At 46.5% G+C, this 141,066-nt stretch overlaps 7 protein-coding genes, 1 long non-coding RNA gene, 2 other non-coding genes and 1 pseudogene across 22 annotated transcripts in view; 7 read left to right on the top strand and 4 right to left on the bottom strand.

Annotated features, from left to right (window-relative positions):
* Septin14 (septin 14) overlaps positions 1-4,051 on the bottom strand; it is a 29,802-nt gene extending 25,751 nt beyond the window's left edge. For both annotated transcript variants that reach the window (XM_087579345.1, NM_001368669.2), the window contains 2 exon segments: positions 3,933-4,051; positions 3,195-3,263 (listed from right to left, as the gene is read on the bottom strand). In XM_087579345.1, the coding sequence (XP_087435471.1) occupies positions 3,195-3,248 (54 nt within the window). In that variant the 5' untranslated portion in view covers positions 3,249-3,263; positions 3,933-4,051.
* A 22,852-nt stretch (positions 4,052-26,903) lies between these two features.
* Positions 26,904-29,971, top strand: Mrps17 (mitochondrial ribosomal protein S17). 9 transcript variants are annotated; one of them, XM_087578019.1, is made up of 4 exons: positions 26,904-26,956; positions 27,848-28,036; positions 28,158-28,297; positions 29,341-29,971. In XM_087578019.1, the coding sequence occupies exons 3-4, from the start codon at positions 28,175-28,177 to the stop codon at positions 29,578-29,580; spliced, it is 363 nt and encodes a 120-aa protein (XP_087434145.1). In that variant the 5' UTR covers positions 26,904-26,956; positions 27,848-28,036; positions 28,158-28,174; the 3' UTR covers positions 29,581-29,971.
* Positions 29,972-34,436: 4,465 nt separating this feature from the next.
* Nipsnap2 (nipsnap homolog 2) lies at positions 34,437-72,808 on the top strand. 3 transcript variants are annotated; one of them, NR_172102.1, is made up of 11 exons: positions 34,437-34,553; positions 48,177-48,316; positions 48,411-48,456; positions 53,470-53,564; positions 53,938-54,008; positions 55,279-55,419; positions 57,280-57,311; positions 62,053-62,147; positions 63,650-63,733; positions 65,950-66,123; positions 72,702-72,808. NR_172102.1 is itself a non-coding variant. In NM_001394370.2 (10 exon segments), coding segments are annotated over 10 exon segments (846 nt in total). In that variant the 5' UTR covers positions 34,437-34,476; the 3' UTR covers positions 66,015-67,196.
* Positions 54,841-54,986, top strand: LOC120096123 (small nucleolar RNA SNORA76; annotated as a pseudogene).
* A 1,018-nt stretch (positions 72,809-73,826) lies between the features above and the next one.
* On the bottom strand, positions 73,827-87,081 carry Psph (phosphoserine phosphatase). The gene is made up of 6 exons (NM_001009679.1): positions 86,866-87,081; positions 78,880-79,038; positions 77,988-78,122; positions 76,730-76,875; positions 74,675-74,823; positions 73,827-74,163 (listed from the first exon to the last, which is right to left on the bottom strand). The coding sequence occupies exons 2-6, from the start codon at positions 79,017-79,019 to the stop codon at positions 74,056-74,058; spliced, it is 678 nt and encodes a 225-aa protein (NP_001009679.1). The 5' UTR covers positions 79,020-79,038; positions 86,866-87,081; the 3' UTR covers positions 73,827-74,055.
* Positions 87,082-95,135: 8,054 nt separating this feature from the next.
* On the top strand, positions 95,136-104,917 carry Cct6a (chaperonin containing TCP1 subunit 6A). The gene is given in 14 exon segments (NM_001033684.3): positions 95,136-95,290; positions 95,919-95,982; positions 96,729-96,863; positions 97,446-97,619; positions 98,042-98,145; positions 98,801-98,911; positions 99,093-99,252; positions 99,330-99,412; positions 101,644-101,740; positions 101,995-102,142; positions 102,689-102,822; positions 103,686-103,788; positions 104,296-104,368; positions 104,451-104,917. Coding segments are annotated over 14 exon segments (1,596 nt in total). The 5' UTR covers positions 95,136-95,153; the 3' UTR covers positions 104,524-104,917.
* Snora22c (small nucleolar RNA, H/ACA box 22C) lies at positions 97,187-97,321 on the top strand. Its single transcript, XR_015635013.1, has one exon. It is a non-coding gene; the product is annotated as a small nucleolar RNA SNORA22 (small nucleolar RNA).
* Positions 102,192-102,321, top strand: LOC134478781 (small nucleolar RNA SNORA15). The gene has a single exon (XR_015635015.1). It is a non-coding gene; the product is annotated as a small nucleolar RNA SNORA15 (small nucleolar RNA).
* Positions 104,918-105,837: 920 nt separating the features above from the next.
* On the top strand, positions 105,838-123,749 carry Sumf2 (sulfatase modifying factor 2). The gene is given in 9 exon segments (NM_001025125.2): positions 105,838-105,937; positions 109,695-109,851; positions 112,845-112,956; positions 114,202-114,246; positions 115,330-115,480; positions 118,296-118,351; positions 120,983-121,067; positions 121,199-121,343; positions 123,136-123,749. Coding segments are annotated over 9 exon segments (924 nt in total). The 5' UTR covers positions 105,838-105,849; the 3' UTR covers positions 123,221-123,749.
* LOC120095933 (uncharacterized) lies at positions 111,543-115,407 on the bottom strand. Its single transcript, XR_015634775.1, has 2 exons — positions 115,318-115,407; positions 111,543-111,864 (listed from the first exon to the last, which is right to left on the bottom strand). It is a non-coding gene; the product is annotated as an uncharacterized LOC120095933 (long non-coding RNA).
* Phkg1 (phosphorylase kinase catalytic subunit gamma 1) lies at positions 122,764-137,857 on the bottom strand. 2 transcript variants are annotated; one of them, NM_031573.2, is given in 10 exon segments: positions 124,470-124,856; positions 125,148-125,273; positions 125,631-125,784; positions 125,930-126,020; positions 126,968-127,131; positions 129,023-129,088; positions 133,042-133,096; positions 133,492-133,670; positions 134,095-134,210; positions 137,726-137,768. In NM_031573.2, coding segments are annotated over 9 exon segments (1,167 nt in total). In that variant the 5' UTR covers positions 134,178-134,210; positions 137,726-137,768; the 3' UTR covers positions 124,470-124,607.
* Between the last annotated feature and the right edge of the window lie 3,209 nt (positions 137,858-141,066).

The following is a 141,066-nucleotide window of genomic DNA, read 5'->3' as shown; positions in this document are numbered from 1 at the left end:
CTGATCCAGAAGCTCCATCTGTGATGGTACTGTGATAGTTCGCCCAGTGTTAGCTTTTACTCACCAGGCACTGGACTCTAAGCTGAAGTCCTGTGGTCCTGTGCTTGCTATCTCCCCTCCCCCCCCCCCTCCTCCCCCCTCCCCTCCACTCCCCGCCCCTCCCCGCCCCTCCTATCCCCTCCTCTCCCCTCCTCCCCCCTCCTCCCTCCTCCCCTCCTCCCCCCTTCCCTCCACTCTCCCCTCCTCCCCCCTCCTCCCCCCTCCCCTCCTCCCCCCTCCTCCCTCCTCCCCTCCTCCCCCCTCCCCTCCTCTCCCCGCCCCTCCCCGCCCCTCCTCTCCCATTTCATTTTTGCCTTTCTTTTTGAAACAGGGTCCCTCTACATAGCCTTGGCTATCCTGGAACTCATTATGTAAAACAGGCTGGCCTTCAACTCAAAGATCCACCTGCCTCTGCCTCTGCCTCTGCCTCTGCCTCTCCCCACCGCCCCTGTTCAACTTTCAATGAATAGGATTTTGTCCTATAGTATGATACCTGAAATTTGGGTACTGAGGCTGAAGGCAGCCTCCTGGTTACCATGGCTGCTTTCTAAACTGATTAGTGTCTGCAAAGGACCTTTACAGTCTTAGGGATGCACTCGGGGTCCACATCTCAGACGGCGGGTGTTGAAACTCAAAATAGGAGTCCATCCACTGGGCCCATGTCACTGTTATTCAGTCATGGAGAAAAAATGTATCACATTTTGTCTCATGTGAAGAAGCTTAAAAACTAAATTACTTGAAAACAGAAAAGTGCAGGGCAAAATCCTAGCCGTTGTAAATTGAACAGGGCTGAGAGTTGTGGTGCATGCCTTTAATGCCAGCACCTAGGAGGCAGAGGCAGGTGGATATCTGTGAGTTCAAGGCCAGCCTGGTACCACTTTCAGTGCCACTGCTACCACTGTCAGACTAGCCACAAAAGGATACTGAGCACTCATGGTTGTGTGCACCACACTTGTGTGAACAGCTAGAATGTCCCCACCCCTAGTGTCCCTCAGCAACCACCTCTCCTCAGACAATCACAGCATGAACTGTCCCCAAAGCCATTAATTACAGTCATAGATGCTGTAGAGAGACAGCCATGTCCAGTTGGAATCAAAGTCAAGACACACACCAATTCAAACGCCAAGATACTACTGTGGCACTTTTAAACGTGATCAAGACAACTGACCTAACACACATACAAATACGAATGCAGATGCATAGGAAATACGGTTTTTTAAGTAACCTGGCGATTCCAAAAGAACACAGTAACTTTCTAGCAATAGTTCCCAAAGACCATGGTATTGAAGGAAGGTCTGGTGAGGAATTCTAAAATGTTTTGGTATAGTTATCTAGTATGCATTTTGGTGAAAAAAAAATACAGAGAAGGCTTGAGTAAACAAAATCAAAGATGAAAAGGGATCCATTCTAATAGACCTCACAGAAATATAAAAGGACATTAAACAGATCCAAGATGGCAGGTTAGAGCCCTCAGCACTCACCAATTTCTCCTGAGGATTGAATCAAAACCTAGAGGGCTGCCCAAAAGTTCAGACAAGCTTGGAGAAATTCAAGAGACCTTAGATGTGGAATTGAGGGAGCCCCAGAACTAATGATGCAGCCACTTAGCAGAGAACAGGGTCAGAAATGAGGGAGAACCTAAATGGACCCATCAAAGGAGTCACACTGTACTGAAATGCTGTCCCTTCAGACAGTGGCAAATGGGATCCCCATAGAAACTGACACTCAAGAAATTCTGTGTTCTTGAGCCAAGTCTGTGGTGACCTGTGCCTCTCAGGAGGCAGAGGCAAGGGTAGCCAGAGCCAGCTTGGTCTACAGAGTGAGTTCCAGGACAGCCAGGGCTGTCTCAAGAAAACGAAAATGAAGTTGTGTTCTCTAAGATGATACTTTTTTTTCTTTTCTATTTTTCAGAGCTGGGGACCGAACCCAGGGCCTTGCACTTGCTAGGCAAGCGCTCTACCAGTGAGCTAATCCCCAACTCCCTCTAAGATGATATTTACAGAAGCATCATGGGGAGCTATATTGAGAAGATCCCTAAACTTGTTTCTCTAGGAGTCACAACTCCTGGTGTTCCTGTCACTGGGAGCCCCCCTCAGTTGAATACCAATTCAACCTTGAGACACAGTTTTCCCTTGGTGGAAAACATCTGCTACAAACCCACTGAGAGCTTCTTGTAGTTCAGAAACTGGTCTGTGACACCTAGAGTAAACAAGGACTGATTTACTTCAAGACTGGCAGCTCAGAAAGTCAGCTGGGATATCGAGAAAGAAATGTTGTGAGTCATTTCACACAACTACTTTTTGGCAACAAGTTCCCAGAATACCAGAGCTGTGGAAGGCAGATTGATGGGTAGAGTTTCAGTAAATTAGAAGTCTTCTGCACATCGAAGGAAATGGTTGACAAGTGAAGAAACAAACTACAGCTTGGGAGGAAATCTTTTCCAGCTAGTCATCTGACTGGAGATCGATTAACTAGAATCTCCTGGTCTTGGGGTTGGGGATTTAGCTCAGTGGTAGAGTGTTTGCCTAGAAAGCGCAAGGTCCTGGGTTCGGTCCTCAGCTCCGGGGGTGTGTGGTGGGGGGTGAGAATCTCCTGGTCTTAGGGAGAGGCAGATCTCACACAGCTGTAACAGGGCCTCCTGCCTTCCCTGGGCTTTCCCATCTGGGAAGGAGGGGTGCAGAGGGTGGTGCCAGGAACAATATGAATAGCTCCAGACAGTGAGTGGGTCTCTGTACCTCTTTCTCCCTGAAGTACTTTGTTACAGTGATGCAAAACTTTAAATCTTGATGTAGTCTCCTTTGCTTTTAAATGAGTGTTTTGCATACACCTGAACACAAACACATACCAACAGAGTCAAGAAACATTGTTGAGGGAGTTGGGGATTTAGCTCAGTGGTAGAGCGCTTGCCTAGCAAGCTCAAGGCCCTGGGTTCGGTCCTCAGCTCCGAGAAAAAAAAAAGAAAAGAAAAGAAAGAAGAAGAAACATTGTTGACTATTGTTTAAACTAGCTTTTCCATTTAAGTCTAACCAATGGTAAGGTTTGTCCGCTTCCTAGTCTCTTCTGCTGTCCAGACCTGAATCAACTTAGAGTCAATTACTTTGAAACTGCTTATTGAAGAACATAATACACAGGGATATACAAAAGAGGCACTCAACTGGATCTTCACTGCCAGGGGTTTGCACCAATGTGTTGATTGGTTTTTCTGCCATGTCAGACTGAGAAGGCTGAAATAAAGAGAAAACTTCTGTCAGTTCCACCTACAAAGGTCCTATTCTAATTTGACCTCAGAACTTTAGAGGATCCAATACAGAAACTACCACAAACTGTGCCCTTCCAGTCACACTTCTGACTTGTTTGAAGTTGTAGCTTTCATCCTAAGCCAGCTTGCGTGTTCTCAACAGCGTAGTCAATAGATAAAGTAACGTCACCTCACCAATGATATCCAAAATGAACAGATTAACCTCTCTCAAAATCAAGGAGTTACCAACATCATCTTTTTAATGGATCATTTTTAGCTAGCTTTGAATTTCGCGGTGATGTTCCACACACACTTAACAGTATACCCAGTCCTCCACTTAAATGGCTCTGAGCATGAGAAAAAGAAGTCACAGGACAAGAAGACACTCAGAGTGATTTCGAGTCCCAGAGGGGCTTATGCCTGAAGCTAAAGTTATGGCCACTGAAGGAGAATTGAAGAGAGGAGAAACTAGGTATGTTGCAAAGGGGAAGCAGGCTTCTAGACTCTACACAAAATTCTCTAGGAACCAAACCAAAGCCAATTTAAAATTTTTGAAGCACCTTTATGCAAAGATCACTGTACTATAATGATTTACCTCCCGCAGTAGTTAAAGGACATCTAAGAGCCTCAGATGCAGAAATACCAAGTAACTTACCTGCCCCGGGTCTCAGCTGTGAAGTGCGCAGTCCGAACAGACTCGGAGTCTGGTGTGTTCTCCCTTGCTATCTGTGGGTTTGGACCAAATTAATATTCACTGTATTTGCAACAGTTGGGAACAAGGGAGTTAAGGTACAAAGGAGCATGCTGTCCTGATTTCCACGCAGAACAGTTTCAGAAGGCCATGCTATCTACGTTTGAGTACAGCACAAAGATACTGAGAACATGAGGCTTTTAGAGAGGGATTTATGCGGTTTTGTTTTATATGTGTGAGTGTCATCACACACACACACACACACACACACACACACACACACACACACACACACACACGTCCACCATGTGCAAGAACATTGGATGACCTAGTGTTAAATTTTTGGACACTTAAAAAAAAGAATCATATACACTTGTAAGCTTCAATGTAGGTGTCAAAAAAGGCTTCTCTGGTGTATCAAGACAGGGTTTTTCTGTGTATCCCTGGCTGTCCTGGAACTCACTCTGTAGACCAGGCTAGCCTCGAACTATGAGATCCACCTGCCTCTGTCTTCTAACCTAACCGCATCATAACCAAAAAGTAAGTTGGGGAGGAAAGGGTTTATTGGGCTTACACTTCCACATCATTGTTCATCACCAATGGAAGTCAGGACAGGAACTCGCACAGGAACCTGGAGGCAGGAGCTGATGCACAGGCCATGGAGGGATGCTGCTTCCTGGCTTGCTCTCCATGGCTTGCTCAGTCTGCCTTCTTATAGAACTCAGGACCTCCAGGCCAGGGGTGGTATGTGTGGTGAGCTAGGCCCTTCTGCTTCAGTTACAATTAAGAAAAGACTTGCGGAGGGGCTGGGGATTTAGCTCAGTGGTAGAGCGCTTGCCTAGGAAGCGCAAGGCCCTGGGTTCGGTCCCCAGCTCCGAAAAAAAAGAACCAAAAAAAAAAAAAAAAAGACTTGTGCCCGACTTTATGGAGGCATGTTCTTATCTGAGGCATTCACCTCTCGATGACCCCAGCTTGTGTCAGGTTGACATTAAACAATCTAGCACAACTGATCCCTTGTCAACTTGACACAAGCACGTCACCATTAAGCCTTATCCTTTCCTTTCCATTTTATCCTTAAGGTCACACGTTAACACCACCACCATAGAAAATATTTTACAAAGTTAACATTTTTCCAGTCTTTACAAATTCAGACATTTTGAAAACGCAACCTCTTTAAAAACCCAAAGTCTCTTTTAAAAATCTCAGCGGGCTGTGGTGGCACACGCCTTTGATCCCAGACGCTTGGGAGGCAGACCCGGGCAGATCTCTGATTTGAGGCCAGTCTACAAAGTGAGTTCCAGTACAACCAGAGCTACGATGTTCAAAAAACAAAACCAAACCAAAAAAAAACCAAGCAAATAAAGAAAATCCCTAAAATTTCTTTTAAAATTCAGTCTCTCAACTGTAGGCTCCTATAAAATCAAAAGTAAGTTAAATGCATCCTTCAGGAGAGAAATAGCAGGGCACAGTCAAAATTAGAAATCAAATCCAAGCAATGTCCAATATCTGGGATTCATTCACTGTCTTCTCGGGGATCCTCCAAGGGGCTTGGGTCACGATTCCAGCTCTGCCCTCTGCAGCACACACAGCCAGTCTTTCAAACTCAGGAGGGCTCCACTCCTGACTGCTGCTGTCCTTGGTGGTCATCCCATGGTACTGGCATCTCCAACATGCTAGGGTCTTCTGCTGCAACTGGGCTGCTCTCCCACCAATAGCCTCTCCTGGTCTCTTTCCATGATGCAAAGCCTCAACTTCTCAGTAGGACCCCTTCAATCCTGGGCCCTCAACTGACACTGAGGCTGCCCCTTCACCTATGGCCTCTCCTGGCCTCTCCTGGCCTCTCTCAGTGCTAAGCCTCAGCTGCTCTCCATAACCCAGTTCTAAAACTGTTCAGAAACAGTCCCACCTGGGTGACTCTCACACTACCAAGTTCTTATACCAGCACGAGGTACAACCTTGGTCACCTCTGGAACACAGCTTCTGTGTGCTGACTCTTAGGAAACACTTCCCAGAAGATTTCACCTCAGTGATGCTGGTCTCTTCTTAGTCACTGCTAACCTCTTGTCTCCAGCCGGCCAGCAATCAATTGTCCCAGAAAAGCAAAGCTTTTACTTCAGCAGTGCCGGTCTCTTGTTAATCACAGCTGTTTCTTCAGTTCCAGCTGACCGGAACCTCAGATGCTTCACACAAATGACCTGGTAGAGCCTTTGCGTCCCTCTGAAACCTCACAAGCCAGGCCTCCAATGTCTGCATGGCTCTCAATATTCTGATCCTCCAAGCTCCTACAGAGCCGTTCACTGAGCTCTCAACACTCCATGGCTCTTCTAGCCCAAAGTTCCAAAGTCCTTCCACAGTTCTCCCCAAAACATAGGCAGGCCCGTCACAACAATACCCCACTATCCTGGTACCAATTTGTCATAGGGTCGCTATTGCTTTGACGGAACACTATGAACAAAAGCAAGTTGTGGGGGGCTCAAAAGAATTCAGGACAGGAACTCACACAGGGCAGGAACCTGGAGGCAGGAACGGATGCAGAGGCCACAGACCGGTGCTGCTTACTGACTTGTTCCTCATGGCTTGCTCACCCTACTTTCTTATGGAAACCAGGACCACCAGCCCACGGATGGCCCCACCCACAATGGGCTAAACCCTTCCCAACCAGCTGCTAATTAAGAAAATGCCTTACAGGCTTGCCTGCGGCCCTATTTTAGGGAGGTGTTTTCTTAATTGAGGTTCCCTCCTCTCAAATGACTTTAGCTTGTGTCAAGTTAGCATAAAACGATCCAGCACAGCCAGTCTGTGTTGAAAAGCCTAAGTCCTAGTCACGTGGCTAAGTCCTAGTAGACGTGGTCGCTACTCTCCTGTGAGAAGCCCACACCTGTGCTGTCTTGCGTGCCTTCTTCCCAACGCCCTCTCTTTTGTGCTTAAAATCTGTGCTGAAAATGTGTTTTTAATAAAGTCCAACTTTTTCTGATAGGATAAAAAAATGAATAAAGCCTAGTTACCTATGCCTTAAACGAACAAAGGTATTCTTCTAGCATACAAATCTGGAGCAGAAGAGAGCTGGAGAGATGATTCGGTGGATAAGAGCGTTTGCTGCTATTGCAGAAGACCCATGCTCAATTCCCAGCACCCACACAGCAGCTTCCAAACCTCCATAACTCCAGCTCCAGGATGTAACTCCATGTCCAGGGGATCCAACACCTCTGGCCTCCACAGGATGCTGTAATCATATGCACAGACTCCCGTGTAAACACACACACACACACACACACACACACACATACACACACACACACTTAAAAATAATAGAAAATGCTTTTTTTTAATATAGAGCAGAACCTAAGTTTCTTTTGGGGTACCCATGAGACCTCCCCCAACAATGCTAGGATATGGTTTGCTTTTTCTGCTCTGTTGAAATTTACACCAGTGATTCGAAAGCAATGGTGTTGCTGGCCACTGGTGGTTGCAGGCCTTTAAGTCCAGCACTCAGGAGGTAAAGGCAGTTGGAGCTCCGAGTCTGAGGCCAGCCTGGTCTACAGATCGATTTGCTGGACAGCCAGGGCTACACAGAGAAACCATGTCTGGAAAAAAAAATAATGAGGGCAGACTTAATGGCACCCATCAGTTGACCCAGTCAGAGCAGGAGAACGTCAAGCCTGAAGCCAGCCAGCCTGAGATACTTAAGCAAGCTTTAATCGAGGCATTTAGTGGGCTGCATTGAACAAGACCCTTCTGGGGAAAAAAATGCAAGAGGAGGAGGAAGGGAAAGAGAAAGGGAGAGGATATGGGTGAGAACAAAGAGAAAGAAGGAGTTGCAGAACTACAGCCTTTCTGAGGGCAGAACAGAGGCTTCATCATTCACCGCCTCCTCCTCGGCCAGGAAGACTCAAGGCAACAATCCTATAACTGCACATGAAGCCAATGACCCTGGAAGATAACAGGACATCAACTCAAGAGAAAGGAAGCTTATAAGATTCAGAAACAGGACTACCATCACATGCAGAAGGGGTACATCCTGGCATCTGCCATCCTCGCTCCCTATCTGGACGAGCAGGGCAGCTCCCTTCGGCCAGGCAGGATAAGCTCAGAAGGGAGTCTAAGAACACTCTTATCATTGGTGAGGACGACAAGGAGGATTCCGGCTCTGGGGACATTTCCCAAGCCTTGTGGGCTGGGGAGTTACCAAAATGGGCACAACTGTCTCTCCTCCTCTCCTAGCAAAGCTCCAGAGAGCTGAAGCCAGAGTCGCCTTGGGAAGGAATCCATTGTCTGACTCCAAACTGAACAGGTGGTCAGAAACCCCTTGTGGTCCTTCTTTTTAATCCTCAGCGCTGAGGGGAAAGGGGTGGAGTCCACTAACAAAGACAGTTTAAGGGTGGTTTGGTTGGGTGGTTTTGATTTCTTTTTCTTTTTCTTTTTCTTTTTTTTTTTTTTTTTTTCAGAGCTGGGGACTGAACCCAGGGCCTTGCGCTTGCTAGGCAAGCGCTCTACCGCTGAGCCAAATCCCCAGCCCCGGGTGGTTTTGATTTTTGTTTTGACTCACGTTTGAGGGTACAGTCCATCGTGGTGACAAAGGTTTTTATTGTCAACCCCAACAAAATGTAGACCCACCTAAGAAATGAGCCAACAGCCGTGCCTGTAAGGGATTAATTATCTAAATCAGGTTAGCCTGTGTTGGTGCCTCTGCTGTATTATCTACCTGAGCTTGGTCTCTGAGTATTGCCATTGAGGTGGGAAGACCCATGGAAAATGGGCCTCACCTTTGCCTAGCCACTGGTGGGTTGGAGCGGCACAGGAAAGAGGAAGGTCTCGCAGCAGCAGCATGCATGCATGCATCTGTGTCTGCTTCTTGACTACAAGGTACAAGGTGACAGCAGCTGCCTCAAGTTTCTAGCATTGTGGCTTTCCCATCTTGATTGATCGTGAACCTCAAACTGTGAGCTAAACACAGGGTGAGGTATCACAGCAATGGACATACCGGCTAATATGGAAAGCCGATGTGAAGTCACAGGACAATCGTACTAAAACTTGACCTTGTGGTTCTTGGGCCTTTGTCGGAAGAATGTGTCAGAGTTTGGAACTTTGGACCAGAAACAGCCTAGATTATTGTAAGCCTATCTTAATGGGCTGTTCTGGTAGCTTAGAAGACAAGAATGTTCAAGGACAAAAGCGAATAGTGTAGTCCTATCTCTTGAGGTTTCAGAGGGAAACAAGGATTCCATGAGGAACTGGGCTAGAGGCTGTTAAGTGTTACAGCTCTGAGGGAAAAGGTTTTCCCCAGTGGAAGTATTGCAGCTCGAAGGAGAAAGGTATCTTGGCAGTCCTGAGCTAGGCAATGTGACCACAAAGTCACACCACACAGCACACCTCACACAAGAGATTTATTGGGAAAGACACAAGAGAGTGGCTGTCTCTGCTCAGTCAGGAAGCAGCCAAGAACTGACTAGGAGGTGGGCTTATATAGGGTTTCATGCTCAGGGATAGCTGGGTTTTTTTAAAAAAGATGTATTTATTTTGTTATATATGAGTACACTGTAGCTGTCTTCAGACACACCTGAAGAGGGCATCAGATCCACTACAGATGGTCATGGATTATCATGTGGTTGCTGGGATCTGAACTCAGGACCTCTGTAAGAGCAGTCAGTGCTCTTAACCACTGAGCCATCTCTGCAGCCCAATAGCTGGGTTTTCAAACCCCAGAAGTGAGTTTGGACTCTTTTTTTTTACACCACAGGAGCCATTTGTGTGACATTCTAGCCAAGGCCCTGGCTGCACTCTGCCAGCACTTGGAGAACTTAGGAAGATTGAACTTCCAAGTACAGACCGATGGTTTGGTCGAAGAAATATCAAGACAGGAGAACGTTCAGGCTACAGCGTGGCTATTGTTTACTGGGCTTGCCTGGGTCTAGAGTGAAAGGGGGCAAAGAGTTGAGCAGAAGAATATAGCAAAAGGCACAGTTGGGAAAGAAAAGGAGTACCTGCCAGTTTGTAGTTACGGCAGAAGCAAGTGCTGAAGAAAAAAGATAAGAGCTGCTCGGGAAGGATCTCCCGCTCTGTGCTGGAGCAGTAAGGTGGCCTGAGAACAGGTCTACCCATCAAAGGCTTGGGAGGAGGAAGAGGGACAATCTTGGTCAGGATGCTTGTCTTCCATATGGGAGGCCCTGGGCTTGATCTCAGCACCACATGAAACAGGACATGGAGGTACATGCCTGTAATCCCAGCACTCGGGATGTAGAAGCAGGAGGATCAGACGGTTAAAGTCACCTTTGACTACTTATTGAGTTCAGGGCTACTGTAGCTAAATGAAACCTTGGTTGGTTGGTGGGTTGGTTGGTGGGTTGGTTGGTTGGTGGGTTGGTGGGTTGGTGGGTTGGTGGGTTGGTTGGTTGGTGGGTTGGTTGGTTGGTTGGTGGGTTGGTTGGTGGGTTGGTGGGTTGGTTGGTGGGTTGGTTGGTGGGTTGGTGGGTTGGTTGGTGGGTTGGTTGGTTAGTGGGTTGGTTGGTGGGTTGGATGGTTGGTTGGTGGGTTGGACGGTTGGTGGGTTGGTTGGTGGGTGGGTAGGTCGGTTGGTCGGTTGGTTGGTTGGTGGGTTGGTTGGTTGGTGGGTTTGTGGGTTGGTGGGTTGGTTGGTTGGTGGGTTGGTGGGTTGGTTGGTGGGTTGGTGGGTTGGTCGGTTGGTGGGTTGGTTGGTGGGTTGGTCGGTTGGTGGGTTGGTTTGTGGGTTGGATGGTTGGTTGGTGGGTTGGTTGGTTGGTGGGTTGGTTGGTGGGTGGGTGGGTTGGTGGGTTAGTGGGTTGGTGGGTTGGTTGGTTGGTGGGTTGGTTGGTGGGTTGGTTGGTTGGTGGGTTGGATGGTTGGTGGGTTGGTTGGTTGGTGGGTTGGTTGGTGGGTTGGTTGGTTGGTGGGTTGGATGGTTGGTTGGTGGGTTGGATGGTTGGTTGGTGGGTTGGATGGTTGGTGGGTTGGTTGGTCGGTTGGTTGGTTGGTGGGTTGGTGGGTTGGTTGGTTGGTGGGTTGGTTGGTGGGTTGGTGGGTTGGTTGGTGGGTTGGTGGGTTAGTTGGTGGGTTGGTCAGTTGATCAGTTGGTGGATTTTTCAGACAAGGACAGTGTTTCTCTGTCCTGGAACTGACTCTGTATACCTAGCTACTGTCTTAAACTCAAGAAATATGCCTTCCTCTGCTTCCTGAGTGCTGGGATTAAAGGTACGTGCTGCTATATCTGACTTGTTCATTTGTTTGTTTTAAGAAGAGACTCATTGTGGGGATTGGCTTGTGGATGGGAAAGCAGTGTGTGTACATTGTCCATTCATGCTTAAGGAAGTATTCCCTCACTTCCATTCAAGCCTCTGTGTTCCTGTTACTCAGAATTAAAATACCACTTCACAGTAGCCATTTCAACCGGGGTTCCAATAGAAGAGAGATGGGAGAAGACCCCAACCCAAGGGGAAGCCTTAAAATCTAGACAATCCTGGCTAGGCCAAATTAAGATCAATGAAGCTACAGTAAATCTGTACCTGAGGGAGATTATATATCTGCTACTATGAGCTACTGAGAAGTTGACATTGTTATTCAGCAAAACACAAACACAAATGATACGATTCTTAAATATTTTTACCAAGAGATAGTTTGACTATTCAAACTGCAGAATCCTGTAGAGTTGATTCATTTTTTTTTTTTAAGAAGGTTCTGGGAAGACTCTGAGCCCGTGAATGAGAGTGCTTGTCCTGCATTTGGAAGGATCGGTTCAGATCCCATTAACCACGGTGTGGGAGAATGGAGACAGAGCTGGGGTTTAATGGCTACCAGCCAGCTCCAGTTTTAGCGAGAGACAGCCTTAAGGGAGTAAGGTGCGCACGCGCGCGCACACACACACACACACACACACACACACACACACGTGCATTCACACATGATGTCTAGAACAAAGAATATTTTTCAAGCTCCAACTATAGTTTTTATACCATTTTCAGCCTTCTGAGGCACTGGAAAGACGTTGCGGTGTTTCAAAATCCATTTTTGTGGCTGAGGAGCTCCCACCTAACCTTCAAGTGGACGTCGTTAGTCCGTATCAATAAAAGGCAAGCATCTGCAGAAGAACATTGTAGAGCTACATAAACACAGACCAAGCAACGAACACACTCAGGTTAAACTGTATGCTTGTGATCAGCATTCGTTAGTTCCTGCCTGAAAAGCTTCTCAAAGATGAAATACGTAAAAATCGGTTTATGATTAGTGTAGTTGGCAGGCCACTCTTCATGTTCGATTTTAGTAATAAAGAGAGCGAAGTTTCACATGGTCCTGGTGGGTCATACCTGTAACCCCAGCACCCGGGGAAGCTGAACAACAGTGCCATGAATGCCAAGTCAGCCTGGGCTAATTTAAAAAAAAAAAAACAAAACTTGTCTCAAACTGGGAAAGGGAGAGGGGCTGGTGTGGGGAAGAGAAGGAACATTGAGCCATTCGCTGTGGATTCTAGCTAAAGAGTGTATTGTAGCTAAGCCGGATGCTGCAGGCATGTAGTGCCAGGTACGAGGCTGAAGCAGGAGCTGGAGAGATGGCTCAGAGGTTAAGAGCACTGACTGCTCTTCCAGAGGTCCTGAGTTCAAATCCCAGCAACCACATGGTGGCTCACAACCATCTGTGATGAGATCTGGTGCCCTCTTCTGGTGTGTCTGGGCACAGCTACAGTGTACTCACATAAATTAATTAAATCTTAAAAAAAAAAAAAAAAAGAGGCTGAAGCAGGATGGCAAGTTCAAGTCCTGTCTGGGTAACTTAGAGAGTCCTCCTGTTTTGAAAATATCATGAGGGGTTGGGGATTTAGCTCAGTGGTAGAGCGCTTGCCTAGGAAGCGCAAGGCCCTGGGTTCGATCCCCAGCTCCGAAAAAAAGAACCAAAAAAAAAAAAAAAAAAAAAAGAAAATATCATGAAGAAGAAGAGGAGGAGGAGGAGAAGGAAAGAAAGGGGAGGGAAGAAATAGAAAAACAAACATGAGGCTGAAGATAAAACTCAATGGTTAAGAGTGCTTTTTGAGGGGTTGGGGATTTAGCTCAGCGGTAGAGCACTTGCCTAGCAAGCGCAAGGCCCTGGGTTTCGGTCCCCAGCTCCGAAAAAAAGAAAAAAAAAAAAAAAGAGTGCTTTTTGCGCTCTTTTTGCATGGATGATAACACACCTTTAATCCCGGCACTCAGGAAGCAGAGGCAGGCAGATCTCTGTGACTCAGCCTGGTCTACAGGGTTAGCTCCAAGGCATCCAGGGCAAACCACATACGTGTGTGTGTGTGTGTGTGTGTGTGTGTGTGTGTGTGTGTGTGTGTGTATTAATTAAAGAGATGTAGGCTGGCATGGCAGTTAGGAGGCAAAGGCAATTGGATCTCTTTGAGTTCAATGCGAGCTTGGGCTTCGTGGTGAGTTCCAGCGAACTCTGTATCTTACTTTTTTTTTAAAGACTTATTTATGTATTTATTATATACACTGTAGCTGTCTTCAGACACACCAGAAGAGGGCATCAGATCCCATTACAGATGGTTGTGAGCCACCATGTGGTTGCTGGGAACTGAACTCAGGACCTCTGGAAGAGCAGTCAGTGCTCTTAACCACTGAGCCATCTCCCCAGCCCCTGCATCTTCCTTTTTAATTATGTGTATTTGTGTACATCTCTGTGGAGATATGCACATTAGTTCAGGTTCTCTCAAAGACCAGAAGAGGATGCAGTTATCTCCTGAAGCTAGACTCACAGGTAATCGTGGATGCTGGGAACCAAATCCAAACCCAGGTTCTCTGGAAGAGTACTAAGCACTCCTTTTTTTTTTTTTTTTTTTTTTTTTTTTTTTTTTTTTTTTGGTTCTTTTTTTCGGAGCTGGGGACCGAACCCAGGGCCTTGCACTTCCTAGGTAAGCGCTCTACCACTGAGCTAAATCCCCAGCCCCCTAAGCACTCCTAACTAACGGCTGAGTCATCTCTCCAGCCACGACATTTTTGGCGGGTGGGTTCAGGATCTTACTGTGTATCCTCGGCTGGCCTGGAACTTGCTCTGTACACAAGGATGGCCTCAAACTTTCGGTCTTCTTCCTGTATTAATTTCCCAAGTGCTGGCATGAGGGGTGCACATGACCACGCCTAGCTGGGGCCAGCGTTTTCCTAACATCATCTGGAACCTTTTCATAACACAAAGCACGGTGTTATTTAGCATGCTTTGGGAAAACCTTAACTTAGTGACCTCACAGGCCTTTTCAGTTTGTGTATATTAAGGAGAGACTCTGCCCTGACTGACTTAAGAGACTGACTTGTAGGGTTTTTGTTGTTTTTAATTATTTGTGGGCTGAAGAGGTGGCTCAATGGTTAAGAGCACTGACTGCTCATCCAGAGGTCCTGAGTTCAATTCCCAGCAACCACATGGTGGCTCACAATTATCTGTAATGGGATCTGATGCCCTCTTCCGGTGTGTCTGAAGGCAGCTACAATGTACTCATATGATAAATAAATAAATCTTTAATTATTTGTATTTTGCGCATATAAATGTTTTGCCTGCACATATGGGTGTGTACTTCGTACATGCCTGGTGCTGGCGGAAGCCACACTGGGGTGCCAAATCTCCTGGAACTTGAACAGCAGATAGTTGCACCCCACCATGGGGATGCTGAGAACTTAACTGGTGTCCTTAACCACCGAACCATCTCTCCAGCCTGGATGGATGCAGTTTCTGGTCTCCCATTTGGCTTTAAGATCACTGAGTTTGAAACTTAAGGATTTTTTTTATTAATTTTTATCTGGCTATTTTTTTAGAGCTTACATGTGGTAAAATAAGAACCTAGTTCCTAAAGTTTTTTTAATGTATGTATGGAAGTCAGGACAACTTATAGGACTCTGGAAGCAAACTCAAGCCACCAACCTTGGCAGGACATGCCTTTACCCAGCTGAGCTAGCACATAAGGTCCTCCCCCCCTCCCGCCCCCTTTATCCAACAGAGCTCACTCTGGAGCCTTGGCTGGCCTGGAACTTGCTCTGTAAACCAGTGAGCTCGCAGAGATCCACCTGCCTCTGCCTCCCAAGTGCTGGGATTATAAGTATGCACCAGGATGCCCGGCTCCTAAAGTGCCTTTAGATTAATCTGCAAAGGTCTGCCTCTTGGTGAATGAGCTCTAAAGTTTTAGGATTGGTGTCATGTCTCAGGCAGCAAGTGAATGGCTTCTGTATCTAACGGGGCTGTTCTACTCAAACAGCTGGTTCTCTCTCTCTCTCTCTCTCTCTCTCTCTCTCTCTCTCAATAGAAAAAAATGCTTTACAGAAATGCTTTCGTGGAGGTGGGGGAGTACAAGAAAACGCAATAATGAAATCCGTTGTTGTTTAGAATTAATATATGCTGATTTTTTTTTAAAAAGCTTTTAAAGAAAAGAAACGGCACCTTCGTTTCCACCCCTGGCTGTTGAGAGGATTTTCCAGAGCGTCTTTGTGAGCAGACAGACTGCTCTTCATGTAATTAGCAAATCCATATATTTCACTCTGCTGTCAAAATGCCTGGCTTAACCCTCCTCTTCCTCTTCCTCTCCTGCTTCTTTCTCCCCCTCCATATGTGAGGCAGAGTCTTATGTTTCCCATACTGGACTCCAGCTCGCTATGTAATCAGGGATGACCTTACTCTCCTGAGCCTCATGCTAGAATTACAGGTCTTGCCAGCAAGCCCAGTGTATTAGGTGCTGGGGATGGAACTTGGGGTTTAGTGACTGCCGGCCAAGTGCTCTCCTGATTGAACTACAACCCTGCTGGTTTCCTCCCTTTCTAAGGGGAAAACATTCTAGACTTTCAATTAATTAGGCAAGGACACTGTAATGTCGGCTCTGAAGTTGATAACATGTATAGCCCTCTGGGGTTTTGTTTCTTTTTGCTTTGGGGGGACAGATGTCCCTATGGAACCCTGGCCAGCGCAGAGTTCGCTCTATAGACCAGGCTAGCCCCAAACTCATACAGATCCAATCCACCCGCCCGTGCTGGGATCAAAGGCTTGCACCCCAAATGCCTGGCAACCTCTGGTTTTAAAATCTGTGAATCAGGGGTTGGGGATTTAGCTCAGCTGTAGAGCGCTTGCCTAGGAAGCGCAAGGCCCTGGGTTCGGTTCCCAGCTCCGAAAAAAAGAACCAAAAAAAAAAAAAAATCTGTGAATCAGTTATCTAACAGCCCCGGAATGGTAGTAACCCATGCCTGTCCTACACTGGGGAGACTGAAGCAGAAAGATTCCTGTAGGCATAAAGTTTTTGCAACCTACATTTAATAAGGGTTCAACCTCTCCTTTGCCTACCACCCAGCAGAGGTGGTGGAAGAGGAAAGCTATTAGGATACGGGGGAAGTGGGCCTGTTCAGCAACAGTTCTTTGAGGTGAGCTTGGTCTTCTTTGGCAGCAGTTCAGTCCCGTAGCAAACACCAAATATGACTCAGTGACTGCAGACCAGTCTTCTGGGCGAGACACCAGGCTTGAACCAGCAACTGCAGCTCAATTCTGAAGAAACCATGAAACTCTCAAGCAGTTCTTGGGCGAGTTTCTTTCCATGGCTGCATTACCACAAGTCGAGCTCAACAATGCTATGTAAGGTTAAACCAATACACGTGTGTCATTAGTGAAGAATAGTGAGCCGGAGCAAACCAAACCAAGGCTCAGTGCTCCTCTCCCGCTGTCTGTGGGGTCAGAGTTACACTCCTTGATCAAGCGTCCTTTCTTTACCTGTGTCTGCTTCAGGAGAACAGCCTTTCACCTGTGTGCCCCAGCAAACCATCATTTGACATAACTTTCCAAAGAACTAGAAGTTTCCACTTCAGATGACCAAGAGTTTAAAACCAACCTTGGCTACAGACTGAGATCCTGCCTCTAAAAAAAAAATAAATAAATAAATAAATAAATAAATAAATAAATAATAAAAAAATGAGGACATTTTAAGTACTTTTTCTTTTTCACTGGGTGACCTTGGAGTTGTCGCGACAGGAGAGACCATTCACTTGAGTTTATTTCTTTAGTTTGTAAGGGGCATCAAACACTTTGGTGACATTTAAGCCATTTAGAAGAATGCCAGTCAGCTTTTTGTCTCTTTGTTTCAAGACAAGGTCCCTCTGTGTAGCCCTGGCTGTCCCAGAACTCATTCTATAGACCAGGCTGGCCTGGAACTCAGAGATCTGCCTGCCTCTGCCTCCCAAATGCTGGGGTTAAAGGTGGGGTTCACCGCCGACATTCAGCTGAGTGCTGACCCATTTCTGGAGACAGATTTTTGTCTGCTGTTCTTTTCCCTCCAGTAAAAGACTACCTTTGGGGGCTGGAGAGATGGCTCAGCAGTTAAGAGCACTGACTGGGGGCTGGAGAGATGGCTCAGTGGTTAAGAGCACTGACTGCTCTTCCAGAGGTCCTGAGTTCAAATCCCAGCAACCACATGGTGGCTCACAACCATCTGTAATGGGGATCCGATCCCCTCTTCTGGTGTCTGAAGACAGCTACAGTGTACTCACATACATGAAGTAAATAAATAAAATCTTTAAAAAAGGGGGGGGCTGGGGATTTAGCTCAGGGGTAGAGCGCTTGTCCCCAGCTCTGAAAAAAAGAAAAAAAAAAGACTAACTTTGTTAAGATCGAGTTTTTTCTTTTTCTTTTTCTTTTTTTTTTTTAATTTTTATACACAAGGTCTCACTATATATCCTCGCCTGGCTTTAAACTTGTGGCAAACCTCGTGCCTCCACCCACTGAGTGCTGAGACAGTGGGTAATGATCAGGCCAGCATGCCTGATTTGGAAGTGCTCCCAGAAAAGACAAACGTTTCCCTATAGACATGTAAGATCCACATTCCCCACTCCCCCGTGACCTGGGCACCAGCTTTATAAGCCAGATGTGATCACGCAGTTAGAACCTGAGGTGTGGTGAACACTGAAAAACAGCCTCCAGCTAGATACACTTTTCCAGGTGAGATATGAGCCCGAAAGGAAAAATAGCTCCTCTTCAAGGATTCAGTAGAGTATTCTCTGTGGGACGGAAAGAATATTTCAAACACTTGGCTATCTGTTCACACTGTATTATTTACACAAAGTGGAAATGGCTGTCTCCTCCCCACCCCCATAGAATAGAAAATATTACACTTATTATGGAAAAAAAAAACGATATTCTGGATGTGAAAGTTTCAACTTCTACAAACACTGTTACAGATCGCCCCCTAGCGTTTACTCTATTTTCTCTATATATCCGTTTCGTATTCTTTTTTTCTTTTTCTTTTTTCCATTTTATATTATATGTGTGGGTGTTGGCCTGCATTTGTCTGTGCGCCAAGCACATGCGATGCCCACGGAGGCCAGAAGATGGCAGCAGATACCCGGGTTCTGGAGTTTCAGTTGCGAGCCACCATGTAGGAACTAGGAATTGAACCTGGGTCCTCCGCAAGAGCAGCCTTTGCTCCTAACCACTGAGCCATGTCCCCAGTCCCTCCTTTCAGTATTTAAATCTTTTCATATCAAAACCTCTGTTCTACTTTCCATCTTTCTTTTCCCTCTTCTTATTTAACTCTACACTTACTGTCCCTAGCCCCGAGCCTCATTTCCGATCCCCGTGCTCACCCTAATGATTTGACTCCTGCACTTCCTGAGCTGATGTCCTTTCCCTCAAAGCCAGTGAGTGGCGTGTGGCAGTAATGTGCTGTCGGACTGGACGACGTAGACTTGACAGTCTAGAAGTCGTCTCCCACTTGTCTCTTCTAGTTTGTCTCGGGTCTCTGTCCCCTCACTGTCTCTTCCCGTTTACTTTCCTCTGGACTTGGTGTTTGGCTCTTCTTTTCTTTCTGGTGTGAGGGCGTAGGGAGGGGGAGCGGATGGAGCAGAATGAGGACCTGGAGCAGGAGCAGAGACAGACGTGTGGACATGTAGACAGGGAGACAGACAGGAACAGAACCATGAGCACAGAGAGGAGAATGGGGCACAGAGAAGGAGAGAAATGTGTGTGTGTGTGTGTGTGTGTGTGTGTGTGTGTGTGTGTGTGTAGAGAGAGAGGGGGGGGGGAGAGAGATCAGTGGGAACACATAGGAACAGAGAGAGCTGGCGTGGACATCACACTAGTCCAAGGCACGTGATATCGTCACCTGACCTGCATATAGAACATATACATGCATGCAGGCAATTTTAAGTTTTAAGATTTAATTTTGTTATGTGTACTTGGGTGGGGGGTGGTATTCACATGAAAACAGGTATCTGTGGAAGCCGAGGGGCCAGATCCCCTGCCCGGAGCTGAAGTTACAGGCAGTTGTGAACTGCCTATTAATAGTAGTGCCGGGAACTGAACTCAGGTCCTCTACAAGAGCAGTATGCTCTCCTAACCACTGGGCCATGGCTCCAGCCCTGGGCTACAGGTTTGTATTCAGATCCCCTCTGCCAGACCATCCTGCCCGTCTCCCACCCTGAGTCTTTGCCGTAGCCTCTGGCTTTGCTGTGTGGACCTGGTTTTCTGTCTTACAAACTTCAGCTTTTCCCGATGACCCTGACTTGGCGAGCCTCTGGCCTTCAGCACCCTGGGTCTTCTCATTCCCGTTTCCACCGGCTCTGCCCCTGCCTACAGGACTTCAAATAGAAAAAAGATTAACTCTAACTTAAAATAATAATAGGGCTGGAGGGATGGCTCAGTGGTTAGGAGCTCTGACCACTCTTCCAGAGGTCCTGAGTTCAAATCCCAGCAACCACATGGTGGCTCGCAACCATCTGTAATGTGATCTGATGCCCTCTTCTGGTGTGTCTGAAGACAGCTACAGTGTACTTATATAAAATAAATAAATCTTAAAATAAATAAATTAATAATAATAATAATAATAGTAATAATAACCATTTTCCTAATGTAGCTTTATGAGATGCCCAAGCTCTTGATTCACAGGAGTGACTTTTCTCCTATCTCTCGTCAGGGATGGGCTGCCCAGCTGCCTTCTTGGGAAGCTAACTGCACTTCTTCATTTATTCTCAGAGACCTGTTCAGTTGTTTCTCTATCTTTATATATATAAATTTATATATGTGTATATATATATAAATTTATATATGTGTATATATGTGTGGTTATGCATTATACAATATAGTGTGTGCATGTATATATGTATTTTAAAGATAGAGGAACCATGTGGATATAAATATATATAGTGTCTGTATGTATATATGTATAGTATGTATATTTATTGTGTATGTGTGTATATATGGTGTATATATATATGTTGCGTGTATGCGTATATATAAATATATTGTGTGTATATATATGTATGTGTGTGTACATATATAGTGTGTGTGTATGTGTGTTTATGTGTGTACATGAGCCACAGCACAAAGTAGAAATTGAAAGACAATTTTGGGGATTAACTCCTTCCTTCCACCATGTGGATTGTGAGAATTGAAATTGGGCAATCAGGCTTGGTGGTGAGCATCCTCACCAGCTGAACTATCTTAGCGGGTCTTTTCTTTTTATTTGTACATGGGGCGTGTGTCTGTGTGTGTCTCTGTGTGTGTGTGTGTGTGTGTGTTGGGCACATGCATGTGCACATTTATTTGTATGGAGGCCAGATGTTAATTAACATCAGGTGTCTTCCTTAATTGCAAGGACTCACATTTGAACCCAAAGCTTGCAGGTTGGGCTAGTCTGCTTAGCCAGTTTGCTGTGGGGATCCCCCTGCCTCTGCCTCCTGAGCACTAGGATTACAGGTGAGCCATCATGCCAACCCAGCATTTGCATGGATGCTGGGATCCGCTGTACCCCTCATGACTGCATAGCAAGCACTGTACAAACTGAGCTAACTCCTGGAGCTTCAGTGGTTCCTCTTAAGGAACTGAGAGGGTGCTATGCCTTGCATTGCTAAATTCCGCATGCCCTCTGCAGCATCACATAATTCATGGTTATCGACTCTGCCCAGTTAGTACCTGTTTATCTAAAATGTCTTCGTAGCTGTGATGGTTTGTATATGCCTGGCCCAGGGAGTGGCACTGTTAGAAAGTGTGGCCTTGTGGAGTAGGTGTGTCACTGTGGGTGTGGGCTTTAAGACCCTCATCTTAGCTGCCTGGAAGTCAGTCTTCTAGCAGCCTTCAGATGAAGATGTAGAACTCTCAGCTCCTCCTGCACCGTGCCTGCCTGTGTGCTGCCATGTTCCCACCTTGATGCTAATGGACTGAACCTCTGAACCTTTAAGTCAGCCCCAATTACATGTTGTCCTTACAAGAGTTGCCTTGGTTGTGGTGTCTATTCACAGCAATAAAACCCTAACTAAGACAGTAGCTAAGAAGGGAACTGAAATGTATCTGGTGTAACAGAGTTGATCATTATATTAGTGAAAGAGATGATAGAGTAATTAGATCAGTCTGTTTCTAAGTGTGAACTGGAGGTTTAAAATAAAAAACAAGGCTGGAGAGATGCCTCAGTGGTTAAGAGCACTGGCTGCTCTTCCAAAGGTCCTGAGTTCAAATCCCAGCAACCACATGGTGCTCACAATCTGTAATGGGATCCGATGCTCTCTCCTGGTGTATTTGAAGACAGCTACAGTGTCCTTATATATAAAATAAATCTTTATAAAGAAAAAAAACAGCCAGAACCAGCAAGAAGGTTTGAAGGTTTTGGTGTGTAAAGGTGATTGCCATGGCAACCCGAGTTTGATCCCCAAAACCCACAGAGTAAGAGAGAGTGATTCCTGACTTCCACACGCAACATGTGTCTCGGCCTGTGTACCAATTAAAAGCTGGTGGGCACGGTGGTACAGACCAGTCATAATGCCAGCACTCAAGAGGCTCAAGTAGGAAGATTGCATGAAACGAGACTGCTCAGGCAACATAAAGACTTCAAGGTCAGTCTGGGCTACCTAGTAAGAACCTGTCTCCAAATTAACAACACACCTGTGATCCCAGCACTCAAGAGGCAGAGGAAGGAGAATGAGGAGTTGGTGGCCAACCTTGGCTACATAGGGAGAGCCTGTCTAAGAAAAGAGAGTGGCCTACTTTACCATAATGGAACTGATCAGGGGGCTTCCCTCCTGGACAACTTATTTAGCACTATAGATTCTTTGAATGAACAAAACATAGCTAGACTTACGTTTCTGGTTTGGGCAGGAATTGTGTAGCAGTTCCTGTGTCAAAGCTTAGATGTATACCAGTTGACCTAGAAGAAACACTCATGGTTATACATCCCAGCAAAACTTGGGTAGTGCAGATTGGTCCTGTCTCAACAGCTTTCTCCAATCTCACCCATCGAAGCTACTCATTAGTTACATTGGAGGCTTGGGCTTTTGGAGTGGGAGTCTGCCCTGGCCCTCTCAGAGGTGAGTGAAGCATAGCCTTGTTCTCATAACCACAGGAGACAAATGTCAGAGCTGTGGGGGTCATCCCAAGGAAGCTTGTGAGTGCCTTAACAGTTATGTCTGCGGGTTGGGGATTTAGCTCAGTGGTAGAGTGCTTGCCTAGGAAGCGCAAGGCCCTGGGTTCGGTCCCTAGCTCCGGAAAAAAAAAAAACAAACAAACAAACAGTTATGTCTGCGGCTAGGGGTAGTGGCAGTTGTCTGCATTCCCAGCACTCGGGAAGCTGAGGCAGGAGGATCATCAGTTTTAAGGCCAGCCTGGGCTACACAGTGAGACTCTTATCTCAAAGAAATAACAAAAAAAAAAAGTGGGTGGAAAGCAAAATGAAATGATCATACTCACAAGCAATACTTGTTTAAAATATGGTTTTCACGTCCACAGTGCTGAGCTTGTACAAGCTTTTTTTTTTTTTTTTTCTTTTTCTTTTCTTTTTTTCGGAGCTGGGGACTGAACCCAGGGCCTTGCGCTTGCTAGGCAAGAGCTCTACCACTGAGCTAAATCCCCAACCCCTAAAATATGGTTTTCATATAAAACCAGGCAGGGTAACTTCTAAAATATTAACTATGATTATTTTTAGGGGATGTGTGTCTTGGAAACTTTTAATCCCAATCCAGGGTTTCTGCCTTGCCTAGGTCATTCAGTTCCCGGTTAAAAGACACACAACCTTCATATTTACAATAAGCCTTAAATAGCACAAGAGCTGGGCAGAAACTTACCCTCCATGCTGTTAGAATCTATCTTCCAATCGATAACCCTGAGTGATTACTTACTATGTTTATCTGGGCTGCTCTTGACTCCAATTGGCCAGCCCTCGGGGCCATGCTTTCTTTTTTTTTTTTTTCCGGAGCTGGGGACCGAACCCAAGGCCTTGCGCTTCCTAGGCAAGCGCTCTACCACTGAGCTAAATCCCCAACCCCGGGGCCATGCTTTCTTGATTCGGGGCCATGTTTTCTTAACTCCTAAGCCACGGTACCTCTCTTCCTCCTTCACCTTCGCTCCCTCGAGGTTCTCCTCCGACCCCCAAGCCTAAGAACCCTATAACCCATCTATGCCTCTTCTGCCCAGCTATTGGCTATTACCATCTTTATTTACCAATCAAAAATAACTTGGGGACAAGGTCACATAGTGTCACTTGAGTCTACGCGTCTCTAGGGAAACCAGGTCTTGGGGCCCTGCAGTTAACATTACAATACATAGCCAAAGACCAAACCTCAACAGATGTGACTATTTGAAAGCTTTAGCTTTTCCTTGTATTTGTTTTCTGTGGACTTTTGGAGTCATGTATGTCAGTGCACCATGTGTATGCAGTACCTATGAGAACCAGAAGAGGGCATCAAATGCCCTGGAATTGGAGTTACGGGTGGTTGTGAGCCGCGGTGTAGGTGCTGGGATGGACGCCAGGTCCTCGGCAGGAGCATCCAATGCTCTTAACTGCAGAGTCATCTCTCCATCCCCAACGGACTCTTTCCTTCATGCATTTCTACATTTATTTTAATATGTTACTCTATGCGCTGCTTGTATCATTTTAAACAAAAAAAAAAAAAAGAGGAAAGAGTAATATTTAAATAAACAAGCTGGCATTACCATAGGACAATCTGCAAATATGTTTTGTAGGGCCTGGACCTCTTATCTGCCTTCTGAAAGCACAGACGTCCCTCCGGTATCTCCCATAGTCCTTTGGCATTTCTTTTTCTTTTATCCTTTTCAACCATGGCTACTTCTGGGTGACCATTATCTTGCTCTAGCTCCCATAGTCCTGTTTTCGATGTCTCCAGGCTCACTGTCGCCTCCTTTCTTAGGCTCTTGCTTGTTTTATGTCCACATTGTAAAATGTCCATTGTGTGACTTGTTAGGGCCATCTGGTAATTCTGCACGTAATGGTTATCTTTTTAAAGCATAATGTCAGCAAGGATCTGTACATTCTGAATCTCTTTTAGATTGGGGAGGTGGCGTTTCCAGACCGGAAATGAAGAAGACGTTGCTCCTGCACAATGCGTCCGATGAAAATCAGCTCCTCGAGGGTCGTAACGGAGACCGACGGGAGCACTTTCTGGTCCTCCATCTTAGAAGGACTCTGGGAGTTTGATTGGCAGTTAGAACTGAACGAAGCAAAGCAGGAGAAGCATTTGGAACAAGCATCTTTCACCCACCGAAAAATTGCACAGAGAAGCCTGGGGTGTGATAACTTTGAGGAAAACTATAACCTGAACTCAAACCTTGTGCACCACGGAACCCCTCCCATAAAGAAACCTCTCCGCCATAACACACAAGGAAAGAGCAGCGGACGGCATTCAGATTTGTGTCTTGTGGAAACTACGTAAGAGAGCGGACCCCGTGAATACACCGAGTGTGGGGAAATCTTCAGTCGGCCTCCTCTTCTTACGAATTGTATTCTCAGAGAGAAACACTGTGAATGTGAGAAAGCCTTCAGCCAGAGCGCTCACCTTAACCAACATGGGAAACTCCACAGCCGTGAGAAATCGTGTGACTATAGACGCGAGGAAAACCTCAAATTGAAGTCCTATCCTTAGTGGCATGTAACTCAGCGGGGGGAAACATGAACTTACAGAGATGAGAAGTTTTCAAATTCAGTCTTTTCATTCACGATCAAATGATTCCTGGCGTAAAGAATGCTTATCTACCAGTGAAATCGAATTTGTAACTAAATTTAGTAGTTTATAATATTCACAGGCGGTCTTATAAATAGTGAACATTATTATATTTACAAAGATAACATGCACTCGGGAATGCTGTTGGTAGTGTTTTCTTTGTAACACTAGCACATGGTGGGGAGAGAGGACTAGGAATTTAAGAAAACCCTCCACTATAGATGGACTTCAAGGCCAATATGGAGTACTTAAGACCCTGTTTTTCAAACAAAAACAGAATAATTGGGGAAAAAACCATAACAATGTAAAGTGGCATTAACATATAATTACTAACCTTTAAATGTATTCCATAATACTGTTTAATTGTATGGATATTGATTAAACAAGGTGACACTGTAATATAGCCAGTTAGATAAAATAGAATAAACAGAGTAATAATTCCCAAATGTTAGTCATTTTGTGCTTTATTTAAAGTTTTTCCTATATTTAGTCTTAATACTTTTTTAAAGGACATAAGATTTTTAGCCTAGACTAATAAATATTTATGGAACTTAATAGTTTGCTATACTAATTAAAATTCGTTCTGCTCTCTAGCAGAATAAAAATACACTTTACATTTTAAAATAGTTGACTAAGCCAGGCACTCAGGAGGTGGAGATAGTAAGATCGCTGAGCGTTTGAGGGCAGTGCAGGATACGTAGTTAAACCTTCACACACACACACACACACACACACACACACACACACACACACACACACACACACACACACATTTCCTTAATTGGAAAAGCTAAATAGAACATCCCTCTCTTCTCACAGCCTTTGCACTGATGAATTGGAAACTCTTATAAATCCCATGGACTAATTTGCCCGGGGAATTCAATGTATCTTTCTTTGGAGACCCAAGCAGAGCAATTTGAGGTCAACTGGGAACTGGGGACTGCTCTTATGGAAACTGCCTTGCCACCATCCTTTGGAGAGGAACTCCAGTTCAGCTTTAACCAGGAAAAAACAATAACCTCCAGGTGGTGGCAAAGGGTGTGTGTGTGTGTGGTGTGTGTGTGTGTGTGTGTGTGTAAAGAAATGTTCTCTGTATTTACACTTTTCTACTACCTATTTCATACCTGGTTTGTGGTTTTGTGGGCGAGGCTCCCTTTTATTAATCTTTTCCCTACAATACTTAACATAGATCCTTATAATGTATGTTCCATAAATGTTTGCTAAAAAAAAAAATGGCTGGGTTCGGTCCCCAGCTCCGAAAAAAAAAAAAAAGAACCAAAAAAAAAAAAAATGGGCTGGACAGATTGATGTTTTGTTTTATTGTTCTTATTTTAATACTGGGGATCGTTTCCAGAACACGGTGCATGAAAGAAAAGCCCTTGGCCATCTGGCTGTATTTCTGTATTACCGCGTCCACCTTTAATATTAACATTTTTTGACCTGCATATTATACATATTTATGAGATACAGTGTGATATTGCAGCGCACACAGACAGCAACGTCAGGGTAGCTGGCATATCCATACGCTTACCACATCTTTGCCTTAAAAATATTCAGAAGCACCTGTATCTGCTACTTTGACGTATGCAAATATTACACTACGCAACAAGACATTAGAAATTATTGTAAATCAAGTCTGTAATCCAACACTGGAAAGGCAGAGGCAAGCCAAATGTACAATGTGAGACTGTTAAAAATAAGAAAAGGAGTTTCTGTGACAAATACAAGGTCCTTTGATTTGAAAACATGTTCAGGCTATTCCTGGGAAATCAAAGGAGCAAGAAACAAAATTAAATAGGAAAAGGTAGGCTCCTCCTGCGCATCTCCAGCAGTGCCTATGGAAAAAGTTCTAAGCGGGACACACTTAACCCCAGGACTTCCGCCCAAGGTGCGGTTTCAAATAGATTGGGCGGGGTCTTATCTTTAGCCCCGCCCAAGACTGGCAGGACTGGCGCCTGGGAAAAGGGAGGGGTGGGGCTAGCGCACCATGTGCGTCATCATGCTGCGCCCAGGCTCCTCCGGCCTTGGTCCGAGTTGTAGGTTTTGGAGGTGAGCGAGGGCTATGGATCTGGGTATTGGGTTCGGCAGTGCTACGTCTCCTGTTACTCTCCCTGGTGGTTTCGGTAGCAAATGATTCCCAAAGCGGCTCCGAGTCAAAGTCTCGTTGTTCCGGTACAGGAAGCTGGCTGACCGGCCGAGGTCTTGCAGTGAGCTCTTGTGTGTGTGGTAGCGGGCTGTATTGGCTATAATTGAGACAGAGAACTGCAATAAATGCTGTGACCTCGAGAACGTGCCCTGCTAACGACAAGAAATAAACCTCGCAGACTCGGGAGTTGAGCGCTTCAAACAGCATCGTTTATTATAATACTCCCTAATTGGGAACCAGTTCCAAGAAAGGACACCAAGTGACACGGACGAGGTGTTTCTAAATGGTTACAGAATAAAGAATAGTGGGTAAAGGGTAAATAAGGTGACTTGTAGTGATCTAGTAGGCACCTGTAGGTAGAAGAGCTTTGGTCTGTAGAGCATCTGTGATCGGTAGCAGGGGAATTTTCCGGATGATTAGGTTAGAGCCGCACTGAGGCGGGACCCTTAACTGTTTATTTTCCCGCTGTATCCTTCCTCATTTGGAGAGAGGGACGCCAGTGTGACCAGTTTAATTGTGTGCTTGCACACTAATAGTTCCTCAAAACACCTTTACTCAGGCCATGTTATTCCTAACTTTCTGTATAGGGAATCTGAAGGTTAAATTCATTTTCTACTTTGTAAACATTATAAAGATAAGTCCTGTAAGCATCTTTAACCAGGCTGTTTCAGAAAAGTAGAAAAATGACTGCTGGACACGGGCATTGCTCCTAACGAAATTCTCTTGGTAAGCCCTAACCACCAGAATGCTGGTTTAAATGGGGTGTTGTGGTACCAGCCTGTGTGTAATTTCAGAGGATCCCCTGGAACTGGTGCTGCAAAGGTTTCGAGCCACCATAAGGGTGCTGAAAACTGAACCCAGGTCCTCTGGAAGAGCAACCAATGCTTAGCTGCTTAGGCATCTGTCTCTCCAGCCCAGCTCATGGGAGGCTAATGTAGAAGGCTCTCCCAGTTTAACGCAAGCCTGGGCTACAGTGGAGAAAGGTAAACTTAAGAAAAAAGAAACCGAGCCATTGGTTTGTTAATGGATAGCGGGAAAGGGGGCAAGACTGTGTCTTAACAGTACTAAGCTTTAAGGGGTTTTTTTTGTTTGTTTCCATTTTAGGCGCTCACAGACACATAATGTCAATAGTCCGTTCAGCCGTCCACGCCAAATGGGTTGTGGGGAAGGTGATTGGTACAGCAATGGTAAAAACTGCTAAAGTAAGAGCGACCAGACTTGTTTTGGATCCCTACTTACTAAAGGTGAGGATTCACACTTGCTTTAAAGTGCCATCGATGGGTCATCAACGTGCTACTGCTATGGTTCTCAGCCTGTGGGTCTCAATCCCTTTGGGAGTCACATATCAGATACTTACATTATGATTCATAACTAGCAAAATTACGGCTACGAGGTAGCAACAGAAATAATGTGACTGGGGATCACCACAACATGAGCTGTATTAAAGGATCGCAGTGTTGGGGAGGTTGGGGAACCATTGCTTTAGGGTCTGAGCGGAAAAGCATTTCCCTGTCGGTAAAAGATAAGTTGAACATCTGTGGCAATCTGCGTCACCCACTGCTGACCTGTAGGTGTAACCTGGTTCATAGGCTTTCGGGAACACACAAGTTCATTCCGATATTTCCTGTATCGACTAGCTGGGCAGAACAGTACGGGAACAGGACAAGACACTCCATCCCAGTAAAGAGACGTTTGAGCTGACCCTCCAGTACAATTCTATTCCTGGGTCGGGTGAATCCATTGTCGTGGTTCTTCCAGCTGTGATAGGGCATAGCCTCCTGCAGACAAAGCGAGTGGTTCCACACATTGAGGCCGGGAGTTGGTATTCCAGTTTAAGGAATCCAGGACAGTTGGAGACAGACTGGAAAGGATCCACTGTGCTTTGGTGCTCTGCTTTGTTTGGGGACAGGGTCACTCTGTGTAGCCCTGGCCGTCCTACAACTCCATATGTAGACTAGACTGGCTTTGAACCCACAGAGATCCTCCTGCCTCTGCCGTTGGTATGCATCGCTATTCTCAGCACTATAGGCAGTCCATATGGACCAGCGTAAGGAGTGAGGAAGGGGATTTTTGCAAAACTGTGGAGTAGAAACCATAAGGACCTAAACTACAGTGGCAGCATCGGGAATGGGGTGGGCAGGGCAGACCCAGGGGAGAAGAACCAAAGCTGTCGCTGGGTAGAGGAATCAGGAGAGGGGCAGCTTGCTGGGAGTTGTTTTTGGTGTTCTTTTTGCACCACACATCGCAGATGGGAGTTACCGATCTGCGCCTCTCCTTCTCTCCACAGTACTTTAATAAGCGGAAAACCTACTTTGCTCATGACGCCCTTCAGCAGTGCAGCGTCGGGGACATCGTGCTCCTCAGAGCTCTGCCCGTCCCACGAGCAAAGCACGTGAAACACGAACTGGCAGAGATCATCTTCAAAGTGGGCCGAGTTATCGACCCCGTCACAGGAAAGCCCTGTGCAGGAACCGCCTACCTGGAGAGCCCCCTCAGTTCAGAAGCCACTCCCCCCTGCGAATCTTGAGAAGAGCTCAAGTCCTCCTGAACCTGGGGAAGAGGGAGCCAGAGGATGGATGTCTGTCTGTTTGCTCAGTGGCTTTTCATACTGTTTCTCCTGTGACATTAGAAGTATTCAACAGAGTAAAGAGCTTAGCGTTCCATAAAGGTTCGCATCCTTTTTCAGATTCTCTGCCCTGAAGTTACCTTCCGAGTACTCTGTATGCCTAAGCGTGCTGCGTCATTCCGTAAGCTCACTGTCCTAGATCATATATGTATTGTTTTGTTTGCCATCACTCAAAGAAATCTTGGACTTTGCACCTTTATTTTAAAAGAAGAAAACCTTTTGATAATAACAGAAAAGGCTAAACTTAGTTTCGATAGCTGAATTTTTCAAAATATATCGTGTGTGTCCACAATGCCTGCGTGGGTACATGTGCGCCACCGCACACCTCCGTCAGCCAGAGGACAGTTTTGTGGGGTCAGCTCTCTCCTTTCACTCTTACACGGTTTCCAGGTGTCACACTCAGACGACAGCTAGCACCTCCACCCACTGGGCCATCCTGCTGCCACTGAGTTTTAATAGTTCATATTCAAAGTAAATTAAATGTGGGGTGTTTTTGGACACAGAGTTTCTCTTTGTAGACTTGGCTGTCCTAGAACTTGCTCTGTAGACCAGGCTGGCCTCCAAATCACAGAGGTCTGCCTGCCTCTGCCTCTCAAGTGCTGGGACTAAAGGTATGTGTCACCACTACTGGCTAGTAAGTTTAATTTTTTTCCCCTCTGATTTCACCAACTCCTAAGAGGAAGCGTTTTACATTCTATGAAGATTTTTACTGCAGAAACTTCGACCTGTGTATTTCAGTTTTCTGACTCTTAAAAGGAGACCTGGGGTATATTTCAACTTGAGCTAATATGTATGTTGTATACGTGTCTCTTTGGTTTTTTGTTGTTTTGAACTTTTGTCTCAGTGTAAAGCCCAGGTGAGCCTCAGATTTATGTCGTCCTATCTCAAGCTCCAGGTAGCTGGGGTTAGTAGGTGTTTGCCACAGGGCCTAGTTTAGAAGAAGGTATCAGTGATGAGCCCAGGCACTCATGGATCATCAGACTCCCAGAGTGGAGAGGACGCTTAGGTGCCCTTATGACAGACAGGACGCATGGAGGGTAAACAGCAAGAGACCAGAAGAAGACTATCTTCTTCCTGAAGAGAGGGAGAGGGGGAGAGAGAGAGAGAGAGAGAGAGAGAGAGAGATAGATTAGGATTTTATTGCTGTGAACAGACACCATAACCAACATGAGTTCTATAAAGGACAACATTTAATTGAGGTTCAGAGGTTCAGTCCATTATCATCAAGGCAGGAGCATGGCAGTGTCCAGGCAGGCATGGTGCAGGAGGAGCTGAGTTGTACATCTTCACCCGAAGGAAGCCAGGAATGGACTGAGCATCCTCAGGCAGCTAGGAGGAAGGTCTCCAAGCCCACCCCCACAGTGACACACCTCCTCCAACAAGGCCACACTTTCTAATAGTGCCACTCCGTGGGCCAAGCATATGCAAACCATCACAGATGGGTATGGAGAGTGCAGTTCAAGCAGAGAAAAATAACCTAGCTAGTGAAGCTGGAGAGATGGCCCCGTGGTTAGGAACTGTTGGGTTCAGGAATCACCTCACCAACCACACAAACACTGCTCTTAGTCAGATGGGGAGAGTTTATTGAGCGTGTGTGCCCCAGACCCAATTGACCAGGGCCACCATCCAGATTTGGGAACTGAATCATGACCCCAAGGTATGATCCTACAGGGTTTTTAAGCCCAGTATCCACGCCAAGTTACTCTACCAATCAGGGATGTGGATTTCCTTAGGAACATGCCTTTGTTGTACACTTAGCCTGCTCCCGTTGGTTGCGGTATTCAACTGTGGCAGGGGACTTGTCTAACATTCATGTCCTAACTTGTCTCTCAGGATGGGGCTTGCCTAACATTCATGTCTAAACTTGCCAACCGGGGTTGGGGATTTAGCCCAGTGGTAGAGCGCTTGCCTAGCAAGTGCAAGGACCTGGGTTCAGTCCCCAGCTCAAAAAAAAAAAAAAAAAAAAAAATTGCCAACCAGTATGTCAGTTATCCACGGACATGTCTCTTTCTGCCAAGTAGGATGTCAGTTCCCAGAGAGGTCTTGGGAACTTGAACTTCACTAGACCACTACTCAAATGGAAGTCTTATTCTAAGTAGTTTCTTATATGTCTCTCTTGGGTTGGGGTCTGTCCCAGGGGCAGCTTGTAATAACATAAAATACCATAAAAACTTATAGACAGGGCAGGAAGTACTGCTGGGTGGTCAAGCATCTCTAAGATACTTGACCGATTGATACACATGTGTTGTTTTCATTACAGTCTCTTGGGCTCGAGATAGAGCTCAGTGGTAGAGTGCTTGGCCAGCAAGCATGAGACTACAGGAAGAACACCCTCATGGTGCTCACCTGTAAGCTAACAACCTTGTTACCAAGCCTGACAACCCGAGCGGGTCTGAGTTCCTAGCATCCACAAGGTAAAAGGAAAGAACCAACTCCCGGAATTCTTTCTCAGGCCTTCGTATGCTTGTTGACATGGTCCAAGTGCCCACATACATGCACAAATAAAGAAATGTAATTTGTAAATTTCATTTCTTAAAATTAGGCTTCAGGGAGACTCTTGCAATGAGAAATATCATAGTGCCCAGCTTTAATCTCAGCACTCAGGCAGGAGCCAGCCTGGCCTACATTGTTGAGTTCCAGGCCAGCCAAGGCTACATAGTGATTCTCAATCTTCCTAATGCTGTGACCCTTCAATACAGTTCTAGATAAGAGTGTGGGGGTGTGACTGCCTACGGGCAGACCTGCTGAAGAGGATAGAGGAGTACTGTCTCAGTTCCTAAACCCATCTTCATCTTCGAAGGTCATCTTCAGAGACCTCTTTGAAAAGGTCATTGGAGGGGAGGTGATGGCATCTGCCTTTATTCCCTACACTTGGGAGACAGAGACAGGCAGGTGTATCTCTGTGAGTTCGAGGCCAGCCTGTGTACAGTATGAGTTCCAAGATAACCTGGACTACACAGAGAAACCCTATCTTGAAAAGGTCACTGGACTACAATGGAGTTTCAACTCACAGGTTTAGGGCCTAAAGCCACGTGTGTACTGATATACACTTTTAATACAGCACTCAGTAGGCTGAGGCAGGGAACAGCAAGTTTAAGACAAGCCAAGGCAGGCTGGAGAGATGGCTCAGTGGTTAAGAGCACTGATTGCTCTTCCAGAGGTCATGAGTTCAATTCCCAGCAACCACATGGTGGGTCACAACCACCTGTAATGAGATCTGGTGCCCTCTTCTGGCCTGCACATGTACAGGTACATATATATATATGTATATATGTATATATATATATATATATATATATATATATATATATATATATATATATATGACAAGACAAGGCAACTTGGTAGGACCTATTTCACAAATAGATTGAAGATACACAGCTCATTGGTAGAGCACATGCCTAGCATATACCAGGCCCTAAGTACATTGGGAAAGGAGGAGAGCACAGGACTAAAGAACTGATGAAAATCCAGAGCAAAATGGCAATGGGGGTGAGGTGGGGATGCAGAAAAAAGGGAGGTCTAATGCTAAATAGCACAAAAGCAGAGTCATCAAAGAAATGCGTAAATGCAAGAGAGTTGAAACTCTTAACATACAAAGTTGAGTCAAGTGCAGTAATGTATACCTATGACCCCAGCACTGAAGTGGTGGGGGCAGGAGAACTGAGAGTTTGAGGCTATCCTGGATGAATAATGATCCTGTTAATAAACGAACTGAGTATGACGGCTCATGCAAGTAACCTCAAGATCCAGGAGGGTAAAACTAGAGGACCCAAGAACAGGACCCAAGAGTGTTTGTACACTTTGCCCTTGTGTTTGTACACTTAACTCTTGAGATTCTTCTAAACCCTCGGAGTATAACTTGTCCGATGCTCTGAATAAAGGCTATTGCTTGAGACTTTAGTCCACCTCACTTTTAGGCTCCATTCTCCCAGGTTCCATTCCCCCTCAGGAGTGGTTAACCATCGCTGTGAGGCTGGATTGGGCTCCACATAAAGACCCTGTCTCAGCTAACTTGGGAAGTTCACGGCAGTTCACAACTGTCTGCAACTCCAGTTCCAGGGGTCCCACACCCTCACACAGACATAGGTGCAGGCAAAACACTAGTGATGCGCATAGACTAGGAAGAGAAATTTTAAAAAGATAAAGAAAACCACACCTCTTGAACTTCAAGATTACAGGTGGTAGAGAATCACCTCCCATCCCCCTTCTTACCAGAAACTCACAGGCAGCCACCAATCTGTCTCTTGACCTTTGCTACTTGCTCCCCATTTCTCTGCTTCCTCGGGATCTAGCTCTGTTTCTGCCTACTCTTGTCTTGCTGAAGTTTCATGCTTGTATCCGTAGTTCTTTTATTATCCTCACAGAGTACATTTTCCCCTAGACCAGAGGTTCTCGGCTTTCCTGGTGCTGCTACACTTTAACACGTTCGTCATTTTGTGGGGACCTTCAACCATAAAATCAGGCTCTGGATTCTCCCATGCACAGTTCTATTCCTTTCTCGTGGATCTCCCCGTGGACAATCCAGCGCCAACCAGGTTCCTTTCTCACACCCATCTTGGGACACTGAGCTCCCCTCGCAGATCTAAGCTTATCTTCAGCAACTACTTGGGGCGCCCCCTGGCGGCAGCCCCGCGGCTGCACGCTGCTCCCCCTAGCGGCCGCGCCCCTGCACTACAGCGGCCTAGCGCCCTGCCCCGCCCCGCCCCAGCCTGGTCGGCCCGGCCGGGGGAGGGGTCGCGGCAGCGGCGGCGTCAGCGACACCGAGGCGGTAGGAGCTTCAGGCTCCGGAGCAAGATGGCGGCGCGGGTGCTGCTCGCGCGAGGAGGCCTGCTGCGGCCAGCCGCCCCCGGCAGCTTCCTGCCCGGGCTCCGGTGAGCAGCGCCGCCCTTTCCGGGGCCCGGCCGGGGAGGGGCCGCCGTGGGGCGAAGGGCGCGGGGTCCCCGGGGCGGGGAGGGGACGCCGGGGGCCGGCCTCCGAGTCCCAGGCGACTGAGGGTTGGCGTGGCTGCAGCGCCTTCCCCGGGCCCCTTGGGGCTCAAGGTCACGGTCCTGCCGGCGCCGCCCTTGCCGGGGACGCCCGGGATCGCGGGCCATGTCCGCCCGCAGCCTCCGCGCGCTGCGCCCCCCGCAGTAGCGATGCCTCGCCCCAGGTCGCGAAAGAATGGCGGGTTCCCCCCGGGGAAGCTGCACCCCGAGGTCCCCACTCGAGACAGCCCTTAAATTTGAAAGCGGAGTGGATTTAAAAAAAAAAAAAAAAGTAACCGACGGTGGCGGAGTTCGCAGTTGAAACTTTTTCTTCTCCTAACCTCGGTGGAGTCTGTTCGGTTGTGTCCACCTGTCACCTTGACATCCCCACGTTTATTAAGTAACGAAAGGCCATCCGAATTTCCAGATTTGTTTTCCCTTCTTGCCTTCCTTTGTATTGTTTTTCATCTCTAAACGGTTTTCAGGATTTATATATATTTTTTTATGTATATAAGTGTTTGCCTACCTGGACGTCTATTACATATGTGCCTGGGGCAGCCAGAAGGTTTTGGATCCCCACTACCGGAGTTACAGCCTGTTGGGAGCCGCCATGTCGGGGTTGGGAATGGAATCCTCTGCTAGAGCAGCAAGTGTTCTTAACCCCTGAGCCATCTCTCCAGCCCCTATTTATTTATTTGTTTATTTATTTGTTTATTTATTTATTTATTTATTTGAGACAAGGTCTTGCTACATATATCCAGGCTGGCCTCGAACTTTCTGCAAACCTTCTGCTTCAGACTCGGAAGTACTGTAGTTTCAGGTGTGCACTACCGAGGCCAGCCTTGGCTAACTGAAATGTTGCCTTTTTTTTTGTTGTTTTTTTGTTTTTTTTGTTTTTTTTAAATCTCTGCGTGCATGCACACGTGTGTTTGTAATTGACTTTCTCCCACCAAGTGGGTCTGGGAAATTGTAGTTCATCAAACTTAGAAGCCAGTTTCTTTACCCCTTAAGCCATCTCAACAGCCCTGGAACTTTTCTTAAGATTTGTTTGTATGAGTGTTTTTACCTGCATATATGTATGTGTACCACATGCATGCCTGGGGGCCTACAAGGATCAGAAGAAAGTATCTGGTCCTCTGGAACTACTGTTACAGAAATAGTTGTGAGCTACCACATGGGTTCTGGTACTGGAACTCTGGTCCTCTTGGAAAGGAGCAAGTGGTCTTAATCACTGAGCCATCTCTCCAGTACAATGGGGGCACCTTATAATATGACTCGTCTAATTTAGTGGCAATCTTAAATAGTGAGGTATGCATCTCACGCAGACATAGAGACAAGAGACACATCTCTGGGGGAAAAGTGTGTGTGGTCGCTTTTGTTTCAGGACCCATGCAACTTGTAGATGCAAATTATTTAAATCACCTGTAATATGGTTTCCAAATGAAGTGAACAGACAACTTCCCTATCTGTTGTTACTTAGCAAGCACTCTGAGCCCCTAAAGTTTGCATTTTGTTCCTTGGGAAACAGGCAGCTGAAACTCAAGGTGCTTGCTCAAGACCTGATGCTCAAAGTGGTAAAGCTGGTAAACTAGAGATTTGGACCTGCCAGGTACCCATACTTGGAGCCAAATGCTCTCTACCCTGTGAGTGCTTGAAGACACTCTCACCCTCCTCTCTCCCTTTCTGCCAATCCTCTCTGGGAGCTGTTCAAAGAGGAGGAAGAAAAAGGGGTCCAGAGTAGTTTAGAACCTTGTAAAGTCTGAGGTGTAGGCTGTTCAAATAGAAAATCCAAATATCTGGGCTATAGGCAACTGATGGTAATTAGCATATAAGAATGTTGATAGATACCTGGATTTCATTATTCTGTGTTTTCACTGAGTTTTTTTGGTGGTGATGGTTTATTGTTATTCTGTGGGTTTTTGGTTGGTTTGGTTTTTTGTTTTGGTTTTTTGTTTTTGTTTTTGTTTTTTTTTTTGGGAGGGTTAGGGTTTTTTGTTTTTTTGTTTTTTGTTTTGTCTTTTCGGGGGATGGGGATTTGAGACACAGTAACCCTAGTTGTGCTAGAACTCGATCTATATATCAGGCTGTCAAGCCTGCCTCTGCTTCCCTAGTGCTGGGATTAAAGGCGTATACCACCACCTCCTGGCTTGTTTTTGTTTGTTTTGTTTTGTTTTAAAGCCACAGTGAGGGATGAAATTGTTTTAAGGAGAGGATGGGGCTAGTGAGGAAGCTGAGAAACAAGCCCTAGTACGTGCCAACATTTACAGGCTGTTGAATAGAGAAGGAGCCGCAAAGGAAGCCAGGCAAAGAGCAGCCAGAGCCATCATTGTGTGTGCGACAGGCGTCAGAGAGGGGATATTTATTGGACTAGTCAGCTGTGCCTGATCCTGGCTAAAAGGTTAAGTAAGATGACAGAAAGAAAAAAAAAAAAAACAGATTTGCCTATGGGGATGTCGGGGTGACCTTGCAACATGACTTTCAGAAAGGAATCAGGAGGTCCTTGTAGGCTCCTCAGACTTGCGTATTCTAGTACAGTGATTCTTAAACTGTGGTTCGAGACCCCCCCTGCAGGTCACATATCAGATATCCTGCATATCAGCTCTTTACATTACAAATCCTGACAGTAGCAAAATTACAGTTCTGAAGTGGCAGTGTAGTAACTGTTAGGTTGGGAATCACCACAGCGTGAGGAGCTGCGTTAAAGGGTCCCAGCATTAGGAAGGGTGAGAGCCACTGCTCGAGGCCATCCTATTGGCTGTAGATCGTGTTAAACCCAGAGTTCTCAGCTATTTACTAGACAGTCGCCTGGAAAGGGTTTTAAGGTACAAAGGATTTAATTCATGTTCCTCCCATAAAACCTGGTTGCTCTCCTCCCAGTAATGGGCCGTCTCCCATGGTCCAGGCCAGGAATCAGGCCTTCTCCAAGCCTATCTGCCGCTCTCCCTGCCTTCTAATTTGGTTGTCAGATCGGCCATTTTTTGTTTCCAAGTGTCTCTGTTCTCATCACCCTTAACCATCAGCAGCACTTTTCTGGATTCCTCTGAAGACTGAACTTGATCCCATCATTGAAGGAGACAGATTTAAAAAAAAAAAAAATTCTAAGGGGCCATTTTTCCATTATAAAAATCTCGTTAACCAACCTGTGCGGGCAGGAGAGGAGGCTCACAGTTAAGGGCGTGCACCTGAGTTTGTATCTTAGCACCACAATCACATACTCGTACTCCCCTCCCCCGTGCATATACACATAACTGAAAATGAAAATAAATCTTTAAAAACTTGGCTATAGACAGTACTTGGGAAAGTGAGGTATAAGGGTTGTGAGTTGGGGGCTAGCCTGGGCTACATAAAGAGACTCACTTGTACGCGTGCACGCACACCACACACAGACACACACACACACACACACACACACACACTCGTCTTAACCTCACCATACAGACTGTATCCTACTCCTTCCTTTCTCCAACATCCCTCCCAAGAAAAACCATTTAGACGACAATGCAAACAGTTAATAGAATGTGGAAGTAGATAGATATTTTAAAAGTTGTGTTTCTTAGACGTGATGATAGCATAGTGGGTTTATCTTTGTTTTCTAGAGATATATGTTAAAGATATTCATCTACTTACTGATTGAGACAAGGTCTCATCCATTGCCCTGGCCAGCCTGGAACTGTCAGTGTAGACCAGGCTGGCCTTAAACTCGGAGCTCTGCCTGAGTCTACCTCCTAAGTGCTGGGATTAAAGGTCTGAGCCACCACGTGCGGCGTGCGCTGAAGTGTTAAAGTTCTGTGTGTCTATACAATTTCCAAACGTACGAAAGTTTTTTTCTTAACTTACGTAACAAGTCAAATTTTTTTTTTTTTTGATCTACGTGGAGTGCGTACATTATTTCAACCTCTCCGTGTTTGAAGCTTTTCAAAGCGAAAACTGGGCAGCAGGGTCTCTGTAGCAGCTGTGCAGGGGTTAGGTTTATGAGAGAATTGTTTAATATGCGACATCTCAAGGATAGATCTGCCGCCCTTCCCCCCCCCCCCCACCTGCTCCCCTCCCCTGCTTCCTCACTGCAGTCTTTACTCCTGGCTTTGCCGTTACTAGCTCTTAAAACGCTCTGTCCCCATGGATATCCAACTGACAGATGTTTCCTCGTCCTCTCTTCAGTGGTTCTCAACCTGAGTCCAGACCCCTTTGGTTTGCATATCAGACATTGACATTATGACTCTTAACAGCAAAATTACCTTTATGAAGTAGCAGGTGAGAATCATTTTCTGGTTGGGGGATCTCCACAACCTGAGGAACTGTATTAAAGGGTCGCAGCGTTAGGAAGGTGGAGAACCTCTGATCTACACCGGCCACCCGAGAGCCTGCCTCCTCCACCCCAAGCCACTGCAGCGTTCCAGCCAGGCCTCTGTCCGAGAGCTTATCTCAGGATGCTTGTGTTCCCCTGCTCTCGACTGCAAGCTCAGCTCTTGGGGTCAGGACTGGGTTTGTCCTCTGTGTGCCCTCCCACAGCTAGTCCAACCTCTGATACACATCATGGTGCAGTTAACAAATATTTGGGGGTCAGATGAGTGGGTTAGGCCTGCTGTGCTCCTGCTGCCGTGTCTGAATGTTAAATCTCTTTCCCTTCCTCTGTTTGCTCTGACTAAACCTTACTGCTGTCTCTTACCTGTGTCTGTTTCCACCTCCCGGTTTGGGGGTTGTTTTTATCTGGGGTCGGGGAGTGTGTTTTCTATTGTTTTGCTGCAGTTGGGTTCGTGTTCTGTTTTGAGGCAGGGCTTCACGGTTTAACCCTGGCTGGCCAGGAACTTGATATGTAGGTCAAACTAGCCTCCAACAGCCAGACTTTTTCTCTAGTACTGAGAATGGAGCCCAGGGTCTCACTCATACTAAGCCATTAAGCTACATCCCACCCACCCAGCCCCAGGGGTGTCTTTAGAAAGTATTGTTTCCCCGCCATCTCTCTATCCAACTTCTGAACAGTAGACCTCCTTTTTCCCATCTGCTGGGTGGTTTGTTTCTTTTTCAAAACTGGGTTTTTTTCTGTGTTGCCCTGGCCATGGAACTCACAACATAGACCAGTCTGGCCTCAAACTCAGAGATCACCAGCCTCTCCCTTCTTTTTTTTTTTTTTTTTTTTCTTTTTCCGGAGCTGGGGACCGAACCCAGGGCCTTGCGCTCTACCACTGAGCTAAATCCCCAGCCCTTGCCTCTGCCTCTTGATTGCTGGGATTAAAGGAGTAAACCACCTCCCCTCACTGAGTGTTTGGTTTGGGGGTTTTGTTTGTTTTGTTTTGTTTTAAGGCTTCCTTCAAAAAAAGGTTGGGTTACTCCTGGCAGGAGAGAGTCCAGGAACTGCACTCCCTGCCCTCGGGGCTGGCTCAGTACTTCAGGCTGCTTTTCCTGCTGGTTTTGAATCAGTTGACATTTTGCCCTATTCAGGTATAACTGCCTCAGTGTAGCCTCCACGCCCAAGCCCCTGCCGACGCTGGCCTGTTACCATCCCCCACACCTTCCCACTCTGTTCGCCCGCCTTGTCGAGCTGCCCGCCGTACAGAAGCGTGCTGTCCGTTTCCACAACTCTGTGTGTCCTTGTACATGTTGTTCTCTCTCACTAAGATTATCACCTGCCTTGTCCATCTGTCCTGCTTGGCCTCCAGCACGGAGCTACAGATTCTCCACTGGAGTCTCTCTTGAGTCCAAGCCGGTGATTCATTCTCCTGAGCTCTGTGTCCGCTTTGGGATCTGTGGTCATTCTGGCTTTTCCCGGGGAGATTGAACTGACTTAGCATCTGGTAGAACTTGATAGCAACAGAGCCTACAATGCTTAAGTCTCAAGTCCAGTATTTGATAGAAAGTAGGAACCCTGCCTCCAACCTGTGTGTGTGTGTGTGTGTGTGTTTCTCTGTCTCTGTGTATGTGTCTATGTGGGGAATATGTCTGTGTGTGTACGTATGTATGTTTCTGTGTCTGCATGTGTCTGTGTGTGTATGTGTGTCTGTGTCTGTCAGTAAGAACCCAGGCCTTTCCTGGATTCAATCACTGGATCACTGGCAGCTGTTGGCATAGCTCTCTCCATATTTGGCTTAGACAGTGAGAGAGACTGGATGACAACGTATCATGCATCCTGTGCCCAGGACTGGGCATATCATATCAGCGTTTGTCAGCTAAACCTGACACTTAAACAAGATTTCAAAGCCAGGCTCACAGGTTCAGCCGGAGATGTAGGTTTGGGAGAAGTCCCCGATTAGTAGAAACATTTTGCATGTTGTTTGTTCTTGGAAACTTCCGAGCCTGTCCTACCTACCCAAGACCTACCTTGGTGCTGTTTTGAGGCTCTAATGAGATGACTTAGGCAAATGACCTCAAGCAGCCTATGGAAAGAAATGTGTCCCTATTAACTCTTAATACCCTTGAGCCTTAAGGGAGAAGAGAAAAGTTTGCTGGGTTTTTCTGCTCTATATTTAGTCTGCGAATAATTCTTAGATTCACATGTAGAAAGCATTTTATGCAATAAAAACTAGTCATATTTGCACATGTATAATGCATGCTTGTCTGCATTTTGGAAGGATACCTTAAAACCAACTGGAGTAGGACATGGTGGCACATACCTGAGTGTGAGCACTGTGGAGGCAAAGTCAGAAAGATCAAGAGTTCGAAGCTAGCCTCAGCTGCATAGTAAATCTCATGTCATTCTCAGCTGCATGAGACTAGATCCAAAAATAGTAAGCAAATACACTGTGAAGTGCTCAGTAAGTGTTGGTGATGGGGAAGAAAATAAACTCAGTTTTGGGTTATATTACTACTGAGGCAAAGTCTACACCTTGGACCAGCCTGGTGTGGAACTCACAGAATAGACCAGGCTAGCCACAAACTTAAAGCAGTTTCCTGGCTCAGCCCCAGCTAGGTTCTAGGTGTTCTTTTCTTAATTTGTCATACACTTGGTTTTGTTTGTTTGTTTGTTTGTTAAGTCAGACTTTCTCTGTGTAGCCCTGGCTGTCCCAGAACTCACTCTGTAGACCAGGCTGGTTTCGAACTCAGAGATCTGCCTGCCTCTGCCTCCTAGTGATGTGATTAAAGGTGTGCACTGCCACACAGCCCAGCCCATACTTTTAAATACTAACCTCTTACAACAGATACAAAAAAATTTTTTTTAATTAGGAAAAATTTTACTTCTTTTTTTTTTTTTTTTGTATATGGGTGTTTTGTCTTCATGTATGTCTGTGTACCATGTGTCTGGTGCCCTTGGAGGTCAGGAGACGGTATCAGCTTCCCAGAGATGAGTTACAGACAGTTGTAAGCTGCCATATGGGTACAGTGGTGTTTTTTTGTTTGTTTGTTTTCAAGATTTGTTTATTATATACACAGTGTTCTGCATGTCAGAAAAGGGCACCAGATCTCATTACAGATGGTTGTGAGCCACCATGTGGTTGCTGGGAATTGAACTCAGGACCTCTGGAAGAACAGTCAGTGCTCTCAACCTCTGAGCCGTCTCTCTAGCCCAAGGGTACAGTGTGTTTTATCATCTCCCCCTTCCCACTCTACCCAGGCCCCGAGGTCCTCCCGACTGTATGACATCTTTTTTATTCCCACTCTAGTGAGTTCAGTTAGTGCTCCCTACATGCACCTGACTGTGCCCCATCCAGTAACACCCAAACAGCTCCCACTGGAGCCAGCCTGCAGACAGCTGACCAGAGGGATGGCTTGTAGTAAAAACCACTTGCAGAGGACACGGATGGGTTCCTGACACCCACATGGTACTCGCAACCATCCATAATTCTAGTTCCCGGGATCTGCTACCCTCTTTTGAATCCTTTTAGGCACCAGGCACACACATGGTATACATGCATACACATGCAGGCAAAACACTCATATTTGAGATCATTTTTTTTTTTTTTGGTTCTTTTTTTTTTTTTTTTTTTTCGGAGCTGGGGACCGAACCCAGGGCCTTGCGCTTCCTAGGTAAGCGCTCTACCACTGAGCTAAATCCCCAGCCCCTTGAGATCATTTTTAATCTTCAAAATATTAACTAAATAAAAAATTATAAAAAACAAACTGGGGGTTGGGGATTTAGCTCAGTGGTAGAGCGCTTGCCTAGCAAGCGCAAGGCCCTGGGTTCGGTCCCCAGCTCCGAAAAAAAAAAAAAAAACAAACTGATTCAGATGGCTGTAGTGGTGTCCAACTTTAATCCCAGTACTCAGGAGGCAGAGGCAGGTGGATCTCTGGTCTACAGAGTAAGTTCCAGGACAGCCAGGGTTACACAAAGAAACCCTGTCTCCATAAACAAAAACAAATAAAACCAAACCCAACACAAACGAAAACAACACTTGACTCTTCCTTCTCTAGCAGGCTTTGGTTACCAGTGGCTCCTTGTCTAGTAGGTGAGGCTTCATGAGCCCCTGAATTTACATGGGTGCACATACATGCACATGCGCTTGCTTATGTGCTCACATACAGCGTCCGGAACAGGGCATCCGGTGCCCTCCTCCATCCTTCTCACTCTAAGGCAGAGTCCCTCCTGAACATGGGGTTTGCATCTGAGCTAGGCTGGATGCAGCAGGCCTGTCTCCACTTCTCTCTGCACTGGGGTCCTAGGCATATTTAGGGAATGTCCAGCTTGTGACTCAGATTCTGGGACCCAAATTCCAGCCCTCATGATTACAGAGCGAGTCCCCTTAACCACTGAAGCGTCATCTCCAGCCCCATCACTCATAGGTCTGCCATTTGCTACATCATAGCGTCATACAAACATCTAAAACGTGGTATGTTCCAGGCTGGGTGCACACCTGTAATCTTAACTTCGGATACTAAGGAGGGGGATTGAGAGCTTGAGGCCAGCTGGGGGTGCACAGTAAGACCCTATCTATAAAATATTTTGTTTATAAGATAGACTCAGGCTAGCCTCAGACTTGCTGATCATCCTGCCTCCGCCCCCCTGGTGCTGGAATACTTGGTGTGTGCATGATGCCTGGCCTAAACTATTAACTTACGTGGGAAAAAGAAGCTGGGTGGGCAGGTCACAGACCTGCCACTCTCAAAGGCAGGCTCCTGTTGATCGTGGGGCCAGGAGACCTGGGCAAGTAAGTGCTGGGCACCACAGGTCCTGATAGTGGGCATGAAGCAGAGTTGAACATGACCACCCCGAAGTCTCTCTACAACTGGACCGCGGCCAGGTGGCCAGGAGTCAAGATGAGGTTGCTTCCCACCATTTCTGTAGCCTGGAGTAAGTCCATGAAAACCAGAACCAGGATGTATGCTAGGGGTGACACTTTGGAAAGCATCTAGAGAGGGCATTCCGGCTTGGCTTGGCTTGGTTTGGTTTTTTGAGGCAGGGTTTTTCTATGTAGCCCTGGCTGTCCTGGTACTAGCTCTGTAGACCAGCCTGGCCTCGAACTCACAGAGATTCACCTGCCTCTGCCTCCTCAGTGCTGGGATTTGAAGCACGTGCCGCTACCACCTGGCCAGACAGTCCAGTTTTTGGAAAGATAAACAAAGGCTGTGGAAAGAGTTAGCTGGCCTGTCTGCCTGAGGAGAGGCATAGGCCAGAAGGATGGATTCTGCGCACTGTGTACAGTTCACAGGGGAACCAGGACGGGGGCTGATGATCATTAAGCCAACTATTGGTGCCAGAGGTCCCACCCAAGAGTGCTTTCACTGAGTGTCCTATGTAAAGGTGAACAAGAGGAGCAGCAAAAGACTGTGACAGTGGAATACCACAAACTTCCCAAAGGAGGAGGGGAAATGATCCTTCAAAAATCTGTTGGCTTGGGGTTGGGGATTTAGCTCAGTGGTAGAGCGCTTGCCTAGGAAGCGCAAGGCCCTGGGTTCGGTCCCCAGCTCCGAAAAAAAAGAACCAAAAAAAAAAAAAAAAAAAATCTGTTGGCTTTTCCTGGTGTGAGCATAGTCTTGGTGCAGTCAAGATTTGATGACTCCAGTCATCTAAACCACATAGTTTCTCACCACACCCTCTGCCCATGTGGCTGTCTCTGTCCTGCTTTCAGTGAGGAGACAGCCATTGGAACAGGCGCTTCCTCTGAGTGGCTGCAAGACCCCTGCCAACCAGCTGTCTTCCCAGTCATGGCCTCCTTTGCGTCTGAATAATCTATTGTACTTTGAAGAATAGGGAAGAAAGTATTCAGATTACCTCAGACACATTCATGAGTCTCGATATAACCAAACAAACAAAACTTTAGAAAAATTATTTTTTTTCTTTTTTTTTATAGAAAAATTATTTTAAAAAATGTATATATATACATTATATATACATATACATATATATATATATGCATTCCATGTGTGCCTGTGTACCACTTGCATGCCTGTGCCCATGGAGGAAGGCCAAAAGGGGTTCAGGGTCCCTGAAGCCAGAGTTCTAACTCTATGAAGGGTATAAGCTGTCATATGGGTGCTGGCATCCAGTGCTCTTAACTGCTGAGCCATCTCTTCTCAAACTTAAAAAAAAAAAAAAAAAAGGATTCTGTGTTTGAAACACTTAAAAGCAGACATGGTGCTACACACCTTTAATCCTAGCATTCAAGAGGCAGAGGCTGGTGGGTCTCTGAGTTGAGTTCAAAGGCAGCCTGGTCTACACAGCACATTCCAGGCCCCACCAGGACCACATAGTGAGACCATGTCTCATATAACAGAACCAAGTTGGGTGTTGTGATACACACGCATATACTGGAGGATAAACACCTGTTGTGGATTGCCACAAATTTTAAGCCAGCCTGGTCTATATAAGGAAGTCCAGGCTAGCCAAAGACTGTCTTTAAAAAAAAAAAAAGTTATACAAATTACATTTTTAATTTTTTGTTGAAATAAAATGTGCTATCATTCACTCAGATTCTTCAAAATAAGTTTATTTTTTTTTTGTATTCAAAGAATGGATTGATGATAGAAACAAACATTGTATGACTTTGAAGGAAAACAAAAAAGCTCTATGTAGCCCAGGCTAGCCTCAAGCTTTCCATTTGCCAGCCTAAGCCTCTGGAGGATTGAGAAAATTAATATTTGATGTTGGGGGCTGGAGAGGTGGCTCAGTGGTTAAGAGTGCTGACTGTTCTTCCAGAGGTCCTGAGTTCAATTCCGAGCAACCGCATGGTGGCTCACAACCGTCTGTAATGGAATCTGATGCCCTCTTCTGGTGTGTCTGAAGACAGCAACAGTGTACTTATGTAAATAGAAATTAATAAAAAAAATTTAAACAAAATAAAATGAGGATTTTTTTTAAAAAACTAATATTTGATGTTTACCATTTTTATCGATGTAGCTGTGTGTGAGCGTGTACAAGTGAGCGCAGTGCCCACAGAGTGCCCTGGAGCTGCCTAATGTGGACTCTGGGGTTCAACTCAGGTCCTCTTAACCATGGAGCTGTATTTGCAGACCTCAGAAACAACTTTCTAGGCCTTTTCCATAGATGAGATGCTATTCTAAGGTCTAAGGTGTGTTATCTGGAAGCACGCACGTGTTTGCACTCAAAACTGTACAAGAATGAGGCCAGCGTGCACACAGGCACACACACACACATAGGCACACACACACACCACACACACACACACACAGGCACACACACACACACACATAGGCACACACACACACCACACACATAGGCACACAGGCACACACACCACACACACACACACACACACACACACACATAGGCACACACACACACCACACACACACACACATAGGCACACAGGCACACACACACACATAGGCACACACACACACCACACACATAGGCACACAGGCACACACACCACACACACACACACACACACATAGGCACACACACACACACACATAGGCACACACACACACCACACACACACACACACACACACATAGGCACACAGGCACACACACACACACACACACACCACACACACACCTCTACATTCACATACACCAACACAGAATAATCCATAACAAACTTTGAAGTACGAAGCAGGCTGACGAGACAGCCCAGAAGGTAAAGTACCCACTACCACACCTGACGCCCTGAGTTTCCGTCTTCCACAGCGGAATGAGAGAACGGACTTCTTAGATGCATCCACGCAAACAAACAAATAGGATAATAAAAGAGAGAGAGCACAAAAGTGAGGAAGTCAGTACAGAACTATGTGGGACAGACACCTGTCCTTGTCACAGTGGCATTAGCCCATAACAGCTTTGACACGTAATAAGTCAAATGGAAGAGTAGCCCACTCTTCTTGTTTTGGTTCTCGAGACGTTTTCCCTGCAGCCCTGGCTGTCCCGGAACTCACTCTGTAGACCAGGCTGGCCTCGAACTAGAGATCTGCCTGCCACTGCCTGCACGTGCTGGGATAAAGGCCTGGGCCATCACACCCAGCATTCCCCACGTTCTCTTTTTAACAGTCAGGTGGGGCAGGTCCTATACTCCAGCACTAGGGAAGCAGAGACAAGCTGTTCTGAGTCTTGTTGGTCAGTCCCACTGGGCTGTTTCCTGCATTCCAAGCCAGCAAAAGACCCTGTCTCAAACAAACAAAGCCAACCAGACTGGGCCAGGTGATGCACACTTTTAATCCATCACTTGGGAAGCAGAGGGAGGAGGATCTCTGTGAGTTCAAGGCAAGTCTGGTTTATATAGAGTTCCAGGCCAGCCAGGGGTGTACAATGGGACCCTGCCCCCCACCCTAAAAAAAAAGAATTTTTTAAAGCAATCTGGGGCTGTGGGTCAGACCACTTGCCTAATATTTGTGAGGCCCTAAATTCAGTCTCTAGTACTGAAAAGGGGGTGAGGGGGAGGACCTGAGGGTATCCAAGGTTGTCTTCTGACTTCTACATGTAAATATAGACATGTAAACATACAGACACATATTCGTACACATAAAATACATATTCACACATTTATCACAAAGTCAAGATTATAAGAGGAAGGGGAAAGATGTTAATTCTCACTGAATTTATCTCAGAATTCCAATCGAGGACATCATTGGTGCGTGTAGAGTTATCTCTTTTTCTTTTGGGTTTCTGACATCACAGTCTTGTGTAGCCCAGGTTGACTTTGAACTTGATAGACCCCAGGGCTACCCTTACACCCCTGCTGTCCCTGCCTCTACCTCCCAAGTGCTGTAGTTACACGTGTGCTCCACTATACCCAGCTTCAAAGTACCCTCATTCTTTTGTGAATGTGAGTGGAGGTCAGGGGTCAACCCTTGGGGTCAGTTCTCTGCTGCTACATGGTTAGGACCTGTGAATTGACCTCAGGTCACCAGGCCTGTGGCTGGCATCTCTGTCTGCTGAGCCAAAGGCCCCAGGACTATTTTCTAATCAGTATTTTTTTTAGTTGTGTACAAAGCGAGTTTCATTTTTCATTTCTTTTGTTCTAATGATGGGTTTCCCGTATTTATCCTTGTGTCTTGCCCGTCTTGCTTCTCCCCAGCTTGCCTCCCCCACCCCATCCCCAGGGGTAGGGACTTAGGCTTCTGGGAGTGTGACAGTGCTTGAGAACCTGAAAGCCTCCACACTCATGAAGAGATTCAGTGCGCTGTTTTTATTCTTCTTTAGGAGAGTGACGTCCTCGGGTCACCGAGCTCGGGAAGACAGCTGGCTAAAGTCCTTATTTGTCAGAAAGGTCGATCCGAGAAAAGACGCCCACTCCAACCTCCTAGCCAAAAAGGAGACAAGCAGTCTGTACAAGTTACAGTGTGAGTAGCTGTCCTGGTGGTCGGCTCGGTCCATCTGTCCATCCATCCGTCCATCTGTCCATTAAGTCTACCATTGCATTTTCTCTCGTTTCAGTTCACAACGTTAAGCCGGAATGCCTAGATGCTTACAACAAAATTTGGTGAGTATCTCAGACTATCATCCTGGGAGGGAGGGATGAGTGTAACGACGTTCATATGGGTTGGCTCCATTGACACTCTATAGCACAGGAGAAATCTTTGATCCCCCTAAAGCTGAGTGCTCAAAGGTTAGCCTGAGGGGCAGCAAGGATTGCTAGTGGCAGATGGGAGGAATGGGGGAAGGGGACACTGCCAGTGGCACTTGGGGGAGGGACACACTGCCAGTGGCACTTGGGAGGGAGGGGGAGGGACACACCACCAGTGGCACTTGGGAGGGAGGGGGAGGGACACACTGCCAGTGGCACTTCGGTTTTAAGCACTCACAGCTCACCCATCGGGACCATCTGTGACCTGAATCTGTTCTGGCCTTCCTGGGTGCAGAAAGAACTTCCCTCACTGGCCAACTTGGAGTGTTAGCAATTAGAAGTATTACAAGTAAGGCATCCCCTGTTTTTCCCTAAGTAAACATGCCACCCCAAAGGTCAGTGTGAGGACCTGGGGTGGGCTTGCTAACAAGGCCTGGAATGCCAGCCCACAAAGGTAAAGACAGAAAGGATAGGAGTCGAAAGTCATTCTTGACCTCACAGTGAGTTCCCGGCTGGAGGGCAGCTCAGGCTGTGGTATGAAATTCTTTCTAAGACTTAAAAAAAAAGAAAAGCCTTTAATGCCAGCCCTCAGAGACAGAGGTAGACAGAACTCTGTGCATTGCAGGCCAGCCAGGGCTACACAGTGACACCCTGTCTGGCTAAGGTTTTTCCAATAAATTAAGCATGAAGGAGCTAGAGGGATGGCCCAGGGATTAGGAGCGCTTGTTGCTCTTGCAGAGGACCTGGGTTCGGTTCCCAGTACCCACATGGTAGACAATAACTGTCTTAGCTACTTTTCTGTTGCTGTGCTATGCAATCATGACCATGGTAGCTTACAGAAGAAACATCTTATGGGGGCTTACTGTTTCAGAGGGTGGGTCTGTGGCCATCATGGATGGGAACATGGTAAGCAGATGGGCAGGTAGGTAGCTGGTAGAGCGGTAGCCCATAGCTTACATCCTGATTCACAAGCATGAGAGCTAACTGGAAATGACTTGGGCTTTTGAAGCCTCGAAGCTCAACCCCCCACCCCCATGACACACCTCCTCCAACAAAGCCCCAGCTTCTAATCCTTCCCTAACAGTTTTACCAGCATTCAAATATATGAGCCTATGGGGTCCATTCTCAGTTAAATCTCCAACAGTTCCAAGAGATCCAGCGCCCTCTTCTGGCCTTCACAGACACTGTATGCACATGGTGCACAGACATACATGCAGGCCAAGCTGCCCACACAGGTAAAATAAAAATAAATCTTGGCCACATATGGTGGCCATGGCTTTCATCCCAGTACTTGGGAGACAGAGGCATGTAAATCTCTTAAGTTCAAGGCCAGCCTGATCTACAGACAAAGTACTAGGACAGCCAGGGATACACAAAGAAACTCTGTTTCAAAACAACAGTGAAATGATAGTGAACATTTTTTAAAGATTTATCTATTTATTTATTTATTTATTTATTTATTTATTTATTCATTTATTTATATAAGTACACTGTAGCTGTCTTCAGACACACCAGAAGAGGGCATCGGATCTCATTACAGATGGTTGTGAGCCACCATGTGGTTGCTGGGATTTGAACTCAGGACCTCTGGGAGAGCCATCTCTCCAGCCCACTAGTGAACTTTTAAAGTAATAAATGTGACCAAAACAAAGATGTTTATCTCTTAGTTTTCCCTCACAAAATGACATATCCCTTGTGCCCTGCTCCCTGGCTTCTTCTTGTCCTGTTTGTGTCCTGACTGTGTGTCTTCCATGTCTTTAATGTGTTTACTCTCACTTCAGACTCCACACCCCAAATGACCATCTCTCCTGTCCCTGCCATGTTATATTTAACCCTTTCCTGGGTTCTTGGAGATGAGTCACTGAGAACAGCCATTCTTCATGTGCCTTATGTCAGGGTACCCTGTAAGCTCCTCCTCCTCCTCCTCCTCCTCCCTTTCAGTCTGTCCAAGCCACTCACAAGTTAACTTCATTTCCGCCTGCATTCCTGGCTGGAACAACATGTCCCTTGTTGCCCTAGTGACACCCCAAAGTATGTCAGACTGATCTGTGGCCAGACTTTGGCTACTTTGTAGGTTCTTTTTTCTTCCACCTTTCTCCACATCTTCCACCCTTTCACCCCCTAACTGTAGATAGGAGAGAAGGAAGGAAAGAGGAGAGAGGGTCAACGTTATCGTTAGACTGCTTCCTGCTGATTAGGGGTGCCCAGTTCCTTGGGGCAAGTTTGATCTTCACTGTTTGAAAATCTAAATTTTTCTTCTCATTTCTTCTTTGAGCACAGCTACTTAACAAGCAGGAGCCAACAGCAACAGCAAACAGCCAAGAACCCACCCACCTCTTGGGGGTCCTACCATTCATACACCCTCTGAAAAGTCCCCAGAATTCCAAACATCACACAGTTATAAAAACTAGCTATAAAATCACACCCTGCTAGAGCACGAGGCGAATCATAGTCACCTGCTGTGAGCAGTGCTTAGCAGCCTGTTATCTCCCCCCGAGACTGAAATAGAACATCCCATAATACTTCTGTTCTTTCAAAGAATCCAGCATTCTCACTACCTCGCTCTGCTTGAGTTCTGTTTTCTTCCCACACTGTGGTTTACTTTTTTTATTTTTTTCTTTTCTTTTTTTCGGAGCTGGGGACCGAACCCAGGGCCTTGCGCTTGCTAGGCAAGCGTTCTACCACTGAGCTAAATCCCCAACCCTGTGGTTTACTTTTATTTGTTTGTTTTCCTTTCCTATAAAACTTTGAGCAGCGCCTGTCCCCATAAGGTAACTGCCACCTTTAGAGGCCTCTGTTAGGAGGCTCTGCCCGCCCACCCATCCAGTTCTCAGTACAAGTGCTGCCTTGCCTCACAGCCCCTGCCTAGATAAGACCAGGGCTTGTCAGAGCAAGTGTGGGGCCCTGCAAAAGAATGGGCTGACTCCATATGTGAGTCTGTGTAGCTGAGAAGCCTAGGGCCTGCTCTCAGCTCCACCCCCACCCCACCCCACCCCTACCTCTCTGGTCCCCACCTCGATCATCCATACTGATGTCACTCCTCCCCAGTAGGAACACACACACACACACACACACACACACACACACACACCCCATCCTCAATTCGTCCTCTCCTACCCCAGATCTGCATCGTTGCTAAGCAGTCCTGGGTTATATATTGGGCACATTTAATAGCAGATATTCAGTTAAAAATCAATGTACTCGGGGGCTGGAGACATGGCTCAGTGGTTAAGAGCACTGACTGATCTTCCAGAGGTCCTGGAAGTTCATATAAATAAAATAAATAAATCTTAAAAAAAATGTACTCACCCTGGTGCATGCCTTTAAGTCCAGAATTCCAGGGTCTGAGACAAGTCATAAGTTCAAGGCCAACCAGGAATGAGTAGTAGGAAGACCTTGTCTCAAAAGCAACAACAGGGGCTGGGGATTTAGCTCAGTGGTAGAGCGCTTACCTAGGAAGCGCAAGGCCCTGGGTTCGGTCCCCAGCTCCGAAAAAAAAGAACCAAAAAAAAAAAAAAAAAGCAACAACAAAGTTAAGTGGATGTGGTAGCACATGACTATAATCCAGACATTGGGACAAAGGCAGGTAGGGGCAGAGGCAGGAGGATCATTGCAAGTTAGAAGCCTATGTGGTTTACATAGCAAGTTCCAGGCTGGCCAAGGTTACACAGCAAAATCCTGTATCTAAAACAAAACAAACAGAAAAGCAAAAACAAAACACTAAACAGCAGCATGTAGCACTTGTCACCAGATACACTGGTGACACAGCGTGCTGTCAGCAGATACACTGATCAGGTAGCGTTTCTTTTCTTTTTGAGATAGGATCTAGTATTAACGTTCTGTATAGTCAGACATAGTGGCACATGCCTAGAATGCCAGTCCCTAGGAAGAATCTGTCTCCAGTTTAAGGTTATTATTGGCTCCATGAGACCTTGTCTGCACCAAAGGAAGGTTTTTGTGGCATTAAACTCAGATATGATGTCTGTTAAAAGTCACACATGGCCATGACTTGTGAAGGCTCAGGTACTAACCAGTCCTGTTCCTGGTGGCCCTGAATTGGCTGCTGTGTTTACTGTAAGACCTCTGAGACACATAAGCTGGCCAAGTGGAGTTACGGCTTCACACGTATGTTTCATTTTGGGTCTCCCACTGTTAGGTCATACTGGGAACCTTGAGAACTGCGACCCCAGCTGCTCCACACCACTGTGTTGGGAGGTTTCCCCTACGGCCCGCTCCCAAAGCCTTGCTCTGCTGAGCTGCCCATTGCTCCCCTCTTTCTTGACAGTTTCTCCCCACGCTCTGATCTCTTCCATGGTCTTGTGTCTAATTCCTGACTTTGATTCTTTATGGACAGGAGCAGAACTTGACTTTTGTAAACATTCCATTCCTAAATAGCCTTTTTCTTTCTCCTAAAAAAGCAAACTGGACCCCGGGACCTTTGGTCTTTTGTAAATACCTCTATCAGTGTGCAGGAGTTGCTTGTATCTTGCAGATAACCTGGGGTTAAAACCGGAGCTGCTGATAAGTTGGGTGCTGTTATACACAGAATGTGGCTGACACTTCAGTTCCAGACGTCCTCTTAAAAATCTTCTGGAGAGGGCTGGAGAGATGGCTCAGTGGCTTAAGAGTACTCAGTGCTCTTCCAGAAGACTTGGATTCGAGTCCCAGAGCCCACACAATGGTTTACAGCCATTTCTAACTCTAGTTCCATGAGATCCAATGCTCTCTTCTGGCCTCTGTGGGCATCAGGCACACATGGGACACGGACGTGCAGGCAGATAAAACTCTGGGATCTAAAACACAAGAGGCATGTGCCGCGGGGGCAGGTGGAGCACAGTCAGTGGTGTGCATTCCAGATGATGCTTCTGTGCTGTTTTGGGGGGAAATCCCTCCCCTGTTTAACTGGTGTCACTGCCTCTTCTCTTTAAGTCAAGAAGTGTTACCAAAGATCCATGAAGACAAGCAGTACCCTTGCACCTTGGTGGGCACGTGGAACACGTGGTACGGCGAGCAGGATCAAGCCGGTAGGAAGCAGAGTCTGGGGTAGATACCTTTCCTCCTGCAGCTTTGCGTCATTTACACTCCATGAGCTTGTCACTAGATGCTCGTTCTTGCCGTCCTTCTCAAGTGTCATTCTGCTTTCATGGATCGAATGGCTGGTTTCTTCAGTCACTAACTGTAAAATGACTTCTTAGGAAAATGCTTGGGTCTGTTATGGAAGCGTTGTAATATAACTCAAGGGTGGATACAGGGCACACTACAAGACTGTACCATGTCCGTGTGGTGTAAATGTGTTAGACTACAGTGCTGTACTGTGTTCACATGGCATGCACCTATATTGTCAAGGTATAAGTACATTGACACTAAATGTCTACTGTCCTTTAAAATTCATTTCAGTCCACCTCTGGAGGTATGAGGGAGGCTATCCAGCCCTCACGGAGGTCATGAATAAACTCAGAGAAAACCAGGTAACAATTTTGAAAAATACATGTGTGTGTTCATGCGTGTGTGTGTGTGTGCTTATGCAGTCTAGTGTATGGGGTGTAATTACACAGAATTTCATGGCAACACTGTTACCAGCTTTTGTTATTAAACTAGTCCGTCTTCATAGTAGAACTTTCATTGTATATAAGCATGAAATTGACAGTTTGTTTTTTTTTTCTTTTTTCTTTTTTTCGGAGCTGGGGACCGAACCCAGGGCCTTGCGCTCGCTAGGCAAGCGCTCTACCGCTGAGCTAAATCCCCAACCCGAAATTGACAGTTTTAATACCGTCAAAATCGCAGTTCCTCCATGGTACCACATTGCAACGGACGGGACAGTGCTTTAAACGCTAGTTAAGGTGCATGGTAGACACAGCCCTGGGTAACAGCAGCAACTCAGCCACTCACTCACTGTTTTCTTTTTGAAGTTTCATTTGTTTGTTTGAGATAGTCTCATACAGCTCAGGCTAGCCTTAAATTCCTTATATACTAGGGATGGCCTTGAGCTCCTGATTCTCCTGCCTCCCAAATGCTGGCACCGTAAGTGTGCACCTCCACACCTGGCTTATGTGGCACTGGGAATTGGACCCTGGCCCGTGGCTTAAAGGACTCGTTCTTGTTGAAGGCCAAAGTTTGATTCCCACACTAACATTTCAGCTTACTCCCATCTATAACTCTATTTCCAGGGGGTCTGATGCCCTCTTCTGACCTTCGTGGGTGCCAGGCATATGCATGGGGCATACACATACACAGGAAGTAAAATAAATGAATCTTTGAAAACAAACAACAGACCTGGGAGACGTTAGAGAGTGAGTGCAGGCGCTGCCTGTGAGCCCTGGCGCACCTTCTCCTGGTGCTGGGGGTCAGGCTGGGGAGCTGGCGCATAACGGGCAGTCTGCCCATCATGGGTAGCCCTGGGGCTGTCTGCCCGTTGCAGGTGGCCCTTTTAACTGCTAGTTACAGGCTAAAATAAATAAATGAAAGCGAATGCATTAGTTAGCAGTTTATTATTTCAGTGTGATAGATTAAAAACTACAATGGAAGCTGGACATGGTGACACACACCTTGAGACCAGCCAGGTCTACAGAGAGCTCCAGAACAGCCAGGGCTACCCAGAGAAACCCTGTCTCTGGAACCAAACAAAGAACTAAGACAGTCTTGTTTACAACTCTATCATGTGGAATGCAGGTGTTATTAAAGTATCTCTTTAAGTAAGTATCTGAAGATTTCATGAGCATATTTTTTTTTCACCCAAAGGAATTTGTAAGTTTCCGTAAGGCCAGAAGCGACATGCTTCTCTCCAGGAAGAATCAGCTGCTGTTGGAGTTCAGTTTCTGGAATGAGCCGGTGCCGAGATCAGGCCCCAATATATACGAACTCAGGTCCTACCAACTCCGAGTAAGTAGCAGACGCAAGCGGGCCTCGTCCTGATGCAGGCCGGAAAACAGAAGCGAGCATTTCGCTGTGTGTTTAGCATCTTACATTTACTTCTGAGGAATGGTGGCAGTGATGGGAAACAGGGTCTCTGGTAGCCCAGGCCGCCCTCCAACTTGAGCTTCTTCTGATGCCGCCTTCTGAGTGCTGGGGTGACAGACATCTACCACCACAACCACCTTATATTTTGATTTGATTCGTTCCCGGCTACCCACACCCCAACACCCCTGTACCCTCCCACACCCCTACACCCTGATACCTCTATACCCACATCCCCACAGCCCTCCATCCCCACCCCTGTCTAGTCTTTTTTGTTTTACTTTTTTCCCTCTTTCCCATCCCTTCTGCCAAATTCTTTTGTATTTAAGTCATTATGTATAATGTTTATTACTTGATAGTTTTCAAAATAACTTTTTTTGAAGCAGGCCTCAAATTGTATATAGCCAGGGATAGCCTGAATTTTTTTAATTTAATTTTTCTTTTTTACATCCCACTCATTGCCCCTCTCCTATCACCCCCTCCTACAATCCTTCCTCCATGCCCCCTCCCTTTCTCCTTTGAGCAGTGGGGCCCCTAGGTAACCCTCTACCCTGGCACTTTAGGTCTCTGAAATAGCCCTGAACTCTTTTTTTGTTTGTTTGGTTTTTTTTTTTTTCTTTTTTTTTCCGGAGCTGGGGACCGAATCCAAAGCCTTGTGCTTGCTATTGCTAGGCAAGTGCTCTACCACTGAGCTAAATCCCCAACCCCCTGAACTCTTTTTTTTTTTTCCAAGATTTATTTATTTTCTTTATATGAGTACACTGTAGCTGTCTTCAGACACACCAGAAGAGGGCATGAGAGCCCATTACAGATGGTTGTGAGCCACCATGTGGATGCTGGGAATTGAACTCAGGACCTCTGGAAGAGTAGTCAGTGCTCTTAACTGCTGAGCCACCTCTCCAGCCCCAGCCCTGAACTCTTGATCCTCCTACTTGTACCTCCTGAACACTGGGATCACGGGTGTGCCCCACCACACCCAGTATACATGGGCAAACACTTTTAACTGAGCTACATTACATCCTCAGCCCCAGGTAACATTTTGTTTTCAAGAACGTGCAGAACCAGGCGCAATAGACAGCGACTGCCCTTGTTGAAGGAGAATGTCTATAAACACTGAGTGTTGGCACAGGTGACCCAGCACTGTCTGAGAGAGAGGCAGTGAGCTGGGCACAGTGGCACACGATGTAACAAAAGGCAGGTGAATCTCTCTGAGTCCAAAGCCACCCTAGTCTATATAGCACGTTCCAGGCCACCTATAGACTACATAGAAAAATCTTGTCTCAAAACAACACCAAAAAGGAACTGAATAAAAAAGTTAAAAATGGGGGTTGGGGATTTAGCTCAGTGGTAGAGCGCTTGCCTAGCAAGCTCAAGGCCCTGGGTTCGGTCCTCAGCTCCAAAAAAAAAAAAAAAAAAAAAAAAAAAACTTAAAAATGAGTGGCCTAGATACAACCTCACTTTTACTGGCAGCCTCTAGTTGTACTTAGAAAGCATGGTTAATGGTATCCATTGACCACCTTCTCCCTGTGTGCACAGTTCACCCTTCCCAGCCTCCAGTGGCAGCAGCATTAAAGGATAGTCTAACGATGGCCTTTCTACGGGGGAGATGGAGAGGTCTCTCAGAGCATCACAGATGGACTAACAGTGGTTTAATCAGTGTGGATGACTTATACGTGACACCATGAAATATTAAGTCATGGCAGAGGACCCCAGCACATAGTCACAGCCTTATTCCTGTCCCGTGATTCTTTCATACAACTAACCAAAATCTCACTTCCCTTTCAGCCAGGAACGATGATCGAATGGGGCAATTACTGGTAAGTATGTTACCATGTGGAGTCTCTTGGTCTTGTTAATAGATTATTCAAGCCATATCGTGAATTATTTTTGTTTGTGTTGCTTTTTTGAGACAATCTCATGTCCCAGCCTATCTTCAAACTCACTATGTAACCAAGACAGGCCTTGAACTCCTGATCTGGATGCTTCTACCTCCCAGGTTCCTGGATTTACAGGTACCTGCTTCTGCTTCATGAGGTAAATCCTTAGGTTAAAAAACAAAACAAAACAAAACGAAAAAGCATAAATGCCTTGTCTTGATGCTGCACCTTTTCATAACTTAGTTATCTTTATGCACATTGGTGTTTTTCCTGGTTATGAGGGTGTCAGATCTACCTCTGACGTAACCAGGACTGAGCTACACACCACCTTCCTTTTTGTTTTGTGTGCCTGAGTCTTTCGTCTGCATGTATGTATGTGCACTACATGCATGTAGTGCCCACAGAGTCCGAGAGAGAATGTTGGATCCTCTGGAACTGGAGTTACAGGTGGCCTGGGTTCTCTAGAAGAGTGGCAAGTCGTCTTAGCTACAGAGCCATCTCTCCAGCCTCTGCCTGATTTGTTTTCTTTAGTTTTCTTTTTAGTACATTTTTGCTTGTTTATTGGTAAGGCATATGGTGAATGTGGGTCACGACCACTTCTAGGAGTCGCCTCTCTCCTTCTGCCGTCTGTATCCCAAGGATGAAACTCTGGTCGTCAGGTTTGGCAGCAATGCCTTTAACCCCTGAGTTGCCTTGCTGGCCCCTGGTTTAGATGCTCAAGACTAGAGAGAACAATATAACAGATCCCCACTCTATTCTTAGGCCTAAGCTCCCATAATTATTAACACAAGCCACACACCACACACAATACCAGCATTTAGGGGACTAATGTAGGACAATGACAAGACATAGTAAGACACTTCCTGTCTCATGAAAAACAAAACCACCACACACTAGCACATGGGGAGTCTTGCTTACCTCCGACTCCTTCAATCCAGACTTTTGGGAATTACCAGGACCACATACTGTTCAATCCATAACACTTCAGCATAAAGCTCTTCAACAGAAGGGCTTGCAGGCAAAGTCCCAGGATTCTGTGAAACTATCCTATATCCCTCTTAGGGGGGCTGTCTCCTCACGAACCTGGGTTTTACACTAACAGAGCAGTTGGCACTGATAGAACAGTTGTCTTTCGTTTAGTCATTTAAGGATCAAAGCACCAGCACAAGCCTAGATGGACAACGCAGGAAGACTGACCATTCTTCCTGAAAGCTGGTATCGCAAGCCTTGTGCTGTGCCTTGTGCCTGTAAGGTTAGCACATGGGAGGCTGAAGCAGGAAGGTTTCTACAAGTTAGGTGCCAGCCTGGGATATGGTGGAAGGCGTTTTTAAAAAGAAAGGAAAGTATAGGCTCGGCACCCGGACAAGCATATAGATCAGTGCTACAGAACTGAAGGGCTAGAAATCAACACTCAATTCATCTATAGGCAAGTATGAGGGAAGAGAATTATTTCATCAAAAGATGGTGGGAAAACTCAGTCTATGGAAAAAGATGAGTTTACACTCCTACCTCACATTATGGAAAAAAAAAGTACTAACTAGCTCAAAAGGCTGGAGAGATGGCTCAGAGGAGAAGAGCATTTGCTGTTCTTGTAAGGGACCCAGGTTGGGCTCTTAGCACCCATGGCAGCTCACAGGGGATCTGATGCCCTCTACTCAGCCTCTGAGGGCACTGTGCATACACAGTGCACACACATCCATGCGGGTGAATGCTCAGCCATGTAAAATAAAAGCTGCTTTAAATGAAAGAACTGAAGCAGGAAGCCTTTAAATAAAGCTTAGGGAGAGGCTGCATGAGTCTGGACCAAGCACAAGTCCTTAGGCTCCGTGCAAATGCTCAACCAAGCTAGGTGTCCCAGCGCATACTGTAGTCCATTCGGGTGGTAGAGGCCAGAGGATCAGGAGATCGAGGCTATCCTTAGCTACATAGCAAGTCTGAGTCTAGCCCGGGCTACTGAGACCTTGCCTCAAACAAGCAAAAGCGAGTACATAATTTGGTTATACGCTGTGATAGGCACCATTTTATCAAGGGCTTTTGTTCATGTTTTGAGCTGTTCGTTTTATGCCAGCGGTTCTCAACCTTCCTAATACTGTGACCCTTTAATACAGTTCCTCATGCTGTGGTGACCCCCCAACCATACAATTATTTTCATTCCTACTTCATAACTCATTTTGTTACTGTTATGAATTGTAATGTAAATATTCGTGTTTTCTGGTGCTCTGAGGTGACCCCTTTGTCATTTGACCCACCAGTACCACCAAAGGGGTTGCCACCTGCAGGCTGAGAACCCCTGTTTTAACCTACAACTTTAGACGGTCCTAGAACTAGGATGGTACTAATTAATTTTTTTCACAGACTTCACAGGGCATGTTGAGGAGGCTCGATTATTTTAAACTTCCTGGATAGCGAGTTGAGCATTTGATTTATATTTTGCATGTAGGGTAACTATTAAGATGGTGGTGTTCTCCGCAGCACACGCTTGTCTTTATTACCAGGCTACGGCAAGTATATTTCCTTTGCCTCCAGTAACTGAATTGCAAAACTTCAGAATGAACTGAATCACCTAGAATATCTTATCACAATCAATGAAAAACTCCTCTCTTCCTCCTGAGCAGTCACAGTGCACAGTTCAACTGATTTCCGTAATTGAGATAATTGATCACATTTGTAATTTTTGTGGCGATATCTGTATAATTTATGGATGATCCGTGGGTCCTTCACAGCAGAGGAAACCAGAAGCCTTGGTGGGGTCACTCAGGGGATGCTCTGTCCACATGAACGAGAGTTGGGGTGTACAAAGTGGCCTTCAGCACCAACCATAGGTGGCTGGCTTTGTCACCTACAGGATAAGGCCCTCCTCTGGTTCTGAGCCCCTTGAAGGTGTTTGAATCCAGTGTGTAAGGTTTCCCACCATTAAGAGAAGGCACTCGTCAGACCACGGGAGAACCTGCTTCCTTCCTGGGCATGGCGATGCACCTGTGGTCCTGCAGTTAGCAGGCTGAGGCGAGATGGTGAAACCACAGTCCACGGTTCTCTCTGAAGAGACGAAAGCTACAGGCAGCTTCACTTGTATTAGTGAGAGCCCTGACTACAGCACAGAGCATGAGGCCAAGAAGGGACCTCCTCACAGGACCTCCTGTGCTCTCCAGAAGGCCTCAGAGCCTCTTGCTGCTTCAGCATACAGGAGTGGGGTCCCCCATAGATATCATCCCCCCCATTTGTCGCTGTTGATGTTTTGAGGCACGAGCCAGTTTTTCATTGTGTAGCCCTGGCTGTCCTAGAACTCTGTAGAGCAGCCTGGCTTCACACTCATAGAGATCCTCCTGCCTCTGCCTCCTGAGTCCTGGGTTCAGAGGTGCGCACTGCCTTTTTATTCTCTGAGAGTTTTATGCCCTGGGTTTTGATCATATTCATTCTCCTCCCCCACTTCCCTGTCATCCCCCACCTCCCTGCTAGCCCATCTTCCGGGTGTCTCTCTTATCTCTTTCCTAATGGGTTCATGGAGTCCACTTTGTGTTGGCCAACTACACCCAGGCGCCCTCCCCCTCCAGGGTGGTTGATAACAGCGGGTGTCGCGAATTTTAAAAACTGACTCCTCTCAGCAGCCACCAGTGCTGCTGCCCAGCTAGGAGTGGACTCGTATACCCCACCCCACCCCGTGCTGGGGTTTTGTCTGCCTTGAGCTTTTGCAGGTCTCGCGCTGTCACCATCTCTGTGAGTTCGTGCACGCATTTCCAGTTTATGTCTAGGGGACAGTTTCCCTGAAGTCATCCACCGCCTCTGGCTCTCACAATCTGTCTGCCCCCTCTTCTGCATGGATCCTTGGGGTTTTTATGTTTACAGAGACTCCAGAGTCCCTTACTCTCTGCATGGTGACCAGTCGTGGGGCTCTGCATTAACTGCCATCTACAAGGAAAGCTCTGGTGAGGGTTGAACAGTGCACTGATCTGCAGGCATGGCCGAAGTCATTAGAAGTCATTTTATTGCTGTGTCCACTTAACAGAACAATAGTAGCAGGTTGTTCCAAATCCAACCAGGAAGTGACTGATTGTCCCATAGCACTGGTGCCTCCATTAGGCCAGTGGACATAGCTTGTAAGGAGAGTTAGTGTAGACTGCAAAGTTAGCCATGAAGCAGTTCCTTTTAACAAGTCTCCTACCCTTCCTTTTTATATCAAGTGTTAGAAGTATGTATTTCATTAAGACTGATAATAAGCAGAGGTGTCTTATGTTGCTGTTTTTATTTTTGAAAAATCAAGATTAAATATTATCTACTTCTCACAAAAATAATTAGCCTCCTAAGTACTGAGGGAGAAAATCACCACGAGTTGAGGTCATTGGGCTATATAAGTCCTAAGCTAGCCCAGGGTACAGAATAAGGTCCTATCTTACCCCAAAACTAAATAAAATGAAAACTTGATTGTACTTAATAATTCGATATGTGTTAAACTAGTCTTCATTCCTAACAGCTGGTTCTGGGTAGAGAATATAGTCTGTGTCTAGAAAGGGTCTCACTACATAGCGGGGCTAGCCTGGACTCACTGTGTAGCCCCGGCTGCTCTCTAACCTACTGCAGATCCTGCCACCTTTGCCTCCAAGTGCTGGGAGTCCAGGTGTGCGTGAGCTCCCCCGAGCGCCTCCTGACTCTCCTTAACTATGGGAACGCTGTTCTTCTCTCACAGGGCCCGTGCCATCCGCTTTAGACAAGACAGTAATGAGGCAGTCGGGGGATTCTTCTCTCAAATTGGGCAGCTATATATGGTGCATCATCTTTGGGGTACGTGTACTTTTCCTTCGTTTGTGATTTGCTGGGATTGATGCATTCATTACTAGTTGAGTTGTAATAGTGGGGTAAATCTGGACTCCTTGGTAACCTTGAACACCATAGGAAACGCAGACATCACAGGTGGATGGTAAATGCTGGGTTCTCCAGAGAAAAAGGCTGATAGCAAGAAGTAGTGGATTCACAGCTTATAAACAGGTCCAGGTTGGACTGAAGTCAGATGTGGTAGCACATGGCTATAGTTCCAGCACTCAGGAAGCGGAGGCAGGAGGATTGAGAGTTCACCATCAGCAAAGACTGCATGGCATGTTCCGGACCAGCCTTGAGCTATAAAGTAAAACAGGGTCAGAAAAATGGGCTGCTGGGGTGGATACGGAGCATTGGGAAGGGAAATGGGAAGGTGGAGATCATTATATTTCATTGCATGCATGTATGTAAATAAAAATTAAACCTGGAAAAACAACAACCCCCAGGGTCTGGAGGGAGAGCCCAGCAATCAGGGACTCAGGATTCTTTCAGAGAACCGAGTGCAGTAAGTTCAACTCACAGGGGCCTGACGCCCTTCCAGCCTCTGCAGGCACCTGCACTCACACGCCATAGGTCACACATGTAAGTCATACAAGCATACATGTAAATACATGAAAAAGAAGCAAGGATATGGGCCGGTGGCAGGACAGTTGCCTAGCATGAGCAAGGCCCTGGGTTCAACCTTCATCGGAAGCAAACAAACAAATACCCACAAACAGTGCGGACTGGTTACATAGTAGGGGGGGTCTGGGGGGTGGGGCCTGAGCTTCAGCAGATACATTGAGGCAAAAAGCCTAAGTTCAGTATTCTTCATCCCTCCCAGAACCCCCTGCTGCAGCCAGGCCTCTTCTCAACTGAGCTTGCCCGGTATTTAAGAACAGAAACCCTGCACTAATGATAGATTATCCCAGTAACCCTTTGTCCTCACGGCCCCCACTCAGCCCTGTCCTGAATGGGGCATTGTCCGCTGAGCAGAAATTTAGCCCACAATGACCAGAGTTTTCAAAGGCACAGAGTTTATAAACCAGTGTCAAAAGACAACAACAAAACCACTGTGTGTTCTAGCGCTGGTGAGATGACTCACTGGTTAAGGGCACTGACACTCTTGGGGAGGACCCGCTACAGTTCCCAGCACCCACATGGTGACTCAGTCAGCTGTGGCTCTCTTCTGGCCTCCATGGCCCGCACAGACTGCACATGCATACATACATATAGACATACACACATATATACACACACAGAGGCAGGCTAACCATCCTTACACATGGATTTAAATGTAAAAACCAAAACAAAAGCACATGTTCTCCCCGGATGCATTGCATATGCCTGGAATCCCAGCCCTTGAGAGGCAAAGACGGAGGGACTGTGAGTCTGAGGCTGTTGACTGTTTGTCTGGCTAGCGAGGACTGTGCTTCTAGAGTGTGGGTGTTGTGCTGACTCAGACCATATTCCCTGTGCTTCTGTTTAAGCTTATAAAGATCTTCAGACCAGGGAGGACATACGGAACGCAGCCTGGCACAAACATGGCTGGGAGGAACTTGTGTACTATACGGGTAAGCATTAGTGACCCCTCACACCGTCCTGCTGTGAGTGTGCATTTGTGAAAATGTAGATGTGATAGTCTAGGGTGTGAGGAGAAGGCTAGCAAGGTGTGAGATAGACTGGTATTTTTTTATTAAATGCTGACTTGACTTTGTTTCAAAATAAGAATTTTGATTCTTTAAGCCAGCATGGTGGCTCACGCTTATAGATCCAGCAGGTTTGGAAGCTGGGGTAGGGAAACTGTAAGCTGAGGGCCAGCCTTGGCTACAGAGTTAGTCCCTGGAAAAGCTCTTCCAGTTCCCAGCGCCATCATGGAAGCTCACAAGGGCCTGTAACTCCAGGTCAAGGATCCAGTGCCTTTTTTTTTCCTTTTTTTTTTTTTTTTTTTTTTTTTTGCCACCATGGGCACAAAATGTGTAGACATACAAACACAAAACACCCATATGCATATAATTAATAAGTTATATTTTAAAGCAGAGGACAGATAACTAAGAGAATTGATTCTATTACATATATTTTATAATATTCTATTATATTGCCTAGTTTACAAAGTAGAGTTTTTAGACATGTGGATACCTTAATTTTTTTAAATTTAATTATGTTATTCTTTGGCTGTCCTGGAACTCAACTATGTAGACCAGGCTGGCCTCCAACTCAAAGAGATCCACCTGCCTCTGCTTCCCAAGGTCTGGGATCAAAGGAGTGCACCACCATACTGGGATAGCTTAAATTTTTAATATTACTTTTTTTTTTTTTTTTAGTTTTTTGTTCTCTGAAAGAACATTACATTTTTTTTCTAAAATTTTCTTCATTGAAACCATCAGCTCCCCAAAATAATTTAACACACAATTAAAAAGAATATTTTTGTAAATAGCTTTGGTGGCACACATGTTTCGAAGGCTAAGCCTAAAAGACTGCTCAGAGATAAACTGTGCTTCAGAGGACAAATGCCAGCAAGAAGAATAATGACATTGATAATTAACTCAGGGCTCAGGGCAGGGCTCAACCCTGGCCCTCAAAACCAAATGTAGGGGTTTGGGATTTAGCTCAGTGGTAGAGCACTTGCCTAGCAAGCGCAAGGCCTTGGGTTCGGTCCCCAGCTCCGAAAAAAAGAAAAAAAAAAAACAAAAACAAAAAACAAAAACCAAAACAACAACAACAACAAAAAAAAAAAAACCAAACGTAATCAGACTCGTTGGTTGGTTTTCCCAGACAGCGTCTCACTATGTAGCCTCGGCTGTCCTGGAACTCACTTATGTAGACCAGGCTAGCCTCAAACTCACAGAGATTGGCATAAAGTTAACTCTGATGGGTGTTACTAAGAAAGTAAGAGAGCAAGCAGCCTACGAAGTAGAAATAGTTTGTCTTTTAGTTTAAAAAACAAAATTGCATAATTGAGCCAGGCCTGGTGCAGGCCGGCAAGCTCAGCCCTCCGGAAGTGCAGGTGCGAGGTTACAGGTCAGAGCCTTCCTTGGTCACAAAGAAAGTGAGGGCCAGTCATAAAAGAAACAAAACCCCGTGACTGTGGTTATATGCAATGTTGCATTTTATTCTTGTGTCATTTTACTGCAAGGTCTCTTTCACTATAGCCAAGGCTGGCCTCCCACACACTGGCATGACAGGTGTGAGCACCGTGCCTCCTTACGGTCAGCTCCTCCTAACCTTGTCACTTTCCAGAGTGTATTTTGGTCCACAGAAGTCATTTTTACAAAATTTTTAAATGAAAAAAAAATGTTTTTCTTTTCCATTTACTTCCATGTGTGCTGCTCTTAGGTTGGGGACAGGGATAGGCATGTGGATGTCAGTGGGCAGTTTGTGGGAGTGCGTTCTCTCCTACAGCGTTGCCTCCAGGGATTGTCGGAAGGCTTGGCGACAATCCTTGAGGTGCCTTTATCCACTGAGCCATCTCACTTTCTATGGGATACATTTAGATCCAGTATTATTTGGGTTTTTGTTTGTTTTAGTGTAAAGAACCTTTGTGAAAGCGGTTTTTTTGTTTGTTTGTTTGTTTTTGTTTTTGTTTTTTTTCTAGTTTCCCATCAACTCTCAGTCTCTCTAACATCCTAGTTGGTAGAGCGGTGATTTCTGGCTCGGTAATCAGCCCCTTTGCTCAGACTTCCGGCTTCCTAACCGCCTGCACGTTTCTGGTCTGAGCAGGCGCAGTGTCCCTCTTTACTCGGTGGGTTTGGCAAGGCCGGCAGTGCAGTAACCTCCGGCCTCTTTTCAGTCCCACTCATCCAGGAAATGGAGTCCAGGATCATGATCCCGCTCAAGACCTCCCCGCTCCAGTGACGCTTCCGTGTGCCTACGCAGATTCCCGTGATGAATGTGTGTCATGATTTCATCTCACCCAGTCATCGAGTGGAAAGCAAGCCGAGGTGTAAACTGCTGTACATAGCTTGTAAGATGTCTTTTCTTTAAAATTTAATAATCATGCAATGGAAACTCAGGAGGGTTGGACTCACAGAAGCGGCGCCGTCTCTGCTCACCAAACGCTCCTTAGCCTCCGGCCCTTCAGGAAAACAGGATCTTTTGAGGCCGGGTGTGGTAGTTTAGCACTCAGGGAGCAGAGGCAGGAGAATTACAGTAAGTCCTAGGCCAATCTGGCCTACTTACAGAGTTTCAGACCAGCTTGGACCTTGTGAGACCCTGTCTGAATAACCAAAATTAAAGTCCGAATTCTCTCAGAGTAAAATCCCAGCTATGAAAAGGAATCAGCTATTATCTCTTGCTATTAAAAAAAAAAAATCTGTTTCACGATTACAGATTTTTACAAATTTCCTTCCTTCAGGAAGAAATACAAATGAAATCATGTTTCCTGAGCAATTTTTCTTGAGTCTCAAACGAGGAACAAATTCTGGGTGTACCCAATGGCTGCGAATGCTATGATTTTGTGATTTTTTTTTTTTTTTTTTTTTTTTTTTTTTTTGGTCAGTGGGTCAGCAGGCCGGAAGGGTGGCCACCGTGCACCTAGCCAGCCATGCAGCCTCCCTCCACCAGGCACTGCGTGCCAAGAGGTTGGCATGAAGCCCTGCGCCACATGTGATTTTGAATAAACACCTCAACTAGCACTAATTTTATTTGCAATATTTTTCTATAAAACACGTAGCTCTTGGAAAAGAGGTTTTATTTTCCAAGCCACCGTTTCTGACCTCCAACCTCTGGTTCTATTTTGGTAAGCTCCCAGCAGACACTTCCAAGATCTCGTACCAAGGGCAGTGCACACTGGGTCTAAGTTGGCATAAAGCTTCATATTCTGTCTGTCTCTGTTTGGTTTTGTTTTTTAATAGAGCGTGCCAATTTTGTGACTGTAATCATGTGAAAGCCCCACTGAACCGAAGAATTGTGTCTGCCCTACAAATTGATCTGTGTAAAATAAAATATAACTAAATCTCCTATCAGATGTCTAATTTTTACAGGCAAATGGTTTTCTCCAAGAACATATTAAATAAAATCCTCTTAATTTTCACGTTTTGCATGACTGAGACCTTTTTGTTTGTTTGCTTTCTTAGCTCATTTGATTTTTTTTGGTCTAAGTGTGTAGTGGAGGGCAGCCTCTAAATCCTGCCTCCCCAGGCATTGCTAGGAGACACGCGCGCTCACAAGGCCCCTCTGTTGTTTATTTCCTGTGGCAATCAGGACAACTTGGGGTTCCTCCTTCCACCATGCGCACCTCTGGGATTGAACTCAGACTGTCCACAGGTGACTTTACCCACTAAGCCATTTTGCTATGAACTTGTGCTTCAAAGGACTTTTACCAGAGGGAGATAGGGCCTGGCACAGAGACAGGGGCTATCTGTTTAGTTGGTTTGATTTGGTGTGGTTTGAGAGTTTCACTCTGTAACCCATGCTGGCTCGGAACATTCAGAACCCCCTGGCCTTTCCTTTCCCTGGGTGCATGAGGCACCACACCTTAACCCCTCCCTATTTTTGCAACGATTCTATTGATTGGCCAATAAGCTTAAAGCAATTTTCAACCTCTAAGACACACAAGACCCACTCTCTCATCTTTAGCATGAGGAAAATTTGCTATATTCCTCTTTAAGTTTTTGTGAAAATTACAATCTTTAAATTTTTTGTAACTGTTATTGTAATTGTGTGTGTATGTGTGTGTGTGTGTGTACGCGCGCGCACGCGCTTTCATGGGTACACAGTCTGTGGCAGTTAGAGGCTTGGCAGTCTGTCTTTTTGCAATTGAGTCATCTCACTGGGATGGTTGTTTTGACACAGTGTCTCACTGTACGCAGGTTAACTCTAAATCACAGCAATCCTCCTGCCTCAAACTCTTGAGTGCTGGGATTACAGGTATGTATTGACAGGTTTAGCTATGATTTTTGATTTTTTTTTTTTGTTGTTGTTGTTCTTTTTTTCGGAGCTGGGGACCGAACCCAGGGTCTTGCGCTTCCTAGGCAAGCGCTCTACTACTGAGCTAAATCCCCAACCCCATGATTTTTGATTTTAAGAGAAAAAAAAAAAAAGACCAGGGCTGAGGACGCAGCTCACCTGATAGCCGGTCGAGCATGCACAAGCACTCGGTCAGTCAGTCCCAGCTGCACACATACACTGGGGGTATTGGGCTTCAGCCTCATCTGCAGCTACCTAATAGTTTGGAGCCAGCCTGGGCTACATGAAACCCTGTCTCCAAAAGAGACGAGACAAACGAAAAAGCATGACGTCACTCCCATCATGCTCCACTCCCATCATGCTCCACTCCCACTCGCTGTCCAGATGACCTGATGCTTTAATGAATCTTCTGCATGACCCCTCCCCCACATGCATCAGTATTTCTCCACGATAGGGGGGTAGGGAGGGAGCCCCTATTCCACAAGAGCGGCGACAGCGGTGAGCGAGATTCCAGGGATTCAAGGAGCTACCTTAGCGATGGCAGAGATGGTTTTGCCTGTAGAGGCCTCAGAATCTTAATAGTTGGATTCATTCAGAGTGACCCCTCCACAGGTCATGTGAGTTCTCCCTGTGTGCTTCCTACAGCCCTGAGGTCAGCAGCACAAGAATCGCTGTCCTCAACAGAGAGAGATGCTCACTAGTCTCTACCACAGGTCATGCCAGAGCTGAAGCGATTTCCACGGCATTCGTTCATTACCTAATGCATTACTAGAGTTAACAATTTACCTAAACCAGGGTTATCCACCCCAGCCTAATACTTATTAACACTGGCCGCAATATTAACGTATTAATACAACTCAGGAAATCTGACTCCCTAGGGTTCTAATGAAAACCCATGCTAGGATTATTGGCCTGTGTAAGCCCATCTGCTGTTCTGTGCTGCTGAAGACGGACCCCTAGGGTCTCGTGCATGCTAGACAAGCACTTTTACCGAATGGGCTTCCTCAGTTCTTCACCCTTAAAAAACATGGCCAGAGGTGGTGTGGTGCTACATGTCTTTAATCCCACAGCGCTCTGGAGGCACAGGAGGGTGGATCTCCATAAATTCAAGGCCAGCCTGGTCTACAGAGTAAGTTCCAGGACAGTCAGGGCTATTAACACAGAGAAGCCCCATCTCAAACAAATAAACAAATAAATAAAATGTATCTGTGTGTCTGTATGAGTGCACATGTCATGGAGTGCATGAAGAGACCAGAGGACATCTTGCGAGAGTCCGTTCTCTCCTTCCACCATGTGGGTCTCTGGGATCAAACGCCACTTGTCAGCTCATCAGGGTTGACAGCAGGAGCCTTTACATGCTGAGCCATGACACTGGTCCTTGCCACCCTTTTTTTTTTTTTTCAAGATTCATTTATTTATTATATATAAGTACACACTGTAGCTGTCTTCAGATACACCAGAAGAGGGCATCGGATCTCTTCACAGATGGTTGTGAGCCACCATGTGGTTGCTGGGAATTGAACCCAGAACCTCTGGAAGAGCAGTCGGGTGCTCTCAACCGCCGAGCCATCTCTCCAGCCCCCCTTGCCACCCTTTCTTATTTAGGTGTCTGTGTGCGTGGGCGGGCACCTTCAAAGACCAAAAAAGAACATTGTATCTCCTGGAACAGGAATTACAAAGCAACCCCATATGGGTGTTAGGAGCCAGGGCCTCTTTAAGAGCAGTAAATATACTTAAGTAAACCATGAAAAATGTTTGGTTTTTTATTTTGTTTTTGTTTTGGGTGTATGTGTGGTGAAGTCAGAAGACTATCTTGTGGAGTGGGTACCTCTCCACCTCTGTGGATTCTGGTGATCGAACCAGGCTTGCATGGCCAACACGTTTACCCACTGACCCATCCCAGCCTTGTTAAGACAGGGTCTCATGCTGCTTATGCAAGCTGGCCTCAACAGGCAGGCCTTGAAATCCTCTTCCTCCTACTTTGCTGACATCACAGGTGTCTTAGTCAGGGTCTTACTGCTGTGAACAGATACCACGACCAAGGCAAGTCTTATAAACGACACCATTTAATTGGGCCTGGCTTACAGGTTCAGAGGTTCAGTCCATTATCTTCAAAGTGGGAGCATGGCAGTATCCAGTCAGGCATGGTGCTGGAGGAGCTGAGAGTTCTACATCTTCATCTGAAGGCTGCTAGTGGAAGACTGACTTCCAGGCAGCTAGGAGGAGGGTCTTAAAGCCATGCCCACAGTGACACACCTACTCCAACAGGGCCACACCTAATAGTGCCACTCTGGGCTGAGCACATACAGTCTATCACAGCAGGCAAACACCACCATGCCCACCTGCTTCTTTTTTTCTTTTTTTTTTTTTTTTTTTGATATAGTATCTTGCCTCAGAGTCTGTTCTTCCCAGGATCCCCCTGCCTCAGGCCCCAGAGTGCTAGAATTCCAAATATATCCCACTATACCTAGCTACGATGGCTTGTATTGCTTCAAGTCAATACAAAGACAAACTGCAATTCCTTGACTTTCTCTGGGCATAGAAACCGTTTTCATAGATTGAAAAATGGCACCCCGCCCAGGAGCTGTTTAAGGCCGCTGCCACCCTGGGTACCCAGCCTATTGTATCTCCACACGGCTATCACCTCTGGGAGAAGTCCTTGCTGGCTGCTTCCAGCCAGTCCTCACTTGGAAAAGCATGAAAGACGCCAGTATGGTTCTTGCCTCATTCATGTTCACCCCTGACACAACAAAGAAGACATTGTACTACTGGGGGCAGGAACTGAGCGCAGAGCCTATGGCCCACAGAACCAGTGATAGAATTGTAAACTGTCCTCCCTCAGATCATAATCTCAACGGCGTCTCTGTCAGATTTCCTCCGGGCAAACTCAGTGTGCACCTGTGCGGGTCACTGCCCTGGCAAAGCAGGCTCTTGTAACCAACCCGGGGACAGGGCCACCTCCTCCACCTCTGTTCAGGCTTGCGTGCTCTGAGTGGTGACAGAAGACTGAGACCCTTTGTAGCGGCACTCTGCGAGACCCGGCATGCCTGGCTGGTCCTGCCCATTTTGCTGTGCTCAAATGTGCAAACCCACAAAGCGGCATCTAGGAGAGCTGCCAGGAAGCATTTACAACGGGGAACAACAGCCTTGTTGTTTGGATGCCTGTGTGATCGCTGCCAAAGATATTCCTCCATGCCTCTCCACGGGAACCTGAGGGGGGTTCTGGTGGTTGTTTTGGTGTTTTGTTTTTTTGGTTTTTTGGGCTTGTTGTTGTTTGTTTGAGCCAGCTCACCATATTGGTCCTCCTGCCTCAGCCTCTTGAGTGACGTTTTCAGGCATGTGGCATGCCCAGCCACCTTCAACCGATTTTGTAATTGGACACATTTGATCTATTTGGCTAGGGTATCATTTTTTTCAAGTAATTTGCGCGAGTTAAACTTCAGGCCGTGTAGGCTAGGGCTAGGGCTCAGTTGGTAGACGGCTTGCATGCCTGCAACTTTGCATTCAGTCCTCAGCCTATATAACCCAGGGCACAAAGACGCACCCCTGTGGCCCCACCACTCAGTGGGTAGAGGCCACATGAGTGGGAATTGAAGGTCATCCTCAGGTACTGAGATAGCTGAGATCCACACGATCCTATCATCTAAAATAAAATAAAATGCCCTGGGGTAGAAAGAGTACTTACCTCAGATGCGAGGCTCCTTCATGGCAGTGGTGGCATAGGCAGAGCCAGGCAGATCTTTGTAAGTTCGAGGCCAGCCTGGTCTACAGAGAGAGTTACAGGACAGCCAGGGCTACGTAGTACAAAAGGCTACCCTGTCTTGAAACAAAGAAAAAAATGCAAAGCCCTGGGTTCTGTTCTTAGCACTAGTGGGGGTGGTGGTGGGGGATAAAAAGCAATAAAACTCCTAAGACCTGTATGCCTTCCCTACTTAATCGTCCAATAGTGGGTTCTACATGTGTCTTCCTAAACCACATCCTTCCCCTCTGCCAAACTCTCAGCAATCACATCTTTTTAAAGCAATTATCTCCCTCTCTTCATATTGATTCAAATAACCATAAACCTGTCCCATCTTCTTTCTTCCCAACTCATCTGTGAAAATGAAATGAACTCAGTGTATATTCCTCTGTGTGTGTGTGTGTGTGTGTGTGTGTGTGTGTGTGTGTGTGTGTGTCGTTTAGGGGCCAGGTGCACACAAGCCACGGCACACATATAGAGGTTAGAAGACAACTTTTGAGTTTTCTCCTCTACTGTAAACTCCAAGAATTGAACTCAAATGGTCAGAATTTTGCAGCAAGCACCTCTTAGCCACTGAGCCATCCATCTCTTAGACGCAAGAACTGCATTATTAGGAAAACGTTCCTCTCTCTTCATGATTTAAACCTTATATGTTGGATGTAACTTTCAAACATAACATGCCTTTACTTCCTGTTTTGTTTTTTTCAGACAATCTTGCTTTGTGGTTCTGCTGTAGAATAGACAAGGTTGTTCTCAAATTACAGTCAGGAGCTATCACTTCTGGCCCAAAATCAATTTTTTTAAAAAAGACTGGTACCTTTATTTAAGTTTCAATTGTTACTCGTTAAAATGTTTGTTTTTATTATTTTCAATTACGTGTATATGTTTTTCTGCAGGTGGGTCCGGGAACATGAACCCAGGTGCCTCAGGAGGCCATCAGATCCCTCTGGAGCTGGAGTTACAGACAGTTATAAACCATCACTTGTGGGTGCTGTGAACTAAATTCAGGTCTTTTTTCTTTTTTTTTTTTTTTTTTTTTTTTTTTTTTTCAGAGCTGGGGACCAAACCCAGGGCCTTAGCGCTCTACCATTGAGCTAAATCTCCAACCCCAATTCAGGTCTTTTTTAAGAGCAGCAAATGCCTTTAATCCCAGCACTCAGGAGTCAGAGACAGGCAGATCTCTGCGAGTTCGAAGCCAGCCCAGTCTACAAACGACTTCCAGGACAATCAGGGCTACAGAGAGAAACCCTATATCAAAAAAAAAAAAAAAAAAAAAAAAAAAAAAAAAAAAAAACAACGAAAAACCCAAAATTAATTAATAATAAGATGTAACACTTCTTTTTATTCCTTTTCTAGGATATAGGCTCTTATTCTGGCTGGCCTGGAATTCTCCATCCTCCTCCCTAGCCTTCTAAGTACTGGGATTACATGTGTATACCACCATACCCAGCCACATAAAACAAAGCCACTGTGAGGGGAAAAAAGATGTCCTCCTCCTGTGAGCCAGTGTTTCCTGTAATGAGGGAGGGGGGCAGGCAGTGTGCCAGTGCTGTGGACGGAGAAACACCAACAACTCTCTCCCCAGTGTGGGGTGGTTTGTACTTACACACTCACAGCTCCTGAAACACTAGACACAGGAATTCCGAAGAGGCAGGATTAAAAATTAAACAAATCAGCTGGCTGTGGTGACATGCACCTTTAATCCAGTACTTGGGAGACAGGAGGAGCTCTATGAACACGAGGCAAGCCCAGGCTACATGAGACCCTGTCTCAAAAGAGAAAACAGAAAATCGAACAAATCTATTCTGAAAACTTTTTTTTCCCCAACACGGGATTTCTCTGGGTAGCCCTGGCTGTCCTGGAACTCACTCTGTAGACCAGGTTTTCCTGGAACTCAGAGAGTCCCCCTGCCTCTGCCTCCTAAGTGCTGAGGCTAAAACTGGAGGGCACCATCACCCAGTACAAATGTTCTTTATATACCAAAAGGAAACCCAAATTCACTTAGAGCTACTGAATCCATGTTGCAAGAGTAAAGGCATTTAATTTACTATGCACCTCAGAAAGCTCCAGGTAAAATATTCCGAGGAATATACACAAAGAATTCAGAATATAAAACTCTCCATGTAATTAGTAGTCATATTAATATTGGAACTACAGTAGAAAAAAATAGCTGTCTCCTAGACTCTTCCAGGAGCCCAACTGTGTAGCGTCGAGAAGGTGGAGTTGTTCTGAGTGACCGGGAAGTCCAGATCATTCTTCCAGTTCTCCTAGCAGTTCAACAAAGTCAGTGATGTACCACTTGGCATTGTCCTTAACCTGCTGCCTGATCACGTTGCCTCCAAAGCCAATGAAGGCATCCTAGAAAGGAAGGGGGACAATTAGCGACTCTTAAAATGGCACACCCAGAAACATAAAAAATATGAAAATACTTAAGGGAAAATTTATCTATATCATACATATATATGCATATGGGTGTACATATTGTGTGTGTGTGTGTGTGTGTGTGTGTGTGTGTGTGTGTCCAGTCTCACTCTCTCTGCCTCCAACTTGCTGATGTCGGCTCTCAGCTTCTGCTCAAGCGCCATGCCTGTCTGCCTGCCTGCCTGTCACCATGCTCCCTGCCATGACCACAGTGGACTGAGCCTCTGAAGCCATAAGCCAGCCCCAGTTACATGTCTCCTTTCCTGAGTTGCCTTGGTCACGGTGTCTCTTCCCAGCAGTAGAACACTGACTTAAGGTAGTCACTCACAGATATTGCTAGACTGACTGTCTTTTCGCTGCTTCGTGTTCTTATGATATCTATGCTCTTATTTAACTTCTGCTGGAAAGTTTCAGCCAACGTAAAACAACAGCGCTCTTGAATACATACAGCGGGAGGGCAGGCTTCCATGTCTGTGGCTCCGTCTCCAATCATGATTATTTTCTTAAAGTGAAATTTTTCCTTTAAAAATCCAATAACCTTTCCTTTCCCACCTGACTCGGCTGTCGGCTGCGTCTCGTCAAAACCTGCGTACTCACCTGAAGAGATGGGGTAACATGATTAGATTCAGAGTCCTTTTACTCCGGCTAGCTGGTTTATACAGCTGATACCTGGACTTAAATATCAGTATTGAGTCTAAAATAGCCCTGGGCACAGTCACACAGCACGGAACCTGACCCCTGCTCCTGCGGAGGTCGCTCTAGTGGTCAGCTTCAGGTGCATCCTCTAAGCTTCCGGTGCAGGGCTCTAAACTTTGTTGAGCTAGCAGAGCATCACAATACAGCAATTAGTTTACCACGTTAACGTGCTGCTAACGTCACCTAAAGGAAATACAACTTAGTCTCACTTTTTTTTAAAGTAGGATCTCATGTGGACCAGGCTATCCTTGGACTTACAATGTCCTAGGATGAGCCTAAATGCTGACCCTCCAGCTCCCAAATCTGGGGTGCCCCGATCCCAGGTGTGCATGCACACCCATGCCTGGCTGCAGCACTGGGGACGGAACCCAGGGCTAGACCGCAGAGCACTCTGTCCCCCAAATCCCATCCCCAGCTCCAAATTTATTTCTATTCTTACAGCAGTTAACACATTCACTAATGGGTCTGGGGCTGGTTTGGTGTGTTTGAGACTGGGTGTCACTTTGTAGCTTAGGCTGGTGTAGGACTTGAAGCAATTCCCCAGCCTCAGCCTCCCAGGTATAAAGAGCGTGTCCCCATGTCTGGTTCACTCATCCGTTTTGTTTCGTTTGTTGTTGTTATTGACCTTGTTTTTTATTTTTAAAGATGGAGGCTAAGTAGCCACAGATGACCTGCCACTCCTAATCCTCCTGCCTCTGCTTCCCAAATGCTGGGATTACGTGGGTCTTCCCTTCCCAGGCGTCCAGCTTTCTTCAGCCAGTGGCATGGAGTGGCCTGTGTGGCGGTTGGCAGCAGCAAGCTAGCCGTCAGACCTCACCCTCCGTCTACATGTGGGATTGCATTTGAGTCAGGCTTCTCTGGGAGCGCCTTCATCTGCTGAGCCGTCTCACTGGCTTGATTTTAAGATTACCAGCTACCCAAGGAGGGAATGGTGGTGCATGGCTTTAATCCCACAATTGGAAAAGCAGAGGCAGGAGGACCTCTGAGTTCAAGGCCAGCCTGGTCTACAGATCGAGTTCCAGGACAGCCAGGGCTCACAGAGAAACTCTGTCTCAAAAAACAAACAGACAAACAAACAAACACAAAAGATTACCAGCTACCCTAGGACATAGCCAAGCACCCAGGTCAGGTGTCTCACAACAGCCTGCTACTCCAGCTGCAGATCTGATCCCCTCTTCCGGCCTCCAAGGTCACTTGTTTGTCACACAGGTTTGTTTTGAAGATGTATTTGCTTTTATGTATGTGTGTGTTTTGCCTGCGTGCTTGTCTGTGCACCACATGCGTGCCTGGTGCCTTCAGAGGCCAGATGAGGGAGAAGGATACCGTGAAACTGGAGTTACAGGTAGCCGTGGATACCAATATGGGTGCTAGAAGTTAAACCAGGGTCTTCTGGAAGAGCAGCTGGTGCTCTGAACCCCTAAACCACATCTCAAGATCCCATTAAAATGTCTTCAAAAGAACAATTCATGTGGGGCTGGAGAGATGGCTCAGTGGTTAAGAGCACTGGCTGCTCTTCCAGAGGACCTGGGTTCAATTCCCAGCACTCACATGATAGCCTCACAACTGTCTGTAATTCCAGTTCCAGGGGATCTAGCACCCTCACACACACAGACAGACATAAAGGCAAAATACCAATGCACATGAAATAAAAATAAATAAACCTTTAGGATGACTATTAATTATTATTGTTGTTATTTTGTTATTATTATTCATGTAAGTCTTAACTCCAGGGCCACCAGTCCAGTATACAGGATATACTAAATAGCAGAAGGGAAAAGCAGGGAGTGTCCTACCATTAAGGTCTTACCGTTGAAGTAGAATTTCAGCCTATTGGCAAAGACATTGGTTGTGGGGATGTTGAGCTTTGCAGCAACGTGCTCCACAATACTCCTAAAGCCCCCGGAGATGAGGAACACCTGAACATTCCGCTCCTGGAGGCGGCTTACCAGCTCCCTACAAGACCAAGCACATCAGTTACTCCAGGAAGGAAACAGGGAAAAGATGTTAGGGGTTCCCCACTCCCACCCCCATCCAATGCTGGTGGTCCGTCTATAAGGATCATACCTATGAGGATAACGTTTTGTTTGTTTTTCTTCTTTTTTGTTGTTGGCTGTGGGGGTGACTGGTGGCAGGGTGTTGTAAATTTGGGATGTGTGTGTGTTTAAATAAAATTACTTTATTGAACTTGTAGCTGGTCAGAACGGTCGTTCTGAGGTCAGAAATCTCTCTGCACTTTTACTACCAAATCCCTTTTCATTTATGTACCCGCTTTTGTTTTCCTTTGTTGTGTGGATGCCATTTTCAATGTCTTCGCCTTGGTTGTCTGTTGTTTTTAAGACAGATTCTTGCTGTGTACAACCAGACTGGCCTTGACCTCTCAGGATGAGTATCTCAGACATGAACCACCACAGCTGGTCCTGGCTTTCTGGTTGGCTTGTCTGTTTTGCTGGCTGCTTTTGAGATAGGATCTCATGTGTCTGTGGACTATTTGGAATTTCTGATAACCTACCCCCACCTCCCATGTGCTAGGAGTACAAGGATATGTCACACCGACATCCAGCTTGTGCGCATGCGTGCATGTGTGGGTGTGCTCTGAGATGAGGGAGGTAGTGGTGTGTGTGTGTGTGTGTGTGTGTATTCTGAGATGACGTATGTAGGGGTGTGTGTGTGTGTTCTGAGACAAGGTCTCACTCTATAGCCCAGGCTGGTCCTGAACTCAAGATCCTCTTGTCTCAGTTTCCTGGGTCATAGAATTACAAAGGGGCGCCACCATTCCCTGCTTCATGTGTGCTTTTTCAGCTGCACTTAGCAACTAATGGGTGAAACTTTTCTGTTTTGGGTAACCATTGCACCAACACTAAGATAGATCATGAAACCCTAGAGAGGCTTGGAGAAGGCGGGAGGACAGACAGCAGCAAGACCAGAGGGTGCGGTAAGAGCAGACAGAAGTGAGACAGCCACAGAGAAGGGAGCCCAACAACAGCATCCTCTCAGGAGGAAAGAGCCTCACCAGCCCGGAGCTGCTAAGAAGCCGGTGCGCTAAGAGCCGAGCGAGTCGTGCTTACCTTATCCCCGGGGTCAGGTGTGGCGGGTGTTCAGCCAGCAGCCTCTGCACCTGATCCCTGGAGGGCTGGATCAGTGCCAGGCGCTCAGTGAGCGCATCTTTGAAAGGCAACGCTCCTCCCATGGCTCTCCGTGTCCTAGGAGGAAGACCCAAGGATCAGGCCAGCTGTCAGAGGTGTCCTTGAGAAGTCGACACGCCTTCCTGAGCCAGGACTTTGAGATAACCATCAGGAAGAAGGCAGTGCCATAAACCCGACTCTACACAGATGTGTACAGGGGTCCGCTTGAGAATCCCACTGACACTCGGAGGTCATGTACCTCGAGCCCACACACCGTCAGAAACCCACGCGCCCCACACATAGCACCTTGCTTGCAAACCGTGGACTTTTATAACCGAGAAAGAAAGCAAAGGTTGAAAGGTCTTGCAGGAAACAGCTGAGCAGATGACAGCCGCAGCTAAGGTGTCAATACTGCACAGTGGGGACAGCAAAGAGAAGGGACAGAGGTTCTAGCCTGGATCTCTTGCCACTGAAGCAGTAAGGCTGCACTTTCAACCATGACAGGAGGCACTGGATGTTTAGAGCCTGGGGCCACCTTCTTGGATTAATCATTTTCCCAGCCTGCCTAAGAATGTGTCTCATCGGCAGAGACAACCGTGTTTTGCTTCCTTTGTTCTTGCTGGAATGTTTGCAGATGGATAATGAAGACGGGGCTCTAGTAAATTCAGTCCTAGGCAGCGGGAGGGAATGCCTAGTGCTTTGTCTTAGCACTGGGCCAAACCCAGAACCCAGAACTGAGACCTAACCCAGCCTTCCGTCCAGTCACATTCCTTTTGTTTTGTTTTTAAAGGTGAACTCTTTACCACATCATAAAGGGAATACAGACAGTTCGTACATTTCAGACACTGCAGCCTCCACACCACAGAATTTGGCCAGCTCATCGATTCCCTCTTCTCTGATGACTGTGCTATCAACATCAAAGCACACTGCATCAGCCGAACAGAAGAGCTTCCTCAGCTCTGAGTGGGAGACCATCCTGGGAAGAGTTTTCCTCCTATAGGAGAAAAAGAGAAATGAACTTAAAGGGGTTGGGGATGTGGCTCAGTAGTAGTGTTAACCAGTGTGTATGAAGTCCTGAGTTTCACCCCAGGACCATATAAGTTGGGCGCAGTGGTGTATGCCTGTGATCTTAGCTCTCAGGAGTTGAGGCAGGAGGATCAAGAGTTTACAACTGGGGCTGAAGAGATGGTCCAGTAGTTAAGAGTGCTTGTGGCTCTCCAAAGGACCCAAGTCCAGTTCCCAGCATCCACGCACGTCAGGCAGCTCACAACTACGTGTAATTCCAGCTCCAAGGGAGCACACACACTTAAATAAAAATAGCAACAATAAGGTTTTAAAACGAGAGTTGCTGGGCAATGGTTACACACACCTCTAGTCCCAGCACTTGGGAGGTGGAAGCAGGCTGATCTCTTAGGTTCAAAGCCAGCCTGGTGTACAGAGTGAGTTCTAAGACAGCCTGTGTCAACACACACACACCACACACACACACACACAAACACACAGAGAGAGAGAGAGAGAGAGAGAGAGAGAGTTTAAGATCATCTTTAGCTATATATAGCAAGTTTGAGGCCAGCCCGTGCTACACCAAACCCTGTCTCAAACAAAAATGGTAGTGGGGAATTGATCAATAGGGAAAGAAGCCTGCAGCCAAACCTTCGTGCCTGGAAGCCACATGGTGGAGGTGAGCAGAGGAATCGCAAAAGGTTCCTATGACCCCCACACTCACACTGTGCTACACATGCATCCTCACTCACAGTAACGGAAGGAAGGAAGGAAGGAAGGAAGGAAGGAAGGAAGGAAGGAAGGAAGGAAGAAAGGAAGGAAGGAAGAAAGGAAGAAAGGAAGGAAGGAAGGAGACAAAAGAAAGAAAACAGGCAGACAGGCGGGCAGGTGGGCAAGTGTGCTCCCCAAACGCATTATGTGAGTCAACCGCGCAGGACAGGGAGCCCCAGGCTGAGGGAAAGCGAGCCAGGAAGATGCCTTATGTAAGAACGGAAGTGAGACAGTGACAGAATAACTGACAGGACCCGGACTCAGAACCAGTGAGAAAAGGAAGCCAGGTCAGGCATGGAGCCTGGAGGAAACAACACCGTCCTTAAGCCATCCCCAGTATTTCAGAGATGCTGGGCGTGGCCGTGCATGCCTGTGCTCGCAGTGTCAGCACTCAGGAGGGAGGGGAGGGGGATGGGGGCTAAAGGTCTATCCTTAGGTGTATGATGAGTTTGAGTTAATAAGGTATAGGCAAGCCTGAGCTAGAGATACGAACTCTAAATAAATAAGAAAATAAGTAAATAAATAAGCAGGTATGTATGGTGGTGCACACACTGTGAAACCCAGCACTAAGGAGGCTGAGGCAGGAGGATCATGAGATTAAAGCTAGGCTGGTGCTACACATGAGACTAGTCTAAGATTAGTTAAATAAACAAATGAACAAATAAATAAATAAGGGGGTGGGGTCTGGAGAGATGGCTCAGTGATAAACAAGAGCACTGGCTGAGCTCTATTAGAGGACCCAGGTTCGATTCCCAGCACTCACATGGCAGTTCACAACTGTCTGTGACTCCAGCTCCAGGGGTTCATGGCACCAGGCACGCACATGGTGTACACATCTGTGCATGCAGGCAAACACTTATACACATAAAACAAAACAAAATAAATCTTTAAACAAAAGAAACCGGGGGTTGGGCATTTAGCTCAGTGGTAGAGCGCTTGCCTAGCAAGCGCAAGGCCCTGGGTTCGGTCCCCAGCTCCGGAAAAAAAAAGAAAAAAAACAAAACAAACAAAGAAACCCTTGGCTATAGGGAAAGCGACCTGCTAAATTCAGTTCCTTCAAAGTAAACATTAGACCTCTGCAGAGAGAAAGAAAAGTCGCTGCTGGGAACCTGGCTTTTGGGGGAAGGGAAGGCTGGGGCTGGGGGGCTGGAGAGAGTATGGGCAGAAAAGGTCTGTGTTCAAACACAGGCCCGCCCATAGCTTCTGTGCTGCTTGGCCTTCTGTGGGGCAGACTGGGCTCCAGCTTGGCCATGGGCCCATTCGACTTTTTTTTTCTTTTTTTTCGGAGCTGGGGACCGAACCCAGGGCCTTGCGCTTGCTAGGCAAGCACTCTACCACTGAGCTAAATCCCAACCCCGACTTTATTTTTTAAAGTGTGCTGATAAGCCCTCCTTAACCAGGGCGCCAAAGTGAAAACACACGTTTTCTTCATGGCTGGATTTAGGCCTGCAGTGGGTGAGAGGGGAAAAAATAATCTCCTTGCTCAAACACCTGGCAGCTTTTCCACAGGGAGGATCACCTCTTTCACCATCTGCCTCACTGACCTCTTATCTTCAAAGATGGATTTTATCTGCATTAAGACAGATAACAGCGGGGTACTGGTGTGAGTCCATCATCCCAGCAAGTGGAAGGTGAACGAGAGGAGCAGGAGATCAGGGTCTGCCAAGCAGGGGTGGCACACGCTGTGAGTCCCTGCACCCAGGAGGCCGAGGCAGGGGGAATCTCTGAGTTTGAAGCTACACTGGTCTACAGAAAGAGTTCCAGGACAGCCAGGACTAGAAAGAGAAACCCTGTCTCAAAAATAAAGGGCATTGGGGGGCTGGAGAGATGGCTCAGTGGTTAAGAACACCCGACTGTTCTTCCAGAGGTCCTGAGTTCAATTCCCAGCAACCACATGGTGGCTCACAACCATCTGTAATGAGATCTGATGCCCTCTTCTGGTGTGTCTGAAGACAGCTACAGTGTACTGTATCAAATAAAAAAATCCTAAAAGGGGGGTAGCATTAAAGGTCAGCACAGTGAGGATAGAGCAGCAGTGGCTCATGGGTAAAAGCACAGAGGACCCAGGTTCAGTTCTCAGCACCCATGTGGCAGTTCTACTCCCAGGAAATCCAGTGCTGCCTTTCTGGCTTCTTCATGCACCAGTATGAGTGTGGCATCCACACATAAAATAAAAATAAGTAAATCTTTAAAATGGCCACAGAGGCTAAGCACATCTGAAAAAATCAGGATCCCTAAACAATGCAAAATAGATTATGGGAAGCTTCCAGACCCACTCTGGAGTAGGGGAAAGGTTATTGGCCAGCTCTGGCTGTTGTCTGCTGTTGCAGAAGATTTAGTCAGGTATCCTGGTTGGTACGGAACTCCTCGGGCAAGCTGCCTAGCCTATGCTGAATGTTGGGGCTTCATGCCTCAGTTAAAGAGCTAAGATTAAAGGCAGACAGCACCACACCTGGCCATTTCCTTTTTATGATTAAACAAACAGCTATTGTGGGTGAGCGAGAGGGCACAGTGGAGATACGGGACTCTGCAGCCACCCAAGCCTGACAGCCTGAGTTCTCTCTCCAGGACCGATACCCCACAGGGAGAGAACTGACTCCCTAATGTTGTGTTCTGACTTCCACAATGTACCATGGCACCTGTGCGCCCACCGACACACACATACACACATACACAATCAATCAATCAATCAATCAATCAATGGGAAAATGCTTAGATAAATAAATCGTTTAAGGAGGAAAAAACCAGGGCTGGAGGGAGGTCTCAGGGTTAAAAGTGCGCATGCACACACACTTTTTAAAATGTAAATTTAAAAAAGAAACAGAGAAGTGGCTTAGCAGTGAAGAGCACTGTTCTTGCTGAGGACCAGGGTTAGTTACCACAATCCACATGGTGATTCCTAACTCTTATTCCAGGGACCCAACGTCCTCTTCTGACTTCAGTGGGCACTGAGTGTAAGTTGTACACATATATTCAGGCAAGCAAACACTTATACACATGAAAGGTCTTTTTTTCCCTGAGATATGGACCCACTGTGTAGTGGGGATTATTGTTTCTTTAAAAACCCAGTTACGTTACAGAAATCTGTCCGTGATTTAATCCCAGGCGAGGAATACAGGGCTGCTTTAGTTTGTCTCTTGCTCTAGCAGGGGTGTGATTTTTGCCAGCTTCACATAGTTTGATTCTGGGAACTCTGGAGAGGGTATAAATGCCAGAGCTCCAAGAGGGGCAAGAGGCACTGAGAAGACGAAGAAGACGGCTGCCACTTCCTGATGCTACACCTGGCTGCTGTTGTTGAGGTTTGTCAAGTGGTCATGAGCAAGAAGACAAGACAAAGTTAAAGATATCCTAACGACAAAGACTGAACTTGCCGGGCTGGAGAGGTGGCTCAGTGGTAAGAGCACTGACTGCTCTTTTAGAGGTCCTGAGTTTAATCCCAGCAACCACAGGGTGGCTCACAACCATCTGTAGTGAGATCTGATGCCCTCTTCTGGTGTGTCTGAAGACAGCTACAGGGTACTCCTATAAATAAACCTATCTATCTATCTTAAAAATAAACACTGGACTTGCCCCTAGAAGCTCAATAACCCCAATCCACAGAAGTAGCTCATAGAGGTCTACATGCCCTTTCCACTCTAACCTTCTTCCTCCTTTGCTCCTCCCTAGTGTTGGGGAGTTGGAAGGGGTAGGTGTGAGAAATAATAAAATAATAAAACGAATAAGCCAACACTTCTACATAGCCCTGGCTGTCCTGGAACTCACTATGTAGACCAGGCAGGCCTCAAACTCACAGTGATTCACCTGCCTCTGTACCCCAAGTGCTGGGATTAATGTGTGCACCATCATAGAGGCAAAACAAATCTTTCTGAGGAAGAAAGCTAGCTATTCACACCATGTGTAATTCGTATCAGGAAGAGGGTTACTGTGAATTACAAACCAAATTAGAATACAGAATGAGACTTTGCGGGGCTGGAGGGATGGCTCAGTGGTTAAGAGCACTGACTGCTCTTCCAGAGGTCCCGAGTTCAATTCCCAGCAACCACATGGTGGCTCACAACCATCTGTAACGGGATCTGATGCTTTCTTCTGATGTGTCTGAAGACAGTGACAGTGTACTCACATACATAAATAAATCTTTTAAAAAAATGAGACTTTGCTACCAAAAATAAAAATAAAAAATAAAATTCGGGAGCTGGAGAAATGGCTCACCAGTAAAGAGCACTGGCTGCTCTTCCGGGGGCTATGGTTTTGATCCAGAACCCATATGGCTGCTCACAACTGACTACACCTCCAGTCCCAGAAGATCTGATCCCTCTTCTGGCCTCTGCAGGCACCAGCCATGCAAGTGGTGCACAAAAATGCACATGGGTAAGACACTGGCAAAGCGTGTGCCCTAGGTGAGAAGGTTCGCTTACAGGCAAGCCTAAGGACCAAAAGCATGGAGACGCCTGGTACTCACGATTCTCTAGTGCTGGGTTCTCTCTTCCCCTTCCCTTGTTGGTTAAAAATGCACCATAAACCTCAACTTAGAGGTTTTTAAAGGAAGATCTGTGGGTTTTGCAAGAGACTAAAAAAACAAAACATGAGAAAATGAACAACCAGGAACAGACTGGTAAGGTGGTAGAGGGGCTAAGGATCATGGCCGAGCTGGTAAAGCATTTGGCTAGCACACGGCAAGCCGGGGGTTCTGCCCTCGGAAGCCCATAAACCACGGTTGATGACCTAGCCCTGTAATCCCAGCACTACAGGGCAGAATCAGTTCAGAGGGCCAGACGTTCAAGGCTACATAGGGAGTTTATGGTTCAAGGCAAGCCTGGATTAATTGAGACTATCAAAAAGAAAAGGAGGAGGGGGCTGATTGACCTCCTGGTGAGATTGTTCCAACAACAGTTCAAACCCAGGGTTTCCTAAAACTGCTTCCCCTGGGAGATAGATGTTGGAGCACTGCAGAGAAGAAGCTACGGCTTTGCCTGTGGCTTCCATTCTGCCACATCCAGGAGTTACCATCCCTAGGAGCCGATTACAAAGAAAAGGTGCGGGAATATGAGACGCACATGCGCGTGGTGCCTTATATCTGAAAGGTCAATATTAGAGGAGGTAAGGAAGCCTGAGGCAGGAGAACTGCTCTGAGTTTTAATCCTGTCTCAAAAACTGGAAAATACAGAATAAAGGAAGAGGAGCTAAACTGTAGGTGGGGCTCAGCAGCGGAGCGCACGGCCCCGCGGGCCACGCCCAATACCACAGAATAACTTAATCACTTACAATTGGGGAAACAAAGTCAAGGGCAATGGAGGAGGAGCCAGAAAATGATTCCGGGGCTGGCAAGATGGCTCCGTGGATAAAAATGCCATGAGACTCTGGTGGCTGCTGGACACCTTGGTGAAAGGAGAGAACTGATTCCTGAAAGGTCCTGTGATCTCCACAGGTGCACCATGGCGGTAGTGGTGCACAGCCTTAATCCCAGCACTTAGGAGGCAGAGGCAGGCAGATAACTGAGTTTGAAGCCAGCCTGGTCTACAGAGTAAGTTCCAGGACAGCCAGGGGTACACAGAGAAATCCTGTCTCTAAATAAATAAATAAACTGCAAATATTAGCCGGGCACACGAGTACATACCCAGAATCTCAGCAGTCATGAGGATAAAGCACAGAGGAGTTCAACTTAAACCCAGGCTCTGCTGCTGCTAGAGCCTGACTCAAAAAAAAAAAAAAATCCAAATGGGGTTAGGAAGATGGCTCACATAGTAAGAGTCCAACCTAAGTTTAATTGGTAGAAGAGTGGTTTTTTTTAAAAAATAAATAAATAAATAAATAAATAAATAAATAAAGCTAGGGGATGGTCAAATGACTCAGTGGGTAGAAACCCCTCGCTGTGTAAATCTGATGACCCTAGTTCAAATCCCAGAACCTAGACTAGCCTAGAAAAAGAATTAATTCCAAAGTTGTCTTCTGACCTCCACACAAGCACCATAGACTTTGCATATGTGTGCACAAGGGTACACACACACACAAAACAAACAAACAAACAAAAAAAGCGAAGCAGAGTGCACAGGTTTATAATCCCACTGCAGAGAACTAGGAGAAGTGCAGGTTCCTGGGCCAGCTCAGCCTAATTGGCAAGTTCCAAGCAAGTCAGCAACCCTGTCTTTAAAAAAAAGAAAGACTTTGGTAGTAGTGGCACAGATGTTTAATCCCAGCACTCGGAAGGCAGAGGCAGGCAGATCCCTGAGTTTTGAGGCCAGCCTGGCCTACAGAGGGAGTTCCAGGACAGCTAGGGCTACACAGAGAAATCCTGTCTTGAAATACCAAAGAAAGCTAACACACCTGAGGCTACGGCAGCAGGATCACTGCAAGTTCAAACCAGCCTGGACTACCTTTAATTTTCAGATTTCAGGTCAGCCTGTGCTAACACACAACACACACACCACACACACACACACACACACACACACACACACACACACACTATAATGTGCAAGATGCATGGAAAGAAAGGATGGTGATCTGGGCTGGAGAGATTGCTCAGTGGTTAAGCCTGCTTGCTGTTCTTCCAGAGAATAGGAGTTTGCTTCCCAGCACCCACCGGGGTCACAGGGGTCAGTTCACAGCTCCTGGGGATCTGACACCTTTGGCCTCTGAAGGACACACACACACACACACACACACACACACACACACACACACACTTAAAGAAAACGAACAAATTAAATGAATGAGTTAACACCCAAATTAAAGCTATTCCCTTCTAACTGTATATGGTTATTTCAAATTCTATTTTTAATGAAAAGTATAGCAAAGTCATTTCCCGGTCTGATGAATTTTCTTATCTCTGCTGTGCCAGATTGCATCATTCATTCAGACTGTTTGTCGTGGAGTATGAAAAAAAAGTGAAGCTATCTAAAATAAGGACCTAAAAAAGGGAAGCCTTGGACTCCCAGGGGATAATCTACCTATCCAGTAAAGAATCAGAGAGGAGACTGCCCTGGGAGAGCGAATACCGGTGCATCAGAAAGCTGGACACTGGGCAGACTGGCGTGAGCCGGGAACTCACCGCTGTTCCTGGGCCGCGCTGGTCTTCTTGGTTCCGGTACCTGTAACTTTCCGGTAGTAGTGGGGTCTGGAGCTGCTGCAACGTGCGAGCGCTGTGTCCTGAGTGAGGTGACCGGTAAGGCAGATCACAGCCTTCACTCAACGCTCGTCTGGGATCTGCCGATGCCTCCGGCGTCTCCAGAGCAGTTTGGCATGTGTGCTTCCAACTGGAGAAGCCAGATCTCAGCTCTGCAAAACCGGGTTGGAAGGGCGCCTTGGTCCAGCCCCCCAGAGGCGGGGCTTCACGATCCCGCCCCCAACCCCTTCCCTTCCAAGGGGCTGGGCGCGGACAGAGCTACTTACTGTGAGATCTGCGATCCCTACTTTGTTGAGTTGGCTCGAAAGAGTTCCCAGACTTTCAGAAGCTGCTTCCCAGTGCCTGATCCCTGCACGGGAGAGAAGCGAGGGACCTCTGTACTGATTTTGCAATGCATGAAGCTCCTTGTGAGCCCTTTCTGAAACCCACATTTTCTACGCTACCCCTGCAGGAATGCAGGTGCCAAGAAAATTACAAAATCTACAGACTCGCTGGCAAAGTAACTCAGTTGGCAGGATGTTTCGCCTAGCGTGCGAAAATTGGGTTCCGCCGGGGCAGTGGTGGCCCCCGCCTTTAATCCCAGCCCTCAAGAGGCAGAGACAGGTGGTCGAGGCTAGCCTGGTCTACAGAGTTCCAGGACAGCCATGGCTGTTACACAGAGAAACCCTGTCTCAGGGAGCTAACATACACCCGGATTACACATGCCTGTAATTCCACCACTCAAGAGGCAGAGATAGGAGAATCTATCCTTCAGTCATCCTGACATTATGAATTTGAGGCCAGCCTGAACACAGGAGAGACGCTGCCGAATAAAAATACTTTCTTCACACTTCAAATTCCCCTTACCCCTCCCCCCCCAAAAAAAGTCATGTCAAAATCGTTGCTGGGCAGGGAAAAGGCCCTGATGTTATGGAGTGCGTGCTGCTCTTGCAGAGAGAATCCAGGTTTGGGCCCAGCACTAGTTCGGTGAGGTCACTGCCTGATGGCCTCTGAGAGCATCAGAACACGTGCAGGAACATGCATATACATAAGTAAAAATAATTCTTTTTAACTTAAATGTGTGTGGGGAGGGGGGATTGGAGACAGGGTTTCTCTGTGTAGCCCTGCTATCCTGGAACTTGCTCTGTATACCAGGCTGGCCTCGAACTCAAAGAGATCTTCCTGCTTCTGCCTTAAAATTTTTATTTATTTAATATGTTTGTGTGCTCTGTCTGCATAGACGTCTGGCATTTCCTGCACGCCTAGTACCTGTTGAGGCCAGAAGGGGGCACCTGATCCACTGGAGGCGGAGTTACAGGAGATTGTGAACTGCCTTACGCGTGCTGGGAATCAAACCCAGGTCCTCTAGAAGAGCAGCCAGTGCTCTTAACCACTGAGCCACCGCTCCAGCTCCTATCTTTTTGTTTTTTAATCTTTGCAATCGATCTTTCCCTCATGCCTTTACTTGTGTCGTGTGCATGCGCATTTTCCTGTGTGTGATGAATGCATGTGTGTATGCTGGAGGCCCAAGGTGTCTTTCTCTATTGCTTTTTTCCACCTTATTTGTAAGGCAGGATCCCTTTATTGAACTCAGTGTTGCTTTGAGGACCACATTTCTGCCTTCCCAGTGGTGAATTTCAGACAGGCCTCCATTCCCACCCTGAATTTATGAGGGTTCCATGAATCTAAACTTCCAATCTTGGGCTTGAATGGCAAGTACCTGAACCACCGAGCCACCTTTAGTCCCTGTACCCATTTGTTTTCTCTGTATAGTTGGTTGGTTTTGGGGAAAGGGGGTTGTTGAGGGACAAAGAGAGAAGAGGGGGAGGGAGAGGAGAAAGGGAGGGAGAGCAAAAGAGAGAGTGCCTGAGCAAGGTGGCTTGGAATTAGAACCTAGGGCTGTACACATACTAGTCAAATGTTCTACCAGTGAGCATTTCAGCCCTGGCCTCCTTACTTCATAACTTGAAAATGAGTCTACATTGCCAGAGTTAGCCTTCAGTCACCCTGCAGCCTTGTCAGTTCCTGATCCTTCTGCCTCAGCCTCCTGAGTGGCTGAAATGTCAGGTCTGGATCACCGGCCCAGCATGCACCTATTGCATTCTGTCCTACCTGTCCCCTTCCAGATGTCACTTGTCCAGCCATTATTTTAGCATATCCAGTAAGGAGTGTGTTTCCCAAATATTTACATTGCAGGAGGCTGGCCACCATCAGGGAATGAAGGCCACCTGAGCCTCCGGTGCTGACCATCTGTTTCACCAAGCAGAGGAGGCACCACGGCTGAAGCCAGGCCTCTGCCATGACTGGCACGTCCTGAGCCAGAGACGCTCTCAGGCCAGTGGCACACACCTTTAACCTCAGTGCTCAGGAGGGAGGCAGAGGCAGGTAGATGTCTGTGAGTTCCAGGCCAGGCTACAGATGTAGAGTGAGACTCTGCCTCAAAACAAGCAAAACCATTATACAATTCCCATCATCGTCTTTGATCAGAGGTCAGAGGTGACTTTGAAGCTCACTATTCCCAGAGTCCACTAGCTCCAAAATGGCCGTAAAGGTGGGGTAAATAACTTCTCCTGTGTGTGCTGGAGATGGGATTGCCTTACATCCATTTATGTAATTACTGAGGGCTGGGGTTCCACAGTGAGCATGTGAAGACAGAGGACTTCATGGAGTCAGTCTTCTCCTTCCCCATGAGCGTCCTGGGGAATCAAGTTCCTGATATTAGGCCTGGTAGCCAATGCCTTTACCAGCTGAGCCATCTAGCAATTCTCAGAGATGGCTCTGATGAGGGAGGGTGCTTGCCTAGGTTCAAGCCTAATGCCAGGTGAAAACATAGGCAAATTACGAGTTCTGAAATAACATTTGGTAGTAACTTTAAAAGAAGTATACTAAAGGATACAACACACACACACATATATATATATATATATACATATGTGTATATATATATATATATATATGGCAATGGGAATTTTATTTCAAAATGGAAAACTACTACAAATATGAATGATTACATGAGTTCATTTGTGCTATTACTCCTACTTTACATGTTTATTAAATAAACTGCAGATATTTAGATTGGGTTTCTTTTTTTTTTTTTTCCAGAGCTGGGGACCGAACCCAGGGCCTTGCGCTTGCTAGGCAAGTGCTCTACCCTGAGCTAAATCCCCAACCCCAACTCCAGATATTTAAATAAAACATATCAACTATTCCTGGTCCTTAGAGCCTCCTCATCTTGTGCCTGCACCACGTTTGGGCACAAGATGGCAGTGCTGATGTTCAGGCAGAGCACATAATACATCTTAAAAAAATGCCACTCCCCACACTTGGGAAGCAGAGACGGGTGTTCTCTATGAGCTACAATCCAGACAGGACTACACAGTGAGACGCAGTGAGACTATCTAAATGAACAACAAACAAACATACATAAAAAACACACAGACAAGTGTCATAGAAACAGCAGCGACAACAAATCATGAACAAATGCCATGACAGTGGCTCTCAACCCACAGTTTCCACCCCACAGGGGTTGTATATCAGATATTTATACTCCAATTCAAAACAGCAGCACCATTACAGTTATGAAGCAGCAATGAAAATAATGTTATGGATGGGGGTCACCACAACGTGAGGAACTGTATTAAAGGGTCGCAGTGTTGGGACCACTGGGCTAGAAATGTGCAGCATAGTGAAAACCAGGATATTTATAGAACTCCTCACAAGTTACTGACTGAATAGAAAGAACAAGTTTACTTTTACAGACTTATTTTTATTATTTTTAATTCTGTAGTGGGCTATATGTCTGCATGTGAGCATGTGTCTGTGAGTGCAGGCCGGACAGAGGCGTAAGAGGCCCTGCAGCAGGAATTACACATGGTTGTGGGCTGCCTGCTCTGGTGCTGGGGGCCCAGCCCGGGTCCTCTGTGAGAGCGATCCACGTCCTCTTAACCCTGAGCCATCCCTCCTCCAACTCCAAAGAGAAAAAAGTTACAGCTTTCCAGTCATCTGGAGACTTTCAAATAAACGATCAAAGTTAACGACATGAACAACTGGATAAACTGGGATCACATGACTCTCCTTAAGCCACAAGGACACACCATCTCTGTAATATTTCTTGTCAAAAATAAATTTAATCACTAGAAAACACCAAACCACACAGAACTAAGTCTTTAAAATAACCGCTCCATACTCGTGCCAAGTTCAAGCAGAGAAAGTGGTACGGATCTGTTAATCTCAGTACTCTAGAATCTGAGGTGAGAGGACTGCCAGTTTGAGGCCAGCCTGGGCTACACAACAAGTTTCAGGTCATCTTGGGCTACAAAACAAAATCTGGTGTGGCAATACATGGCCATACTTCTAGCACTCTGGAAACAGAGGCAAAAGAATCAGCACAAGGTCATTCTGAGCAACATACTAAGTTTGAGGCTAGCCTGGGCTACATGAGACCCTGTTAGTTTTGTATTTTTTTTTAAAGATATAAATTAAGAAAATAATGAGGTCCGGGTTTGGGACTGTAGTTCAGTGGTAGGACGTGCACCTCTTCAGACTGAAGGACACGACACTGATTACAATCCTGGATAAGACCCTAGGACAGAAGCAACACATCAGAGCCATGGCTAGGGAATCTCAAGCTAAGTGATGATTAATTCGTTTTGTTTGGGTTTTGATTTCTTTTTAATAAGCCCGAATGTTGCTGCCTGAATGCATGCATGAGCATCACATGTGTGCCTGGTGCCGTCCGAGGTGAGGAGAGGGATTCAGATCCCCTGGAGCTAGAGTGAAGAATGGTTTTGAGTCCCCATCTGGGTACTAAGAACCAACCGGGGCCCTCTGTAAGGGCAGCACATGCTTTGAACTGCTGAGCCATTTCTGTGGCCCTCTTATGTCTTTTAAAGATTTTCAAATTAGTTTTAGTTATGTATTAGGGACAGTCTACAAGCAATCAGCGCCCACAGAGCCAAGAAAAGTACATCGGTAACTCAATTCTAGCGGATCCTGCACGCTCTTCGAACTTCTGAGGGTATCAGGCATGCAAGTGGTATACAGACAAACAGTAAAACACTCATAATCATAAAATAAATAAATAATGTTTTAATTTTTTTTTTAGACCAGGTTCTCTGTGTATCTCTGATTTGATGTCCCTGGCTGTCCTGGAACTTGATTTGTAGACTGACCAGGTTAGCCTCAAATTTGGAGATCTACCTGCCTCTGTTTCCTGAGTGCTGATTAAAGGTGTGGTGGTCAAGCAAATCCCAGTACTTGAGTGGGCAGGAGGATCAGGACTTTAGGTCATCTTCAACCAGTGAGTTTGAGGCCAGTTTTGGCTCCATGAGACCCCTGTCTGGAAATGATGGGCTCAATGGTCAAGGTGCTTGCTTCCAGGCCTGGTGGCCTGAATCTGATCCCAAGGACCCACATGGTCCAGGAGGTGGTGGCAAGTGGATCTCTGTGAGTTTGAAGCCAGCCAGATCTACAGCAAGTACCAGAACAGCCAGGGCTCCATAGGAAAACACACACACACACACACACACACACACACACACACACACACACACACACAGTAGTCCTCTGACCTCTCTAAATATACTCTGGCATAGATGCAAACACCTATACACACACAAATGAGTGTAATAAAACCTTTTTGAGACTCTGTCTCAAACAACCACAAAACTCTTTAAAAAGATGGGAAAGCAGTTGTTGGGGGTAGACCAAAGAATGTAATAATCACATATCTCAAATATATCTTACAGGCATCCCAGCATGTATGTGAAATGTCACAGAAATTTTTAGTTGCAAAATATCAGAATAAATTTGACCCAATGGGAAATTGGTGAAATAAATTATGATGTAGTCATTTAGTGAATTAGGCCACTGTAAAAACAAAACAAAACAAAAAACAAAAACAACAACAACCAAAAAACAAACAAACAAACAAACAAAAAAAAAAACCAAGCCATGTGGTGGCACTCACTTTTACAGCACTCAGAAGGCTAAGGCAGGTGGATCTCTGAGTTTGAGGCCAGCCTGATATACAGACTAAGTTCCAGGGCAGACAAGGCTACACAGAAAAACCATGTCTCAAAAAAACAAAACGAACAAAAAAACAAACAAAAACAGTCTAGTCAGATGTGGTGACGCTCTGATATCCCCTGTTGAGAATGACAGTCACTGGGACATACATAGTTCAGAGGTTAAGCTCCCACCCAAAATGTGTAAGCTAGGTCTAGTGGTGTATGCCTGTACTGCCTGCATTTAGGAGGTAGGCAGATCGAGCAAGGGGGGTGGGGGGGGCACAGCGGTTAAGAGCACAGGCTGCTCTTCCACAGGTCCTGTGTACCACACTCAGCACCTAACATGACAACTCACAACTGTAGCCCTAGGAGGCCTCTTCTGGTTCGCAGATATACACACAGACAGAATGCCTATGTACATGAAATAAACAAACAAATAAATAGGAGGAAGGTAGAGGCAGAAGGATCAGGAGTTCAAGGCTAACCTTGTCTGCATAGTGAGACCTCGTCTCAAAAAGAAAACAAGCCACAAACAAAGAAAAAGCAGCTCCAATATATGCTTCGCTAATGTTTTAGGGAATATTATATTATTTCCAGTGTCAGCATTGAGTTTTCCTGGGCAGTCTTGAGTTTTCCAACTCGATCCAACATTTTCTTGCCCTGTTCTCTACTTTGTAAGCAGACGACTGACTCTGCAGTCTCCCTCTGCCTCGTTTTACCAGCAGTGATGATGAAACTGCCAAGTGGTCTACAAACGTAAACACGAGTCTTCTGCATGCCAAATATCATATGCACAGCTTTTGTGATCTCTCAAATCTCCAAACCTACTTTAAACATTATACTTAGTGTAGCCAGAATAGCAAGAGGTTTGGGAATGTCAGTCCGATGACTGGTTAGTTCTTTTTCCTTTTTAAATTTTCTGTATTTCGAACCTATACACCTGTTAAACCTTCTGTTTTCTTTGGACAGGGTCTCACTACGTAGCCATGGTTGGCCTGGAACTTGCTATGCACACCAGGCTGGCCTTGAAGGCACAGAGATCTGCTTGCCTCCCATGTTCTGGGATTAAAAGCATATGACACTACGCCTGGCTATGTATCGTTTCTGTAATGAGTATCACACAGATGTTGAGGGGAATGAGAATTTCTTATTCCTATCAAAATGGCAAAGCCTTCAGTATAGCTCAGTAGAATACATCCAACGGCATTATGAGTTGTCATCTGTGTGGAGAAGTGACTCAAAAAAATTCAGCACGTATCGTATCTATACCTAAGTGCCCAGACATACTGGCAGGGGAAACATCTATACGCTTAGTTGGTTTTGGTTTTGTTTTTGTTTTTGTTTTTTAATGTTTAAAGGAATGCTTTCAAAGACTGGGTACCACTGTCCAGCCATATTTGAGTTTTTAGCAGGCTTAGTTCATAACACATTGGAGGTTGAGGCAGGAGGATTGCTACGAGTCCGAAGCTAGACAGTGAGCTGTCTAGCCGGGACACAGAGTGAATCTTTGTTTCATATTTTTAAAAATTAAGAAAACAAAACTGCCTCAATGACCTGGGCCCTAAGAATAGACTGATTCTTGAGGCTCCTCAACGCCCATCGCACCACTCCTAAAGCCATCTAGTACTTTCTGCCTAGCAATAATGCTCCCGTCAAACTCCGGGATTTTTAAATGACCAGGGTAGAGGGGAAGGGTCCATTTTCTGTGTTCCCACATTCACGGATAAAAACAGGCAAGACAAATGAACCTGGGAAACCTCGCGAGAGTGTGAGGGAAGCATCCCGGAGTCCAGTAGCTAGAGACACCCCGCAAATAGAGGCCGACACCTCTGCTTCCTGTCACGCCCAGTCGAGTGCCGAGGTCGAAGCATCCCTCACACACGAGCAGTAGTGCTTTTCCTGCAAAACTGGCCGCGCAACCGCCACGCCGTAATCCTTAAAGCGCGGAACCGCAACGTTGTGAGGCGAGCACAACGGAACCTTAGAATTCGGAGTGCGGATTACCGGAGAACAAGTTTCTCGGATGCGCAATGACGTCGCGACTTGGCGTGTGGGCGGGCCCAGAGAGACCAGCGTCAGGATAAGCCAATCAGCGGGCACCAAGAGAGCCACAATCCAATGGAGGTGCTCTGTGGGCACGCTGGGGGCGGGCCAGATGCGTAAGACTTTTCGAGAAGACCCGCATAGAGCACGTTGTTCTCGGCCTCTCCCTGAGCTCGACCAGCCATGGCGGCGGTGAAGACCCTAAATCCCAAAGCCGAGGTGGCCCGGGCGCAGGCAGCGCTGGCGGTGAACATCAGCGCGGCACGGGGCCTGCAGGATGTTCTGAGGACCAACTTGGGCCCTAAAGGCACCATGAAGATGTAAGCCCGGGCTGGCGGGCGGGAGGGCCTGGCGGGTCAATGGCCGCAAACTCCAGTCGCTGCCTCCAGGCCTTCGCACTAGCATTTTCTACAATGTTTGTGCTGCATCCCATCCAAACCACCCGGATTCGCGCCTTTCGGGGTTGCGGGTTGCACCCACTTCCTTTGGAGGAAGAGGATGGCGTGTGCACCCTTCCTGAACCCAGCCCCCCCGAGTTTACTAGGATGTAGGAATAAGACCCAAATTTCAGGAGGATCTGTTTTTGTTACCTTATTAGCCAGCAAATTAGTGAAGTTCCCTGAGACGTAGCGCTTGGATTTTTAAGTATACTCTTAGTCACGCCTCTCGTATCCGTTCCTCAAATTACGCCTGCTTTGGAGTCCTATTTCATACCCTCCTTTTGTCCCCTTTACTCCTCTTTCGCTTTCGTGGGTCTTTTCATTATGTAATTAGTCGAGGTAGAGTCTGACTGATAAGTTATGGTTTGTCTGGAACTCCCAGAGATTTGCATGACTTTAAGAGAGGGTTGGGTGATATACATCACCCCTTGGCTGCTTTGTGGAATTCTTACTTGCTTTTTTATTGGAAAGTCACATTCTTGCTCATCAATCCCTGCCCGTTTGACAGGCTTGTATCTGGTGCTGGAGACATCAAACTTACTAAAGATGGCAATGTGCTACTTCATGAAATGGTAAGAAGCTGCCGTGCTAGGTATTAAAAAAAAAAAAAAACTTTTGACCTGTTCCTTCTGGATAAAATTCTTCATCGTACGTTTCAAGCAGAAATATAGGAAGTGCTGTAGTGGGTGAGGAACTCTGTAGAGTCTCAAATGTGTGTTTGGGTCCTTGGTATTTTGTTTTGGTTTTGGCCTACTTTGTATAGTCTGGGCTAAAAAAAAAATAATAACAATAATAATTGTATAAAATGTCGCTATGTCTGCTTTAGCTAAATCTTATAACACAGCTTTAATCCCAGTACTCAACTAGATCTCGGGATTCAAAGCCAGACAGAGCTACATATGCAAAAACAGGGCAGTGGGAAAGAAAAGCAAAAATGAATGATCATCTTTTTACTCAACTGCAGGAGAAATGAAAAATCTCCTTACTTTGTTTGAGATGAGTCTCACTGTGTAAGCCTCAGTGATTACCTACTTTCTTTCCCTGAATGCTGGAATTAAAGCTGTGCGCCTCACACCAGGCTACCTTAGAGTTGTTATTTTTGTCCCTGGGATCATATTAAATTGACCCAATTACCCATTTCCCTCACCAGAACTTTCAGGTCCTGTAGTTCACATCCCAGTAAAGGGAATGACTTGAACATCCAACCAAAATGTAGCCATGCTGTGCAATCTTGAGTGGGACGCTGTAAAAGAAGCCTTTCTTATGTTTTACCCTAGGTAACCATAAGTCATTTAAGTAGTTCTTTTTCTACCTACAGCAAATTCAACACCCAACAGCCTCTTTGATAGCAAAAGTGGCTACAGCGCAGGATGACATAACCGGCGATGGCACTACATCCAATGTCCTCATCATCGGAGAGCTGCTCAAACAAGCAGACCTCTACATTTCTGAAGTACACAATGATTCATGTTTCTGAGTTGTTTCTGCTTGTTGTTTGGTGGGCTAATGGTGCTAATTGATGTGATGCTAGCTGAGGGCACACCGTAGAACGGTCGAGCTGCTTAGCTCAGAGAGCCTCTGCCTGTCTGTCACTGGTCTGAAATGAATGGGAAAAAATCACCTCTAAGTAATGATTGCATATTTTTAATGGACTAGCCTACTCTGGTTTCTTTTTTAAAATATTTCAAAATGATGTGAATTAGTTTCAGATTACCTGTAGACAAGAGAAGCAAGCTCTTACAGCAAAATGTTAGGAGCCAGTTTTGAGTTCGTGGATTGCACAGTGAACACCCAAGTGTGCTCTGTAGTTCCCTTGGCCTTGACTCTGTGCTAGAGTAAAGTCTGTTCTTTTCCTCTGCATTGAAAGGAGTACTGTGTCCTTTTAAATGTATTCAGAAAATCAGCACACCATCTTAATTGTAGTGAATAGGAGGGCCCCAGGGTGTCCCTTGAGATTACTGACTGACTGGGTTTCAGTGGTATCCTGTTGAAGATGCAGGTGTTGGCAGTGGCTTTATAGCTGTTTGGATTATAGGGTCTCCATCCCAGAATAATAACCGAAGGCTTTGAAGCTGCAAAGGAAAAGGCACTCCAGTTTTTGGAACAAGTCAAAGTAAGCAAAGAGATGGACAGAGAAACACTCATCGATGTGGCCAGGACATCTCTGCGGACTAAAGTTCATGCTGAGCTTGCAGATGTCTTGACAGAGGTGTGTATCGGCCTCGTGTGGTGCAATACATGGGGGAAGTCTGATGTAAAAACCTGTTCTAAGCGTGCATGTGTAGGCTTTTCACAGAAAGTCTGTGTAGAGGAAGGGGTTAGGGTTTTCCCTGGGCAGTAATGATCTAATCTGTCTTCAGCTTGGAAAGATGGAGTTAGTAACAGGCCAGGCTTAGGAAGAATTGACACTCCTCCAAAATGTCTCTAGTCATACTTTCTTTGGGGAACTTGTCTGCTAGTCCACAATACAGTATGAATTGTAGGGCTGAGATTGGGGACCTGTGCCACCATAAAATAGCACTTGTGGGGTTTCAGAGACAATTTTCTTAAGCCTTTTCCACTCTTCTGAACAACAGCTAAATAAAGTGTGTCAGGCTCTGCACATTAAATTTATTAATGGTTATCTCATAGGCTGTGGTGGACTCCATTTTGGCCATTAGGAAAAAAGATGAGCCCATTGACCTCTTCATGGTTGAGATCATGGAGATGAAGCATAAATCTGAAACTGATACAAGGTAGGTAAGAGAATGCTTTGAAGTGCTTTCTACCACTGAGCTGCGGGCTCCCCCCCAGCCCCCAGTCCTGAGACATGTTCATACTGGATAGGTTGCTGAGTATGGCATTTACTCTAAGTAGTATGCACTGTGGGGATAAGGGAAGGCTGTGCTGTGTTTGTGGTCAGTGTGATTTGAAATATGAACATGTATTGATACGCTTGACTACAGTGCACATCTATGAGTGCTGTGTCTGTGTATATGCCTGCATGCCAAAAAAGGGCATGAGATCCCGTTATATATGGTTGTGAGCCACCATGTGGTTGTTGGGAATTGAACTCAGGACCTCTGGAAGAATGGCCAGTACTCTTAAACTCTGAGCCATCTCTCCAGCCCTGAAAACATTTCTTTAAGGAGTTGAAGTGATCACAGTTGGATAGCCTGCTAGTTGTAGACTTGCAAGCTTGTTTTTGCCTAGGTGGCCTGTCTTGTGTCTTAGAGCATTCCTTTTTCACATTTGACCTTAGGTTTAACTGAAAAGTTATTGAACGACTTTAGAAGCTAGTGGACCTGTATAAAAATTAGCACTGTAGCAATTACTTGATTTTACTTTATTATGTGTCACTTTCCCGTCTCTGTTTGCTAACAGAAGTGGGATAAATTTTCTGTTTTATAGCTTAATCAGAGGGCTTGTTTTGGATCATGGAGCACGGCATCCTGATATGAAGAAAAGAGTAGAAAATGCCTACATCCTCACATGCAACGTGTCCTTGGAGTATGAGAAGACGTGAGTGTGGCCCCTTTGGGTGGGAGGAAGTTAGCGTTTGTCTCATTACAGACAGTAATGAGACATGGGGGCTCGGTGATGTGGAGCCCACTGGTGCAGCACTTGCTTTTTAGAGCCTAATGCAGGACCCTTAAAAAGCTCATATAACATGGAGATCTCTTTTTTTTTTTTTTTTTAATAGAGAAGTGAATTCTGGGTTTTTTTACAAGAGTGCAGAAGAGAGAGAGAAACTAGTAAAGGCTGAAAGAAAATTCATTGAAGATAGAGTTAAAAAAATCGTAGAACTGAAGAAGAAAGTCTGTGGTGATTCAGATAAAGGATTTGTCGTTATTAATCAAAAGGTAAGAACTTAAAATTATGAATGAGTCTCACTTACTTTTAAGGTGACAGCGATTGAAGAATGTTTGTTTCTATGCAGGGGATTGACCCCTTCTCTTTAGATGCCCTCGCGAAAGAAGGCATCGTAGCTCTGCGCAGAGCCAAAAGGAGAAACATGGAGAGGTGAGTGGTGCCAACCTAAGAAAGTTACAATTGTTCCCTTTGTTCTTCTGCTTGCTTTCATTTTACTGGCATGTTTTAGTTCAACGGACTTGCTGATTTTTTTTTTTAATGATTTATTTATGTATATGACTACACTGTATGTCTCAGACACACCAGCAGAGGGCATCGGATCCCATTACAGATGGCTGTGAGCCACCATGTGGTTGCTGGGAGTTGAACTAGGACCTCTGGAAGAGCATTCGGTGTTATTAACCGCTGAGCCACCTCTCCAGTCCCTGATTTCTTTATTATACAGGCATATGATGCACTTTGATCACTTGCACACTCCCTGAGTCTCTGGTTTCCTTCCCTTCCTGTTACTGCTGGCTCCTGTTAGCACATAGTCCGTTTTTAGCTGGGCACTGTGGGCGCTATGGCACACACCTTCAATCCCAGCACTGGGAGAGCAGAGGAACGGTGCTCTCTTAAGTTTGAGGCCAGCCTGGTTTACAAAGCTAATTCCAGGACAGTCAGGGTTGTTACACAGAGAAACTGACTCAAAAAAATGACCTAGATTACAGACTCTTGCTTTTACTGTGGCAGTCTTACCTTTGTAAAAATCTACATTTAAAAGCTTTTTTGTGTATGTGCAGGCTTGTGCGTACCACAGCATATATAAGGTCCAAGGACAGCTTACGGTGTCTTCTACCATGTGGATCCCAGGGGTTGAGCTCTGGTTGACAGGTCCCCAAGTTTACCATTTAATTTCACTCTATTGTCTGAGCTTGGCATTCCTCAGCCTTCTGAGTATATGGTTAGTGCCAGGAGCTGGGGAGATGGGTCTGTTATTAGAAATATATAATTGTTCTACAGAGCACCTGAGTTCAATTACCAGCACCCAAATGATGGTTCACAACCACCTGCAGCTCAGAAGTCCCCCTCTGGCCTCTGTGGGCTCACAGAAAAAAATATAAAGTACAATTCATTAACTATGGTTCCCACTGGTCATCATCTATCACTACACTATTACACTATTTTTTTCTTCTCCTAGCCTTTGACACCATCAAAAAGTGGATTGAAGATATTTGTCTTTTTCCACGTCTTTACATTTTTTATTATGATTTTATTTGTAAGAAGTCCCAGGTGGCCTCAGAAGCAAAGAGACCTATCTGTCTGCCTCTCTGACATCTGAGTGCTCAGATTAAAGGCTTGTGCCACCATGCTATCTGTATTTTTCCTGTTTATGTCTGTACCATGGGTGTTCAGTGTCCGTGGAGGTCAGTTTAGGACATTAGAACCCCTAGAACTGGAGTTAGGGAAGCTCAGTCAACCTGTGGGTGTTGTGGTTTGAGCCTCGTCCTGTGTATGAGACGCTAGGTGCTCATGGCTGCGCTGTCTCTCCTGCACATTGTTTTTATTGGTCTTAGAGAAAGCAGCTGACATGAAAAGTACACTTGTGGAATAGAGTGGAGGGGCTCAGGAGCGACAGCCTGGCGTATCTCATTCGCTTGGCATATCTTATAACAGGAAGTCAAAGGAAAGCTGGCTGGTGCTCCATTGCGTATATGTTGTCCTGTTGGTTCTGAGATTTACACGAAATTCTATGAACATTACTTTATACGTTTTATTTTTAGACAGGGTCTCAATATGAACTCACTATATAATAAACCAGGATGGCCTCCAGTTCACAGAGATTAACCCTGCCTCTCCCTCCTGAACCCTGGGATGAAAGGCAAGCATCACCATGCCCAGACATGTGTTTTATTTTTTTCAACCATGACATAAGTGAGACCTGTTTTTTCTTGCCTAGAGGAACATCAAGAAGATAGTATGTTGGATATGGTTGCACACAAACTGTAGTCCCACCACCACTCACGGAGTGGAGGCAGGCTCTTGGCCTGTGTACATGGCTCAACCAAACATTCAGTATTAAAAACTAGGAAGATGGGTTCGGTCCCCAGCTCCGAAAAAAAAAAGAAAAAAGAAAAAGAAAAAAAAAGCTAGGAAGAAGGTTCCTAAGAAATAATCTTCCCACAGAACCCCATCTGTAGTCTGGTTTCTTTGTGACTGGTATTTTGATGACCTGGCAGGGAGGTTTCAGTTGAGGTTTAATGGCCATCTACCCACTGGGTTATGATGAATGCGAAGGGGGCTGCTTTAAGATACACTCTCATGCCATTCTGAGAATCTCCTTGCTTGCACCTGATCACCGTGGCTTACTGTAATCTCCCCAATGTGTTTCACTGTTGCAGGCTGACTCTTGCTTGTGGTGGGATAGCTCTGAACTCCTTTGATGACCTGAATCCTGACTGTTTGGGACATGCAGGGCTTGTCTATGAGTATACATTGGTAAGTGTTTTCTTTCTAAGACTTTTGTTTATCAGTGGTCAAGTAGGAAACGTTAAACTCAAAATTAGATGGTTAACAATTTTATGGGGTTTGGTTGGTTGGTTTGAAATAAGTTGGCTTTTGTGTTTGTTCGGTTTAAGATAAGGTTTTACTGTATAGCTTTGGAACTCAGAGACCTTTGCCTCTGTCATAGAGTTAGAGACCGTCATGACTGTGGGTAACCTGTTACTGACAATAATTTCTCTTCTACACAGGGTGAGGAGAAGTTCACCTTTATTGAGAAATGTAACAATCCCCGTTCTGTCACTTTACTGGTTAAAGGACCAAACAAGCACACGCTGACTCAGATCAAGGATGCAATCAGAGATGGCTTGAGGGCTGTCAAAAATGCTATTGATGATGGTAAGAACCTCTCGGTATTTGAACTGTGTTCTTGTTGCTGGTCTAACAGGCATGGCTGAATACTGTGTTCTTTAGTCAGTAATTTACACAGCCAGACACCATGCAAAAGTAAAGGCTTCCGTTTAGATGGCTGATATGCTATATTGTATGGTATATCATTATCAAAAGTGAGTACAAGTAAGTGGCTAAGGCTGGTGGCTCCTGAGCTACTGATTACTGCTTATGGTAAGATTCGACCTTTTTGCTGGCTATTGATTGCTTATACTGTGGTATAAGTCTGTGCTAGGGGTATTGCCTATTGATACAGCACTTGCCTAACACAACTGAGACCTGTACCTCCATCTCTGTTACTGTAAAAACTGCATGCACGTGAGTGTGTGTGTGTCTGTGTGTGTTCACAAGCATAGTGAATTTCTAAGTTAATTACCTAATAATATATTACCTTAAAATGAGTTCTAAACTGTTGTCCCTCTTGTTTTATTTTTTATTTGGTAGGTTTTGTATCTTTCTTTGTAACATAGCATTTTCTCTTCCCATGCCCAACAGGCTGTGTTGTCCCGGGTGCAGGTGCAGTTGAAGTGGCACTGGCAGAGGCTCTGATTAAATACAAGCCCAGTGTGAAGGGCAGAGCTCAGCTTGGGGTCCAGGCATTTGCAGATGCCTTGCTCATCATTCCCAAGGTTTGAATACTTACTTAAAACTTAGTTTTGCGGGGATGGGGATTTAGCTCAGTGGTAGAGCACTTGCCTAGGAAGCGCAAGGCCCTGGGTTCGGTCCCCAGCTCCGAAAAAAAGAACCAAAAAAAAAAAAAAAAAAAAAAAAACTTAGTTTTGCGCTCAGCTTTTAGCTATGGTCAGTTGTAAATGTTAGTTTGTTCCTACAGTAGAAAACTAGCTAGTTGTGGTGGCACACGCCTTTTATCCTAGCATTTGTGAGGTAGAGGCAGGCAGATTTCAGCCAGCCTGGTACATAGTGAAGCTCGTGCCAGCCAAAGGTATTTGTCTGGATACTGCTTCAGCCCTGAGTGGGTAGAATTTAAAAGAATATCCACCCTACCACATCCTGGGACAGGCAAGTAGGAAATCTCTGTAGCTGGACAGGAGAGAGAAAAGGGGGAAACCAGCTTAGAGGTCAGACACAAATTAAGGACCACGTGGCAGGAAGGGGAGTCTTTAGTGGGCAGATTAGCACAGCTGCGTGGCACCAGCCCAGTAAACCACTGCCTAGATCAGTTGTTACTGGTCTCCAGTGGGTACTCAGTAAAGGTTAGGGTTTATGACCAGTGCTTTGATTGGCTAGGTTTGGGATGTGTCAGTTGGTCAACTACACCTCTGCCTGTTCTTCATCAGGGAACATGGATAACGGTTCTGTCTTCGGTCAAAGCATGCAACCCCACCCCTGTTTGTTTGGCAGGGGCAGGAAGGGTATGCTGCAGCTCGTGTATGGTCAGAAGACATTTTATAAAATTGGGAATACTGTTCATTTATTCTGGCTTAACCCTCAATTCTCAGTATGTCTTTTCAAGAATTAATTTGTTCTCTAGGTTCTTGCGCAGAACTCTGGTTTTGACCTTCAGGAAACATTAGTTAAAGTTCAAGCTGAACATTCAGAATCCGGTCAGCTTGTGGGTGTGGATCTGAACACAGGTGAGAATGCTGCACCTTATTTGTGGGGGTAAAACTAGATGGGGTGAAGCTGGGGCTGGGAAGGTGGATGACAGGAGGATCTTGGTGCCAGTGCTGTGTACAAAGCAGAAAGCCTGTGTCGGCAACTTATAGGAGACATTTGAGAAAGAGGGAAGTCAAAGACACATGTGGGTCAACAGCAGTGTGTGCCAAGCAGTGTGCAAATGTCTGGTAAGCAGTTGAGCATTGCTAAAGAGATCAGCCACACGTCAGACATGTTCTGGATAAGAGCAGTGATTGGAAGACTCTTGGATGACTGGTCAGGGATAAGCCATAAAGACCTGTGATCCCAGAAGAAGTGAGGCAGCAGGACTGCAGCCTGGATGCTGTCTAGGGCTGTAGTACAGAAAAACATCTTTTTAAAAAATGGTCTCAATTGGCCATTGGTTTTGTTTTAGAATTGGTAGGGTTCATAAAATAGAATGTGTTTTCTTGATAAAAAGCCTTTGGTGCTCTGGCTATTTGCAGGTGAGCCAATGGTGGCCGCAGAAATGGGTGTGTGGGATAACTACTGTGTGAAGAAGCAGCTGCTTCACTCCTGGTGAGTTTGAACTCCAAGATGACTCGGTCAGACACAGCAGTTTGGGTTGAAGTCTGAGCTGTCCTTTTCTCTTCCCTTACAGTACTGTGATCGCCACCAACATTCTCCTGGTTGACGAGATCATGAGAGCTGGCATGTCCTCTCTGAAGGGCTGAAGTCTGCCTGGGATGCTGCAGAATGCTGGGGGGGATGGTTGGGTTTTTTTTTTTTTTTTTTTTTGTCCAAGCTTCAAGTGATTTGGAAAAGAATTTTCTCTTCCTGATTGGAGAAAAGGAACAGGACATTTGGCACCTACTCAAATTATAATACTGTAAATTTTATTTAATTTTTTTTTTGCATTGAGTGAATACACTTAAAGCAGGTCTTTTTAAATCCACTGAACAAGATGTTTTCGTTACAGTGATACAAAATTACATAATAAGCATTGTTGTCTACCTTGTTCCTCAAGTGTTCTTTGAAATTTTATAATGGTTTTCTCCTAAATAAGGCATGGCGATTCCTGCCTGTAAGCCTAGCACTTTGGAAATAAAGTCAGAAGTTCTGTACCAACTCAGGCTACAGGAGACCCCAGGTCAAAAGAATAATTTTGTTGTGGATGTATTTGATGTTATCTACCCAACTCCCTGTTATACATGTAAGATTCTTGCCAGTGTAAAACACATATGGGTAATTTATGGGTTTCATAGTGTCTCTAATAAATACTTAAGAGTGAAGCTACTGGGTCATTCACACTTGAAATAACTGCAAAACTGCTTCAGAAGCTAAGCCAAATTATTACGAGGACACTGGAGGATCAGAATTCTGCGGCCCAACCCCTCCAGAAAGTATGGGAACACAAGAGGCAGAAAGTTACAAATATAACAGCCAAGAAAGACGGTTGAAGAATTAAGGGGTTGGGTGGAACACAAGGTTTTTTAAGCTATTCTTTGTGGGGGGGTTTTTTTGTTTTGGTGTTTTTTTTGTTTTTATTCTCGGAGCTGGGGACTGAACCCAGGGCCTTGCGCTTGCTAGGCAAGCGCTCTACCACTGAGCTAAATCCCCAACCCTGTGCCTCTTACCTATCAGTTTTTTTCTCACCTCTTGGTTTCTGTGTTTGATAATGTTAGGGGTGGGGTGTCTCGATATTCCACGGTGAGTGAAAGACTTGAAAGCTGGTTTTGCGATTAGTTCAACTGAAAAAGAGGAAGACATCTGAGGAGAGAGATGGCTAAACTACCTAGAAGTACTAGTTCACGCAGACAGGCCGTTCAGTTCCCAGCACCCTGGGCGGCTTCTGACCAGCTGTGGCTGTAGCACCGTGGGCCTGCACAGGCTTGTTAACAGAATAGATTTTTTTAAAAATCAAAATGGGTGTGGGCCGGTGTTTAATTCATTCATGGGCGGTCCTGACAGGCAAGCTCCCAAAGAGCACCCTGCCATTGGTCACTGAATGTGTGCTTTAGCAACAAGTACGCAGGCGCGAGGAAGCCCGGAAAAGACGCATGCGTCCTGAGTTCTGGCTCCTCAGCATGGGTTCCCTGTTCCCTGTCCTGCTGCTGTGGCTCCTGTCCTGCCCCAGGCTTCAGCTAGGTCAGTGTGTGGCCCTGTGCCTATTTCCCGCATCCCTGAGCACCTGAAAGTGACTGTACCCTGCGTTCTAGGTGCTGCGCCCCCACCCCCCCGCCTCGGAGGGTTTTTCGCGGGGTTTCGGGCTACTTGCTGGGGCTAGCCACCATGAAACTGCACTTTATTTCTTGAAGCAGGGTCTCTGGTATGCAGCCCTGCCCGGGGCACTGAGAGTAAGGCATTCTGGTTTTCCTTTCTCCCTTTCCCACTTCCCCCGTCTTGAGCTGGGACACCAGTGTAATGCATATCTTTTATTTGTACAAAGCTTTAAAAGCTCAAGATTGGTTTAAGCCACATACACAGAAATCCGATGCCATTTCCCACCTTACTTTAACAGTACTCAATATTGTCTGTTTAAATGCACCTTTTATCGCTAGTTACCTATGGATTAAGTTTTTCTTAGAATGTGTATGCGGGTTTTGCCTCCTTGTATGTATGTACACCATGAGCGTTGGATCCCTGCAACAGCAACAAGTGCTCTTATATGCTAGCACGCTATTTTATCTTTGAGGCAGAGTCTCAACTACGTCGCTCTGTCTGGCCTGGAACCTTAAGACCAGGCTCACCTCGAATTCATTATAAGGTTTTTTTGTTATAAAGGTCTTGGCTGTGTAGCCCAAACTAGTCTTGTGCTTGTGATCTCCTGCCGCACCTTCTTAAGGGTTGGAATTATAAGGCACAAAATATGGTCTCAGATTGTATTTTGTTATGTGACAGGATCTCACTGTGTCGACCAGGCTGGTCTCAAAACACAAAGATGCATCTGTTTCTGCCTCCAGATGCTGGGCTTAGTTAGAGGTGTGCACCACCAAACATGACCTGAAAAGAATTTTTCTTTTTCATTTATGTGTTTGTGTGCCATGAGTGTTTCAGATACTGGCAAAGGAGGGAAGGCTTAACCCGGTCTCTAAAAAAAAAATTAATTTTGGTTTTAGAAACAGGGTTTCTCTGTGTATCCTTGTCCATTCTGGAACTCACTCTGTAGACCAGACTGGGCTCAAACTCAGAGAAATGCCTCTACCTCCCAACTGCTGGGATTAAAGGGCCGCCACTGCCCAGCTATATCTATATATCTATATCTATCTATTAAATGCTAGTTTGCTTATTAAATTAGAATCAAGCTAGTTTATATTACAGTTTAATATTTAGTTCCCCTTTGAGATCTCCCTGCTTACTTGTTTTTTTCCCCCTCTCAGCATTATTCCTGAGATGGGTAGAATTGTGTCAGAATGAGAAGAGGGGTAAATGTAAGATCCTGAAAGGCTTGGGCGCTTACACCTTTAATCCCTTGACAGGCAAAGGTAGGCAGATCTCTGTGACTGCCAAGCCAGGCCAGCCCAGAGTTGGAGAAAGGTGGGGGAGGGGTGACCTAGTCATGAAACAGTAAAATAAATTAAAAAAAAAAAAAGATCTAATTTTAAAATGAGAGGCTGGGGTCGAGCACTGCCTAGCATGTTGTGAGACTCTGGTCTCCATCCCCTGTGACACACACAAAGTTCTTGAGCTGGGGAACAGTTCCATAGTCCTACAATCTTAGCATTGGCGAGGCAAAGGTTGGGAGGGTCCCGTTGAATGAAGGAGCTATAGAGTTTTTTCTTTTTTTTTTTAATTTATTTATTTTATTTATATGAGTACACTGTATCTGTTTTCAGACACTAGAAGAGGGCATCAGATGCCATTACAGATGGTTGTGAGCCACCATGTGGTTGCTGGGATTTGAACTCAGGACCTCTGGAAGAGCAGTCAGTGCTCCTAACCGCTGAGCCATCTCTCCAGCCCAGAACTTTTTTTTTTAAATCAGAAAATTGCCATGCAGTGGTGATGCAGGCCTTTAACCCCACCACTCCAGAGGTAGAGGCAGGAAGATCTGTGAGCTCAAGGGCAGCCTGATCTACAGAGTGAGTTCCGGGACAGCCAAGACTAAACAGAAAAACCGTATTTCACAAGAGAGAGAGAAAATTTTTTTTAAACTCAGAAAAATTCTTAGCACACATGCCCATAAATTATGAGGGTGATTCAGTTGTACAGCGCATGCCTAGCATGGAATCTAAGTTCCATCCCCTGCATCACAGAAACTGGGCCAAACGGTACACACCTGTTACCTTAGCACCAGGAAGTTAAGGCAATGAAGTCAGGAGTTCAGCAGCATCCTCCGATACATAGCTCTAGGCCAGCCTGGGCTACAGGAGACCTCATCTCAAAAATAAAATAATAAAGTATTCACCAACACAAAGGAAGAGGGATAGAAACAGCATGAAGTGTGAGTGGTGTACTGGCTTACCCATTAATCCCAGCACTTGGCGGGCAGAGGCAAGTTGATCTCTATGAGTTCAAGGCTAGCCTGAGCTATATAGTAAGACCTTGCCTCCAATGGTCAGGTAGCCCGGGTAGAGGGAGTGTGAGTGAAAACGTAAATGTATCTGAGGATACGGTTTCTAAATTTGCCTAGCTGAGGAGAGAGAGGTATATAACTAATGACGTATGATCTGGGGGAGAGAGGTATATAACTGATGACGTATGATCTGGGGAGAGAGGGGTATATAACTAATGACGTATGATCTGGGGAGAGAGGGGTATATAACTAATGACATATGATCTGGGGAGAGAGAGGTATATAACTAATGACGTATGATCTGGAGAAATGACTCAGCACTTAAGAGCACTTGCTGAGTCTGTTGAGGATGGGAACCTAGGCTTGGTCCCCAGCACCCACGTGGCAGCTAGCATCTGTCTGGTTACAGAGGACTCAGTGCCCTCTTCTGGCCTCTGTGAGTACCAAGCACACACATAGTGCACTTATATACATGCAGATACACACTCATAAAATAAATGCAGTTTTAGAAAGCAGGGTGTGGGGCTGGAGAGATGGCTCAGCGGTTAAGAGCACTGACTGCTCTTCCAGAGGTCCTGAGTTCAAATCCCAGCAACCACATGGTGGCTCACAACCATCTGTAATGAGATGTGATGCCCTCTTCTGGTGTGTCTAAAGACAGATACAGTGTACTTATATACATAAAATAAATAAGTCTTAAAAAGAAAGCAAGCAAGCAAGCAAGCAAGCAAGCAAGCAAGCAAGCAAGCAGGGTGTATTAGTGAATGTCTTTAGTTTAAGCACTCAGTGGGTAAAAGCAAATGGAACCCCATGAGGCCAGCCCAGTCTACATAGTGAGCTCCCAACCAGCCAGGTCCACACAGTGAGGCCCTGTTTCAACAGAACAATAAAATTTTTTAAAAAGAATCAGGGTATGTGTGTGGGGCTAGGGGTGGCTTTGGGGGTGTACACCTTTATTCCCAGCACTCAGGAGGCAAAGGCAGGCAGATCTCTGTGAGTTTGAGGCCAGCCTGGTCTACAGAGTGAGACCCTGGACAGCAGGGCTACACAGAGAAACCATGTCTCAAAAAACAAATAATAATAACTATAATTATAGTAAAATAAAAAATAATGAGGTAAATCAAACCTTATCTATGTACATATATTTGTGTTTTTTATTTTTGTTTTTTCTTTCCCTTTAAAGATTTATTTTTATGAGTACACCATAGCCATCCACAGACATACCAGAAGAGGTCATCAGATCCCATTACAGAGGGTTGTGAGCCCCCATGTGGTTGCTGGGATTTGAACTCAGGACCTCTGGAAGAACAGTCAGTGCTCTTAACCGCTGAGCCATCTCTCCAGCCCAATGTATCTGTATGTATTACTAGTACTTGTCCTGTTCTGCAGGACATGCCCAGGATCCTGCCATGGTGCACCTGCCAGGTGGTCGGTTTCTGATGGGGACCAATGCTCCAGATGGCAGAGATGGTGAAGGGCCTGCCCGGGAAGTGACAGTAAAACCCTTTGCCATTGACGTATTTCCCGTCACCAATAAAGACTTCAGGTATTTCAAGGTTTTGGGTGCAGGGGTAAAGGTTCTTTATTACCTTTTCTAATACTAATCTTTATTCCTAATATTATATCCCTGTCTCCAAAAAATAAATTAATCACAACAAGGGAAACAGCTATGAGAGATTGAATAGAAACGCAGCTTACAAATCATGAGAGATAGCATCTTGATTTTTATTTTTACAATTTTAGATATTTGTTTTATTATTTGATGGTACATGAGTGCTTTGCCTGTATTTAGTGTGTGCACCCATGTGCATACCTGGTGCCCTCAGAGGTCAGAAGAGGGCATCAGATCCCCTGGAATGGGACTTACATAAGGTTGTGAGTTGCCAGGTGGGTGTTGGGAGTCAAACTCCAGTCTTTTTTTTTTTTTTTTTTTTTTTTTTTGGCGGTCCTGCACCTCATTCTGTAGACCAGGCTGTCTGTGAACTCAGAGCTCCTCCTGCCTCTGCCTCCTGAGTGCTGGGATTAAAGATGTGGGCCACCACCTCCCCAAACCCACTTTTTTTTTTTTTTTTTTTTTTTTTTTTTTTTTGGAGCTGGGGACCGAACCCAGGGCCTTGCTCTTGCTAGGCAAGCGCTCTACTACTAAGCCAAATCCCCAACCCCCCACGGCCTCTTTAAGAGCAACAAATGTTCTTAAGTGTTGAGCCATTCCTCCAGCCCTGATTCCCCATTTTTAGAGGTTTGTAACGCATACATCTGGAGGACACAAGACTGCGTTAGTGTGGGTTTGACTCGTGCTTTTATAGCTTTTAAAGGAGCAAACTCAGTGCGAAGAACTCAGCTAGCAGGTCCTTTGGTTCATTCCCTAGCACTGGGGGAAAAAATCGATCTTTAAAAATTTTAAACTTTTCAAATCCTCCATTTGGGGTCAGACCTCCATGAAAGCACTAATAGTTCCATAGTCCTACAATCTTAGCATTGGCGAGGCATAGGTGGGAGGGTATGAATGAAGGAACTGTAGAATTTTTTTCTTTTTTTAAGATTTATTTATATGAGTACGCTGTATCTGTTCTCAGAACACCAGAAGAGGACATCAGGTCCCATTACAGATGGTTGTGAACCACCATGGGTTTGCTGGGATTTGAACTCAGGACCTCTGGAAGAGCAGTCAGTGCTCTTCCCCCCCCCGCGCCCCCCCCCTCCTGGAGCTGAGGACCGAACCCAGGGCCTTCTAGCAAGCGCTCTACCACTGATCTAAATCCCCAACCCCCCAGTCAGTGTTTTTAACCACTGAGCCATCTCTCCAGCCCAGAACATTTTTTTTTTTAAATCAGAAAATTGCCATGCAGTGGTGATGCAGGCCTTTAACCCCACCACTCCAGAGGCAGAGGCAGGAAGATCTGTGAGCTCAGGGGCAGCCTGACCTACAGAGTGAGTTCTGGGACAGCCAAGACTACACAGGGAAACCCTATTGAGAGAGAGAGAGAGAGAGAGAGAGAGAGAGAGAGAGAGAGAGAGAGAGAGAGAGAGAGATGGGGGGCGGTTTAAAAATCAGAAAAATCCCTAAGACACATATGCACATAAATTATAGGGTTGATTCCGTTGTGATGTAGTAACCAAAATAATTTTATGGTTTGGGGGGTCACAGCATTAGGAAGGTTAAGAACCACTGCTATACAGTGGGTCCCCATCTTTACAAAACAACAAAACCTCCCAGAACTACATATACTCGAGAGATTTTTTTACTGGCATAGATTTTACTTTTATAGAAAAAATCTGGGTCGGGTGTGTTAGAAACAGAGAATCGTCTTGGTGTTGCACAAAGGAACACACAGTTTGGAAGTACCTTGTCAAGGTGATTGTTTTTCCGCAAAAATGATGCAAACCCGGCTGTCAGGCACACTTGGCTGAGATGGTTTCCATCCTCGGTCGCTGCTGTTTATGGGTGGTAACTGCATCTCATGCACTTTATTGGAGGTGGACCTTACACGCTGACAGGACTAGCTGATCAGCTGGGAGGCGAGGATTGAGGAACTGAGACCTTGCAGGCATAACTCCTCTGATAGGAAGAAACAAACCAGAATAGTAACAAAAACCTAACTACCTTTCATAAATAAAAAGCAAAACAAACAAACAAAAAAACCCTACCTTTCATAGAAAGAAGGAAAAAGAAAACAGTTTCTCACGGGTATCAATTTCTGTTTGTTTGTTTTTTGTTTTTTTTTTTAAGATTTATTTGTTAGGTGTACAGTGTTCTGCCTGCATGTACGCATGCAGGCCAGAAGAGGGTGCCAGATCCCATTACAGATGGTTGTAAGCCATCATGTGGTTGCTGGGAATTGAACTCAGGACCCATAGAAGAATAGCCAAGTGCTCTTAACCTCTGAGCCATCTCTCCAGCCCTCGATTTCTTTTTTTTTTTTTTTTCTTTTTTCTTTTTTTTGGGGTTGGGGACCGAACCCAGGGCCTTGCACTTGCTAGGCAAGTGCTCTACCACTGAGCTAAATCCCCAACCCCCCTCGATTTCTTTTTTAAAAAAATATTTATTTTAATAATTTATTTGTGATTTGTCTGGAAGTATACCTGCATGCCAGAAGAGGGCATCAGATCCTATAATAGATTGTTGTGAGCTGCTGGGAACTGAACTTGAGGCCTCTGGAAGAGCAGCTAGTGCTCTTAACCACTGAGCCATCTCTCCAGCCCCAGGTTAATTTCTTTCTTTCTTTTTTTTTTTTTTAAATATTTATTTTATTTATATGAGTACACTGTAGCTGTCTTCAGACACACCAGAAGAGGGCATCAGATCTCATTACAGATGGTTGTGAGCCACCATGTGGTTGCTGGGATTTGAACTCAGGACCACTGGAAGAGCAGCCATTAATCACTGAGCCCTTTTGCCAGCCTCCCCACCCCCCAGGTTAATTTCTTGAAGCTTGTGAAAACTCTTTCAGAACACGAGGCTCCCTGGAGCAGAGGACAGGCATCAGGAATGGGATGCGCAATCCTAGCCATGGAGCCAAGTGAACTCTCTCTTTCCAGGGAGTTTGTCAGGGAGAAGAAGTACCAGACCGAGGCTGAGGCATTCGGGTGGAGCTTCGTCTTTGAGGATTTTGTCTCCCCTGAGCTCAGGAAGCAAGCAAATGAGATGCCGGTGAGAGAGCCTGGTCACAGAGGGGAGGGAGGTGGGAGCTGAACGGAGTCTGCTGAGGGAGAAAGGTCACCTGGGGGCCATCCTGGAGGAGTGACTTGGGAAGCAACAGAGAAAGCTCACTGCTCACTTAGAAGCCAGAGTGGTGAAGGCCCAGCCTGGTGATGCTTGCCTGTAAGCCCAGTTACTTGGGAGGCCGAGGCAGAGTAGCAAGTGAAGGCTAGCATGAACAGTTCACGGAGACCCTGTCTCCAAATGGATTTTTTTTTTAAAGGACTAAAGATGTGGGTCAGTGGCAGAAGGATTGCCCTCTGTTTCGTCCGGGTGAGGAGCACAAGGAAAAAGAGCTCTCTCTACTTTGGCTTTGACTTGAGGGTTTATGGGAGGGGGTATTGTGGTTCATTGTTGTTTGTTTTGTTGTTTGTTTGTTTGTTTGGTCTTCCTTATTTTGTTTGGAAATTTGGTGGTGGTTGTTGTTGTCGTTGTTGTTGTCGTCGTTGTTGTTGTTGTTGTGAGACAAGGTCTCACTATGTAGACCCTGGTTCTTGGCCTAAAGCTCACTCTATAGCCCAGGTTGGCCTTGAACTCACAGAGATCCATTTGCCTTGGCCTGCCAAGTGCTGGATTAAAGGCGTGTGCCACCCCTGCCCAGCTTCACCCTGGCTTTCAGAGACTCACTATGTAGCCCCGTCTGGCCTGGAATTCACTGTACAGTCAGAGATGATCGTAAACACCAATCCTCCTGCCTCAGCCGCTAAGTCCTGAGATAATGGGTGTCCATTACTGGACTGAGTTCATGCCATGCTGGTGACCGAACCCAGAGCTTCTTCCAAGCACTCTGGCAACTGACCTAAAAGCCCAGACTTTAAACTTTTTTTTTTTTTGTTCTTTTTTTCGGAGCTGGGGACCGGACCCAGGGCCTTGTGCTTCCTAGGCAAGCGCTCTACCACTGAGCTAAATCCCCAACCCCCAGACTTTAAACTTTTAACAGAGTCCATCTTTGGCCAAGTGTAATGATGGATACGATCATTCCCAGCACTCTGGAGGCAGGGGAGGGAGGACGTCTGAGTTTGTGGCCAGCCTGGTCTACAGAGTGAGTTCCAGGACAGCCAGGGCTACATAGTGATACTTTGTCTCAAACAAACAAACGAACAAACCAACCAAGACACAGTCCTCCGCCTGTGAGTCAGGAGAAATGCTCTGCTGGGTCAGACCGTCTTGCCCTGATGCTTTTCTCTGTCCTGACAGGCTGTTCTCTGGTGGCTACCAGTGCAAAAGGCATTTTGGAGGCAGGTGAGTATTGCTTCCTCTGCCTCATTTCCTAACACTGCTGGGTTTCATTCTGGAAACTTGGCTTCCCTAAACCCCTAACTTTTCCAGGAATAGTGAGGTACATTGATATTTTTTTAAAGATTTATTTATTTGTTTATTATAAATATACTGTAGCTGTCTTCAAACGCACCAGAAGAAGGCACCAGATCTCATTACAGATGGTTGTGAGCCACCATGTGGTTGCTGGGATTTGAACTCTGAACCTCTGGAAGAGCAGTCATTGCCCTTAACCACAGAGCAATCTTTCCAGCTTGATTTGTTTTTGTTTTTCTCTCCCCCCCCCCCCCCCGGAGCTGGGGACCGAACCCAGGGACCGAACCCAGGGCCTTGCGCTCCCTAGGCAAGCGCTCTACCGCTGAGCTAAATCCCCAACCCCTGTTTTGTTTTTTTTAAGACAGCGTCTCTCTGTGTAGCTGTGACTGGGCTGAAACGGGCTCTGTAGACCAGGTGGGGGGGACCTCAAACTCGGAGACCTGTCTGTCTGCCTCTGCCTCTGAGTGATGGGGTCAAAGGCATGTGTCACCACTGACTGTCCAGCCAGGAATGATGAGTTTTAAGGGAGCGAGCGATTAGGACATTTCAGGAGTAACCCTGTTCCCTCTGCTCTCTTTTCCGTATTTCCTACTGCTCTCTTTACTGAAGAATCTATCTTTTTGTCTCCCTCCTCCCTCTTGTCTCACGGCATCCCACTCTGTAGCCCAGGTTCCTCCTTCCTCAACCTTCTGAGTGCTGAAATTCCAGGTGTGTGCTACCACTGTTCTCCCTGTCTCTTCTCTTTCTCCCTCACCGAGCTACCGTTCCCTATCTCCCTCCTCTACCTAATGTAAAAGCTGAACTGAGGGGTTGGGGATTTGGCTCAGTGGCAGAGCGCTTGCCTAGGAAGCGCAAGGCCCTGGGTTCAGTCCCCAGCTCCGGAAAAAAAAAAAAAAAAAACCAAAAAAAAAAAAAAAAAAAAAAAAGCTGAACTGAGTCACCCCACGCCAAGCCTTTTTTCAGTCATTCCCTAGATCCCAGAAACCTGTCTCACTTCACCTTGCCTGTCAGCCTGCAGGTCCCGGCTCTGGCATCCGAGAGAAACTGGAGCTTCCGGTGGTACACGTGAGCTGGAATGACGCTGGTGCTTACTGCGCATGGCGGGGGAAACGCTTGCCCACAGAAGAGGAGTGGGAGTTTGCAGCGCGAGGAGGCTTGAAGGGTATGTGGATATGTGGATCACCTTCCCGACCTACTCCGCACTGGCTTGAAAGGATGGGGCCAGTCCGAGTCCCCTCCTGGAGGGATTTTGTTTTGTTTAATTTTTTTTGAGACAGGGTTTTGCTATGTAGGCTTGGCTGTCCAGGAACTCATTCTGTAGACCAGGCTGGCTTCGAACTCAAGGAGATCTGCCTGTCTCTGCCTCCTGAGCACTGGGATAAAGCAACCACCTCCCAACTATAGTAGTGATGGGTCATAGTATAGGATAAAAGGACAAAGAAAACCTATCAAGGGCTGGAGAGATGGCTCAGTGGTTAGAGCACTGACTGCTCTTCCAGAGGTCCTGAGTTCAAATCCCAGCAACCACATGGTGGCTCACAACCATCTGTAATGGGGTCTGATGCCTGGTGTGTCTGAAGACAGCTACAGTGTACTTATATATAATAAACCTTTTAAAAAAATTAAAAAAGAAAAAAAAGAAAACCTATCAATCCCTGAGCTCAAAAATCCACCAATCCCTGACCTCAAAAGTCCACCAATCTCTGGACTCAAAACCCACCAATCTCTGAGTTTAAAAACCCACCAATCTCTGAGCTCACCCAAGCTCAGGAATTGAATGAAAACTTACCAATCCTCACACTGGAAATCTCCACTCTGGAAAGCACCCCCTCACCCCCACCATGGTATATAAAGCCTTCCTGCTACTTCTTGCCCCCACCGCCACCCCCAGCAGAGGCAGCAGCACTCCTGGGTGTTCCCTCCCAATCTCTCCTCATTGTGTGGAGTGGGTTTCTGGTATTCCTCGTCTCCTGATTGCCAGGACACCTCAGATCAGAGCCACAACTCGGGGACTCTGCTGCTGGGCAGGTGCTGGGCTATAGGGAAGCACCAAGACACCACTCCCGGGGTGGGGAAACGCAGTCTGAGATGTGGGAGCACCACCTAAAATCAATAAATCTTTAAAAAGCAAACGCAGGAGAGAAGTCTCTTGCTCTTCTTGCCTTCCTGCTCCAGCTCTCTTCCCATTCCCTCTCCCCTCTCTCTCTCCACATACTCATGGTCCGTCTCTACTCCTCTACTTTTTCTCTCTCTCTGCCTTTCTCTGCTCTACTACCCTCAGAACTCCCCTCCCCATGTCCCGAACAAACCCTATTCTATACTTTGTTTTTAAAAAAAAGAGAGAAAAAAAATGAAAAAGGTTCTTCCTCTGTAGCCCAGACTAGCCTTGATTCAATATGTAACCACAGAAATCCTCCTGCCTTAGCCTCCCAAGTGCCAGGTGTGTGGCACAGGCCTTCAATCCCAGCACTTAGAAGGCAGAGGCAGGGGCAGTTAAAAACACTGACTGTTCTAACGGAGGTCCTGAGCAACAGGGGTTGGGGATTTAGCTCAGTGGTAGAGCACTTACCTAGCAAGCGCAAGGCCCTGGGTTCAGTCCCCAGCTCCGGGGGGGGGGGGGGGGGGGGGAAGAAAAAAGAAAAACAAATCCCAGCAACCACATGGTGGCTCACAACCATCTATAATCAGGTCTGGTGCCCTCTTCTGGCCTGCAGGCATACATGCAGGCAGAAAGCTGTATGATGAATACATAATAAATAAATAAATGTTTTATACATACATATATATACATATATATGTATACACACACACACACACACACACATACATACACACATAACTAAAACAAAATAGGTTAAGGGTAATGAAGAGTTAACAAAATTTCACCCCCTTCCTACAGTTTAAAGAGTTGCTACTTAGACTGCTTAGCTAGGCAGTGGTGGCCCAGGCCTTTAACCCCAGCACTTGGGAGGCAGAGGCAGGTGGATCTCTTGAGTTTGAGGCCAGCCTGGTCTACAGAGCTAATTCCAGTATAACGAGGGCTACACAGAGAAACCCTGTTATTGTCCAGGCGTGTTAGCTCATGCCTGGGATTACAGCACTCAGGAGGCTGAGTGCAGGAGCATCACCAAAAGTGGGAAGGAGAGCGAATCACTGAGAGATCCATCACTGGTTTGGGTCCTAAGTCTGTCATCCTGCAGCCCTGACAAGGTAAACTGTTCTTAGAATGGAAACCGATTTCCCAACCTAAGTGCTTCTACACACTTGGTTTTTTTTGTTTGTTTGTTTTGTTTTTTTTAAAGATTTATTTATTTATTATATATAAGTACACTGTAGCTGTCTTCAGATACACCAGAAGAGGGCATCGGATCTCATTACAGATGGTTATGAGCCACCATGTGGTTGCTGGGAATTGAACTCATGACCTCTGGAAGAGCAGTCGGGTGCTCTTAACCGCTGAGCCATCTCTCCAGCCCTTGAGCCATCTCTCCAGCCCGGGTTTTTTTTTTTTAAATATTTATTTACTTTATGTATATGAATACACTGTAGCTGTCTTCAGACACACCAGAAGAAGGCATCGGGTCCCACTACAGATGGTTGCGAGCCACCATGTGGTTGCTGGGAATTGAACTCAGGACCTCTGGAAGAGCAGTCAGTGCTCTTAACCTCTGAGCCATCTCTCCAGCACCATTAATCAGCTTTTAACTGATGAGGCTTCTTCCTACCTGTTGATGTTTGCACTTTAAGTCCAGCTAACAAGTTCCTCCCTTTCCCCCACCGTCTGTGTGTGCATCCCCCACACTCAGGATTCACATTGCGTGGTGTCCAGCAGTGTAATAAAATCTGGTTTTGGGGGGCTGGGGGGACCTGGATGGAATGAAAGGAAGTGATGTCACCCCCTCCTGCCTTCCTTCCAGTTTCCTCCATTTTTTTTCTCCCTTCTCACCCAGTTCTATTTTGTCTCTGCCATCCTGCAGGTCAGGTTTACCCGTGGGGGAACCAGTTCCAGCTAAACCGCACCAACTTGTGGCAGGTAAGACTGAAGGAACTGTTTTCCATCCCTGCCAGGACTCTGTGCTCTGTGGAACACTGAAAGGCCAAGGGCACTGATGACAGTGCTTAGCGTGGCTGGATGAGACAAGTTTGCCCTCTCTGGCGGAATCACAAGTTCAAGGCCTTCCTGGGCATCTGACTCAGAATATATATATATTTTTTCTTTTTTCTTTTTTTCGGAGCTGGGGACCGAACCCAGGGCCTTGCGCTTGCTAGGCAAGCGCTCTACCACTGAGCTAAATCCCCAACCCCCAGAATATATATTTTTAAAGATTTATTTATTTATTATATATATGTACACTGTAGCTGTCTTCAGACACACCAGAAGAGGGCATCAGATCTCATTACAGATGGTTGTGAGCCACCATGTGGTTGCTGGGAATTGAACTTTGGACCTCTTGAAGAGCAGTCAGTGTTCTTAACCATTGAGCCATCTCTCCAGCCCATCAGAAATTAAATGAGTGTACAGTAGGGGCTGGGGATTTAGCTCAGTGGTAGAGCGCTTACCTAGGAAGCGCAAGGCCCTGGGTTTGGTCCCCAGCTCCGAAAAAAAGAACCAAAAAAAAAAAAAAAATGAGTGTACAGTATCAAGTCCCTGTCTCAAAATAAAAAGAAGTAAAAAGTGTAACACGTGGGTGTGCCCATGTCCTGGCACACTTGTGGAAGAGAGGTGGAGGACACCTTCTGGGAGTTGGTCCTCTCGTCCTACCATGCCGATCAGAGACTTGAACTCAGGTCCTAGGCCTTGGCAACAAACGCCTTCATCTCCCCAATACCTTTGCAACATTATTAAACATTCACTTAGAACAGACAAGCGGTGGTGGCACACACCTTTAATCCCAGTACTTTGGAGACAGAGGCGGCCCGCCAGGGGGCGGGGTGGGGGTGGGGAAGGAGGATTGCTGCAAGTTCGAGGCCAGGCTGACACCCTGGGCTATACAGACCCTGTCTCTAAAAACAAAACAACAACAACAAAAAGAGAAACAAATAAGTGTAACAGACTATCACATGTTGTTGAGCAAATCACAGCCCACTGGTCTTCCCTTGTGTAGGAAGAGTTTCTCCAGTGTAGTGCTACAGTGTGTCAGATGTGTGTGTGTGTGTGTGATCTCAGCATGTGTGTGCACATAGGTGTGCATGGAAGTCAGCAGTTCATGGATGGGCAGTTTCTCAATTGCTTCTCCACTTTATAATCTTACAATTTAAACCAATCAATGCTCATAAAATAAAAGTGAATAAATTAAAAAATATATAGGATTTTTAGCCAGGTGGTGGTAGTGCATGCCTTTAACTCCAGCACTCAGGAGGCAGAGATGATGGCAAATCTCTTGAGTTCAAGGCCAGCCTGGTCTACAGAACAAGTTACAGGACACGGGGGGCTGGGAATGGAACTCTGGTCTCCTTGGGTCCTCTGCGAGCACAGTGCATGTATTTGTTTTTAAGATTTATTTATTTTTCTGTGCATTGGTGTTTTGCCCACATGTCTGTGTAAGGGTGCCAGTGTCGCGCGCCCAACGTCTCGCCAGCAAGAACGACGCGAGGACACCAGCAAGAACGACGCGACGTAGCAAAGCGTTTATTGCATCTTAAAGAGGAAGACCCCGAGCCCCAGAATGGTGCTGCTTATATACACCCTAATGTGGCGTGTCCACACCTGATTGGTCGCTTACCCATGATCTCATTGGCACGCCCCGGGGTGGGCAAAGACTTGGCACGAACACACTCTTGCACATGCGCACACAGCTAGTTTCCTGAAAGGAAGTCGGGCTGGCGCAGCGGAAGCCAGCGCCATCTTGTAAGGGCGAATGCTATCTCGGCTTTCCACATGCCAGATCTTGCAATTACAGACAGTTGTAAGCTGCCATGCGGGTGCTGGGATTTGAACCCTGGTTGTCTGGAAGAACAGCTAGTGCTCTTAACTGCAGAGCCATCTCTCCAGCCACTCCACAGTATTTTATGAGATAGGACACCTCAGTGGGAGATGAAGCTCTGTATTTCATAGACTGCCTAGCCAACCACCCCCAGGATCTGTCTCTCTCTGCCCCACAGCACTGGTGTTATAGATGCATGCCAGCATGCCCAGATTTTATACAGTTCTCAGCATATGAACTTGGGTTCTTTTTATTTTTTTAAAGAGTTATTTATTTCATGTATGTAAGTACACTGTCGCTGTCTTCAGACACACCAGAAAAGAGCATCTGATCTCATTACAGATGGTTGTGAGCCACCATGTGGTTGCTGGGATTTGAACTCAGGACCTCTGGAAGAGCAGTCAGTGCTCTTAACCATTGAGTCATCTCCCCAGCCCCTGAACCCCAGTTTTGGTGAGAAGGAAAATGGAGTTGAACCAGTCACATCAGCAAATACAGATGGTGTGCTTCAGTAAAGCCAGGAAGGGCAGTGGGGGAGCGTGGACGTCAGTGGCTCCATCCCTGGCAGGATGAATGGGCGGAGACAGCGCTCTTTCCAAAGCACCATGGAAGGGAACCTGAGGTCACTGTCCTCCCCCATGAAGCAGCCAAGTGGAGTGACCCCGGCTTTCCTCTGGACAGACTGGAGCACCTGCCGTAGCACAGACAGATAACTCTTTGACTTTTATTGTCCTTGTCAGGGAAAGTTCCCCAAGGGTGACAGAGCTGAAGATGGTTTTCATGGACTGTCACCAGTGAACGCTTTCCCCCCACAGAACAACTACGGTAAGACCTCCTTTCATACACAGTGCCTGACAAGGTGGCAGAGGAAGACTCTTCCCCCATCGTCCCCGGGGCATTTGGTGGGGAGGAGAGAGTGCCCTGCTTCTCCAGCTGATGGCCTACTGCTCCTGTAGGGTTATATGACCTCATGGGCAATGTGTGGGAATGGACAGCGTCCACATACCAAGCTGCTGGCCAGGACATGCGTGTCCTCCGGGGGGCATCATGGATCGACACCGCAGACGGCTCTGCTAATCACCGGGCTCGGGTCACCACCAGGTAAGGGTCTGGGGACCACAGGCCTCGGCAGCCATGGCCCAGAGTTGGGACAGGAGCTGTTTCTGCATCGCATCTCAGCTTTTCACTCCAACCCCTTCCTCACCGAGCTCTTTCTGTATCCATTTCACACTCCTCTCACCCTTCCTGCAGATCCGACCTCTACTCAAAGTTGTAAGAGAAGCAAGCTAGCACTGCCGACTGTGGGAAGTGGATATGGGTCCCTAACAGCCTGGGGACCCTTGCCCGAGACTCAGCAGCACTAAGGGGACAGAGGGAGGTGGCAACTTCCTCTGTAGGCACCCGTCCCACACCTAGCAGGGCAGAGGGAAGGAGACTGAGGTGCTCATTAGTCGGCCACAGCCAGGAGATCTGAGTTAACCCACTCGTCAAGCTGCCGGATACAGAAGTTACCGCTTAGAATCATTTTGTGAGGGAGGTGCTGGGGCTGCTCCCCCATCACTGACTTCCAGTCTCTGGAACTCGTGCTTTCATCTCCATAGGTTTAGTTTGGTGGGCCTTGGCCAAGACTCTTCAGACTTTACGGCTTCAGATTGTGGGTGTGGAAGATGGTGAGGCCCCTGCTTATCAGAGAAGACTTACTGCCGATTTAGGGTTCTCTTAGGATAACACAACTTACAGAATGAATTCCTCTCTATAGAGAGAGAGGGGATTTATTGGAATGACTTACAGGCTGTGGTCCAGCTAATCCAACAATGGCTGCTAATGAATAGAAGGTGCAGGAAACCAGTAATGGTGCAGTCCATGAGACCGGATGTCTCGGCTGTCCTCAGTAGATGCTGGAATCCCAAAGAAGTAGGCTCTAATGCCAGTGTAGGAGTGGACTTACTAGCAAGGCGAGAGCAAGCAGGCAAAGAGTTAAAGCCTCCTTCTTCCAGCAGAAGGCGTGGCCCAGAATAGAGGGCCCACCTCAAAGATCTGGATTAAAGGTGTGTCTTCCCACCTCAAAGATTCAGATTAGAAGTGGGTCTTCCGGGGTTGGGGATTTAGCTCAGTGGTAGAGCGCTTGCCTAGCAAGCGCAAGGCCCTGGGTTTGGTCCCCAGCTCCGGAAAAAAGAAAAAAAAAAAAAGTGGGTCTTCCCACATCAAATGGAGCAAAAGCCCTCACAGGTGTGCCCTTCGGTTTCTGGAAAGGTGTAGTTGAGGTGATGACCAAGAATTGCCATCACAGGCTGTGAAACTCATGTCTGACCTGCAGGTGTGTTGAGCTGTAATGCTATACTTAGAGTAGGAGCTGCTCATCAGTGGTCACTAAGATCACCCTTTATTGTAATCCTATGTGGCCACCCACCGCCCCACTCTGTCCCCTTCCCCCTAGTGGCACACTGGCTGGACTTGCCCTCAGACCAACCGTGTTGGTTACGATTCGGTTGCTGTGAAGAGACACCGTGACCAAGGCAACTCTTACAAAAGAAAGCATTTAATCGGGGGCTTTCATACAGTTCCAGAGGGCTAGTCTGTGATAATCATGGTGGGAAGCAGAACATCATGGAGCTGAAGCAGTACTGACAGCTTCATATCGTGATCCACAGGCAGCAAGCAATGAGAGACACTAGGCCTGTCGTGGGTTTTTGAAACCTCAAAGCTAATCCCTAGTGACAGTTCCTCCAACAAAGCCACACCTACCTCCCAATCCTTCCAAAACAGTTCCACTCCCTGATGACTGAGCATTCAAACGTAAGAGGGCCATTCTCATTCAAACCACTACAGCAACTCTTTTTCTCAACCGACCCCACCCCCAACAGCATGCATCTTCTCTCCCTCCTCTGTACAGGATGGGCAATACTCCGGATTCAGCCTCAGACAACCTGGGCTTCCGCTGCGCTTCCAGTGAAGGCAGGCTGAAGGAGGATCTGTGAGCGGCCAGACAGAGACGGAGAAAGCACCCCCTCAGTACTGTCTCTCCCTGACCAGATTCCAGAGGCAGCTGGACACCAAGCTCATCCGTCTGAGGGATGGCCTTTTGAGCCCCTCCCCTTTGACAGACAACCTCCTAAGGACAGAAGAACACTCAGACTCCAAGAAGGGACTGCCATCGCCTGGAAGATGACCAAGGCTGGGCGCTGGGTTGTCTCTTAAGTGCAGTATTAAGGACAAAGGAACCAAACGCTCTGGTATCGGAGCAGTTCTCCAAAAGACAGCATTTTAAAGTCTTGCCCTTTTTGCTTTCTCCCGAGAAATTTTGTAGAAGGAAAATGCTTCCTTTGTGAGATGGCACCAAAGCCTGCCTTGCTGCTGGAACCTAGCCTCGATGTCCTTTGAAATGGGATACTCGTGTGGCTACTGGTCTCGAACTCTCCGTCCTCCTACCTCAGCTTCCTGAGTGCTGGGATTATATACAATACCCACTGTTAAAAGGCTCCAGTAGAGCAAACGATTTACAAGGTGAAGCTGTGCATTGTGAGAGAATGCTACCAGTGTTCCTCTAGGAATACAAATGCCTTCCGTGTTCCATGCAAACATGTCCCTGAGGGATGGATATATATATATATATATATATCTCCACTTCCTCAACTATCAATAACCTTTGGGCCCATACAGAGAAATAGGGCTGGAAAGACGGCTTGGTGGTTATGAGCGCTTGTTCTTGCAGAGAAGGGGTTCAATTCTTACCACCCACTAGGTGGTCCCATCTACCTGTACAACTCTGTTCAGGGGATCTGACGCCCCCTTGTGACCTCCACAGGTACTGCATGCATGTGGGTTACATGCGAACAAATCAGACATAAAATACATAAATCTAAAATTCAAAAAAAAAAGAAAGAAAGAAAGAAAACTAGGGACCTTGACAAAGGTGCACAGCAGAGAAGCCAGAAGGCTTATAGCTCCCAGAATACATGCGCTCTCTGTCCTTTCATTCCTGCCTAACACAGCCTCATCCGCAGTGGATTTATTTAATTATCTATTTTTGCCATACCAGAGGTTGAATTTGGAGGCCTTACACTCACCAGAGTTACACTCCCAGCCCTGTTTTGATTTTGAAATAAGCATCACTAAGCTGCCCAGGCTGGCCTAGAACCGGGGATCCCACTGTCCCAGGGCAACAGGCACATGCGACAGCACACCCAGCTCCAGCTATTATTACTGCTGTTTAATGGGAACGCCCTGCGCATCTAGTGGCGAGCCTTTGAGAGTGCAGAGTAGGGCCACAGCTCCTTTGCAGAAGCCACCTCCTTGAGGCATCCTCTTCTCACAGTTCTGGGGGCGCGTACCCTGTTTGCTTTCTCCCCTGTGCCCCGCCACCCCTCAGAAGTCCTCCTCCTCAGCCAAGGAGAGGAGCACTGCCTTGGGCGTGTTCTCGAAGAGGGCAGCTCTGTTCTGCTGTTGCCCTTTCTTCACCCAGTGGCCGTAGATGCGGAAAGCATAGGCGTCGATGAGTCTGCGCAATGGCCGTAGGGCGTAGGGGTCTCGGATGACGATCTCCCTGGTTACCGGCTTCACCCGACGGTACTGGTAGTAGATCCTTACCGAGGCCAGCACAGTTAGACAGATGACCTGCAGGAGGCAGCACTGAGCGCCCTCGGCCCGCAGCGGAGCTTGTCGGGAAACCTTAGATGGCTTTGGGGCTGCCTTTCATGATGCCAGGCTATAAGCATCTACAAAGATTTAGGCTAACAGGGTCAGTTAGCTGACATTCTCTGCAGCCAGAAAATGAATTGGAACAGTGGGTACAAGAAGAGGTGCCATAGTTTAAGGCTCTGGGAGCCTGGTGCGGGCAGGTATAGAGTGCCTCAGGAGGCAAGAGGAGCTTCCCCCAAGAGCCTGGGGGAGGTTCGATTTCAGTACCTTGAACTTCCCTCGAGGGCTGAAGTGCCGCACCTCTTCCACCACGTACTCCTGGAAGAAAGGATGCGCCAAGGCCTCTTCCGCCGAGCAGCGGTCCTGGGGTTGCACCACCAAGAAGCGAGATACCTGTGAGAGCAGAAGGGACCTGAGGCTACCAGGACAACGTTCTGGAAAACTAGGGGGTGTGGAGGTCAGTCCTGATTGCCAACTTGATAGGATTTAGAACCACTATGGAAGCAGATCTGTGGACCTGTCTGTGCGAAATTGTTTACAAGAGTTAAAGGTGAGGGGGCTGGAGAGATGGCTCAGTGATTAAGAGCACTGACTGCTCTTCCAACCCTTTGCTAGGTATTTTATTAACACCATTGAGACAGATACAAGACAGTGGACCGGTCCCTTCTGGAGATTCCTCCACTCTGAGACATGCTTCCTGTACTGGGGTGTTTTCCTCTCCTTAGGGAACTGGCAGCCATGGCCTCTCACCAAGTCTTTCACGGTATCTGAGTAGTCATCCCACTCTGGTGAGCCGAACTGGTATTTGCCATCCATGATCATCCTCAACATTAGCATTTGCTTCCGGTGCCAGAAGGGCGGGGAGCCAGCCAGCAGCGTATACATGATGACTCCTGTGCTCCACCTGGGGGGAGGGCGGGGCCTCGTGTTGCCCTTAGCCTCACGGGTAGGGGAGGCATGCAGGAGTGGTGGGCCATCGTTCCTACTTTCACTCGGCTCAGGTTGTGAGCACCCCACCCTCCACTCCCCCCACCTACCATATCACTTACATGTCCACCTCCTTTCCATAGCCAGGATGGCCTTCGTCCATGGAGCACTGGATGATTTCGGGGGCCAGATAACTGGGAGTCCCACAAACCTCTGCATCAGGAAGAGCGGCTCTCAGGACGGGACAGCAGGGAGACTCTCCCTTGGAAGAAATTACCCAAGAAAGCCAAACGACAAAGTAGGGCTCTGCTGTTTTACACTCAGTAGTAACAGCAGAATACACAGGCTCAGAGGGCCACCGTGGATTCCTAGGTTCTTTTAGGCACCAGACATGGAGCTCATGGAGCTCAGGCGGTGGGAACCTGACTCCGTGAAGTCCTAGGAAGAAAACTTACCTCAAGAAACAATAAACACATGCTCTTTTAAGGACCTAGGAATCCGTGTGGGATATGTGGGAGGCAGAGGCAGGCAGATTTCTTTGAGTTTGAGGCCAGCCTGGTCTACAAAGGACAGCTAAGGCTACACACACACACACACACACACACACACACACACACACACACATCATCATCATCATCATCATCATCATCATCATCATTATCATCATCATCACACACATCATCATCTCTGGGATTCATCTTGGCTTTTTTTTTTTTTTGGTTTGTTATTTATTATTTATTATGTATACACCGTTCTGCCAGAAGAGGGCACCAGATCTCATTAGAGATAATTATGAGCCACCATGTGGTTGCTGGGAATTGAACTCAGGACCTCTGGAAGAACAGTCAGTGCTCTAACCACTGAGCCATCTCTCCAGCCTCCTCCATCTTGTCTTCGAAACAGGATCTCCCACTGGCCTGGAGCTGACTGATTCAGGTAGACCAGCCAGCAACCCTGAGAGATCCCCCTAGCTGTCTGCCTAGTGCTGGAGTTACGTGGGCTCTGGGGATTCGAACTCAGGTCCCCATACTCATGTATCCCATTTTACCCAGTGAGCCATCCCCTTAGCCACTGACATGCTAGAATTGTTATTCTAGGGAGAACATCATGCAATTTCCATCCCTGAGGCCCCTCTGTGGGCCAAGGCCATGGTACCAGACCTCGGAGCTTCTCTCCTGGCTGCAGCTGGCAGGAAAACCCGAAGTCAGTGAGCTTGATGTTCATGTTGTCATCCAGAAGGATGTTCTCCGGCTTCAGGTCCCGATGGACAATGTTGAGTTTGTGCAAGGTGCAGACCACCTCCAGCAGGGCCCGCATGATCTTTCTGGAGGGAGGTCATGGCGCTGGCTTATTTTATTTGTCTTATTATTGTTGCTACTGTTATTGTTTTTCCAGAGAGGCTTTCTCTATGTACCCTGGCTATCCTGAAACACTCACAGCAGACCAGGCTGGCCTTGAACTCCGAAATCTGCCTACCTCTGCCTCCCAAATGTTTCAATTAAAGTCTCATACCACCATATCCTACTATTTTTATTTAAAGATGTATTTATTTATCATATATAAGTGCACTGTAGCTGTCAGAAACACCAGAAGAGGGCATCAGATCTCATTACAGATGGTTGTGAGCCACCATGTGGTTGCTGGGATTTGAACTCAGGACCTCTGGAAGAGCAGTCAGTGCTCTTAACCGCTGAGCCATCTCTCCAGCCCCATATCCTGCTATTTTTATTCTATATTTTATTTTATTTTATTTTATTTTATTTTATTTTATTTTGACAAGGTCTCCTGTAGCCCAGGCTGGCCTCTAACCTACTATGTAGCTACGGATGACCTTGAACTCCTGATCCTCCTGTTGACATCTTCCAAATGCTGGGATTAGAGGTGCCACCACAGCCAGTTCATGCAGTGCCGGAAGGTGAAATGTCCCAGCACGCTAGGCAGCTGAATTGTGGCTGACCCCTATTTTTACTTTTTGAAACAAGGTGTCACATGAAACTCAGATTAGCCCTGAACTCATAATCCTCCCGCCTCAGGCCCCTTCTTATTGAGGTTATAGATATTCATCACCATACCACAATCTGTTCTAAGTTTTTTGTTTTGTTTTGTTTTGTTTTTTCTTTTTCTTTTTTTCGGAGCTGGGGACTGAACCCAGGGCCTTGCGTTTGCTAGGCAAGCGCTCTACCACTGAGCTAAATCTCCAACCCCCTAAGTTTTTGTTTGTATTTTTCCCAGATACTAGGGATGAAACTCAGGGCCTTATACATTCTAGGCAAGCACTGTACTCCTAAGGGACACATCTAGCCTATTGGCTCTTTTTTCCTAATAGAATGCATTTGTTTATTTAACGTATGTGTATGTACATGCCTGAGTGTTCATATACCCATCGTATTTATGTAGTGCCCAAGGTGGTCAGAAGAAGGCAACAGGTCCTCACATCCTCTAGAACTGGAATGACAGACATTTGTGAGCCATCAGTATGGCTGCTGGGAACTGAACCCAGGTCTTCTGAAAGAACAGCAAGTGTGCCAATCATGGTGGTGCAAGTATTTAATGCCAACACCCTGCAGGCAGATCTCTGTGAGTTCAAGGCCACCCTGGCCTTCTTAACAAGTTCCAGGCCAGGCGGGGCTACATAGGAAGACCCTGTCTCAAAAGATCAAGAACAAAGGGACTAGACATATGGCTCAGTGGTAAAGAGCACTGACTGCTCTTCCAGAGGTCCTGAGTTCAAATCCCAGCAACCACATGATGGCTCACAACCATCTGTCATGAGGTCTGATGCCCTCCGATGTGTTTAAAGTCAGCTACTTATATATAAAATACATAAATAAATCTTTTTTAAAGTAAATTAATTTTTTAAAAAATGAGAATAGCAAGCGCTCTAATTGCTGAGCCATCTCTCCAATTTAATTTTTGATTCTAGAATTAGGCAAAACTTTTTCCATACCACAGGATTGAGTATTCCCCTACTCCTCTTCCACTCCGCAGAGAGAAGACTCAGGGAGGCCAAAGCACACATGCCAACCACACTGCTCACGATGTTGGAGCTACGATAGGCTGGGACGGTCTAGAATCTAGAGTGTAGATTGTGCCAAGGAGCCGAGAGATCCCAGAAGGCAGCCTGTCGTCAGCTAAAGCGTGCAAGCCAAGCCTCCCACCAGACGGCTTCGGGGCTAGTACAGGAAGACGGCATAAAGATGGCGCATGCGCCTTACCTGGTTTCCTTCTCAGTCAAGGTGACCTTCTCAGTGAGATAGTCAAAGAGTTCCCCTCTCTTCATCCTGTAGAAACAAAGCGTTTCCAAGACCAACAGCGCCTTACTTGTCCCCCCAGACCTGTGTTCCCACCCGCTGCTGCTGAAGGCAAGGTGGACTGTTCCCTGAGGAAAGGAACCTGTGAAGGGAGTGGAGGAGTTGTCTGGGAAGAATCGGAAGAAAAACAAGAAGCTGGGAAAATATGATGTCCCTGCCTATGAAAACACATGGCGGGGTTGGGGATTTAGCTCAGTGGTAGAGCGCTTGCCTAGCAAGCGCAAGGCTCTGGGTTCGGTCCCCAGCTCCGAAAGGAAAAAAGAAAAAGAAAAAAGAAAACACATGGCACCCTTGGATCTGTTGGTGCTTAGGGGCAGAAGTTAGACATCTGAGTCTCTGGCCCAGGACCCCTAAAGCCAGATCTAGGGGTATTGGGAATATTTGCCAGAAAGCAAATGGAAAGCATCAACAGTATAAGTTTTGGGGAAGCAAAGTTTGCCCGTCATTTGTTTAACAGCCAGCTGTGGAGTATATACCTATGATCCTAGTACTTGGGAGGTGGACATAGGAGAATCAGGAGTTCATAGCCAGCCTCAGCTACATAGTGAGCTGGAGGCTAGCTCAAGCTACATGGGACCCTGTCTCAAACGCAAAAACAAAAACAAAGAAACAGGGGCTGGAGAGATGGCTCCGTGGTTAAGAGCACTGGTGGCTCTTCCAGAGGTCCTGAGTTCAAATCCCAGCAACCACATGGTGGCTCGTGACCATCTATAATGAGATCTGGCAGGCAGAATACTGTATATATAATAAATAAATCTTTAAAAACAAAACAAAACAAAACAAGGGCTGGAGAGATGGCTCAGCGGTTAAGAGCACTGACTGCTCTTCCTGAGGTCCTGAGTTCAAATCCCAGCAACCACATGGTGGCTCACAACCATCTGTAATGGGATCCGATGCCCTCTTCTGGTGTGTCTGAAGACAGCTACAGTATACTTATATATAATAAATAAATCTTTAAAAAAAAACAAACAAACAGAAATAGGGCCAGAAAGATGACTCAGCATTTAAGAGCACATACTGTTCTTCCGGAGGAACTGAGTTTGGTTCCCAGCACTCATGTCAAGGCACTAACAATTGAGTATAACTCTAGCTCCAGAGGATTCAAGACAGTCTCTGGTCTGCAGAGGCACCTGCACACGCTCGCACATACCCACATACAGACAGGGTTGTGTGTGTACACGCACACGTGCACACAAACACATTAAAGATAAGCAAAATAAATGGCTTAAATAATGAAGACACAGGCCAGATCTAGTGGCACACACCTTTAGCCCCAGCACTTGAAAATGCCCTACAGGTTTGCAACATCTGGATTTTTTTTTTAAAGATTTATTCATTTATTATATATAAGTACACTGTAGCTGTCTTCAGATACACCAGAAGAGGGCATGGGACCTCTTTACAGATGGTTGTGAGCCACCATGTGGTTGCTGGGAATTGAACTCAGGACCTCTGGAAGAGTAGTCGGGTACTCTTAACCGCTGAGCCATCTCTCCAGCCCAACATCTGGATTTTATGGAGGCATTTTTCTCAACTGAGGCTCTCCCTCCTCCCCTGTGACTCTCGCTTGCGTCAAGTTGACATAAAACTAGCCAATACTGGGAGTCTTGACTTCTCCATACCTCACAATTTTCTTGTTTGTTTTGGTTTTGTTTTTTGAGACAGGGTTTCTCTCTCACTCTGTAGATCAGGCTGGCCTCAAACTCACAGAGATCTGCTTGGCTTTGCATCCTAAGTGCCAGGATTAAAGGCATGTGCCACCCTGTATATCACAGTTAATTTAAGGAGAGAGTTTACTTGAGGAAATTATGGCAATAGGTTTGTAGTGTTGAAACTTTTCATATAGCAGTTGGCGAGCCCTCCAATATTTTCTGTTTCCTCTTTTCTCATAATTTACATAAGAAAAATGTGTAACAAGGTCTCATACTGTTGCACAGGCTAGCCTTAAATCGTGGCAATAATCATCCTCCCTTACCCTCCTGAGTTGGACTATAGGACTGTACCAAGGTGCCCAGTTTTATCCTTTCCTATTTAACCACAGGGCTGGCCCTAGGAAGGCCCCTTCCCCTGCCCAGTGGCAGCCATCCTGCTATATTCGCAGGCCTCCGTCCTGGGTAACCTTTGGGGCCAGCTCAAATGTCTTTAACCTTTAGCGAGGTGACTTGGAAAAGCTATTTTTACTGGCGTCCCCGGAAGCCCTCCAGGGTAAAACTAGTTTGCTCTAGCAGAGACCATGTTCTAGATCAGAAAGGGACAAAGATTGATTTTCTTTGGGGTTGGGGGTGGGGTTTGTTTTCTGAGATGAGGTGCAACTGTGTGGCACAAACTGGTTTCAAACTTTTGACATTCTCCCCTCAGTCTCCAGAGTGAGGCTGGCACTGCAGATGTGGACCACCCAGGCAGCCTTTGAAGTGCAGTTCACTCTTCCCCCTCACTTCTCTTCCCTCCTGTTCTCACTCCCCACCCGCCCATCCCCTTCTTGTGAAAAAGGGTCTCTGTATATACTTTGGCCAGCCTGGAACTCACTGTGTAGACCAGATGGGCCCCAAACTCACCAAGTTTCTGTCTCCCAAGTGCCGGAATTAAAGGCATGTATGGCCTCACTCAGAGGAGTTTTTTAAAAAGATTTGCTTATATTGTATGTGAGTACACTGACACTCTCTTCAGACACACCAGAAGAAGGCATTAGGGGAGGGGAACACACATAGAGAAGGGGAGGGGGAGGGGTTAGGGGGATGTTGGCCCGGAAACCGGGAAAGGGAATAAGAATCGAAATGTAAATAAGAAATACCCAAGATAATAAAGATGAAAAAAAAAAAAAAGAGGGCATTAAGTCCCATTACAGATGGTTGTGGGTCACCATGTGGTTGCTGGGAATTGAACTCAGGACCTCTGTAAGAGGAGTCAGTGCTCTTAACCACTGAGCCATCTTTCCAGCCCCAGAATTTTTCTTTCAACCTTAGAAAACTGGTTTTTTTGTCAACCTTAGAAAAGCGTCCTTGGGGTTGGGGATTTAGCTCAGTGGTAGAGCACTTGCCTAGCGAGCGCAAGGCCCTGGATTCGGTCCCCAGCTCTGAAAAAAAAAAAAAAAGAAAAAAAAGAAAAAAAAAAAAGAAAAGTGTCCTTGTTTTTTTTCTTTGACAGGGTTTCTCTGATGTGATGGAATTCACTTTGTAGACCAGGCTGGCCTGAAACTCACAGAGATATCTGACCTGCCTCTGCCTCCTAGGTGCTGGGACTAAAGGCATGGGCCACCATCACCCAGCTTGGAATTTTTTTTTTCTAATAAAAACTGATCATAAAGCTGGTGGTGGTGGTGCATGCCCTTAATCCGAGAACTTGGGAGGCAGAAGCAAGAGGATCTCTGTGAGTTCAAGGCCAGCCTGGTCTACATCTACAGAGTAAATTCCAGAACAGCCAGGGCTTTTACATAGAAAAACCGTCTCAAAAAAATTTTTTAGGGGGCTGGAGAAATGGCTCAGCAGTTAAGAGCTCCAACTACTCTTCCAGAGGTCCTGAGTTCAATTCCCAGCAACCACATGGTGGCTCATGACCATCTGTAATGAGGTCTGGTGTGTCTGAAGACAGCTACAGTGTACTCGTATACATTAAATAAATAAATAAACAAATAAATAAACAAATAAATAAATCTTTAAAAAAATTTTTAGTTAAAAGAAAAGACACATTCATGCGTTGGCGCGCGCGCGCACACACGCACACACACACACACACACACACACACACACACACACACTCCATCCATAAGTGGTATTCCTGGCAGTATGGCCCTAATCAACCCTTGACTTTGCCTGGTGTTTCACCTTGAGGTCTGATGTTGGTCTGCCCCCTGACAGCCTGGTGGGACTTGCTGGAGGGCTTTATAAGCCTCGGGGCTAATGGTGGCTCCAGGGTTGGGTACTTACAGATCAAATACCAAGAAGAAGAAAGTGTTGGTCTCGTAAGTGTCCTTCAGCTGTACTGAAACGGAAAAGGCTAGCTGGTCTCAAGGAGCAGAGGAGCCTTGGTACCGGCCACAGGCACACAGACCAGGCAGGCTGGCTTCAAAGACAGGGGTGGGAATGTGATGGGGTTCCAAGGCAATGGCTGTGGTGTGGGAAGAACCAGGGATTTCATACTCTGCTTTCCCACCTCCCCAACACTGGCTGTACCCATTCAGAGTAACGAGGGAGGCGCCTCGAACCTCAATAATGGGCTGGCAGAGCCATCGAGCAGCCCTTGAATGGGTATAGCTGGTCACAAGGTGACTCCTCACACCCTGACTTGCTAAGTTATTAGGGCAGAATCATTCACTATAAAGCACGCTGCCCTGCTTTGTGCCCAGGGGAGTTGGGGAGTTTGGAGGATACACTTACTGATGTTGGGGTGTCCTGAGACCTTCTGCAGAATGTCCACCTCCTTCAGGGTGGCTTCCCGAAGCTCCTGTACCTCCTCGGAGCTAAAGCTTCCTCCGCCGGTGATGTCGATGATTTTTACTGCGTATTCTTGGCACGTAGGTTTGTGAATGCATCTCCTGACCACGCTGCTGACTCCCCTTGTGGGCAGAGAACAGAGGGCCTGGGGACTCCATACTCCATACTCCCTTACCAAAGGGACTGGAGAGAAAGCTCAGAGACTGAGTACTTGTTCTTTCAGAGAACCTGGGTTCAGTTCCCGGCACCCACATGGCTACTAACAACTGTCTGGAAATCCAGGGGATCCGACAGCTACTCTGACCTCTAAGGACACCAGACACGCATGTGGCGCACAAACATGCATACGGCCGAAACACTTGTACTCAGAAAACAGAAATTAAATCAATCAGGAATTCGAAGGCCCTGGGTTGTAACACAGACTTCCCTTCTCATTCTAAGGGGAGGAGCTAAGGGGTCAGAAACGCCGTTAGAGCAGAGGGTGGAGCCAATCAGCGATCAGAGCAGGAGGTGCGGTCAGGACTTCCCGGGTGGTCCGAGTCTTACCTGCCCAGGATCTCCTTGGGCTCGTAGTTCTCATAGAAATTCTGTGCAGAATGAGAGTCAGGGAGGGCCTCATCCCGGGTCATGGTCAGCTGGATCTCAGGGGATCCCAAGCACCTCTGAAAAGGATACAGAAGGAAGCAGGCAAATTCCCACTCCTCCTTCCTTTTTCCCCCTTTTTCTTTCTTTTCTTTTCCTTCCTCCTTTCTTTCCTTTCTCTCTTTTCTTTCTTTCCTCTCTCTTTTCTTTCTTTCTTCCTTCCTTTCTTTCTTTTTCTTTTCTTTTCTTTTCTTTTCTTTTCTTTCTTTTTTCCAAGACAGGGTTTTTTGTGTTTTACTTCCAGCTGTCCTGGAACTATTTCTGTAGACCAGGCTGCCTCAAACTCACAGAGATTTGCCAGCCTTTGCCTCCTGGGTGCTGAGATTAAAGGCCTGGGCCACCGCTGTAGTTCCAAAATAGGCAGAGCTAAAACAGAGAAGCACTGTCTTGAAATATTTTTTTTTTTTTAAGGCACACAATGCTGTCTGTGGGCATGTGCGCACGAATGCAGATGCCTGCGGAGGAGAGAAGATGGATAAAGAAGGAGCCCGAGATACTGGATTAGAGCAGTTGTGAGCCACCATGCAGGTGCTGGGAACCAAACTCTGGCGACTGCAAGGGCTTCCACTGCTAACTGCTGAGCCATCTCTCCAACCCTCGCTTTTCTTCTGTGTTTTCTCTGCACTTGTGGCAAAGAAGGATAGCTTCCCACTTTCCTGCTGGTACAATTCCATCCCCAGGGTACTCTTCCATCCCTCTGGACTCCCTTCCTGCCTCTCCTTCCGGGACGAACTTCTGCATACATCACACCGTTCCTCACTCATCTGTCCATCAGGTCAGCCACCACCCCATCTGTATTTGCTGTCATTCTGCTGACTGCGACCACTTTTTTTCTTCTTTCGGCTTAAGAGGCTTATGGAGGGGTTGGGGATTTAGCTCAGTGGTTAGAGCGCTTACCTAGGAAGCGCAAGGCCCTGGGTTCAGTCCCCAGCTCCAAAAAAAAGAACCAAAAAAAAAAAAAAAAGAGTCTTATGGAGCCCAAGCTGCCACCGAACTTTTGTGTAGCTGAAACTGGTCTCGAACTCCTGATCTTTCTACTTCCTAAGTGCAGGGCTTGAGGTCTGTGCTGTCACGCCCACATGCTGTATTTTGCACCAGTCCCATTTCTCAGCCCTTAGCTCCTCCCCACATGGCAAAACACCCGTGCCTTTTATTTCCTGATTTTTTTTTTAAGATTTATTTTTTCTTTAAGGTTTATTTATTTATTTCATGTACACTGTAACTGTCTTCAGAAACACCAGAAGAGGGCATCTGATCCCATTACAGATGGTTGCAAACCCCCATGTGGTTGCTGGGATTTGAACTCAGGAGCTCTGGAAGAGCGGTCAATGCTCTTAACCTCTGAGCCATCCATCTACCCAGGCCCCTCAATTTATTTTTATTTCATGAGTATGAGTGTTTTGCCCTTATGTATTACATTTGTGTACCACATGCATGTCTGGTGCCCTTAGTGGGGTTTTTTTGTTTTTGTTTTTGTTTTTGAGGGAAGGGTTTTTGTTTTTTTAGACAATAGAGACAGTTTATTGAGAAAGAAGAGAGAGATCGAGAAAGAAAGAAAAGAAAGGAAAAGAAAAGAAAGAAAACAGACCTAGTGGCTAACCTGATCTACATAGCAATTCTAGGCCAGCCAGGGTTACATGAGACCTTGTATTAATAAAAAAGGAGGAGGTGTGAATACTGGAAAGAAAGCTCAGTGGCTACAGCACTGGCTGCTCTTTCAGAGGCCCAGCTTCACTTTCCCAGCACCCGCAGAGCAGCTCACGGCCATCTCTAATTCTTGTTCCGGGTTATGAGGTGCCCTCTATCGGCCTCTGTCAGGACCAGGCACACAAGCGGTGCACAGGCAGAACAGCCATACATGTAAAATCAAAATATTCTTACCAAAAAAAGCCAAGCACTGTACCAGAGCTGGGTGAGTGATTCTTGGTCTCAACCTCTGCTATTACCTCCCATTAGACCGTGATACCTAGGCGTCTCTGTGCCTTCTGCCCAGCCCAGTACAGGAGTGTGGCAAGTGCTGGGTGTGAGTCCATGGAGAGGTGATGCACTGTACAGACCTTAGCCGTTGGAATCCTCTAGATCCTACCTAGCAATGACCAGCAAGAAGACCTCAGTGGTCCTGGAGCAGAGTGGACAATACAGTAAGGGTTTGTTTGTTTGTTTGTTTGTTTGTTTTTGAGACATGCTCTCACTATGTCGGTATGACTGGCCTAAAACTCACAGAAGAGATCCACATGCCTCTGCATCCCCAGTGCTGTCATTGAAGGCATGGTTCTCTGTGCCTGGCATGAGTCAGTTATTCTTCTTTCAATTTTATTTAAAAAGATAATTTAATTTTATGTGCCTGCATGTACGCCTGGGTGAGGGTATCGCATCCCCTGGAACTGGAGAGGAAGAGAGCAATGAGTTGCTGCGTCATGGCTGGGAAGTGAACCCACGTCCTCTGGAAGAGCAGCCAGGGTTCTTAACCACTGAGCCATCTCTCTGGCTCCCCTTTTAATTTCATTTTTAGGTGCTAGGGATAGAACCCAGGGTATTGAGTATGTTAAGCAAGCACTCTGCTATGGACTGGGCTGAGTTACACCCTCAGCCCAAAGCCAGGTCAGAGTCAGCGTGCTCCGGTTTGGACGTGGAGAAGCTAAGCTGACCCATCTTGTTCCAGAAACATAGAGGCTCCTGCCAGGAAATTGAACTCCTGCTTCAGACCCAGGGTTTGAGAAAGGCAGAAAAATCACCCAGCAATAAGAAGAGGCAAGCAGGCGAAGGGCACATGCTTCTTCTCCACTTCCAAGAAAGCCTGGTCTCCCAAGGGACCCAGTCTGCTGAGCAGCCAAGCAGCAGTTCTGACTGCCTCAAGCTGGCCTTTGCAGGAGGCCTGGTGTCCAGCGACTGGGTGCCTGGTTACCAGAGGGAGGTTTAGAATAACAACTGTCTCCTTTGCCAATAGGAGGAACCAGGCCTGTTTACTGACCGTATCAACAGCCAGCAGAGCCCGAACCTGTTAGTATCCGTTAAAAAACATGCCTGTTTGCTGAGAGCCCATTCTAAAATCCCAAGATGGGCGTGTATGACCCTCACCCATTATCCAGCCACACCAGACCCCTTGCGTGGGTACAGAGCAATTCTTGGCCCCTACCAGGATGCCATCCTGAGCCAGGCTGGTCGAAATCTGGCTGTGTTCACCTTTCCTGAGAATATACGTGTGTCGATCTCCCTGTTTTTCAGGCCTGACTAGAGCCAACCATGGATCTTTATTGACCGCTCCATTAGCCCCTTACGCTTGTTCCAAGACTCCCTGGAGGTGTGAGGGAGTTCTAAATATGAGTAGATGGTCCAACGTTTTGGAATTCGATATCCCAGAAAGCTAGTCAGAGGACACAGCCACATGCATGATCTGTAGATAACTGCCCAACAGGTGTTCTGAGAATCTGTGCTCTCCCAGGTCTGAGGAGAAATGGGTCAAACGGACCTGGGGAAGGGGTCTTGTTTTTGCCTCATAACCCTATTGCTCCCCGACTGCTGCCTGGCTACTTACAGTTAGGTTCTTGTAGGCTCTTGAATGGAAGTGACAGGAATTCCAAAGCTCCTGGAGCCCTTGGGAGACAGCGGACTGTCACAGAGGATTGAAGCTGTGTCCTGAGCAGACACTTGTTAGAGTTGCTATCTTGCTCCTCTTCTGGGACTTTGGTACTTGGTGATGGAAGGCCGGTCTGCCAAAAATAAATCACAACTGCAAACCTGGGATGCAGGCCAAGGTCCAGGAGGGATAGGCCTGGGGCAAAACTACATCAGGGGTGACACCTGGCGGAGGCTGAGGGAAACACACGTGAATTGGGACAAAGCAAATGGCTTTTGCTGAGGAAAGCGCCTCCAGTGTGGAGGCAGAGGCAGGTAGATTTTTAGAGTTCCGAGTGATTTCCATGACAGGCAGAAAGTTACACATAGAAACCTGGCCTGGGGGGTTGGGGATTTGGCTCAGTGGTAGAGCGCTTGCCTAGCAAGCGCAAGGCCCTGGGTTCGGTCCCCAGCTCCAAAAAAAAAAAAAAAAAGAAAAGAAAAGAAACCTGGCCTGGAAAAACAAAACAAACAAAGAAAGAAAAAACAAACTTTTAATTACATATAAGTACATATGCCTTGGCTAGGGTTTTCCTGCTGTCAACAGACACCATGACCAAAGCAACTCTTGTAAGGACATTTAGTTGGGGCTGGCTTACAGGTTCAGAGGTTCAGTCCATTATCATCAAGGTGGGATCATGGCAGCATCCAGGCAGGCATGGTGCAGGAGGAGCTGAGAGTTCTACATCTTCATCTGAAGGCTGCTAGTGGAAGACTGACTTCAGGCAGCTAGGGCAAAGGTCTTAAGCCCATGCCCACAGTGACACACCTATTCCAACAGGGCCACACCTCTTAAAAGTGCCACTCCCGGGGCTGGGGATTTAGCTCAGTGGTAGAGCGCTTACCTAGGAAACGCAAGGCCCTGGGTTCGGTCCCCAGCTCCGAAAAAAAGAACCAAAAAAAAAAAAAAAAAAAAGTGCCACTCCCTGGGCCAAGCACATACAAACCATCACAGCATATCTCTCTGTATGTGCACACGAGTACTAGTGCCTGCCCAAGCCAGAGGTGTTGGGTCTCTCTGCAGCTGGAATTAGAGATGATTGTAGCTACCTGTGGGTGCTGGAGATCAAATTCTGGAAAAGCGGTTTATCTTAAGGAATGAGCCCCATGTTTTGAGATTTTATGTGTTTGAGTCTTTTCCCGGGAGTATGTATGTGCCTGTCTTATACGCTCAGATGTCAGAGAGGGCATTCAATCCCCTAGAATTGGAGTTATAACTATTGTGAGACACTATGGGAGTATGGAAAACTGAACTCAGGTCCTCTGAAAGAGCAGCAAGTGCTCTTAACACGAGCCATGAATCTCCCCGGCCTGGCAATACCAGCTTTGAAAGAACGCACTGTTATTTTTTGAAGGCAAGGGTCTTACTACACAACTCCGACTACCCAGGAACTATGCAGACCAGGATGCCTTCTCACTTGAGCTCCTGCCCCTGCTTGTGTGTTGGCATTTCAGGTGTGTAACACCCAGGGTGGCAATGACCTTTTATTTCTGATTCACAACTACGTTTGACTCACCCATGTGTGAGACTGACTGACTCAAACTTGTGACAATCCTCCTGCCTGCTTTCCAAGTACTGGAGTTACATGTACTGCTAAGCCCAGCTTGGTTTAAACCTGGAGCAACCCCTGAGGGAATAGGGGTAGAGTTTGGAGCATTGTGGCAAGGTTTTCCTGAAGTACTGGGTTCGATGCCCAAGCAATAAAAGGGCTTGATTTTAGCCTTGTTTAACACGAGTAGAAATATCCAAATACTACAGGGAAACCATGTGTATAGAGACAATGTTGTTGGGATTTGTTTCTTGTTTTTTAAATACTTATGTGTTCTGCCTGCGGGCCAGAAGAGGGCGCCAGATCTCATTATCGATGATTATGAGACATGTGGTTGCTGGGAATTGAAGTCAGGATGTTTTTGTTGATGTTGTTCGGTTGTTTTTTCCTGTGACAGGGTTTCTCTGTGTAGCCCCATCTGTCCTGGAACTCTCTGTAAACCAAGCCAGCCTTAAATGATCCGCTTGCCTTTGCCTCCTGAGCGCTGTGATTAAAAATGTGCATCACAGGTTGGGGATTTAGCTCAGTGGTAGAGCGCTTGCCTAGGAAGCTCAAGGCCCTGGGTTCGGTCCCCAGCTCCGGAAAAAAAGAAAAAAAAATTAAAAAAAAAAAAAGATTTATTTGGGGTTGGGGATTTAGCTCAGTGGTAGAGCGCTTGCCTAGCAAGCACGAGGCCCTGGGTTCGGTCCTCAGCTCCGGAAAAAAAAAAAGAAAAAAGAAAAAAAAAAAGTTCACTTTAAAAATGTGCATCATCATTGGGGCTGGAGTTGGCTCCACGGTTAAGAGCACTGACTGCTCTTCCAGAGGTCCTGAGTTCAATTCTCACCAACCACATGATGACTCACAACCATCTGTAATGGGAGCCTATGCCCTCTTCTGGTGTGTCTGAAGACAGCTACAGTGTACTCATATGTAAAACCTTTAAATAAAAGTGTATACCACCATGCCTGGCTAGCCACAGTATGGTTTTTAAGCTGGGTATGGTGGCACAGGCCTTGGGAGGCTGAGGCAGGGATAGGCCATTTATACAGATCTGGACTAAATAGGGAGACCCAAAAGCTTCTGCCCACTGTGCAGACACACAGTATGAGGTCATAGGAGGCCTCAGTAATGTCTACCTGTTTACCACTTACCCACATGGTTTGGCTGAAAACAGGACTCAGAGTCTGGTGAGTACTAGACAAGCTTGCTGCCGCTGAGTATCACACCAACATCCTGACACATCTTAATTAGCATGTAGTAAAAGTTAAAAAAAAAAAAAAACATCAAAGGGTTAAGACCCTCCATAGCAGGGCATCATGGCGCATGCCTTGGGAGGCAGAGGCAGGAATATCTCGGTTCCAGTCATCCAAGACCCCCATGGAAATGGAGGGCCTAGAGAGTGGTTAGGAGCACTGACTGCTATTCTCGGAGGACTAGGGTTACTTCTAGCATCCACATGGTTGCTCACAACTGACTGTAACTTCAGTCCCAGGGGATCTAATGTCTTCGGGTCTGTTGAGGGCACCACGAATACAAGGGGCACTTAGATACACCTAGGCAAACACATCCGATAAAGATATAATGTGAAAAATTGTTTTGTTAAAAAGCCAACTGGCAGAAATCAAAACCCCTTGAAAAATAGCATTTTTGAAAAACTAATGTGCTCAAGGTTGTACCATGTGCTGTGCCTTTTTTTTTTATATTTATATTTTATTTTATTTATATGAAC

The sequence above is a fragment of the Rattus norvegicus genome, chromosome 12 (assembly GCF_021556685.1).
Source record: "Rattus norvegicus strain SHRSP/BbbUtx chromosome 12, alternate assembly SHRSP_T2T, whole genome shotgun sequence".
Taxonomy (NCBI): domain Eukaryota; kingdom Metazoa; phylum Chordata; class Mammalia; order Rodentia; family Muridae; genus Rattus; species Rattus norvegicus.
Note: the sequence above shows the minus strand (reverse complement) of the source record. Positions and strands in the feature narration are given on the sequence as shown.

What these genes read in the sequence shown, in the direction of transcription:
- Psph (NM_001009679.1), bottom strand. Translation starts at nt 79,019, where the DNA reads ATGGTCTCCCACTCAGAGCTGAGGAAGCTCTTCTGTTCGGCTGATGCA. An exon ending in GAGGCTGCAGTGTCTGAAAT is followed by an intron (nt 78,123 to 78,879) that starts GTACGAACTGTC and finishes TCTTCCTCCTAG; the next exon opens with GACACGGAGAGCCATGGGAG. An exon ending in CACCTGACCCCGGGGATAAG is followed by an intron (nt 76,876 to 77,987) that starts GTAAGCACGACT and finishes TTGGTCTTGTAG; the next exon opens with GGAGCTGGTAAGCCGCCTCC.
- Mrps17 (XM_087578016.1), top strand. Translation starts at nt 28,175, where the DNA reads ATGTCAATAGTCCGTTCAGCCGTCCACGCCAAATGGGTTGTGGGGAAG. An exon ending in TGGATCCCTACTTACTAAAG is followed by an intron (nt 28,298 to 29,340) that starts GTGAGGATTCAC and finishes TTCTCTCCACAG; the next exon opens with TACTTTAATAAGCGGAAAAC.
- Phkg1 (XM_087578154.1), bottom strand. Translation starts at nt 129,087, where the DNA reads ATGAAGAGAGGGGAACTCTTTGACTATCTCACTGAGAAGGTCACCTTG. An exon ending in GCCAGGAGAGAAGCTCCGAG is followed by an intron (nt 126,021 to 126,967) that starts GTCTGGTACCAT and finishes TTCCTGATGCAG; the next exon opens with AGGTTTGTGGGACTCCCAGT. An exon ending in TATGGAAAGGAGGTGGACAT is followed by an intron (nt 125,785 to 125,929) that starts GTAAGTGATATG and finishes CCCTCCCCCCAG; the next exon opens with GTGGAGCACAGGAGTCATCA.
- Nipsnap2 (XM_087579194.1), top strand. Translation starts at nt 34,477, where the DNA reads ATGGCGGCGCGGGTGCTGCTCGCGCGAGGAGGCCTGCTGCGGCCAGCC. An exon ending in CGGCGAGCAGGATCAAGCCG is followed by an intron (nt 53,565 to 53,937) that starts GTAGGAAGCAGA and finishes AATTCATTTCAG; the next exon opens with TCCACCTCTGGAGGTATGAG. An exon ending in ATCGAATGGGGCAATTACTG is followed by an intron (nt 57,312 to 62,052) that starts GTAAGTATGTTA and finishes CTTCTCTCACAG; the next exon opens with GGCCCGTGCCATCCGCTTTA.